Genomic DNA, 117,691 nt, shown 5'->3' on the forward strand with positions numbered 1-117,691 from the left:
TCAAAGATTGAGCAAGAAATTGCTCAGCAGTTGTTCCATTTCATGTCACTGGAAGACTAGCGACCACTGAGCCACTTCGCAGTGCCCTGTCGGGTACATGGGTTGACAGTCACCCATAATCGCTCATTTGAAAGGTACCTTAATGCGGCTGTGTGAATGAACCCCAATGTTGAATGTTAGAATAAGCTTTTGTATGACCAGCATAGTATTTACAATTTCATTCAGTGAATTTTTTTGGGATCAGCTGTGAGTGAGTCTAGCCCATTACATAAGGAGATAGTTCAATACATTGTAAAGAAAGTACATTCACACCTTTAGTGGCAGGTTTATTATTACCATATTATGGCAGGGAACTCTCCGGGGCTTGCTGCGCTGAGTAAGCAGTAAAAACCCCGGAAGATTTCAGATGACAGCTCAGCGCTTTGCACATTTCAGCACTAGAGCTGTCCACAGAAATCTTCCGGGGTTTAACTGCATGGTCAGTGCAGCAAGCCCTGGAGATTTTCCGGGCGTGCCACTAAAGGGGTTAATGGACTACAGTTTTACCTGCTACACTGCTCAATCTGTCCCCTTGATTAAATAAATAAAAAGAAAAGCCGACAGGCAGCAATTAAACAGGTGGTCTAAGTTTTATTCTTGTACAAGTACGATTATATACAAATTAGTAACACGTTACCACCTAATTCTTTTATTGACACTCCTGTTTTTATATTAAGTGGGCAAACCAAACCAGTCACTAGAGTTAAAAACAGATTTCAGAAAAGCTTTAAAACAAAGAAAATAGTAACACAAAATATTGAGTTTTTAATAAATGGAAATGCACAGCTGTAGATAATGTCCCCAAGGAACTAAAACTGGAGATCGATTTACTTACCAGCATGTCGAAGCTCCTCTTGTTTTGTTTTTTTATATATTTTCCTTCCTTTCATTTTTGGGTAAATTCCAAAACCCTATCAGCCTCCTTTACATGTGTATGAGTATATGTATGTACACCTATGCCCCCAGAAGTACTTATTGTGCCCATCTGCACAGACAGTGTCCTAAAATATTTACATACTATGTTATTTCCAGCAACAAACATGCCATCTCAGCGTTACAGATTCCATCCCATTATACTGAATATATATCCACTAAATACTTCCAGTCCTTTTAATATAAATGAAATATGGTGAATAACTATATCACTTGTTTATGATAAGCAGCGTGATCACCACAATCCCTCTAATACGGATTTTCTGCGCACGAAAAGCGTAAAAAGACAACTATACGTTAAAAAGATACACTTGACAGGGCTCGATTCTGTAGTATTTGCCCTGCGTCATACACGGCTTGTTAAAAAGTTTATATTGACTTTCACAAATACACAGCTTAGCAGGGAAAACAAGATGTCAATGCTAAGTAGCCTGTCAAAATATATGATTGCCACTGGGGGACCAACCTATGTACACGACAAAGAATTCAAAGAGACTAAGGACCCTTTTACATGGGACGATGGTTGGGAGCAGATGTGCCCGGTCATCCCAGCGATAGTTGCTCCTGTGCCTTTACAGAGGAACGATCATCGCTCTGGGAACGGAGGCGGAGCGGGCCGGAGATTGTCCTGGCCTCCCGCCTCCATTCACAGTAAACAGGCAGTCGTTCATAAATGAGTGACTGCCTGTTTACGCTGGGCGATCATTCTTTGTTTTTTATGCCTGCAAAAAGTGAACAAACGATAAGCAAATTAATTATCGTTAGTTTTTCAATTGCTGCAAGCAGTTACACTAAAGGATATTGTTGCGTGTAAAAGGGCCCTAAAAACTGGCTGCAATCCCTTCTAAAGTGCCTTGTTACTATCTTGTGTTGGGCGCCAATTTTCTGCATAGCTTTTATACCATTATGATGTAAAAAAAAAATCTTCAAGCTCCACAAACAAATCATTCACAGTGCTACTGACTGTAATTAAATCTAAAAAAAGGTCAAAATATACATAAAGAACCTAAGTAGGCACCCTACGGCTCCACGTTTGATAAAACCGAGGGGATCTGATAAACGTATCAGCTGGCAGTTCTAATCCACAACTGCTTTGTTGCCATAGGGTTTTTAACAAAAACATTCTTTATCCATATTATACTACCGTAAGTATGACTTTCTAGTTAGTCCTGAGCTCTTTTGAAAGAGATTGTTTACATGTGCTTTAGAATGACTAAAATCAGATATTTTAGGTGTATGAACATGCAATATTAAACAGGCTGTAAGACGAAAATTAATGCCTATAGTATGTGCAGTAGTAGTGTAATAGTGTGGTGGCCAAATGCTGTGACATTTCCATGTAAAAGTCTTATAAAGTAATTCGCTACATCAGCAGGAATGAAAGTTGGTCTAAAAATGGTCTTATCGTATGACTTATTCTCTATCATTAAATATAAAATACCACACTTAGAAGTTGGAATATGGAAAGAAAACAAAAAAAAAAAAACAGAAAATAAATGACGATTGAAAACAGATCAGATGAGATGAAAGTGAATCTGCTGTGCAAAAGTCTGGCCACTAAGAACAAAACCCCTCCTTAAAAATAATGACTACACACAACAAAAACGGCAGGGTTATACTGTTGATAAATGGCTGACGAGGTCTTCACGAGACTCCTTTTAAGAGTCGCAAATTGTGGTCTCCACCGCGTACACGTTCTCAAAGTGAATGATCTTTGTACATTTCTCAGCCTCTCGTTTTTGCTTCCCTGTTAGGAAATAAAGACGCGTTATCACCGCAGGAAGAGCGCAATATTTTATACATTCAGAAGCTTCAACGCAGTGGTGTGAAACGTGGCTTACCAGCTATTGGGAACCTATAGCAGCAGCTTGCAGACTACTGCTATAGATCAGGGGTCCCCAACTCCAGTCCTCATGGACCACCAACAGGTCATGTTTTCAGGATATCCTATGGTAAGAACCCCTGTGGGAATGTCTGAGGCACCGACAATAATTACATCACCTGTTCAACACTGAGGAAATTCTGAAAACATGACCTGTTGGCGGTCCCTGAGGACTGGAGTTGGAGGAACACTTCTATAGAGGATGCTATTCATGGGTAGGTTAGTAGGATGTATAGGCTGAAAGTGTGCTACATGAGTGTTCTCTATGCACAGTTGGCCACAGGCATAAAAGATTGATGTAGAGTACACCACTTGGCAAGTTTTAGCAAAATGGGCGCTGTGGGGTCATGTAGTATACCAGAGAGGGGAAAAATTTTTCAACATTTGGTTTGGCTGCTTCACATTATTTTGTAAGAGTTTGTTTCGGTCCAATCTGCAATAGTTCGAACTGAACCAGAAATTCGCCAGTACCCCAAAAAAATTATCCTCACCAAACAGTGGTAGTGGTTTTCCTGTGGCCCAACGGTTAGCATTGTTATCTTGCAGCACTGGGATCCTAGGTTCAAATCTGACCAAGAGCAACATCTGCATGGAGTTGATATATGTTCTCCATGTGTTTGTGTGGGTTTCCTCCTACATTCCAAAAGCATACTCATAATAGGTCTATATAGATTGTGGAAAAAAAAATATCAAGTGATGTTATGTGTATGTGTTATATAATTAAAAGTGATACAAACTCCATTCAGATGAGGACAGATTTGAACCTAGGGCTCCAGCACTGAGGCACAGGAAAAGAACCACCGTCCCTTTTTCTTTGGGTTTGGCCGAGATGAACCGCCTGAAGTTCATTGCGAATTGAACTTTTAAGGAAGTTCAACCAGTTTGTTTCTCTAAACACTAACCAGGACCATTAATTCTTTTACACTGGTCAAACAAATGCAAGCTTCTCCTCAGGTACTCTCTACACTACAGGTAGTGAACACCACAAGAAAAAAATGGCTGCATATTAGTGGGATGTGCAGCAGATGTTGCTAAAACATCCTTCACCTCACAGACCGGGCATGCACAGTCTCTACAATAGCTCGGCACTCCATTCTAGGCTATGAACTAGTGAAGTAGCGTACATTGCTGGGCAGGAAGAAGACTGCCTGTGAATGTACCCAACGCCACAGGAAGCAGCAGAATCAGCCAGCTGGAGGTGAGGTGACCCGGGGGCACTGCAGGAGACAGGAGAAGATCAGTGGGGAGAAGATTGGGTAAGTAGACCGACAGGGGAAAAATAGGGGAGTATAGTATATGTGCTAGGTCATCAATAGATGATCGGCTGCGGTCCAGCCAGTACACAGTGCTGTTTCCACTCCGTACACTGTAGTGGACGTCCGAACAACTGGTTAGCCAGGTTTGTAAAGGATGGACACCACCCAATCAACTATTGATGAGCAATGCTGAGGATAGGTCATCAATAGAAGTAGCCCAGAACACCCCTTTAAGATCACTTTGTGGCTCTCTTGACTTTGGTCATTATAGGGGGCTCCCCACTCAATGTCAAACAATTAAGCAATAATGGTCTTCGCTATGCTGCCCTTTATCCCCATCTTCAGCTACACAGCTTAACAGGGGGGCTTATTATGGGATGGCTCCTCTCCTGTCCCTGCAGCCTTCTCTACACTATTCAGGGCACAATTTTGGTGAATAGCTTCATATTAATGTGGGCTTATACAGTAGATGTGTTCAGTGTAATATGTTTTCTGCTCTTAGCTCCTTCTGTTCCTGCCCTGCTGGACACCACGCACTGAATCTGTCCCCACACAAAAAGCTACTTTGAGCTTCACTTCCCAGCCAAGACCCCATATACTGAATTTAACACATCAAGTTTCAATATTATATCAGATATGGAGGAGAAACGGGCCTCGACCAGAAGCAAGCATGTTGGAAAGAGAAACTGAAAGCACCTTCTTGTGAGGGAATGGATTTAGCACAGGGTGGGTGGGCAGGTACAGAAGAGATTACATTGACGACATCCACTGTATTAGCCCACATTAATATAAAGCTGTTATCTCCAAAACTGTGCCCTGAACAGTACTGAGAAGACTGCAGGAAAAGGAGAGGAGCCATCATAAAGTAAGCATGACCTATTCAACTATGCAACTGAAGACTATTACCCTTAGCAATTGTCTTCAGCTGAATTGGGGCAGACGCAGCAGTTCAAGAGCAATTTACTGTGAAAATCCCCCTGAATTAAATACATTTATAGAATAAAAAAAAAACACTATCTCCAAAACTTAAAATAGACAGTTTTGGAATTTCATTTTTTTAAAATTCAGTTGGGTTTTACCATTCTCAGTACCTCGAATGATGTTTCTGCGTTGGAGTTTGTAGGTCTCCTTGTCCTGACAAAGGCGGCGGATAAAGACACCCAGCTGGTCCACATTTTCAATGCGATCAGTAACTACCATCTGCTCATGAATTAAGTAAGACTGAGGAAGGTATGTTCCAGCCTGTGCAAGAGAAAAAGAGAAAAAAAAAATGTCAAGCTTAACCGGTCATCAAAGTTATTTTTTGAAAAAAAAAAAAAAGTCATGTCCGGTGCAGATGACCTACAACAAAATCAGGCAGTATTTATCCGCCCTAGGCAATCCAGCCCTGCTATTCTGACTTCCTCTGCCAAAAGAGACCGGGTGGTGACTGCTGCCTGCCAATCAGAGGCCACAGGATCACCGCCCGTTCTGCTGGCATCAGCGCTCACATTCTTGTCGCCATGATTCCAGGCGTTCCAAACAGTGAGGCGGCGGTCTCCGTCAGACAGGTGAACAACGGGGCTGCAGTGCTGCATGATGGTGAGACTGAGGGCAGGTAAGTACCACGTGATTTGTTCTTTTAAGCCATTCGCACCCGACATTGAATTTTCAACAAGTAATCTGTCAACCCATTTAACACAAGTTTATTGAAGTGACAATGACCATTTAAGTCATTATTTAAGCACAATGCAACAGTTTGCTTGCACACCTTTTGCATTTCACTTGCATAGGAGATCTGCCACTCATAACAAGGTATGGTAATGTTGCCACAGAGAATCATTAGAGATCCAACCTTTAAAGAAAACGGTTAGACACTCCTGCCTGTGTTCTGAAAACATTGGTAGGAAAATGTATCAGGCAAGTGTTACAAAATATTTTAACGCCACAAATGTATAATTTACACACTTACCAGCTGTGCAGCTATACTGATACATAAAATATTGGAGTGCACATTGAATGAATTCTCCAATTTTAGTTTTACTGATAACTCTGATTACCTGCTATTAGTAAAAAAAAATGTAATTAGAGGTGTTGTCAAGTTGTAAACTACTGATGGTCTATCCACAGGATAGGCCATCACTAGTAGATTGGCGGGGGTCTGCTGCACAGGATGCCTTTGATGAGCTGTGTGCACTCATGTCCCGAGCAGATTTCTGCAGGAAGCAGACATCTCCATTCCAACTGCAGTGGTGAGACTTGGAATTACAGGCAAAGTTCCCATTGAAATGAATGGGAATTTTGCTGGTACTACCGACCCTGGCCAATGCAATGACAACAGAGCCGTCAACTTCATGTAGAAATCAACTTAGTGCAACTAATCACACTTGCCCAGCAAACAGCTGATAAGCAGGAATCTACTATTGATGGTCCAAACTGAATACAGGCATCAATAGTTTAGAACTGGACCTCTTTAAAATAGACTCTGAGTACCCGAACTCCCCCTACCGACTTCCATAGTTTTACTAGGGCTAACCCTGGCCTCATATTCACCCCAAAAGGAGAGAACGAAGAACGAAAAGAGAGAAACAGAAATACCCGTTAGATTTCCTGTAAATGGAACCCTGTGTGGAAGTTCATTGCTTTGTATCTACTTTATTGCACCCCCTGCAAGGGGAAGCTTCTAGCTGATCGGCATGTAATAATTCGCTTATTGTTTTCCTCAATTAAAGCAGTTGAAATTAAAATAGATTTTGGAGTATCCTAGAACAAAAGCATCCATTTGTGCGGACTGAAAGGGGTGGGGAAGCTAATAAAGCATATGGAAGGGTGAAAGCTATCTAGACCTGCAAGCACTTTCCTCTCAAGTAGACATGTAATATGCCCCCCTGTTCCGGATTCTCATTAATCTCCAGCTGAGTGAAGTAGTGCTCTTTATGTAGGAAATTCTAGGATTTCCATGACAAGCAGCTAAATGCAAAAGCCAAACTCATTGATGAATAATTATCTTTCAGCTAGCACTGCTTGTGTTAGGCCATGTTTACATGAATGTTAGGCTTCCGTTGCTTTTTGAAGGGTAGGATATTGTAGTCTGCAAAGGCAAGAAAAGAAATCTGACAGTCAATAGAATATATATTAAACCAGACTGCCTTGACATGGCAGATGGGCACACGAATTTGATCAAATTGTGCACGGAGAAACTAGTCTTTTTTATGTGGCTGGTATAAAGGACAGTTGTGCATCGTCTTGCAGATATGAAGTGTGTTGGAGTGCTGGAGCACGTGTTTGTTACTGCATTGTGTTGCAGCTATAGCTTATCATGCACCATCACACTCAATTTGTTGGATGTGCAGACTTTTGTTTTCTGCATGCATTGCATTGGTATAGCTGCCTGCACATTTGTCAAGCACGCTATTTTCCCATCTGTCCTAGGTGGTTCAGCGATTGAATACCTAGCTTATACACTTTCATGTGGAGGCTTTTAAGCTCAAAGAGGTGTATCTGTAGAGCTAGGTACCCATTCATTAAGGTTCGCCTTAACGTGGCTGATGGGCACACACAAATTTGATCAAATTGTGCCCTAAGAACCTTGCATTTTTTATGCAGTTCGTATAAATGACTGTTGTGCATTTTAATGCAGATATGAAGTGTGTATGAGTGCTGGAGCACGTGTTTGTTACTGCATTAAACCAGACGGTCATGGAATATGGAGCCCACTAAAATGATCCTAGTGATAAGGATAAAGACCCTTTTACATAGGGCAACTGTTGGGCACGGCTTTTACACAGGAGCAATCATCACTCAGTGACTGGAGGTGGGAGGGCGGGTCAGTGATCATTATAGCCCACTCACCTCCATTCACAGTAAACAGGCCATCATTCATAGATGGACAACCTGTTTACACAGAGTAGCAGACCATCCCTGATTTTTAGGGTTTCTAAGAAGAATCTGATCAGCAATTTATCGCTGATCGGTCTTTCACTGCATGAATTCACGCTGCCCCATTCATGCAAACCGCCCGATCTAAATAACGCTTAGGCCTCATGTCCACGGGCAGAAGAAGAATTAAAATCTGCAGCGGATTTTAACTCTTCTCCTGCCCGCGGATCCGCACCCCATAGGGATGCATTGACCACCCGCGGGTAGATAAATACCCGCGGATGGTCAATAAAAGTGATTTAAAAAAAAATAGAGCATGAAAAAATCTGGACCATGCTCCATTGTCATGCGGGTCTCCCACGGGGACGGCTCCCGCGGACTTCTATTGAAGCCTATGGAAGCCATCCGGATCCGCGGGAGACAAAAATCAGATTTTACTCACCCGCTCCGTTTCTTCTCTTCGCCGCGGCGCCATCTTCTCTCAGTCGCGGCCGGATCATTTTGCTTCGGGCCGGTGCATGCGCGAGGCACGTCACCGACGTCATCCTGCGCATCTGCCAAGCCGAAGAAAGAAGATCCGGCCGCGACGCAGAGAAGATGACGCCGCAGCGAAGGAAGTATCCGGAGCGGGCGGGAGGTAAGTTTATTCTGATTTATTCTAATTTTCAGCGCTCATGTCCGCGGGGCAGGAGGGACCTGCTGCGGATTCTCCATGGAGAATCCGTAGCGAGCCTGATTTTCCCCGTGGACATTATGCCTTAGTGCAACAATTGTGCCATGTAAAAGGGGCTGAGCATTCAGAAATGTATAAAGAAAACGAAAGCATTGCAATAAATAAAACCCAAGATTTCACTCCTTACACACACTATACATTAGTGAATGTGAGAAATGTCTAGCTCTACCTGTATCTTGGTGGAGAGCACATTAAGGGAAATACGGTCACGAAACAGGCTGACCTAGTTAAATACGTGAAATTACTTTTTATTTGTATCTATTACTACCTTAATGTTGATGAGAAGCTCCAAGAAATTCCTTGGTGGCATCACAACGGAGGTGTTCAGGGGAATAACATAGCACTTGTTCAGGCTGAGATCCAGGTATGCAGTGAGTTTCTGAGGAGACAAAAAAAGGGGGATGATGAAAACAGTCACAAAAACAGATGAATCGTCATTTTTCTAAAGGCCTACTAGAAGCTTCATAAATAAGTCTCACACGGACGGGTCGGATTGCGGCTCTGACCGTGGCCGGCGATCCCACGTACCTGTTGTTTCTTTACTGCGGATGACCGATGACGCTCACAGTCGGTCATGAGCAGTACAGATTGTTTTGAACAAATATTTGTATTTTCCACACTGTCGCTATGCGATAACGCAGGTACCGACGGCCTATCCGCAATGTCAATGGAAGTTGTCTGTGCGGAGTCTGCACAAAAATAAAAGCATGCTGCAATCTTTTTTACGCTTGTGGAAATCACAATCGCTATTCGCTCATTCTTTTTTTTTTTAATGTGTGCAGAATACCGCGGATCGACAGCGTGGGTGACGATCACGAATTCCGCAATTTAAATCCAGTCGTGTGAGACTGGCCTTAATCGGCCTCAGATAGAGAGGTGTATGGTATTCGGTAGTATTACATAACTATAGGTTATTGATGTGGTTGAAAGCAGGAACTCATATAGCACTTGTTTGTAAACTGGGACGATGCATGCTGCTTAACCCTCAAAAGCAATTGCCAAACTGAAGGCGCTTCAAGGAGCAATTCTATTAAATGGAATCTGGTCATCAGGATCATGCTGCCTGAACCAAACACATGAACCCGGGAGACGTACGCACTGCAGCCCCCATGTAGGTGTTCTTCTAAACCCTGTTGCATTTCAGAATAAATACACCTTAAAGTTTGACTCAAAATGGAGTTCTTAAGTCAAAGAGGCAGAGTGCGTCGGCCTCCACCCCCCCCCCCCCCCCCCCCCCCCCAATCATGTAGACTGACAGCTCATGCTGCAGGTAGGGAGAAGCCGCTGCGATCCGCCTTTTTGACTCGGAACTCTATTTTAAGTCAAACTTTAAGGTGTATTTATTCTAAAACGGCATTAATTACAAGTTACACAATTTTCTAATATACTTTGTTATTAAATTACTCATTTTCAAGATATTTATTTGTTCTATGAACGACCCAGCCTAGACTTCAGACAGATTGTAGCAAGATTTGTGCTTCTGCTGATGTATGTAGTTCACAGAGGATTGTCTACACTGGATACAATTATATCCACATCTAAAAGGCCGGTTCACGGAGTAAGGGCTCTTTTACAAGGAAAGTTTATTGTTCCAAAAATTGCTGTATTGTTTAGTGTAAACACAGCCAACGACTAAACGACAATTATCATTCGCTTATCAGGGGCCGTTCATTTTATGCTGGCATAAATATAATCGTTCGCTCATTCACAACTCATTGCATGTAAATAGCGATCATCTAGTTCTTCACATCGACTCGTACAGTGAATGCGAACGACGAGCAAACGAAAATTGAAAAGACTTCTCTGCCTGTATAAACTGGCCATATATGCGAACGGTCATTGTTCACTTGTGCAAACGATTTCCTGCTCCGTGTAAAAGGAGCCCAAAGTTGTTGAAAATGGACGATTTCAACCAAAACAATTGTCAGGCAAACTCTGTTTCATATGATTGTTTTAGCTATCAGATGATCATTGTTTGAGAAGGCGGAGGCTGTCTTTGAAATATTCGCCTGGTAGTCGGAAGAATGATTTTTCTTTTAAAGAACGCGCCCAGAAAGAGTTCTTTAAACTGGCAAGGGAAAAACTAACAGCCAATATGGACTAGAATGTGTTTGGCTGCATCTGCAAAACCAGACGATGGTTCAGCCAACAGTTCTTCAACCATCAGCCTACTTCTATCTAATGTGTACAGTCAGCTTAAAGGCCCATTTAGACGGGACGAATGTCGAGCAAACGATGCCGGACACTCGTCCCCGCACATACTCGCTCTTGTGCTGTCACACGGGATCTAGTATCGCTGGCTTGCTCAGAGCGGCCAGCAGGGGAAAGGGAGGCTGCAGCAGATTCCTCTCTTCGCTCTCATCCGCCCCTCTCCATTGACTTAACATCGCGGCCGTTCAGTGCTGAATAACTGCTATTTACACTGAACGTTCATCAGCCATCATTTATGCAGCATAAAGGATGGACGATACGCTGATCACTCAGTATAAATACCGTAGCATCCATTCAGTACTGAACGGCCGCTGAGTGAAGTGAATGGAGAGGGGTGGGGGAAAGCGAGGGGAGAAATCTCCAGCCTCCCTGCTGTGAGCCAGCAAGACTAGCTCCTGTGCAACAGGGCGGGGACGAGAGTCGGGCATAGTTTGCCCAACATTTGTCCCGTCCAAATGGGCCTTAAGCGGAGAGCAGGACTAGGCATGCGTTTGGAGCCTGGGAATGTAAAGAAGAACGTTCACTTATAGTCAATGACAGCCGATAAGCATCTTGAAATCAGTGAGGCATTACAACCCAAGACGTGTGAAATATATATATATATATATATATATATATATATATATATATATATATATTTCACCTAAATAACTGACTACTCTTGTACTTTTAATTCTGTATCACCAACAGATATTAGGGGCTATTGAAATCACTTTTTTTATGTACATTTAGCATATACGTTTAAGTTACATGGAAAAAGTATACAAATGTATGTAATCCTAACTGCTACATCAACTGCTATGATCAACATTGGGGGTAATAGGCCGAACTGGATGGACATAGTATGTAAGGCTGAAAAAAGACCTATGTTACTATGACTTTTCATAAATGTCTCAAGTATCAATCCCTCTGATAAGAGTTCTCAATAAATACACCTTACCCTGTGAAAGTCATGAACGATGTCGGCAGGATCACTTTCCGCAAACTCAGGGACAGGAACATTGATCAGTTCAACTTCTTCCTCTTCCAAGATTTGAATCCTCTCCTTAAAGGAGTGGTAACGGACACGAGGTTCTGCGTAAGGCTCAGTGAGTGACATGTCATCTTCGGTGTACCTTATTCCACAAAAGTAGACACCACGCTGCAAAAGAAATATGGAGGGAAAAATATATATATTACTTTTATATAACACATTTTAAAAGCAACATTAAGAGGAGACTCCCATTGGAAACTCATGACATATCCAAAGGGTATGCCATGCAAGTCTAGTAGATGTGCGTCCCATCTCTAGTTCTAGCTCCAGCCCCGCTGAACGCACTGGTTGGAAGTTACGGAAACAACGTAGCGAAGTCCAGTCGTCCGTTTCCATAAATCCCGACTGTCACTAGAGATAGTGGCGGGTCTCAGAGGTGGGACATGAAACCAGACTCCCATAGTATATCCTGTGGAAATGACATGAGAGTCTCAGATGGGAATACTTCTTTAGGGTGTGTTCACACCTCGCTGATTTACTGCAGATTTTGGTGCAGACCCGCAGTAGGTTTTTTCTCTTTCAGTTCAACTGAACAGGTGAAATCTGCTGTAGATGTACATGTTAGACAAGAAGTGCCAAGATAGCAAGTCATCGCCCATTTACAGAATAAGGGGGCATTCACATGGCGGAAGTTTGCTGCAGATTTAACATGCACCAAATTGGTTGCGAGGAGACTTCTAGGTCATGTACTGCTCTTCTGGGAGATTTAGTATGCAAATACAATGTGGTATAATGCATCTAGAGCGCCACCTACTGGAAGGTTGCTTCCCTATAACTCCATGTCTAACCTTTTTATCCATAGTAATGTTGCAAGGCATGTTAAAAGGTTGGACAATGACTTATAGGAAGGCCATGTTCCATTAGGTGGCGCTGTATGGGCATTATATCATCTCCCATTTTATACACAGTAGCATTGATTGGACAGTATCAGAGTGTGTAGAGACACCCCAATTGGTAACCCTCAATTATGCTCTAAGGAAACGTATCCAAAATAGTTATTTTATGAAGAATACAAGTATTTACTAAGAGAGAAATGCAGGAATGGTGAAAAGTCCTCTTCAAGGGTGCGTCATTGTTGGTTCCTAGTCATTGGAGTTGGCCACTCCACCCCATCATTTTTGGGTGCCAATCATGTGATTGTGTTGAATGGAAGAGAAGTTCGGCTATCTGTTCAATCCAACAAGCAACCACAAATAGCGAAGTGATAGACTCAGTGCTGCTGCTATGGACTGCGATGTTCGTGAGACAGACTACAGCTCTAACCAATGTTTATTTAGACGAGTTTATATATTTTGTAATTTTCCATAAAAATATGAAACAAACAAACAAAGGAAGCAAAATACAAACAAGCCCGGCTGCATTACAGGTCTAAGTATCTTGCCTGTGACGGCACTATTGTAATGTGCTGGGAGAGGAAACAGCTGCAGACAGATTAAATCAGGTGAAGAAGCGGCTTTACAGGAATCAGTAGCCGGCCAGGCCCGTTTCTAGGAAGCACACGGACTCTTTCCCAGAAAGCTGAAAATCGTTTTCACTTTTGCTTCTGTGTAATATTTTGCTTTTTGCTGTGTCATTTTGCTAAAAGCAGGGAAGCTTCCAATGGCAGCATTAACCCACAAGGGCTATGAACCTCTACATTTCCAGCCAGCCCAGGGGACTACATGCAAAAAAATTCTTTGTTAGGCATAAATAGAACAAAAAAATAGTTCTATTAGCGCTGGGCGATATGGCAGAATTTTTTTTTCTTTTCTTTAAACTTAAGGTATCTTCACAATGGACGACTGTCGGGCAAATCAGCGCCCGACGACTATCGCTCCCATGCCTTTACATAGGAGTGATAGTCGTTCAGTGAATGGAGTCAGAGATCTCTCCTGGCCTCCCGCCTCCATAAGCCGGCTTCATTGATAGGTGAGCGGCTCCTGTGTACTCAGACCGACAGTCGTCTGGTTTTTAGTTCTGCTAGAAACAAAGCCTACGACAATTAAGCGATTTCTCGCTCAGTACGCTGTTGGCGACCACTTGTACACAGGACTACTATTGCCCAAATTTGCGGTTTCAAGTGATTGTCTGGGTGATATTTACCCCTTAAGGGCTCACACACAGACAGGCATCTGTTCCATGTAATACACAGTGCTAAAAGCCCACTGATTTCCACTGGGCGTCTCACAGCTGTTCATGTTGTATTTTGATGCGTATTACACGCCAATCTAGGCTATAGGGGATTTAACATATGCAGCAAATATGCATATTTGCTGTGTGCACTATGAATTACTAAGTAATTCCTGTTTGTAAAAGAACGGGCTTGTTTTTACAAACTGGAGAGCCTCTCAAACACAGGGTCTCTCTCCTCTATTCATTAGATAGCCTATGTCTTCCAGTGTCTTAGATGAGGGTTCTTCCATCTTGCTGTTGTTGTGTGTCCACTTGCAGCCTCTTCCCACTGAGTCTTGACTTCTCCTCCCAAGTCTTACTTTCTGCCACTCCTTGGGGTGTCCTTGTGCTCCAGCAGTTCCTCCCTTGTTTGCTATGATGATTAGTTGCAGTCAGGGGGTGGGGTTGATATCAATTTCACGATTTTAACCAAAACCATGCTTCGATGATTACTCCTTCCCTATTTGACCCCTTTCCTAGTAGCAGCACAGAGGGTGGATGGCGTAACACGCTTTTGCATTACAGGCGCAAGACGGCAGCCAAAATACGCTAGTGCGCTGCCGGCCTTACACTCCGGGTGTTTGTAGTCTGTGACCAGACACAGTTGGATGAGCACAAACTGCACAGGTTATATGGTAACATTATGTAAGATTACTGTGTAGTGCCAAGTCTGTACAAGGTATGTAGGCCATTCCAAGGAAATGGATAATTACATTTACCCTTTCTCTTAGTCATGTTCAACGCCTGGGCGTTCTACCAAGAAAAGCCCTTAGGAATAGCTGTCGCTCTTGGAACACCTGCCAGCTTGCTCTTAAATCCATATCTTAAGATCGGAGTCCGTAACAACTTTGCTTCGGTAATCTGGAGCCCTGTCACCTGCTGACTCACGTAAGAAAAGGATTGGCCAAAAGGCATCAACGTACAGGAAGATCAAGATGATAAAATCTCATGATGACAGTGAAAAAAAGGCCGAAAAAGACAGATTTTCTTCCTACCATACTAGGAATGGATCCAGTAGGCCCATTATTTGACCACTATTGGTCTAATAGCATGACCAACAGTATTTTTAAGAACATAGTTCATAAGGCTGAATGAAGACAATGTCCATCTAGTCCAGCCTGTTTATCCTCCTATGTTGTTGATCCAGAGGAAGGCAAAAAACCCCAAGAGCAGAAGCCAATTAGCCCTTTTGGGGAAAAAATTCCTTCCCGACTCCCTAGTGGCAATCAGACTGTTCCCTGGATCAACCCCTAATAGTTCCTACCTGCCTGTATACCCGGATTGACAATTAACCTAAGATTTATAACCTATAATATCCTTCCTCTCCAGAAAGACATCAAGTCCCCTTTTAAACTCCTCTATGGATTTTGCCATCACCACTTCCTCAGGCAGAGAGTTCCACAGTCTCACTGCTCTTACAGTAAAGAACCCTTTTCTATGTTGGTGATAAAACCTGCTTTCCTCTAAATGTAGCGGATGCCCTCTTGTTACTGTCGTAGTCCTGGGTATAAACAGATCCTGGGAGAGATCCTTGTATTGTCCCCTCATGTATTTATACATAGTTATTTGGTCGCCTCTTAGCCATCTTTTTTCCAGGTTAAATAATCCCAGTTTTGATAGCCTCTCTGGGTATTCCAGTCCCGTCATTCCATGTATTAGTTTAGTTGCCCTTCTTTGAATCCCCTCAAGCACTGTGACATCTTTCATGAGCTCCGGTGACCAGAACTGTACACAGTATTCCATGTGAGGCCTGACAAGTGCCTTATATAATGGAAGGATAATCTTCTCGTCCTTCGCCCCTATACCTCTTTTAATGCACCCCAAGACTTTATTTGCCTTTGCAGCAGCTGACTGGCATTGGTTACTCCAGTTTAGTCTATAATCCACTAGTACCCCCAGGTCTTTTTCCATATCACTTTTCCCTAGCAGTACGGATGCCTCTGTTGAGATGTGCAGCCATTTAATTGTCCAAAGCAATAGAAAATGCCATTACTCCCAAGTTTAAATTATGATTTTGTCTATGCCATTACATGTGCAGGCTATAGGTGCATAAGTTAGTCCAGAATTACTGCTCCTCGCCTGAGTTGAGTGCGCTTGATTCCCGCTGGGTGCCGGCTTTTATCTAATATGAATTCACGCCAAATCTTCACTCTTACTCTACTTCGTCAAGTTGTTGATTTTCTTAAAACCTGCTCCCCTATTTCTTTTGTCAGGGCCTCCTTGAAATACCTTGCAGTCCATTTGACAAGCAAATTCCCCTTGCAGCTCTCATTGGAAGCATCAGAGTATCCCCAACCACACTATACAATCTCCTTTGGATGCCTTCCAAAACTGGTCGTCCTATAACTAACGCCATCTGTCATTACCGCAGACTGTTAGGATATATTTGGAGTCACACTTGTTAAAGCAACCGTTCAGGGGGAGGAGGGGGGGAATGATAGTGGGGTGTTGCAATCTACCTACCAAATACACACGAGCAGCAGTCAACTAATGTCTTGTAGGGATTTGGTAGTCTTAAGATTGCATAGCCCATCTTGGACGATCAGAACCGGTGGATCGGAAGAACTGTTTGTCCAAGCTGAACATTTGCCATTCTAGTAAGGGGTAATACAGGTCAATACACAGTTTAGTATTACTGCAAAGTGCAACCCTGACCCAGGGATCTGCTTTATGAACTAATTGGCACGTCTGCAAACCAAGGACTGAGAACTTTGTAAAGTTGTGCGACAATAGAAAAACTTTTATCACATTTGATGAGGGCAACTCAAGCGCTGGAGTGGGCACCATAACCTTTCCTCCACCCTCAGGAATGCAAAGACTTCAGCATTCCCTGTCAGTTCCGGGTTTCTGTAGAATTCTCCGTTTTATTTTCAGAACAGTTTTCCATTTATTGTATGTCATTTTATGCTTTTTTTTTTGGTAAGCACTGCATTTTTTGTATCAAAGTCTAAAAAGTTTGATATGTGCAGACCTTGTGACTCAGACCCTAAGCCTTTGGTGGTGTTAACCCTTTCATTACTGGAGATCAGTGTGGGTCCCTTTGCCTTCTCCGGGGATGATGGCAGTGAGAGTTTAGGGTGTATGGACGGTGTTGGATTGTGCTCTATGTTTGACTGGTACAAAAAAAAAGTTAAAAAAAAATTGGGGTTAAGACGTGACCCTGATACATATATACTTGCACGAAGTTGATTTTGTCAAACTTCTCTATTTATGAAGCCAGCACATACACACGTTTCGAGGTCAGCAGACCTCTTCCTCAGTAAATGCTGAGGACACGCGTCTGTTTTACTGATGGGCGTTTTCACATCTATATGGTTCTTCGCAAGGGTTCCTCCACCTTCCTTATTCTATCCTTTTTACTCTATGCTCAGTTGGCAGCCCGAGTGGATGGTGTGCACAAAATTGAGTGGCCGAGATAGATCAACCCCCGATTGTTGCAGAAGTCCATAGGTGACAACTTGGTGGCAAAGCAGTGGGATATTTTAACGTTTACCAGAGTATTAGTATAAGGTGTAAGAAACATACATAATTACATAATTGGTGGACATGTCCTAAAGTACGCAGCTTCTGAATATAGGTCTATTATGTCATGCACATATCCAGTTCTCAATCAAAACAGAGATTGATGAAGAAGTCTATGCTTGGAAGTAACAGACCATTTACTTTTTCTTAAAGGGAATCTGTCTCCTACTTTCAGTCCTATAAGCTAAACTTATGGGTTGAAAGAAGGTGACCTGTAGAGTCCAGGGATGGGTTATACGTATTATGTTATTCAATTAAAAAAAGAAAAAAAAAACAAAAAACAACTTTACTCACCTTTTGAATCCGAGGTGATCCAACACAGAAGCTCCGGCGGCCCTCTGCTTGCATTTGTTTACAGGCTGCCTGTCAGTTAGTGAATAAAGCGCTGACATGCCAGTACAGCATATCATTGCTGGCAGCCTGTAAATAAAGAACATGGGAAACTACCGAAGCATCCAAATTAGATCAGTGAGCTTGAAGGATTGAGTATTGTGCGGTTTTTGCTTAACTCTTGGACAACCCCTTTAATAAATTTGATAGCGCTTTCTTCCCCCTTCCCCTAAGCAGTTATCCTGAAGAAACTCCTTCCCCCTACATAGAAACAGACTTAAAGGGGTTGTCCCGCGAAAGCAAGTGGGGTTCAGCACTTCTGTATGGCCATATTAATGCACTTTGTAATATACATTGTGCATTAATTATGAGCCATACAGAAGTTATTCACTTACCTGTTCCGTTGCTAGCGTCCCCGTCTCCATGGTGCCGTCTAATTTCAGCGTCTAATCGCCCGATTAGACGCGCTTGCGCAGTCCTGTCTTCTGAATGGGGCCGCTCGTGCCAGAGAGCGGCTCCTCGTAGCTCCGCCCCGTCACGTGTGCCGATTCCAGCCAATCAGGAGGCTGGAATCGGCAATGGACCGCACAGAAGACCTGCGGTCCACCGAGGGTGAAGATCCCGGCGGCCATCTTCACAAGGTAAGTAAGAAGTCACCGGAGCGCGGGGATTCGGGTAAGTACTATGCGTTTTGTTTTTTTTATCCTTGCATCGGGGTTGTCTCGCGCCGAACGGGGGGGGGGGGGGGGGGGGGGGCTATTGAAAAAAAAAAAAAAAAAAACGTTTCGGCGCGGGACAACCCCTTTAAAGCTTCCAGCAGGTATTGCCGGATTTTATATTAAATAACTTGCTTTATCTGAACTAGTCCTCTCATTTTATTTTTTATCTCATATTTTTTATTTTGTAACGTTTTCCATGGTTTTGGTTTCAAGTTATAATATTTTCAACTGCCTTCCCAAAACCAAATAATTTTGTAAGTTGAGTGACCACTACTATCGTATGCTGCACCCATTCTTCCAAGAGACTGGTCCATACATCTGTGATCCAACGGGTTACATGGGACGGCTGTTGAGCATTCAAAGGGAACCAGTCACCTCCCCAAAGCACCATAAACTAAGTTATGGCGCTGTTAGGGGACAGGGAGATGGATGATGTATTTTTTTTATACTCGTCCGCTCCCATGATCCAACAGCACAGAAGTCTATGGAAGAGTGCAGGCACGAGACTCGGGAAGGAGTCAGCTTTTCCTGCACCATGCAATCTTCACCAGGTGACAGCGCTAGATCACGGGAGGCGGCGAGTAGAATTTAAAAAAAAATAAAATACCTCACCGAGTTCGCAGTCAAGTCCCTTAACTTAGATTTACAGTGCTATGGGGAGAGACAGGTTCCCTTCAAGTATCCGACAGCCCTTCCAAAGATTATTGCTCCTTTGTTTTCACACAGGACTGATAATCGCTCACTGAGTGGAGGCGGAGCGGCTGGCGATCTCTTTTGGCCACCTACTTACATTTAGAGTAAACTGGAAGTTAGTCTAGCCCGTTCACATGGGCCGACTGTCATCAGGTTTTCATGGCTGCGTAAAGCAGATCAATGATAATTAATTATTGTTCGTTTTTCACTCCTTGGCCGTGTTTACACTGAACGATTATCGTTTAGTTTTGCACGATCCAAGGATTACCTGAACAATAATTGTTCCATGTTAAAAGGTTTCTTACTTACTACTTTACCTTTTACCTGCTTGGCTTTGTGTAACATTAACCCAAATGCTTTCTTCTCCAATTCTGCTTGCGTTTTGCTTTACCTTAACACGCCATACATTGTACATGAATTGTGTTCATGTGCTTGTTATGCACTTTGAGACTTCATTTTTGCATTTGGAATACAATGATCTATATATACATTTAATGTATTTTTTATATGTACATGGACACTAAGCTGCAGCCCTTTCACTGAAAGCTTGCCTCAAACAGGTGAGCGGAGTAGTTTAGCACGTCAATGCATAGTTTGGTCATAGAGTTAGTAGACAGTTATCAGATCTGTTATATACAGAGGCACCTGTAGACAGGCTCATTAAGTCTGCACGTACCTCTTCAAAGTCAGTCAGATGCTGCGCTGCTGCTTTAAGGTGCTGTGTAAAAGGGGACACATTCTACGTTATTTTACATCACAGACACCAGTGAAAGAAACGTACATAACTATTGAATTCTATTAGATCTAACAAATGACTTGAATGTTTTGGCTTTGCTCACAATAAAAGAGCAAAACTTGTCTTCTACATTTGCACATCGGAAAAGAGGGGGGGGGAGGAATTAACTTCTCTTTTGACAACTCTGTGTGAATTGAAAGAGTGAAAAAAAAATATGGTGGTGGTGAGGGGGGGGGGGGGGGAGAGATTTCCGCTGGTCCCCTATTTAGTGGCCGCAGTGCTTTTCTTGTTAGGAGCCTACCAACATCCCCCCTCGCCTCTGACAGAAGCCAATTTCAAGGTAGAAGCAGGAGAATCCAACAAGTCAGATCCTCCTCTATCTCAACGAGCGGCAGCCCTTACAGCTGAAATCAGTTTTGTGTATGGTCACCTTTACAAATACTACACAACTGCTAACATTTTATTTACGCCTCATAATCTTATTTCAAAATATCCTCCAGTTTTGAGACACAATTCTGTCCTGGGACCAGAGAGGAGGGTTATAGGACCTGCATATCTTCTCTGCCCAGCCCCCAATCCATCAGTTTCTGGTATTATTTTGAGTCATCCAAGAGTTAATTTTTAGACCACTTAATCCCCCATAGTGCATTGGTAGTGTTAGACTACTAATGCACTGTACCTGCTCTCCGATTGGGTAGGACTGCTCACATGACCAGCACAGACAGCAGAGAATAGTATGCGCTAGATTGTTAGAAAATTACTGCAGCCATCTTGGACGGCTCAAAACAGAGTCCAGAACTGGCGGACCGTAAGGCGGCAGAGGAACAGCTGCAGGCAATACGCCACCCCGTCCTGTCCCAGAACATCATTTTTTTCCGAAACCGGATCACTTTATGCTCTGGAACACATTGAAAATGAATCTGTTCACTTCTAACAGGGTATGTTCACATGCGCAGCACTCCTCCAGATACTGTGCAGAGCTGCACCCAGAATGTAGCGTATACTGGCAATGGGCGCTGAGCGCTGCCAGTCCCGTGATACAGAAGTAGCATCACATGAACGATGGCGGCGGCCATCAGTAGCAGTTGCCACTCTAGTGTTGGGAGGTTAGAGTGCTGCAAAGGGTGAAAACAGCTGCGGATGTGTTGCAGATTTCGAACCAAAATGTAGATTTTCGACTGGGTTTTTGATGCGGAGATGCTGTGGATTTTGCATCAGAAAATCTGCAGCAATTCCGCTGTGTGTGAACATACCCTCATACATATACTTACTTTGTCAAATTACATATGATCCAATGCTTTGAGAAACATGCTTTCCAAAATGGAAATTTACCTGTGAAACAAAATATCTGTAAAGGTAAGCTCCACCGAGCACGATGCCAGCCAACATGAAGGCCAAACCAAAGCACATGCACCAGCACCAGGCGCGTCGCTGTCCAAGTGGTACGACTTCATCGACCTCCTGCAACAAAAAGAGAAACAGAGACTTGGTAAACAAACTCTTAAAAATTCATAGGAAAATCCAACGAACATTTGTCCTCATGACTTTGTGTCCCGCTGACGTGCCTAGGATTTGATGAGGGCTTAGGGGCGGATTCAGCACCTAAATCCTAATTAAATTGCCTAGCATTTTGCATCCAATTTTGTCCGAACGGCAAATGGAAAAAAAAAATGCAAGTAGAATGAGCACATTTATTTATTCTTGCCAATTCCACACAGAAAAACCATGGATTAGTCCTAGTGAATAAGGCCAATCTGCGCGCTGATCCGCCGGCATAGCTGCGGCAGAAATCCGGATGTCGGCCTCAGATTTCAGCTGTGAATCCTCTTGTAAGTAAATGGAGGCGATTGCCATAGACAAATCATGAATATGTGAACATACCCTTCGGGGGTTCAGCTGAGACCTATGACTTTCCGAATGTCTTGGAAGTTTAGCATATTGTGGCAGGAGCAGGGTCGCTCAGCTTTGTTTTTTACTATAATGCACTTGATAGGATTTTTCATTCAGCCACATGTAAAAGGGAGTTTCCAACAGTCCTGCCTTACTGTGCTGTCAGATAGAGGCAGCAATGACTGTGCGGAAGAAGGGATGATGGAAAGGTATGTAGTTGGCGTTTTTCCCTCCACTGTGGCATTTCAAGAAAACAAGCAACTTATTCGTTGTGCAAGTTCTTAAATAAGTCTCAGCAATCCATCCACTGAAGTGTCATTTGCCATGGAAGAAGTGGTAAATGTAAGATTGGTAAGAGGGCGAATGATCACTGGAGCCGGGAACCCCAGACTCCCTAAAAAGCACTGTCCTGGACTCTCAGCATACCCATCTGTTGTCACTGTTCTACACTCTGTGTCCAGTCCTTCCATAATCTCTATTCCGCTCCCCTCTGATGTCAGACCTTGTCACGTGCAAGCAGAGGGGTCACCCATCTCAGGACGGTTGTTCTCCTTCATGATGAGTCCAGTTAGGGAGGTTCAGTTCTGTTCAGCACTTAGTTATTACCCCCGTTATCTGCCAGACTGATTCAATATCTTGTCTTCATCAGTTCTGGACAGACATGACAGGTACTTGGAGTTTGGGTAACAACTACAGAACCTCATATATTTAAAGTCAATAAATATTCACATTATCCTCACTATTACAGAAAATATGCATTTCAATTTTGACACATTGTCGTAAGCAGATAATATTTCTTTACTTACAATCTATCGTAACTCATGGCTGTATCTACAAATATTGATGTTTTAGAGCTTGCATATCCAAGGCCAACCCGCCCGATACTTAGTTTGTGCTTAGCTTTTCACATATGTATTTCTTTATACCCATTATATAGCACCAACATATTCCACAGAGCTGTATAGTGTACAGCTGTATGAGGGCCCCTAGACTCTCAATTAGAGATGAGTGAGCATACTCGCTATGGACAATTACTGGAGCGAGCATAGTCTTTGGCAAGTATCTCCCCGCTCGGAAGAAAAGGTTCAGCTGCCGGCGCGGGTAACAGGTGGGTTGTGGTGGTGAGCAGGGGGGAGAGAGAGATCTCCCCTCCATTCCTCCCCGTTCTCCCCCGCAGCTCCCTGCCCGCTGCCGAATCTTTTCTTCCGAGCAGGCAGGTACTCGCTCAGGGCAATGCTCGATCGAGTAATTGCCCTTAGCGAGTATGCTCGCTCATCTCTACTCACAATCAAAATTCACCTAGTAGTAGGTTTTTGGTGTGTCGGAGGAAGCCGGACTACACGGAGGAAAGACATGCAAATATGGGGAGAGCGTACGAACTTCATGCAAATATTGTCCTTGGTTTTATTTCAACCCAGAACCCCAGCACTGCTACCACTGAGCCACCGTGATACCATAATGGTTATCAAATAAGACAAATGTATAGTATTGCAGGAGCTCAACAAAGTTCTTGGGAAAGTTTGTTGTCCACTGGAAGTTTGTTAACAGTTTCCATGGCAAAAGGCTGAATTACAAATACAGCTCTGGATAATAAGGGTATATTCACACCTGTCAAATGTGTGTGTGTGTATATATATTATTTCTGCAACACAAGACTCGTATGAGGGTGACAGTTGCTGACATTTGTACAACAGATTTGCAGTGTGCAACTATTCCCTAATGCATGGCGTAACTCTATATCAGTACAAAGGGTAGAGGATAGCTTTCTGCTTCGTGAACCTTATACTTAGAGCAATGAATAACTAAACACATGTACTTAGTAACTCAAGTACTGCATTATACTCCATTAATCTGTTTGATTATATGCAGAGCAGAAGCTGCAGTATCCAGAAATAGTGCGTGACACACAGGGTGGAACACCCTGACTATGGATGATGGTAAACTAAGGAGTGCCGTGAAACCGGTCGCATGGACCCAGTGATAACATGCTAAAGCATGGTATAGCATACAGAGCGCATACAGCCCGGCCTGCACTCACGTACCTTTCCACTGGTGGTTTTCTACTTTCTATATTCTTCGTAGTAGAAAATAATTAATGATTCTAAAGAGGTTGTCCAGTTGTAAACTAGGGGTCGCTGCCCCGACCTCCTTTGAAGAGATGTTTGTACTCATGTACTGAGCCAATTTCTGCAGAAATCAGACAGTACCCACTGTAGTGGTTAGGGTTGGAACTACAGACAAAGTTCCCATTCACTTCCATGGGAACTTTGCCTGTAATACCAAGACTCACCACCGCATTGAGAACAGAGCTATCTGCTTCCTGCAGAAATCCGCTCAGTGCACAAGTACAAACAGCTCTTCAAAGGAGGTCCCAGGCAGCCATCTTAAGCTTAGCCATCAATAATTGTAAACTATTACAACTGGACAACCGCTTTAAAAAGGTTTTCACAGATGGAATCTTTCCTTTAAAATCAAGTTTTTAAAATAAACCAGCTAATACTCACCTCTCTACGCTCGTCCTCCACCGGCGACACAGGATCTCTGCTGAGACGCGTTTACCGTCCGCAACAGCCTGTGTACAAAACGTCACAAGCTGCTGCAGCCAATCACAGGACTGGTTATCGGCTATACATAATACAGTAAACTCTTGAGTAACATTGCTCTTAAGTAAAGCTGTTTTCAACTAAAGTCGATGTGTCAGGGCAGTGGCAGGCCCTCAAATAAAGTTGCATTCCTCAGATAAGGGCGCCGACCGCTCCATGACGCCAGGCGCCGCTCAGTGAGCCGGCCCGTAGCTGATGCCGGTCACTTCCTGCTTCTCCTGCATCAGCGCGCGCCTACTCCTCTCCCTCTCCACAGTGCACATTGCCGGCTGAACGTTGCTGTGTCTGCCTGCCTCCTGACGCAGTACAGCAGCTGAATCCCCAAAGTGCCGGCTGAACGCTGCCTTCCTCCTGAATCCCCACTGTAATGCAAAATGTAAGTACAAAGCACAGATAACACAGTGATACATACTGCTAATGATGTCCCTGCAGTCCTATGTCAAAGCACAGATAACACAGTGATACGTACTGCTATAATGATGTCCCTGCAGTCCTATGTCAAAGCACAGATAACACAGTGATACGTACTGCTATAATGATGTCCCTGCAGTCCTATGCCAAAGCACTGTATGCTAAATGTCCAAAAACCTGTTAAATGTTAATTTATTCTTTACAGTTGTGTTTTATATTCATTCAGTATTGTTATTGTTTTTTGTATTAAAGACCAGAGTTATTCTCTATTAAATGGGGTTTGGTGTGTTTTTTGGAACGTCTAGAACCAATTAATTGGATCTACATTAATTTCTATGGAAATAATGTCCTCAACTAACATTGATTTCTACTAAAGTCCATTGCTTCCGGACGGATTAATGACGTTAGTTGAGGTTCTACTGTAGATGTAAAATAAAGGTGACTTCAAGCAATCCCCTCCCAGTCACATCACTAAATAGTATTCCATTTCTAGGGCTATGGGCGAGGCTACCCATCTGTGTCAAAGGTCTTCATTGCAGATGAGAAAACAAAAAAAAAATTCCTGGTCATTAAAGGGATTGTTGGAGTTATGGACACCCCTGTAGCAGCCAAAAACAGCAGTCGGCGACGATCGCTGAGCGCTGTCACTGGCAGCTTATTTGTAGACAGACTCGGCATTAAAAAATATTGACATGACAGCAGAGACCAGGAGAGGCGAGTAACCACTGATTTTACATATGTGTTAAAGGCATTGGGGACCCGGTGATGGGGTGACATTAACTCACAATACGCAGAGAATAGAACCCATTGATTTCAAAGGGTTCATTCACTTGCACATATTTTCCCTGCACATTTCGGTCACGCAAATAAACCAACAAACGTTGATGCAGTTTATAAACACGAACTAGTGATGAGCGGGGCAGCGGCGGATGAGCGGGGCAGCGTTGTAGAATTTAGTTGTTTTAAACCATTTACTGTCCACAATTTTTCACTTACTCCAAAAACCCCTTTAATCGTCACAGATTTGAAAATACGTAGCAAGCACTCTCAAAATGTCAATATAACAATCTGCTCTGAGAACGAGGTAATAAAAGCTCCAATCACATGGGGGGTGCTGTACTTTGTGGGTATATTCGGCTTTGTTAACATCTATGTTCAGAGATTTGGCATGAAATGACAGACAAAAGAATCCTGCATGCAACTTTTTTTTGTCCGATACGGCTGAATGGAAACTGGATGGACCTCATTGTAGTCAAAGCTTAACTGGATTCAGCACCAAAAGTTCTCCTAGTGTGTGAAGTTTCATTGCTCTAGAGTCATTGGAACTGGCTTGGCAATGGATTGAAATCGCCACTTTTTTCAGGTTGCGCGCTGTAATCACATGACAACCCCCTAGATTAAGACCTGTAGCTCGTGAACCAAAGCACTTTGAAGCCTAATATTCTGGCTATCTTAGTTTAGGGTCAGGGTCTATCTTTCTGCAAAGTTTCATTGAAATCTGAGATGGTCGACGGGGAGCGTTGGTTTGACCCATATGTTAAATATCTGCAACTGTCTTTACCTCATGACTCAATGTCAACAAGAAGATTACACAAAAGCCTGATAAGAAATACCCTGCATGTGATAGAACAGCCAATAAACCAAAAAGCCACGTCACTTATCTGTCACACGATATATCAAAACAACTGAAACAAAATGGTGCACCCATTCCAATACTGTGTGTTACTTTACTAATTTAATAAATTAATTTATATACATTATCCCTAACAAAGAAATGCCGGTATAAAATGAACAATGAACGAAAAGCAAACGATTTATTATTCTTTGTTCGATCATTAGCTGCGTTTATACTGAACGTTTATCATTTATCGTCGTTCACTTGAACAATAAAGCCCCATTCAAACCATAGCATATGAGCGATAATTGTTGCGTGTAAATGCTACCATCGTTTACTTTTCGGCTGAAGAATGATTTTAAGGCGAGCTTAAAATCCATCTTTCAGCCAGAGAAAGATGATAGGGACCACACGCTGTGTTCTGCACAGGAGCAGCTGATTACATTGCATTCAGCGGACAGCCTGTGCAAGAACAAAGGAACTGTTTGCAGAGCTCAGACCACCTGTTGTGTTCTGTAAACAGCTCCCTGAGGCTTATTTATAGGTAAACGAAGCTAATAAAGTGCTAATGGACATTAGTGTCTATTAGCACTTTATGCAAAATGATCGCTAGAACTGTCATTCTTTCAATCATTTAAAAAGATTGTCTTTGCGTGTAAATGAGCCTTTAGTCTTTTTTTTTTTTTAAGACAAATAGATTAACAGAAACAATGGGATTCCTTACAGAGTTGTGTCATGCAGACCATATAGATCTATCAAGAAGGAAAGGAGGAAGCTGTTGCAGAGAGAAAAACCACAGATGTGGCAGCTGCTAATAAGTGATTTACGGTCTTACAGCTAATGAAATCACATTAACACTGCTCAGTACGGTTGTACACGGTCCTCCGTGATGTGGTTATTTATGTGTCCTTAAAACAGTTAGTGAGCAGAATCTGTTTTCTCCACGTGTAAAGACACAGCACCAGCTCAGGGAAAGCTTAGAATTCAAAAGCACCAATTTTATGAAGCTCTGTGCATGTAGACACTGACAAACGTATTGTGACTGGACATCTTCAAATTACATTTTAGGCAGCGTTGTATTTTTCTGTTTGGGTCAGAATTTTAATTACGAATGACATTTTATGAAAATTATACTTTATACACTTAAGCACTTTGAAAGTTTGTATCAGTATTACTAGTGGCATTTTGACAAAGTATCCATTTCCCAAAAATATATACTGTAAGAATTAGGATTTAATTTTTATTTTTTTTTACATGATTTACATTTTATTTTTAACATGTCAAAAGTGTGAAAATTATCCTAGCTAAAGGTCCCTTTACATGCAACAATTATCGCTATCATTTGAGCGATAATTGTGTATGTAAATGCTCCCACCTTACACTCTTCGGCTTAACGATGATTTTTAGGTGAGCATAAAATCCATCCTTCAGCAGGAGAGAGAACAACAGACCGCACGCTTTGTTTGCTGTCCATGGGGCTTTATTCTCCACGGGAGCACCGATTACATTGTATTCAGCTTACAGCCCCACTGCAGAAGAAAGGGGCTGTACGCAGAGAACAGACCACCTTCTGTTCTCTGCATACAGCTCCTGGAGACTCATTTACAAGGAAATGAAGGTGATAAGCTGCTAATGGACGTTTGTGTTCATTAGCAGTTTATGCAAAAACAAACGCTCAAAATCTTTTGAACGATTATCTTTGCATGTAAATGGGCCTTAAGACAGGTGGAAAGTGTCTAGTCTAGCTGTCTGCATGTTGAGAGATGTGGGGTTTATACCTGCCCTCTTGTATATATTACCCCATTATGAATCATATAACTTTCACTAAGAATCGCCGGAATACTCCTTTAGGCCACCTGCAGACGGGCGGAAATTCCACGGCGGGATTCCCCGCAGAATTTCCGCCCGTACACGCCTGCATAGAATTGCATTACAACACGCAATCCTATGCAGACGGCCGCAGTTTGTCTGCGCGAAATCCCGCGCAGCAAACAAACCGCAGCATGCTCTAAAACGTCACTCCCCGGCCGCCAGCTCCGCTCTGCGCATGCATGACAGAGCCGGAGCTGCGGGAGCGGGCGAGTTCCGTGCTGCTCTCTGCAAGCGCGCGGGTCAGGTCCTGCTGCGAGAATTCTCGCAGCCGGATCCGACCCGGCCGTCTGCAGGTGCCCGTAAGCAATTTTGTGTACAAACATCTCACAGCGGTCAGTTTGTTGTACGGGATCCTTCAAGGTTAACTTCCAGAACATGGAAATCTCTCCTGCTCCTTACAAGACGCTGACATCTCTCCTGCCCCTGATCATCGCACAACCAGAGAAAAAGTTTTCCTTTCCTGAAAGCAAACAATAAATGATCCCATACAATGACAGCAAAGAGATGATGAGAATCACGAGGAACGGATACACGAGATATAAACAGAACTTTTCACTAGTAAACAACTTCTACTAAAAAGGCAAAAAACACTTCAAACTTTTCATAACAGTTAACAGGAACCCGAAGGGAAGATTGCAGAAGAAGAACAATAGTCTGACCGGAAACAATACACAATGGCTGAATGTGATAGTAACCCAAGGGAAACACTTTATCACGCTGCATTTACAATAAAGGTCGCTGCATTTACAATAAAGGTCGCTCGCTGATAAACTAGTTCATCATGCAGAAGCAGACAAAGCAGCTTTGCCCAAAATAAACAAGATCCCTCTTGTTTTCTTAAAGGGGTTGTCCCGAGGCAGCAAGTGGGTCTATACACTTCTGTATGGCCATAATAATGCACTTTGTAATGTACATTGTGCATTAATTATGAGCCATGCAGAAGTTATAAAAAGTTTTATACTTACCTGTTCCGTTGCTGGCGTCCTCGTCTCCATGGTGCCGACTAATTTTCGCCCTCCGATGGCCAAATTAGCCGCGCTTGCGCAGTCCGGGTCTTCTGCAGTCTTCTATGGGGCTCCGTGTAGCTCCGTGTAGCTCCGCCCCGTCACGTGCCGATTCCAGCCAATCAGGAGGCTGGAATCGGCAGTGGACCGCACAGAAGAGCTGCGGTCCACGGAGGAAGAGGCCATCTTCAGCGGTGAGTAGAGAAGTCACCGGAGCGCGGGGATTCAGGTAAGCGCTCCGGTGAGCTTTCTTTACCTCCCTGCATCGGGGTTGTCTCGCGCCGAACGGGGGGGGGGTTGAAAAAAAAAAAAACCCGTTTCGGCGCGGGACAACCCCTTTAAGGTACATTTAGACGAGCCATGTTATAGTCTGAACAGACGAGTGACGTCACCGCCCCGTCGCTCTCAGGCAGCCCGTTTATACAGCAGATACAGTGTTGCTCGTTTAATTGAGAAATCGTTCAGTCGTTCACATTCGCTGTATAAGTGATGAGAACGACTGAACAACTGCTGTTCAAAACAAACAATAAGTGAACGAGCCAATGATGATTTTTATGCCTACAAAACATGGACAAGCGAGAAGCGAACAATTACCGCTGGGTCGTTAGACTCAACGAATATTGTTTGCTTTCGCTCGTTTAAACGATAATTACCTGAGAATATGTTCACATCCGTTTTCGGTGATTCCGATATCCTGCTTCATTATGGGCGAAGGAAAGTGAAATTCCCTGGCCGAACTGACCCATCTTGTGATAGAATCGACCAGACCCTGCTGAATATTATGGGGTTCTTCTGGCATTTTACAGGAAGACAAAAGGCCTTCATGCAGAACTTTTACGTCCAGCATTTCATGCCAGATCTGCGACGGAGGCGCTGAAGGCAGACGTGAGGATAGTCTAAGGCCTCATGTCCACGGGGACAGATCTGCAGCGGGTCACCCGCACGCGTGATTCGCGCCCCATAGGTATGCATTGCACAACCGCAGGTAATTAAATACCTGCAGATGTTATTTTCCCCTGAGGCGCGGATTGCGTGTGCAGGAAACCACCCGCAGCATGCTCCATTTTTGTGCGGGTCTCCTGTGGGGTTGGCTCCCGCAGGCTTCTATTGAAGCCTATGGAAGCCGTCCAGATCCATGGCACACCCGCAGCTGAATTCCTGCTCTCCGAAGTAAGAAGATCCGGCTGCGACGGAGGGCAGATCCACAGTGTCCGGACACGCAATTAATGCTGACTTTTTAAGCCACATGTCCGCGGGAAAGGAGGGACCCGCTGCGGGATTCTGCATGAAGAATCTGCGGCGGGCCTGATTTTCCCCGTGGACATGAGGCCTAAGGCTGTATTCACACAGGGCAGCTGAGCTCCTGCGGCACACGAACAGATTTGCATTGCGGAATCTGTGGTTAGCGTCCGCACCGCGGATCCACAGCAAATACCATTAACATTCTATGGAAAAACGCTTCTTCCTGCACACTTGCGGAAACTAATTGTGATTTCCACGAACAGAGGGAGGAAAAAAAGGAAGCCACCCGACACACCACTCATCCGCAATTGACATTGCGGATAGGTCGTGGGTACCCATGTTATCGCCTAGCAACCGCGTGGGAAAAACAAACATTTTTAAAAAATAAAATCTGTACTGCGCATGTCCGATGGTGAGCCGTCCGGACCATCCGCAATACAGTTGAAAACTAAAGACAGGTATACAGGGACGCCATCAGGGGCAAATCTCCCGGATGCGGAATCCGACCCGGTCGTGAGCAGGCAGCCTAAACCACACTAGTAAAACCACATGCAGTGGTTTTGATGCGGCTCCGGTAGTAAGGCACAATGAAAGCAGTGGCAAAGACATACTCAGGTTTGCGGATGCAGTTTTTAGCACACCTCAACTGCCCAATGTGAATACAGCCTAAGAAACTTCATACAGAAAAACTACTTTCTATTCATTTCTATAGGAACTTCGCCTGCAATACCAAGTACAGCCAGTGCAGTGGAACGGAGCTATCCTGCAGAAAGCAGCTCAGCGCATGAAGACACTGACCTTACAAACAGCTAAATGGCAGGGGGGGGGGGGGGGGGGGGTCTCAGGCGGCAGATCCCTGCTAATCTACTATTGAAGGCCTAGCCTGAAAATAGGCTAGCAATTTACAACTGAACAACCCTTTCATATGTTCATATTCTGAACATAACACCTTATCCTCCAGTGGCTCCACAACATTTTAATTCGGTCACCATAGGATTCAATAAGGATTTGTGTTTCTAGTTTTATTTACTCTTTATACTAATTTTTGTTTACATTTTGGTCTTTGTAGCGTTTTAAAAAGCAGTTGAAAATGCAGCAAAAACGCAGGTTGTTTCCTCGATGCAGTTTTGACCCCACCATGCGAATAAGGCCCAATGTCCACGGCACACGCGGATTTTCAATGCGGATATCCACAGCAAATGCACTGCGCATCATCTTAAAAATGATTTTTAATGGCTTGACATTGGACCTTTTCCCCTGACAAAGGGATTTTGGAGTCCCTGATAAGATTACAAAAATGCTGGATTTTATATTTCATGACCCTAAATCCAAAGTAGGTCTAAAATGGTACTGACATCTCATAAAGTAATCGCATATCACTAAGATATATCACTTTATGACCTTTGGGTCTCCCTCAGGTTCTGAGAAAAGCAGTAAGGGGAAAAGAGACCCAGGGGACGGATCTCCACCAGTCATAAAGTGATGGCATATGCCATCACTTTTTAAAATCAGAATACCCCTTTAAACCACATGATAAGCTTTCTTTACAACTGATACATGGAAAAGTTTAAAGGGAAATGGTCACCAACTTTTTGCCGTCCTCTGAGAGCAGTACAAGATAGTGAAAGGCATGAGGATTGCAGCGATATACCTGCTGTATGTAGCTGTACAGTAGGGTACTGTTGTATCTTGTCTCCACCAGAAGGAGCTGGGAAGGGGACAAGAGAAAGCGGCCATAGGGTCAGTGGGACGATGAGGCAGGAGGGGACATAATGGAAACTCATTCTCCGGCCCAGCCAATTAAATTGTGGGCGTTGGTTGTGGGTGTGCAGCTTGTTGCCACCCATTCTTCTGGTGGAGATAAGATACAACAGTACCATACAGTAATTTGGGAAAAACTTGCATTTTATTAGTAGCAGTAACACATAGGACTACTTTAAAGTAGTCCTTCATATTCATGAGCTGCAGAGAGCCACACTCAGCCCACCATCCAATCACTGATTGACAACTGTCTTCTATTACTGTACATGAGGAGACAGCTGTCAATCAGTGGCTGGAGGGTGAGGCTAGCTATATAGCTCATGGCTATGGAGGACTACTTCCTGTAGTCTTCCAGGTCTGGCTGCTACTGATAAAATGCAAGTTTCTACAAAGCTACTACATGTATACAGCAGACATATAGTAATCGGTGAGACTGTCAATATCTTATACTACTCTCAGAGAGGACTGCAAAAAGAAGGTGACAGGGTCTCTTTGAAGCACAGAGGAGGAGTAAAGAACAAATCCCTTGCTGATTGACCATACATGTCTGATAAGTGGGGACTGGGATGCCCAACGTTCCCAACAACAGGGGGTTTATGCCACCATAGTTTATGGCTCAGGCACAGTCATCTTTAATACAAGTGAAGCGAACAAATATGATTTTAAGAAAGGTTGACTACTTCAAATATCAGTTCTCTACTAACAACTAAAGTGAAACCCTAGAAGATTTGGGCTGACGCGAAACCCAAGCCAAATTACTAAGATTCTGCTGTGGTAAGCCAAGTGCTCAGTGCAGACGAGAAGAGAAGCGAATGCTGCCAGGAACGGTCTTTCATTTTTACAGCGTCAAATGGACAGGTCTCTTACAAAACCAATCGCTAGACCTAAAAACAAGCAAAAAGAGAAGCGATCTAACAGAAGAGGCCCTAAAGGGGCGAAAAACATTTCAGCTGCTACTTTATAAAATTCTGAGTTCAAAAGAAAAAAAAACAAAACAGCCGTCGCACTGGAGGACCCAGGATGTCCATGTATTACATTGGCAGCACGTAATGCTTCATTTCTCCTGCGGGGGTGCTGCAAAGGAATGTTGTAGTAACAATAGCCAACACTGGATTCCACCACAGCTAACTGCTTTGAGTCCTGTAATCTATTTCTTTGAGCAACCCATTAAAGGGGTATTCCGGTTAGCGGATTAAATATATAATCGGAGGGAGGCCAATTGCTGGGACCGCCGCCAATCCTAAGAGCAGGGAATCATTGTACCCCCTACTTCGCAATGCAGGATCACTTCTGCCCATTTCCCAAACATAGCAGAGAATGGGTGGCGGGTCACTGATGTGCAGCCATGAGATTTCAAGACATTTCATCCATACACTGCAGCAAATATTCACAGCGCAGGTCGACCTGCAGTTCAGATTTTAAATCCACATCTTATCAATTTATGTTGTGGATTTCCAAGATAGATTTCATCTCTCCAAATGATAGTAGTGAATCTGCACCAAAATCTGCTTTAAATCTGCATGCAACATATGGATTTTGCTGCAAATCCTCCATAGAAAATATATCCCATCTAGTTTAAAGAGATTGTCCAGTTGTAAAGCAAGACAGGCCACCAACAGTAAATCGGTGGAAATATGCCACCTTGGACCCCCACTCAGTTGTTCACCAGGCTATTGCACTTCTGTGCTGAGCTGATAATTTACAGGAAGTAGACAGCTCCGTTCTCACTGTAGTGGCCAGGTTTGGAATTACAGGCAAAATTCACATTGAAGTAAATGGTAACTTTGTATGCAATACAAAGCCTGGCCACTGCAGTGAGAACGGAGCTATCTGTTTCCTGCAGAAATTCATTCAGTGCATGAGGTCCCTGACCCAGTGAACAGCTGATCAGAGGGCACCCCAGGCTACAAAGCCTCACCAGGTGGCCTGTCCTCAGCGTAGGCCATTAATAGTTTATAACTGGACAGGCCTTTGAATACCCTATTGAGGAATTCTATGCAAGTGGATAGGGCCCCAATCCAAGATTCTCATCTATATCCATAGCAGACATGGGTTACCAAAAGCTCTTCTCACTCTGGGCAACTCACAATTACTCGGACGACCCACTGAATTAGTTGTAAACTGTGAATTGCTTCATTTCCCCTGCAGTGACATTTCTGTTATAATCTATGGGTGAAGTGACATTCAATCTCCCTCATCAGTGATGCCCCCCAGAGCACCACCGCCTTGTCAGGGACCCTTCTAACATGCAAAAAAAAAATTGATTTCCAAAGTGGACAACCCCTTTAATTCCATGACACCTATTCGCTTACTCAGACGTACAGCCACGGGTGCATCACGGGGCCAGCTTCAACAATAACATATCTAACATGCCAGAACGGGAATATTGCGCAGCTCAACAATGCTAATCAGCTGCGGAATTTCAGAACACGACCGACTCGATGGAGAATCACAGGCTGTCCAACGACTCGGCAGTGAAGGAAGCCGACAAGACAGACAGCGCTCGAATGCTTAGAGGTGTCTTCATGCGCTGAGGAACATACATGGAACATGTGAGATTATGCAGCAGTAATGACACATGACGTGTGTATGTGCGCCGGGCCTTGCCGAGTGCAAACTAATTAATGACTAATTCTGGCACTAGTCGTCGATGTTATGAGATTGGAACCATCTCATCATGGGGGTCTGTGTAAGAGGGGTGAGTGGTGCACTGCTACCCCTCTTACTGCAGCGGCTGGGCTGCTGTGCTAAGCTCCGCCCTCTTGTCACACAAGCAGGGTGAAGCAGAGAAGAGCGAGAGAGAGTCAAGTGCCAGATTCCAGCGGATGAAGATGCCAGTAGTAAGTGGAATCTCTACTCTATGGCCAAATGCACACGGCCGGGAGGGATCCTGCAGCGGAATCCGACCCTGTGACACCTGCGTACCTGTCCGGATTCTTCATAATCTGTGTTGTGGATGTGCCAGTCGGCACACCGGCGCACATTCGCAGTACAGATTATGCCGCGCTATTGCTAGATGATAACGTGGATTCCGTGGCCCATCCACCGTGTCAGCTGAGTTCAATGAAAGCCATCCGCGCTGAAATAGAACAAGCAGCAATTTTCCCTCCGCGAGCGGAAAATCGCAGTCGATTCCCGCTCGTGGACACGGAAAAGCGATTTTCAATAGCATGTTTATTGGGTTATACCTCCACCCGTGACATCTCACTGCTGGGACCCCCCACTGGTTATGAGAACAGGTCTCCCGGAGGTCCCTGAATGACTGGAGAGGTTTGCTATGATCACTGCCAATCCATTCATTTCAATAGGACTGTCGGAGATGACTTTGCTTTGTGAGAGAACCCCTTTAATGGAATATGGCGCTACCGCTATCCTTAGTTTACACCTGGAATGGTTTACTTCCACTTTTCATGTCAATCCCAAGAAAACCATAAATGAAAGCACGATAAATAAAGAAAACGGCAGAAGGACACCAAATTATTTTGTAAATGTCGCAAGATATGGCCGATAATTCACTACTCTGCAACTTAAAAGATCTTCTTTTGCACTAAATTGTGGCAACTATGCCAGATACAACGAGGCTAGCCCAATAGCTGCACCCCCGTCGCTGTGTTCACCAACGTGCCACACTCTACAAAAAAAAAAAAGTTTCAAACTGGCACACCGAGTGGCATTGTGCCCGTACTGGTAAATACGCCTCATTGTGTTGTCAAAGTAGAGTCACGCAGTTTGACATTTATCGGATATGTTCACACATAACGGATGCGCCAAAAGCAAATCTGTGGGGTTTTTGCTACACAGCGGGGATCGGCTGTCTTTGACCCACCGCAACAGCTGCCATCGGTGAGAACTCAGACCGCGTCTTTCAACGCCGCTGTCAGTTCTGAAAAGCAGGACTGAAATCCCCCAAACGGCCCGGCCACAATAAGGTCACAGGATGCCGTCCGGGTGTCATGGCACCTTCTGAAGGCCCCCAGGGCTGTCATGATTGTTTGCCCATTAAGAAGTACCTGTGACACGTCAGAGACGGGTCCCCCATGCGTCAAAGTAACAAATCAGCAATTACAGACCTCTCCCCGCTCTTACACCCCCCCCCCCCATCCCGCCAGCGACTGCAGCCTAAACCCATCTACAAACAAGCCGCAGCAGCCAATGACAGCGATCACGGCCGAGCGCTGTCATTGGCTGCCACAGCAGGTTTACGGGACGTCCCAGCAGCTTGTAAACAAAGACAGCGGAGACCGGAGAGGAGCGGGAAGGGGGTAGTAACGGCTGATCTAGGTCATGTTATTGCATGCGGGATTCGGTGACAGATTTCCTTAACTTGGTCAACCCCTTTTAATAGGAAGCCTGTTAAAAAAAAAAACAGTATAATGCAATACCACGGTATTGCCTCATACTGTATAAGCAAACAATCACAAGTTCTAAGTACCCTGCGGGGTTAAAAATGGAAATAAAGAAAAATAAGTAAAAGACCTTAGTTATCCCAAAAATAAAAAGGATTAAAGAAGTTACCCCCCCCCCCTTTTCCCAGTTGCCGCATTTAAAAAAAAAAAAAAAGTATTATGTAATATATGTGTATATATAAAGCTGATATAATGTATATTATGTTAGAATAACTATATAATTTGCTAAATATATATTTAAAAAAATGTTATTTATGCATCTGTGAAGGTCCCATTTTTTTTTTAAATATCACATTATTAATCCCACTCCATGAATGCCATCAGAGGAGAAAAAAAAAAGGGTCCAAACTGCTCTTTTGGTCACCGTGTTCTCTAAGAAAAAAAAATTATAAATAAATAAAATAAAGAAGCAATTAAAGAGTCATATTTACCCCCAATCGGTATCAATAAAAACTACGGGAAGCAATTTAAAGGAATAAAAAAAATATATATATATATATTTTAAAAAATTGTTGAATTCTATCGGTTTGCTCAAGCAATACTAAATACATAAGTTTGGTCGGCTGCAGTCATACTGAGCCATAGAATAACAACAATGTCGTTTTTACTGCACAATTGATGCGTGAGAACCCCCAAAACTACGTAATTCTGTCTCTCCCCCCCAAAATATATTATACATGGTACCACTGGAAAATACAACTCGTCCTGCAAAAAACAAGCCCTCATGTGGATCGGTCACTAAGGAAAAAAAAACGTTTTTTTTGTTTTTTTTTTTAAAGCCTGCCTGTGAGGGGACTCGAACCGACGCGGGAGGGTGAGGCCCCCCCGGACATGTAGGGGTTAAGGAGCCACTTGGCCTGCAGCTCCTCCGCTGAGGAGAATCCGGTGACTGAGGGGTTAAGCAGAGCGCCGCCTGTGGTGGCAGCGGCTTGTGGGGACGCTGTGAGGCAGTGATGGCCGACAGTCAGGATACAACCTGCTCTCCCTGTCAGCCATTTTCTAGAGCTTATCTCACTGCCGTCTGCCACGGCCACAAGCAGCCGCCTCCATTTTATCCCCGTCCCTCTGGCTGCCGTTGCCATAATCCGCCATCTCCCGTGCGGTACCGGCGCCCTGCGGGCAGGTCCATAGAGCACAGGTCAGACCGCCCGGTAATCCCTCAGTCATGGCCGCCATTACCTGCCCCCACAGGTAGACCCCGGCCCCGCTCACCTTGCTCTCCGGGATGATCAGCACCTCGCTGTTTTCATCCTCCTTCTTGGCGTCTTTTTGCGCCAGCGACGAACTAAAGGCTAATTTGACCATGTTGTCCGCACCGGCAGTGCTGGAGTCCGGGGACGGAGAGGCGGCGGTGCTGGAGTCCGGGGGTCGGGAGAGGCGGCCGCACCGGCAGTGCTAAGGTCCGGGGACGGAGAGGCGGCCGACGCTTTGTCTTTGTTATGAGCACAAGCCTGCGAGTCTCTGTGGAGAGGGAAGTGCAGGAGGAGGCGGGAGGAGAGGAGGCGGCCGTGACGTACCACAACAACACCGAGCTACCGGGGGCGCAGCCGGCGCTACTGCTCACCTGTGGCCGGGGACCGGGGAGGAAGGGCGCTGCTAAGCGGCTCTCATACAATACTAATACTGTTCTACCCTCCGGCCATTACTATCCACAGCCGAAGCAGAAACCCAGACCCCCCTCATGTACACACTGCCATTACTGCAAGCTGGGGAGTCATATATATCTAATATCTCATATCTCTCATTTCATATCTATCTAATACCTTATATCTAACTAATATCTCATATCTCTCATTTCATGTCTCTATCATATCTTTATATCTCATATCTATCATCTCATATCGATCTGATATATTTATCTATATCTAATATCACATATCTATATCTCGTATCTATCTATTAAGGTATCTCATCCATCTAATCTCTCACATCTATCTAATATCTCATTATCATCAGATATCCATCTATCAAATAACTATCATCTCTATCATTATCTAATACGGTATCTCATATCTATCTAATACGGTATCATATGTATGTATATCTATCTACATCTAACATCTATCATCTCTATATATCTAATACCTCATATCTATCTAATATCTCATACATATATACCTCATATCTATCATCTGTATCTATATATCGAATATCTCTATATATCTATTGAATATCTTTCTCATCTATCGATCGATCTAATATCTCACATCTTTCTATCTATCCCATATCTCTATTTATTACATCTCTTATCTATCTATGTCTAATATCACACATCTATATCTTATATCACATATCTGTCTAATACGATATCTCATATCTATCTCTATATCTCATATCTATCATCTCTATCTATCTAATATGGTATCTCATATCTGTCTAAGGCCGCCTGCAGACGAGCGGAAATCCCGCCGCGGGATTTCCGCCGCTGAAAGTCTGCATAGGAGTGCATTACAATACGCACTCCTATGCAGACGGCCGCGGTTTGGCCGCGCGAAATCTCGCGCAGCAAACAAACCGCGGCATGTTCTAATTTCCTGCGGGGCACGCACTCACCTGGCCGCCGGCTCCGGTCTGCGCATGCGCCGGCTGCGCGGCAGCCGGCACATCAAAGAGCCGGGGCCGCCAGGCGCGGGTGAGTACACGCTTGTCCCTGCAGGCTCTGGGGTCGGATCGCGCGGCGAGATTTCTCGCTGCCGGATCCGACCCGCTCGTCTGCAGGCGGCCTAAGGGTGCCTGCACACGAACGGAATTTCCAGCGCGTTATTTTAGGCACATTATTTGCCCCAGACCGCAGCCAATATACTCCTATGAGGATCCGCAGTTGTCCCCAGACGGACGGATTAGTATCGCGTTTTTTCACGCGCGTGAAAAAATCTGCGACCTGTTCTAATTTGGGTCGGATTCTGCGTGTGAAGCCTCCAATACAAGTGAATGGGTGCGTTTTTTCACGCAGTACATCCGCAGTGCAGCTGCAGATGGAGTCACTGGTTGCTATGACTACAGGAAGTACGCATGGTAGGAGGCGTCCCAACACACAGCACAGAGCTTCACAGGCAAATTTGTAGAGGAAGATAGGTAGTATTTCTTGCCAATGCAGGATCTAAGAATGCAAAATCTGTAGTAATGAATTCGGCCGCCTGCAGACGAGCGGGTCGGATCCGGCGGCGAGAATTCTCGCAGCGGGACCCGACCCAAGAGCCTGCAGTGACGAGCGCGTACTCACACGCGCCTGGCGGCCCCAACTCATGTGCCGGCTGCCGCGCAGCCCGTAGCCGGCGGCCGGGTGAGTGCGAGCCCCGCACAAAAATAGGACATGCCGCGGTTTGTTTGCCGCGCGAGGTTTCACGCGGCCAAACCGCGGCCGTCTGCATAGGAGTGCGTATTGTAATGCACTCCTATGCAGACTTTCAGTGGCGGAAATCCCACGGGAAATACCGCCGCGGGATTTCCGCCCGTGTGCAGGCGGCCTTCCTCTTGTGAATTTTTTTGCAGTGACTGAAATAAAGTCACGCTGGAGAAGCGCCTGAAAAAAGTTACATGGATCAACCATGCCCACAAAGACATCTGCTCACCGGGTGAAAGCATGTTGCCAGAATAATTTAACGGTGCTCGCACAAGCAAGATGGACAAAACGGAGTCTGGGTGTTGGTTTTTAAGCTGTTTTCCAAGGAATGGGCAGTTCTCTAGGGGTTGGGTTTACAATAAGGGGTGTCTGCTGGTTTTTCTGCGCGTTTTTTTCCGCAACACATCCGCGCGTGATTTTTAACGCATCCGCACCTATCCGCAAGCACATTTAGGTACCATACGCGCATGAAAATCCGCTAGCGGAATCCGGAACGCTCGTGTGCAGGCGGCCTATCTCATATCTATCTTATATCTCTCACATCTATCTAATATCTATCTATCTCTTATCTAACTATCTTATATCTATTTATATCTCTCATATCTATCATCTCTGTCTATCTCATATCTATCTAATATCTAACTATCAAATATCTATTAAATAACTATCTCATATCTATCTAATCTTTCACATCTATCTATCATATGTATCTCTCTCATAACTATCTAATATCTCATCTATATCTAATATCTCATATCTAACTATCGAATATCTATTAAATAACTATCATTTATTACTGGTATCTCATATCTATCTAGTACGATATATCATATGTATCTAATATCTCATATCTATCTAGCTAATATCACATATCTAATATCTCTTATCTATCTTTCATCTCTTATCTATCTTTCATCTCTAATATATCTATCTTATAGCTCATATCTAGCGAATATCTCTCTATATCAAATATCTCTATATATGTCATCTCTATCTGTCTCATTTGTATCTATCTCATATCTAGCTAATATCTCTATATCTTTATCTAATAAATCTAATATCTCATATTTATCTATCTAATATCTATTTATCATCTCATAACTAGTGATGTAATATCTTCTATCTATCTATCTATCTATCTATCTATCTATCTATCTATCATGTCTATCTCATATCTAACTAATATCTTCTATCTATCACGGTATCATATATATCTAATACCGATCTAATATCCCATCTCTCTCTATCATCTCTATCTATATATCTAGAATCTTATATCTATCTAATATCTCATACCTATGTATATATCTAAGATCTCATATCTATCGAATATCTCTATATGTCTATTGAATATCCCTGTCTCATCGATCTATCTGATAAATCTAATATCTCATATCTGATAGATCTATCTATCTAATATCTCATCTGATAGATCTATATCTTATAACAATCCAGCAGATAGACCAGCACTCAAAAGTGTGAGTGCTGGTCTATCTGCTGGATTGTTTGAAGTTTCGTTAAAGGGTCTCTAAGTCCGGACCTCTTTAGGCCCGTGCACCGATCTTTTTCCTTTTTGGTTCTCATTTTTGGTATATTGGTGTGCTGCTATCCATACATTTTCTACTAAGATCTATATCTTGTATCTATCTAATATCTCATATCTTTCTATTGATCTATCTATCTCTATGTATCACATCTCTTATCTATCTCATATCTATATCTCATATCTATCATCTCATATCTATCTAAAATCTCATCTATCTAAAATCTCATAGCTATCATCACATATCTAATATTTCATATCTACCTCTATCTATTTCATATCTATTTAATACAGTATCTCATATCTGTCTATCTCATAGCTATCTAATATCTCCTATTGTATCTCTCTCTCTCTCTCTCTCTCTCTCTCTCTCTCTCATATCTATCTAATATCTCATATGTATCAACTCCATCTATAATATCTATCTAAAATCTCATATCTATATAATACAGTATCTCAAATCTATGTCTCTACCTTTCTCATATATACCTCGATCTATCTCATCTTTATCTAGCTAATAGAGATGAGCGAGCATGCTTGGATAGAGCTAATACTCGAACGAGCATCGCTTCTTTCGAGTAACTGCCTACTTGTCCGAAAAGATTCGGGGGGGGGGGGGGGGGGTGAGCGGGGACTTGCGTGGGGGGGTGGGGGAGGGGAGAGAGATCTCCCCCCTGCTCCACCCCGCCGCCCCCTGAATCTTTTCGGACGAGTAGTCAGTTACTTGAAAAAAGTGATGCTTGTTCGAGTAATTGCCCTAACCGAGCATGCTCGCTCATCTCTACTAGCTAACTATTGAATATCTATTGAATAACTCTATCTCATATCTATCTAATAGGGTGTCTCATATCTATCTAATATGGTGTATGTATCTAATATCTATATCTAATATCACATATCTATCATCTCTAATATCTTATATCTATCATATGTATTAGAGATGAGCGAGCATGCTCGTTTAGAGCAATTACTCGAACCAGCATCGCTTTTTTTCGAGTGACTGCCTACTCGTCCGAAAAGATTCGGGGGGCGGTGGGGGTGAGCGGAGAGTTGCAGTTGCGGGGGAAGGGGGGGGGAGATCTCCCCCCTGCTCTCCCCCCCCCCCCCCCCCCCCCCGCTACTCCCACTGCACCCGGCCGCCCCCCGGATTTTTTCGGACAAGTAGGCAGTTACTTGAAAAAAGCGATGCTCGTTCGAGTAATTGCTCTAAACGAGCATGCTCTCTCATCTCTAATATGTATCTATATATCAATTATCTCTATATATCTCTTGAATATCTCTGTCTCATCTATCTATCTGATAGATATGAGATATTAGATTTATCTATCTCATGTCTTATCTATCAGTTAAATCTAATGTCTCATATAGATAATGAGATATTAGATATAGATAAATATGAGATATTCGATAGATATAAGATATATATCTATCAATCTACCTATCTATAATCTCATATCTATTGATCTCATATCTATCTGTATCTCTCATATCTATCTAATATCTCATATCTATCTAAAATGTCATATCTCTCATGTGTATCTCAAATCTCATATCTATCTAATATCTCATATCTATATATCTTATTTCTCATAACTATCTATATATCTCATTTCTATCTAATGTGTCATATCTAGAGCTATCATCTCTAATATCTCACGTCTATCATCTGTATCTATATATCTATTGAATATCTCTGTCTCGTCTATCTGATAAATCTAATGTCTCATATCTATCTATCTATCACATCTAATAGATCTATCTAATATTTGATAGATATGAGATATTAAATAAAGATGAGATGTTAGATAGATATAACATATAGATCTATCGATCTACCTATCCATCTACTATTGATCTAATATTTTATATCTATCTCATAGTTCTCTATCTATATCTATATATGGAATCTCATATCTATCATCCGTATCTATATATCAAATATCTCTGTCTCCTCTATCCATCTGATAAATCTAATATCTTATATCTACTTTTCTCATATCTGATAAATCTATCTAATATCTGATAAATATGAGATATTAGATACAGAGAAAGATGAGATATAAGATAGATATGAGGTATTAGATATATATAAAGATGAGATATTAGGTAGATCAATAGATCTATATCTTATATCTATCTATAATCTCATATCTATCTATTGATCTAATATCTCATATCTTTCTATCTACCTACCTATCTATAATCTCATGTCGAGTTATCTATCTGATATGAGAGATAGATATGGGAGTTGGGTGTCCCGCACCCATCTGAACTAGCCCTGCGAGCGCAAAAGTACATGATTTCACACCTGCGTTAGGGTCAGTTCAGAGCTTCCTTTTCTGCGTTCCTTTTTTATGAAGGAGAGAAACTGAAATATGTGAAAGCAGCCATTGTAAATATTCCGCTGAGCCCCGTATAGCACATATAGCAGGCCCTGTGGGGAAGCATAGGGAATATTACATACTGAGCCCACTGAGGAATTTGCAACAGACGACCGCTCAGGGGACTTCTGCAGTGACAGGAAGAAAGCAGCACCTAGCTTGGTGTGTCTTCCACACAAGGAAGAGCAGTCTATGGAGAGCCGCCTGTCATTGTATATTACATTCACTCCAAGTCATAAGTACTAAAAGGGGATACAAAATAATAAACCTGCCATATGTGTGGAGCAAACACAGAAATTCTAGGGAAAGACAAATTAAGAGTGCGGAAAAAACGCAGCAGAAATATTTACTTTTAGGCTAATTTTACATTATATTGGGCCATAAAACTCGATATTGTGCTTGGGAATGTGTGATTTCCCTGTGGATGTGAGGCATTTATGTAGAGATCCTCTGGCGGGGCTGAAATCCTCTGGTGCGATGAGGTTTTCAATGACAAACCTCACATCACACTCCATGCAATGCTTTTGCTGGCCCCATTGAAAACGGTGCATTCAAGGCAGCGCCCAAACCTAGGACATGCTGCAAATTTTTTCTGCATCGCGATGCGAAATTGCGAAGCATATTGCGCAATTAGAAGGGTATTGTGTGCGCACAAAGATAGAGCATGTTGCATTTTTTTCGCCCATGCAAAATGCATGTGAGAGAACCCATTGAAATCAATGGGTTCTGTTCTCTGCATATAAATCTGTTTGCGTCCACCCTTACTCTAATGGCTCCTGTCCACCAACGTGTCGCTCCTTACTGATTTTTAAAGCAACTCCTCTGATGGAAGCGACTGCTTATGGCTGCGAGGTCTTAAACGTCCGGTCACTGGTGGCACAATATAGTAGTCCACTAGAATAGTAGGTGTAATTATAGGAGGGCTTTGAGTAAGTTTAGCGAATTTGTCAAGTTCTTCAAGGCAAGATTGTTCAAAGAAACAAGGTGTCTGTTTTGACAGCATTTCACCATTCTGGCCTTCGCTGAGCAAGCTTCTCTCAACTGTCATCTTAAAAACCGCAGGACTTAAGATGCCACTTCAAGACACTCTTTTATCTAAGGTATTGGCCCTTCCTTTTTGCGTTTTCTACAGCAAAGTTCCAAGTAGAACACAGCTTTGGGCAGCCTTGAAGAATCCATCCGCACCACATGTCATCACCATCTCACTTTTTTCTGCATAAGCATGCATTCCATGGCAGCTAACTTGCCTTGGCGCAATATTTCAGTGTTTGGCACACGATCCTCCCAACTGACTCGAAGGATGTCACGAAGACACTTCTTATGGAAAATGTCCAGACACCAGATATCACCTTTATAAAGGCACCACGTTTGAGATGCATAGAGCAGTATAGGTAATATAACTGCCTTATAAACCAGGAGCTTAGTTTTTTTATTTTGAGGTTGGGCGATTTCGAAACTCTTTGAGTTTGCCAAGGCAGCAGCAGTCTTGGCAATATGTGAAGAGATTTCCGACTCGAGACAATTGTTGCTACGTGTGGAGCGTCCAAGATATCGGAATGTCAATACTTCTAGGAGAAGTTTATTATCTCCCGTAGATGTAGCTCTTGCAGGTTGTTTCAGGAACTTGGTTTTTGCTGTATTTATCCCAAGGCCAAATGTACGACACGCTTCATCATTAGTAACTGGAAACTGATCTGTAAGCTTGTTTTTATGTTGTACATTGGCCATCATGGAATTGACGTACTATGTTGACAAACTTTTCAGGACATCCAACCTTCTGCAGAACTATTCATAGTGCAGTCCTTTGTACTCGATCAAAGGCTTTTTCTAGGTCAACCAAACACATATAGAGGTCACCGTATTGTTCTACGCTTTTTTCCTGAAGTTTCTTTAATACAAGTATTGCATCAACCGTGCCTCTATTCGGATGGAAGCCACACTGACTTTCTGGGAGCCACTTCTCTGCGGTATTAAGGTGGCTATTAATGATATGAGCCAGTACTTTTCCAACTACGGAGGGAAGAACAATGTCTCTACAGTATATGATCCACAATCTGACAATCCCCTTTTTCTTCGTAAAGTTTGCAGATGGAGGCATTTTTCCAGTCTTGTGGTATGCTTTCCAGTCTCCAGATTTTCAGAAACCAATCTAACAGTCTATTTCGTATATTTGGTCCTCCGTATTTATAAATCTCAGTTGGCAGGCCATCTGTACTGGGAGTTTTACTATTTTTCAGTCGTTTTATAGTGTTGTTTAACTCTTTGAAAGATAGTAAAATGTCAAAATCTGGTACAGTTGGTAAATCTTCAATGGTGGTGATTAGAGATGAGCGAGCATGCTCGTTTAAGCATGCTGCTCGATCGAGTATCGGTATAGCCGAGTAACTGCTTACTCGACCGCATGCTTAAATGAGCATGCTCGCTCATCTCTAGTGGTGATATATGGTAGATTAGCTCTGTGGCTTCCAGGATTCAGCACTTCAGCAAATGTTCTACCCATCGCGAAAGAACTTCTCAAGGATCTGTTAATTGCTGGATCTTCTCACGCAAGAAAACTGCAGCTGTCTATGTATAAGTCCAAAGACCGTTTTTAGACCCTCAAGAAATTTAGCAGTCTGGCTGGTGTCTGCATACTTCTGTAGTTCTGCCGTCATCAGTTTTTCAAGTCAAGCACCCAAGTTTTAAGTAGTTGTTGAATAACGCTACCTTTTTGCTCTCTGGCTGTTTTGTTGAGCTGGGCACGCCTCAGGTCCTCAACAAATTTCGGCATTTCGACATCAGAATCATCGAACCAGGCTTGATTTTTCTTCAACAGTTTACTAATAATTCGCTGAGAACGTTCGCAAAGCACTTTAGAAAAAAACTTGCCAATCTGATGTACCTTTCTCAGTAAACGTCGCAGCACTGCCATAATCTGCATCAAGATCATCACACATATCTTCGTTGTGTATTAGTTTTGAAAAAGCTAATCTGAGTGGAATTTTATGTTCCGCACAACATGGAGGCTTGTAGCTTAACCTTAAATTGGAACTTCTAAGTCGGTGATAGGTCCACCCTTCAACTCCACGCATGGCTCTAGCTATGAGGGCATCCCTAATGTCTTTTTGATATACGATGATGTAGTCCAGTAGATGCCAATGCTTAGGGCGAGGATGCATCCGTGACATGTTATATTTCTAGGATAACCAAAATAAAGTATTAGTGATGCTGAGGTCAAATTCTGCGCAGAGAATTAGTAAGACTGCACCATTTATGTTGCTTTTTCCAACATCGTGTTGTCCTAGTATATTGTTCAGGGACAGATATTCAGTTCCTACTCGCGTATTAAAGTCTCTGAGCAGAACAATCTTATCGATGGAAGGAATATTTAGCAAAACTCCACGTAGGTCTTCATAAAATTTAGCCTTATCTTCGTTTGGTGATGTGAGGGTAGGCGCATACACGATTATTAGGTGGAGATATTCCTTATGGGCCATGTACACGCAGAGTCATGAGCGTATCGTTGACACCTTTTGGAAGCCCTATTAATGATTTAGCAAGATTGTTCTTGATTGCAAGTCCAACTCCGCTGGCCGCTTTAGCTAAAGCGGATTTTCCGACCCAAAAATACGTATAGGCCAAGAGCTCACATAGCTTTTTGCTGTCCGCCAGATGTGGCTGGAATGTCAATATTATAATGGGAAAGTTTGTGTGCAATTAGTGTGGTTTTTCTCTTTGGACATAAGTCCTTGTCATTGTCCAAAAGTGTTCTCACATTCCAATTGGCAACAAAAAAAGGTTTTATGACTTGCTGTGTTTTGATCAACCGCGATGAAATGGTGAACAGCTGACCGTGGTTTGCCAGATGGAAGAAAAGTTGGGGCAAACTATGTTTTGGCCACCTGTTCTAGGCCCCTTCCCGGATTGGGGAAAGCAGAGCAATCCTAAATAGGGCTGCTTTGTCATTAGACATGCTGCCAAACTCCTCCTCCTGTCCCAATGGAGTCTGAGAGTGGCCACTCTCGTTTGATCGCCTGCATGCAGAAAGTCAGCTAGGAACAGGGCTCAGCGGTCCTAGAGTCCTTCCACCGACGCTGCATTACCACAGGACTTGCTGTCATAGTCCAGATTCTTGCCAGGGGGTCATCAGCGCATGACAATATTATAGTGGATGAGCAGTTGCTTTACTGCAAACCCACTCTCTCATACTCTAATCCATAATATCAGTGGGGCGGAAAACTGATATGACAGCTAAATGAGGATGCAGTGAATGGCCGCCTATCGCTATAGGATCCAGATGGGTGCCTCTAGTAGCGCATCACAGGCATCATGCTGCACGCTATGATTGGCAGACCATTTGCCATACTGACCATGTCTGCCTTCAATACCGCTGCAGTCTTCGTGTACGTTGGGTGGACCTTCTAGTTAACTGCGCTCATCTAACGTGCACAGTCCTCTCCTCTTTAGCCCGCGGGTCGACACTGTATACCGGGGTGTGGCCGCTGCATACACAGCTACTTCGAGCCACTAGAGGAGAGATTATGATGGTTTGTAGTCTAGTAGTCAGCAATTACTCAGTTAAGTGTCAACTGATGGCTCTATAGAGGTCGTCTTACTAAACATCACAATACCCCAATTATAGTGTTTCACGCATTTCCTAGTGTATTTTGCACGCATTCGCGCATTCTGATTTACTTCTATAGGGACTTTTGTCGCGCAATTGAGCAGGGAAGTAGAGCATGCTGCAGGTTGTCTTGTTGCGCAACCAAAATGCACAGGAAAAATATGTGCATGTGAGCGAACACATTGAAATTGATGGGTTCTATTCTCCGTGTATTGCGCGCACCAATTTTGCACGCACAAATAAGTCAGTGTGATGCCGGTTTAACCTGCGGTTTCTGCAACATGTGAACGCACCGTAAATGAGTTTTCCAAGTAGAAGATACATTGGTTGCTGTGGGGGATGAAATGTGTGTGTATGTATAATACATACATACATACATACATACTGTAACAGGGTGAGAGGTGTGGTCTGGAGTGAAAGGTATGTGTCACAGAGGTTATTAGCCTCTGTGATGTAGTCCGGTCCTCTTTTACTCCAGGCCAAATCTTACAAGCAGTCCAGCATGCCATTTAAGGAGATAGGTGGAAGTTAGAGGGAGGTGTGTGTGCTTGGGAGATTCAGGCTGCAGTTAAACTGTGAGTTCCTTTGTGAGCAGAAAGGTGCTGTGGACAAGGCGCTGCGTAGTTCCAGCAGGACCCCTGGGGTACGCCTGCCCTTGGACTAGAGTCTGAAGATACTGAAGGCTTAAGGACCAGCTGCGCTCTGGACATCCACAGGTCTGTGCAAACCTATAGACTTGTATGGTTTCTTCAGCTGAGGATTTACTCGCTTCGCATACGGACTGTGGAGGGTTAAACTTAAAAAAGAGACTTTGTTGTTGCCATCATTTATTATTTCTCTGGAGACCCAGTCATCTATGTTTTCTGTTAAAGATTATGTGAATAAACCCAAACAAGAAGAAAAGTGACTGTTTGGTGTGCTCTTTAATCCCCGCTGTGCTACAATACATACATACATACATACATACATACACACACATTTCATCCCCCACGGCAACCAATGTATCTGCTACTTGGAAAACTCATTTAGGCCTCATTCACATGGGGATCTAGACGCGCAAAAATCACGCACTTAAAAAACACATCGCAATTAGAACCAATAGTTTCCTATGGCAATGTTCAGATTCCTTCATCTGAACGTTCCCATAGAAAACCATTGGTTCTAATAGCCGCATGTTTTTATGCGCCAAATCCCCATGTTCTTGTGTCCGTGTTCTTGTGTGTTATTACGAATTAACATAACGTAATAAGAAATACATGGGTTGTACCACGCGGAAACTTAAAATTCAGATATCTGCCGGTTCAAATTTTCGAAGTACACTTATTGAATACCCTGAAAGACGGAACTCATTAGGTTTTTGAAATATGGCCAGTGTGAGGTGGTCCTTAGTTCGACACTCTACGCCTAAAGGGCTTAGAGAGCCTATACCCAGTGGTGTAACTATGGGGGATTCAGTTACTCTCAGGCCCAGGAGCCTTGGGGGGCCCATAAGGCCTCTCTTTTCCATATAGGGAGCTCAGTACTATGAATAAAGCAATATATTTCAGGACCCTGTTACAGATTTTGCATTGTGGTCCAAGAGCTTCACGTTACGCCTCTGCCTATACCCTTCGCCTCGTGCATATGTGAAGACATGAGTTGAATGCATTACATTGTGAACCAAGACCACGATTTCTGTCTTTATATTTTCTGTTTTTGTTTTTTTTCTTATTTTCCTTTATCCTACTAATTAGTTATTACTAGAGATGAGCGAATATACTCGTTTCGAGTAATTACTCGATCGAGCCCCGGGATTTTCGAGTACTTCCGCACTCGGATGAAAAGATTCGGGGGGGCGGCGGGGAGAGGCGTGGCAGAGCGGGGGGTAGCAGCGGGGAACAGGTGGGAGCTCTCTCCCTCTCCCCCCCACTCCCCGCTGCAACCCCCCACTCACCCACGGCGCCCCCCGAATCTTTTCGCCCGAGTACGGAAGTACTCGAAATCGCGGCGCTCGGGCGAAAAAGGGGCATGGCCGAGTAGGTTCGCTCATCTCTAGTTATTACCCCATGTTCAAAGTTTTGCATTTTTTCAAATTCCAACTGTATTGTACATCTATTGCTATAAATCGCATGTGAAATGTTATGTACCATTAATAACTTGCAAAATAATAAACATTATTTGGAATTAAAATTTGGATATATGAACATATTGCAGTCTCATAACCGACAATTAAAATAAGCATATCAGGGTCTCAATACATTATTTTATATATACATAATGGTGATAGGCACTGTTTACAGGTACAAGGCATAGAATGAGTATAGAAACCTTAGAAGGGAGGAGACTGGGTGAAAGCCCTTGTTATTTGAAAGGAGAAAAAAACTGTATGAGCTCAGAGAATCAATACACGTAACACACGAGATGTGTTGTAAGAGTGACTCTGCTTTTTTACTATCAGGCTTGGGTTTTATAGCAGAATGCACATGGCTTTATGTCAAGGGGTAGCAGACATGCATATTAGAAAATGCTGCATCATTCTTAGATAATTGGCCATCTTCTGAACATGAAGTGATCATGGGCTGACGTCATACCTCTAGTCCAAAGTCCGCTGTTATGATGAGCTAACCAGTATTTTCCTGGTATCCTGCTTATGGTATCCTGTTATCTAGAGGGAACAACTAGCTAAGTGAAATGAGCGAGCAATAAGACAGAAAGAACAACAGCAAATAAGAGAGACGGCTAAGATAAACCGTGTTTCCCCGAAAATAAGACCCTGTCTTATAATAATTTTTGCCCCAAAAGAGGTACTAGGTCAGTGTTGGCGAACCTTTTAGAGACCGAGTGCCCAAACTGCAACCCAAAACTGACTTATTTATCGCAAAGTGCCAATACTATAAGGGGGCGGGGCTTATGATATTACCTCCATCGCTATAAAAAGGAAAGGGCTGTTTCAAAATAGTTTGGGTGCAGATTTTGAATGCTTTTGGGATGCGTAAATGCTGCGGAATTTGCCACGGAAATTTCCGTTGAGGACATTCTGCATTTCTGCCTCATGTAAACATACCCCAGTAGTAATAGTGACCCCCTATAGCGGCCCCTGCGGTAATAGTGACTCCCAAGAGCAGCCCCAGCGGTAATTCTGACAGCCCACAGTGGCCCCAGCTGTAATAGTGACAGCACACAGAGCGGCACCAGCGGTAATAGTGACATCCCACAGTGGCCCCAGTAGTAATGTTGACATCCCACAGTGGCCCCAGTAGTAATGTTGACATCCCACAGTGGCCCCAGTAGTAATGTTTACATCCCACAGTGGCCCCAGTAGCAATGGTGACATCCCACAGTGGCACCAGTAGCAATGGTGACATCCCACAGTGGCCCCAGTAGTAATAGTGCCATTCCACAGTGGCCCCAGTAGTAATAGCGCCATTCCACAATAGCCCAAGTAGTAATAGGGCCATTCCACAGTGGCCCAAGTAGTAATAGTGCCATTCCACAGTGGCCCCAGTAGTAATAGTGCCATTCCACAGTGGCCCCAGTAGTAATAGTGCCATTCCACAGTGGCCCCAGTAGTAATAGTGCCATTCCACAGTGACCCCAGTAGTAATAGTGCCATCCCACAGTGGCCCCAGTGGTAATGGTGACATCCCAGAGTGGCCCCAGTAGTAATGGTGACATCCCAGAGTGGTCCCAGTAGTAATGGTGATATCCCAGAGTGGCCCCAGTAGTAATAGTGACCCCCACAGTGGCCCCAGTAGTACTCGTGGCATCCCAAAGTGGCCCCAGTAGGAATGGTGGCATCCCACAGCGGCCCCAGTAGTAACGGTGGCATCCAACAGCAGCCCCAATAGTAACAGTGACAGCCCACACTGGTCCCAGTAGTAATGCTATTACTACTGGGGCTGATATAGGGTACACTATAACTAATAGTATCCCCTATATCAGCCCCAGTAGTAATAGTGTCCCCCCCAGCTTGAGACCCATATACTTTCCCCCTCATCCTCTTCTCAATGCTGCTGCTGGCGCAGATCCCAGGGGAACACTGTGACAGTGTGTGCTGCCGGACACTTCCTTCCCCTGCTCTCGTGAAACCAAAGAGGAGACATCATGGGAGGGGGGAGGAGGATCCCAGGTGCACACTAACATCACAGTGCGCGCTGGGATCAGCACCGCTAGTAGTGCTGCAGAGTGAATACCGGCAGGGGAGCCGCGGCATCCTTGCCAGTATTCACTACTGTGGTGAGCGGCCAACAGCTCTGCGTGCCATAGGTTTGCCAACACTGCACTAGGTCTTATTTTCGGAGAAATTTCTTTTTTTTGTTACTAGCAGGCTCAGTCCGCGTCCCTCCCGCTGCGTTTCGGGGGTTCTCACCCCGCTTCTGCAATCCTCGGCTGCCAACAGAAGATCACTTCCTGGTTACAGGATGCATAAATCCCGCCTCCAGGAAGCAATGTCTGTGATCAATCAAGCGATGGCTGTGAATCAATGCAGCAGTCGAAGAACCAATCATAGCTGTCACTTTGTGGAGGCGGGATTTATGAATGGGCCAATCAATGTTGCGGCTTTGCGACGGCAATCAATGCATCGGTTAAAAAACCAATAACAGCCATCGCGTTGGTTCAGCAAGCGCTACAGTGATTGGCTGAGCAGCGTTCGAGAACCAATCAGAGCCATTGCTTCTTAGAGGCGGGATTTATGAATATCATAACCAGGAAGTGATCTGTCGGCGGCTGAGGACTGCAAGAAGCGTGGCAAAGCTCCGGAGAGCAGCGAGAGGGACATGAACCGAGCCTGCTAGGTAAGGTATTCCTTTTTTTTGTTAGGTAAAATGAGGCTAGGGCTTATTTTCGGGGAAGGGTTTATATTTTAAGCATCTTCGAATATCAATGTCAAAGAGCCAGAAACTGATAGAATAGTAAAAAATAATATAACAATATAATTTGCTAAAATAAAAGATAAATAATGACATAATAGGGCTGTATAATAAATGCATGATGAACATAATAAAATACAGTCACTAAAATCAAAACACAAACCATGTCCAGGGGCAGAGGGTCATAAAACAGTGAATGGCAAGTAGTTATGTAAAAATATACACATACACAAATATATATTATACACACACATTTTTTTAGCCTTCACACTTATTATGTGGATACCGAGTCTATGGACACGAGCCCCAAAAACATTTTATAACCATACAGATTTGATGTTTATTTACTAATTATTCATTTATTCATTTCTTTTAATATATCTTATTGTTGTTACAATTATGTTGTTTATATGATTTGGATGTATTGACTGGTTCAAAATCAGGAAAGGAGTGCGCCAATGCCATTCTTGTCACCATTTCTTCTCAGCATTTATGAAGGTGGTATCATCAGCATATTGCAGATTGTTTATGGACATTTATGCTGAGACCGTTATGATGGAAATCAGCTTGGCTGAGTCAGAAATTGGTGTGAAAATAGGAGGGCGGAACATAAACAATCTGCAATATGCTGATGATACCACCCTTCTTGCAGAAATTCAAGATGATCTAGAACAGTTAATGACGGCAGTCAAAGAAAGAAGCAAGCTAGAGGGTCTCTTCTAGAGATGAGCGAGTATACTCGCTAAGGCAAACTACTCAAGCGAGTAGTGCCTTATGCGAGTACCTGCCCGCTCGTCTCAAAAGATTCGGGTGCCGGCGGGGAAGAGCAGTGAGTTGCGGGAGTGGGAGGGAGAGAGTGAGAGAGAGAGATCTCCTCCCCGCTCTCCCCCGCCCCCCGCCGGCACCCGAATCTTTTGAGACGAGCGGGCAGGTACTCGCATAAGGCACTACTCGCTCGAGTAGTTTGCCTTAGCGAGTACGCTCGCTCATCTCTAGTCTCTTCTTAAACATCAAAAAGACAAAAGTCATGACAACTACCCAAAATAGTATAAACACCATCAAAATTAGCAACGAAGAGCTTGAAGCTGTACCAGATGACCCCAGTCCTGAGGTCCAAGATAAAGCACAATAAAGAATTCAGTTCAGAAATTAAACAAAGAAAAGCACTGGATCGTTAGAGAACTCGCTGGTTAGACACAAACATGGCAGAAACGGGCATGACTATTTGCCAGTTAAAACAAGCTGTACTTGATAGACGTAAATGGCAAGAGTTGATCCATAGGGTGACCCAGAGTTGGCAACAACTGAATGGTTCATCATCTTCTGAATTGTAATTGTAGTTCAACGTCTTTTTTTCAAGTCCACCCATGTCTGCTTTTCATGTTACCTTAGCCCTCCTGACCTGCTCGGTCTGGTTTCTGGATCCTCCTCCCTCCCTCCTGATAACTTTAAATCTCTTTTGTCCATATAAGACCTTGTTATAAGTAAAGCCCCTTTTACATCAGTGCCCGACAGCCGTGCCAGAGATGAACACTCCTGTGCTTTTTAACAGGGGTAATCATGGTTCAGAGACTGGAGATGGAGTGGGTCGGTGATCTCTTCCAGTCCGCCTGCCTCCATTTACAGTAAACAGACGACCGTTCATAGATGAGCAACTGCGCCTTTTACACATGTCCTTCAGCCCACTGGATCTCTGTGGTAGTGGTAGGTCAGTGTGTTCTGTCAGGACTGCTGAGTTGTGTAGGAAACTATAGTGTTATAGTGCGCCACACAGCTCTGCTACGTGGTACATGCACACACACAGCTTTACTACACCCCACACATCACACACAGCTTGACTCCTCCCACAGCAGTGACATCACCATAGGTCCTTTAGACCACTGGATCTCTGTGGTGGTGGTAGGTTGTTGTCTTCTGTCAGGGCTTCTGAGTTCTGTCTTCTGAGATAATAATGGCTTAGTTGTATTCTCAGTGTGTTATTTTTGTCCTTCCCTTCCAAGAGCCCTAACTGTGTTGTTCTTCTGTCAGTCGGACTCTGTGTTTTATATACGTATGTTGTAGGACCTTCGATGGTGTCACCAGGGCGGAGTGATGATGTTACCAGGGGCGGAGCATGAGAAGCACTCACACACATACATTAAGACAAGTGGTCGTTAATAGTTTTATAAAAGGCCATGCTGTTACCTCAACCTCCATCATCTACAATGGAGAGAGCTACGTACATAGTCTCTATCTCTCTGGAGTGCTGATTGGGGGAAAAAGTGACCCCCATTCTCTCAAAAGGTGGGAATCCTGGAAGTTGAACTTCCTTCAATTTATTATGGCAAATACTTTTAAGGATATAAAAGTCTTAGAAGTAAAGCCCTTGCTGCCCTGGTTCAATATGACAATATGGCCCTCAGACCAGAAAAAGTTGTGCACCCCTGTTTTAGGTCAAAGCAGGTGACTATTTTGTGCCTATTATGGAAATATGAACAGATAAGTCCATGTAGAGGCTTTGAGCTCCTGCATTATTTGCATTCATTTGGCTACATAGCCGCAGTTCACATCCTTGCTTTCATCAAGTACAATGCTAGTTTCAATCCAAACTGGTTTTCTTTTTGTCCTTACTATTTTACTGTCCCAAAAATATAGTTTAACCCTCTAGTGACTGCTTATACATGTTTTAACGTCCTGGGTGTCTGGGCTTTATTCTACAAGGCTGTGCAAACATGCCGACCCTTTAGAATAAACCCAAGGGGTCTGTAAGTGTGACAGTTCCTTGCTATCTGCTACCGGAGGTAGCGGACAGCTTGAAGCTGTCACCGGGGGGGGGGGGGGGGGCACGGTGTGCAGTTCCTGATCACATGATCACTATTGTTTAACAGATAACGGTGATTATGTGAAAGTCAAAAAAAAGTTTCAAAAGTTAAAGTTTCATCTTCCCTCACAGATCTGATCCGTAAGGGGAGATGAAACTACTCACCTAAGGCCTCCGTGATGTCCCCAGACGGGGACAGTGCACATGCACAGAAGCTGGGAAATGGGCTGGAAATTTTAAATCTCCTTGCTCCCAGCTACTAAAGGTAGCCAAGGGCCTGGAGCTGTCACTGGGGGCCCCGGTGAGTGACTCCTGGTCACGTGATCACTGTTATCCAATAAATAATGGTGATAAAGTTAAAGTTTTTTTTAAAAGTTGAAGTTTCATCTCCCCTCACCAACTCAATCGGTGAGAGGAGATGAAACTTCTTACCAGAGGCCTCTGGATTTGTCCCCCGATGCAATCACCCTCCACAGACCTTCCCTGGGTTTTGAGCATGCGCCCCGCTGAAAATGGCGGATGCATGCATAGAAGCCAGGGAGGGCCTGGGAAATTTAAAACCTCCTTGCTCCTGGCAACCAAAGGTAGCTGAGAGCCTGGAGCAGTGACCAAAGGTCCTGGTAAGTGGTCCCTCGTCACATGATCGCTGTTTTCCCATGGTATAAAAAGGTAGCAATCTACCTTATTCAGATCGCTACCTGTAATACGTAATTTACAAGAAGTCGCAGGGAATGCTCACTTTCTGCAGTTCCAGGAGCAACTTGTTGAGCGCCTTGTGTGAGACCGCCGCACCTCAGCAAGCTTACAAGTCTGAGGAGGTCTGAAAATTTAGATAATTATATGTATTCTTGTAATGAACAAATGTGCAAAGTTTTGTAAAAAACGGAGATGGTCAGATGCTACACCTTGGATGATTTATTCTGGAATGACCCATACGAGACTCAAATTGTCTATGTAAAAGAGGTTTACCCAGGACAAACCCTGTCTGTAACCCCTATTAGGGCATATGGATATCATAGAAGGGGGAAGGTCCCCACTTGGGACCCCTTCTATGAGTGAGTACGAGCAGAGGTGTAACTAGAAGCTCTAGGGCCCTGACGCAAAATCTGTAATGTCAACTGCTACCCCTGCACCCCCTATAGCTACGCCCCTGCTATAACCACTAGCAATCAGCTGTTACCATCGGGAGAAGCCATGTCTGGCCATTCAATTGCCAAACATGAAAAAAATATAGCATCACATTCCGTCCATTAAAATGAATGGCTAACAGGAGCAACCCCTCATACTCAGGGGCGTAGCTATAGGGGGTACAGGAGTAGCAGTTGCTACTGGGCCATGGAGCCTAAGGGGGGCCCAAAGACCCCTCAACCACTTAAGAAGACACCAGTGTTATAAATAGCACATGGCAGATAAGGGGCCCGGTTACAGATTTTGCATCAGGGCGCAAGAGCTTCTAGTTACGCCTCTGTGTAATAGTTGATCAATTGGCCAACATGTAATTCAAAAAGTGGTTGCTTTCTTAAATAATGCCTTTACATAACTTTTCATAAGTAGACAAATATGAGTTAAAAGGAATATTGCATCACAGATTTGTGTGTATTGTGGGTAGTGTTGCATTCTCTAGGCCCCCTACCGATCCCAAAAATATTTATCCTGCACAGGGCCACTTCTGGATAAACACTGCACAGCAGATAACTGCAACAATTACTGGAAAAGAAATATAGTGTCATGGGGGCCCAGCAGTTGGACCACCACTTCCATCTGTACGATATCCTACTAATGTGTAACTAGTGGGTACAATACCACCACTAAAAGGCTAAACAAGTATAAAAAGAAAGCATCTGGTCGTTCTGTCATATGATAGACCTTATGATCTCTCTCAGCCAATATGATGAATGGTGCAGTCTGTGACTAGAGTTTCTAGAGCATTTACTAAACTTTTTTAGAACATTTATGTCACTGTAGATGTGAATGTGCAGGAAGTATTTTTATTAGCTCCCACACTTATTTGGCACCTTGGGGAAAGTATTTAGTGGATGCAGTTACCCACACTAGCATAACACACGATTGCCTCCATTTTCAAGACCTTAGGCTTCTCTTTGGTGGTGGTTCAGATACAGATGTTGTCCTCGGTTAGATTTGAACTTAGGACTCCAGCACTGCAAAGCAACAGTGCTAACTCTAAGCCACCACACTTCTTTCCTTCTCCCAGGGAACAAGAAAAAGAAATACAAAGAAAACATACACACTCTATACAGATGTTGTCCTCAGTCAGATTTGAACCTAGCACCCAATGGCTACAAAGCAACAGTGCTAACCACTGAACCATTATGCATCCTTTATTTTTTTTCTTCCTCGTCCTCCTCTTTCTTCCTTCTCCGGAGGAGTAGAAGAAAAACCACATAAACACTCCATTGAAATGTTGTCCTTGGTCAGATGTGAACCTTGCTGCAAGGCAACAGTGCTAACCGTTGAACCACCTTCCATCATCCTCCTCCAACTTCTTCCTCTGGAGCCCCAGTTACAGGGGAAAGTATCCCCCTGTAGTGACAATAATCACTAACACAGCTGCTAGGACCCTGCAGCTCTGCTATAACAGGGGGCACCTAGTGGTCATGGGATTGCCAGCTCGCATAGTGGAAGTAATACTTCCACTTTCACTTTTTAGTACATAGCGCTCATTGAGTGCTATGTACCCAGGAAAGGAGAAGGCAGAAGTAGTTAAAAAATATTTCTCCTCTGGGTTCTCTGTTGTGTCTGACAGCTGAGGACCTGACCTGCTTCTGCTTGATTGCAGGCGCAGAGGCTTTAACCCCTTCCCGCTCCATGACGTAAGAGTACGTCATGGAGCGGCGGGGTATGTATGAAGAGAGGTTGCATGGGGTGGTTGGATAGACTGCCTGTTAAACGGGAGTATGACGTAATGCTATAGCATTACGTCATACTGCAGGAGCGATTAAAAAAAAAGAGTAGTATAGTAAGAAAAAACCTATACAAGTTTGGTATCGCAGTAATCGTACCCCCATAGAATAAAGTTCTCATGTCGCTTTTGCTGCAGTTTGTGCGCCGTAGAAACAAGACGCACTGAAAGATGGCGGAATGTCGTTTTTTTTCCCATTTTACTCCACTTAGAATTTTTAAAAAGTTTTTCAGTACATTGAAAAATACAACTCGTCCTGCAAAAAAACAAGCCCTCATACAGCGACATAGATGGATAAATAAAGGAGTTACGATTTTTTTGAAGGGGGGAGGGAAAAACGAAAATGGAAAAAGAAAAAGGGGCCGCGTCATTAAGGGGTTAATCCCATACCGTACTTCTGCTATTGGCGGGGATTAAAGCCCAGGACCAAGTACCAAGGGGTTAGTGACTTCATGGTTTTTCAGGTAAATTACAGTTTTATCTGTCTATCTAAAACCGTGCTGCCACTAAAGGGATTCCCATCTCATAAAATGATGGCATACCGCTAGGATATGTTATCCCTTTATGATCGGTGAGAGTCTAATCTCTGGGACCCCCATCAATCCATAGAATGAAGGGGTTACAGTTGGCCATACTAACTGCAGTTCCCCCTCCTCAGCACCAATCATAAAGTAATGGCATATCCTAGTGATATGCTATCATTTTATGAGACGGGAATACCCATTTAACAATTTGAATACTGTGCCAATTTGCAATAAAATCACACGTCATCATGGTGTTCAGCCACATTGTAGCTATGCTATGACTGCTTTGTATGGGTTCAATGTAAATAGGATACATTCAGGCCCCTTCCAACTGTTTTCGCAGGTAATAATCCTCTATTAACTTTGCTGGCAGCAATCTGGTGTAGGACCTGAATACTGAATACAACCCTGGTATAACTGTACATTCTCTGCAGTACATTAAGCCTGGAAACTTTCCAATATCTAGTCTTCACTTATGGCTGAGTAATCCCTATATCTGTCTGTCATTGCTGCAGCTGGTCCTTTGCCATTTATTACTAGTGCCTGCAGATGGCTTTTTTGAGCATGATTAGTGACAATGCAGTGCAATATTTCTAAATTTGTCTTTCTGCCTCATTACATTAGTATGAATGTATCTATAGCATATTCACGCAAGCTACAAGGCTTATGTTAATCCAGTAGCTGGTGGGTTTTACTGTAGTCAGCTATATGCTAAGCTGTGTTACCCTGTGATGACTATATATTTGTTGACTTCTAAAACCTGCTTGTATCTCCATCAGTTAGTCCTTGCATAACTGAAATGTTTTTGTGATATATATTACAAAAACATGTCAGTAGTGTATCTGATAATAAAGACAAACTCTGTTGTATTTGGAACACGTCAGTCAAGCACATTGACAATAAAACAGGCTATACACATTAGATCACAGTTGGCTGGGTTTGGTTGGATGGTATTGGTACATCTTGTCTCCACTGGAAGAAAGGGTGGAGACATGGGTTGTACGGGGTGAGTAAGATCAGGTGACAACCAAAACTGGGGATTGCCTCTCTATCCAGCAGTTCCACGGCTTCTGGCATGTAATCTTCGCTCTGTACCTTCATGTCCTCTCCGGCCTCCTTTCACTCTCCCTGGCGTACTTCCAGCATATGCATTGCCGCCTCCTGTGATTTTCTTCTTCTGACCTCCCGGTTCCAGGGCTGTCAGTTTCCTTCCCCCCGCACTGCTATGTCACCTATCATCATTGCTCCCATCCTAGTCCGACATTTAAGGCGGTCCCGCTCTGACATAGCAGGATGGATCGATGGGCCGGCGATTCCATCTGCTCCCCACCTGTCCCCCACTGTCACTCTCCGGCCTCCCATCTCAGGGGCAATTTCTCCTGACCTCTGCTGGCCTCCCATCTTCAGCTAATTCTCCTGCTGTCCGCCGCTGGAGCCGGACCCGCAGTAGCTTTTCCTGTCCCCGCCGGGTGTCCTACTTCTTGCCTGCAAGTGAGCGGTGAGGCACCATAGCCTGATGGAGGAGCACCTGCTGTGGACATCACCGCCAGCCAGGGAAGCCCCACGGTACAAAAAAAAATATCGCAGGGAAGCTCTGGATCCTCTGTGTCCTCCACCAGGACGTCAACCAATCCGGACCTTTGGGGGGCGTAAACAAGGCGTTATATGTCACTGCAGGTCTCTACCCATATTTTTGGTGGAGACAAGATGCACCAGTACCAGGTTGGACAATCTAAGGGCCCATTTACATTATGTTTTTAGCCTCCATGTCAACTGTTTACTGAGAAAAGCTTTCAGAGAATTTTTTAGCCCAAGGCTGTGAACAGAGTTGCTATTCTTATTATTAATACAATCAATGTTAAAAAAAAATCCCTCCCCTAGAAGGAGTTATTGGAATCAAATAAAGCCTTATATGTTTGATTGTAACATTGATATAAGTGATTACAGTATCAGAGCAAAAGGTTCATTTGTGGAAAACTGACCTCTTGTAGGGAGGCTCTAGTACCCTGTTGTACCGCCTCTAGCTTGAATATAAGATGTGATACGGGCAAGTATGGAGGCTCTAGTACCCTGTTGTACTGCCTCTAGCTTGAATATAAGATGTGATATGGGCGGGCATGCAGGCTCTAGAACCCTGTTGTACCGCCTCTAGCTTCAATACACGATGTGATACAGGCAGCCATGCAGGCTCTAGAACCCTGTTGTACCGCCTCTAGCTTGCATACAAGATGTGATATGGGCAGGCATGGTGGCTCTCATAACCTCTTGTACCACCTCTAGCTTCGATACAAGATGTGATACGGGCAGACATGGAGGCTCTAGAACCCTGTTGTACCGCCTCTAGCTTCGATACAAGATGTGATACGGGCGGGCATGAAGGCTCTAGTACCCTGTTGTACCGCCTCTAGCTTGGATACAAGATGTGATATGAGTGGGGATGGAGGCTCTAGTATCCTGTTGTACCACCTCTAGCTTGCATAGAAGATGTGATATGGGCAGGCATGGAGACTCTAGTACCCTGTTGCACTGCCTCTAGCTTGGATACAAGATGTGATATGGGTGGGCATGGAGGCTCTAGTACCCTGTTGTACCACCTCTAGCTTGCATACAAAATGTGATACGGACGAACATGGAGGCTGTAGTACCCTGTTGTACCGCCTCTAGCTTGGATACAAGATGTGATATGGGTGGGGATGGAGGCTCTAGTACCCTGTTGTACCACCTCTAGCTTGCATACAAGATGTGATATGGGCAGGCATGGAGACTCTAGTACCCTGTTGCACTGCCTCTAGCTTGGATTTAAGCCCTGGCTTCATTCAAGAAAATAATGATAATAATACATTACCTAACAGGCGCTGTCCACTCTGCCGCACTTCTCAGGCAGTTCCGAGGCACTTTCTTGTAGTGTTCAGCCAGCACTTTCTGGTCAGGGGGTTCAAAAATTGTGCCTCCAGGAAGCACTGGCTCTGATTACTTCTTGAGCACCACGGTCAGCCAATCACTGCAGCACTCAATGAACCAATCACAGCCATTCAATGCGATGCAGCTAAGGCTTTTACAGTAGGACTTCCTACTGTAAAAGTTGCATCGCATTGCACAAAAACTACAATTTTGTGCGATGCAATGCAACACAGAGGAAGGCTCCTTAGGGAAACATGAGCTACAAAACATCCCAAATCACGGCTGTATAGAGCATGCCTCGATTTTTTTTTTTCTCGCAATGTAGCAGCCTACATAAAACACTGCTAATGTGAAAAAACCCATTGGAAAGCAGGAGCCTCACATACATGCATCGCGAGATAATCGTGCGATTTTGTCACCCGTGTGAAAGCGGTCTCATGCACTTATGTCTATATCCTACATTTACGGGGCTGTGCAAAATGGGACTCAAACTACATCAGAAGTTTCTCTGGTTGGTCAAGACCAAAATTGGGTTGGTCCTCAAGGAGTTAAACTTTTTTGAGCTACAAAACAAAAACTGAGTTGTGTTTTTCTGGTTCTGCAAGGAGACACACTGCTTTGGATGCAGCTGGCAAGTTTGTTGTCAGTACATATCAGAATCTAAAACCTAAACACATTTGCTTCATTGGTTTGTCAAACTAAACAAGCGCAGCGCCAGCTGCATACATATCGCTAGCACAACATATCCCGCTTGTCAGCAGTTTCTTAGGCTACTCTTACTAGCTTAGAGGACATGCTATGAAATGAAGGGCAAATATATGCAGTGTTCAGAAGATAAAATCATTCTTGGAGAGGCCAACTATACCTACTAATTCATCATTTAGACAGATTAAGACAGCTTTCACAGGGGCGACGCGATATCGCCGCAAGAAAATCACAGCCGTATCGCACCTGTACGATAGCGCTGCGTTTTCTTGTGGCGATAACGTGATTTTGTGTTGCTACAAAGTGCTCATATTGCATTGAATGGCTGTGATTGGTTCATGGAGCACTGACTCTGATTGGTTCTCGAGCGCCGAGTCTTAGCCAATCATAACCAGCACTTCCTGGAGGTGGGGAATTTGAATCTCCAATCTAGAAAGGGCTGGCAGAAGACTAAAGACAACTGCTGGAGTTGAAGAGGAGACGCGCCTGAGCTGACAGCACCTCTTAGGTGATGTTTTTTTTTTTTTTTAAAAACATTTCTATGCAGCTAGGGCTTATTTTAGCTCTTTTACAGTAGGATTTCCTACTGTAAAAGTTGCATTGCACCGCACGAAAACTGTGTTTTCGTGTTATGCGATGCAGTAGAAAGGAAGGGTCCATAGGGAAACATGACAAAAAAACGCAAATCGCGGCTGTATAGAGCATGCTACGATTTTGTATTCTAGCAATGTCGCAGGCCACAAAACATCGGTCATGTGACAGAACCCATTTAAAATCATGATCTCATAAATGCGTTTTGTAGCAGTGTCGCATTGCCACAAAATCACACAATTGTGTAGCCGTGTGAAAGGGGCCTAATTATCAGCCACTTTCTACATTTACATTCAGAGATATACAGTATACCCAGTAAGGAGGATAGAAAGAACTAAAACTTTTTCCCTCCAAAACTTAAAATTGAAGTGTCCTTGAGTTGAGTCTTTTGTAAAGTTGTTAAAGGAGTTGTCTAGTTTTGAACTACCAATGGCAAGATAGGTCAAAAATAGATTGATGAGGTTTCTTTGCCAGGGACCCCCACAGATCAGCTGTTTGCTGGGTCTGCGTGATTGTGCAGGAAGCAGACAGCTCCATTCTCATGGCAGTAGCCAGGCTTGGTGTTGCAAGCTCGACTTGCATTGTAATGAATGGAAACTTGGCATGTAATATTAAGCCTGGACACTGCAGTGGGAACGGAGCTGTCAGCTTCCTGCAGAAATAAGCTTATTGTATAAACACATGGACTCAGCAAACATCTGATCAGCAGCTATCCCAGGTGGCAGACCGCCGATCTATTCCTGATGTCCTAACCTGCTTGTAGGCCATGAGTAGTTTACAATTGGACAACCCCTTTAACAATACCTACCATTACAATTGCCAAATAGATTTTCAATCAGCTTTCTTGTAAGTTATGAATGAAAAACCATACTTAACCTTCAACTGTGGGCGTGATTTATTTGTTACACTGAACTGGATGTTTACAAGAAATTGTTTTTATTAATTTTTAGGTTATCAATAATTAAAAAACATGTAGGAATGATCAACTTTTATTTATATAATTTAGTAATGTTACATAATAAAAAGTTGGGGAATATGCGATTCACGGAAATCTAAAATTGGGAGGGGTGTCCACGTTAAAGATTAAGGTCATTTTCCCACAGCTTTTCATGGCCGAGATGGGAAAACCCAGCACTCTGCACCGATCACCTGTCATAAAGAGCCAAGCGCTCTCATTAAAGTGAATGAACACTACAGAAACAGCTCCTACAATAAGAAATGGAGGAGGCCATATAAAGTAGCTTAAAAGGGTTGTCCGGTTCAATAGGCCCTCCTCTGTGAAAATAATAAACAGGGGGATAGTTAGACCTTCACAGCCACTGGGATCCAGTACTGCAGCTTGCTGTGGTCCCGTTGAATCCTGTGACAGATGATGTCACAGTAAATCAGGTAACCACTGTAGCCAATGAAAGGCACCAGCCCATTCTCCTGGCATCAGCGTTCACATTCTGAGTACCATGGTGTCAGGAGTTCAAAATAGTTAGGCTGCAGGATAGTAAATAATGGTACATAGAAACAAGACAGATACGGATATCCAACACATGAACACTTTATAATACAAATGGGCTAACAATATATGTCATAACGAGAAATCTGACCCTAGTATAACAAAAACGGGGTAATTGCCCTGATAAGGGTGGCTCCAAGTCTCCCTAAATAACAGCAGTGAGCAGTGGTAGTGATGGTACATATTATTAAACCAGAGAACAGGGATACCATTACTACATAACTACAGGTTAGCAGCCCAACCAAGCATAGACTAGATGTCAGATAGAACATAACTGAAATAAGTCAAACACCTCAAATACAAATAAGACAAATACCCAACTACACACAGGACAAACACCACAGATTTCTGACCACCACCAGGTGTCTGAAGACTCAGGTGTCTGAAGACCATTCGGACAGGTGGCAGATACAAACAGAACAAGAGTTAGACCCAACAAAGATTACACCAAACAGACCAAACAGCATGCATGCATGCATGCAACAGACATGACCAACAGACCAAACAGCATGCATTTTCTTGACTGCATGCAGCAAAATGCAGTCAAGAAAATGACCAGCATCCTATGAAAAGAGGAGTTGGAATATATGTGCACCGACCATGGTGATTGTCTGGCTGGGTTAACCCACCCAACCAGGGCTAGATTAACAATGGTGCACTTGGAACACTGTCTCCAATGGGCGACCCCATCAGTGATTGGCAGCAATCCCTGTATGTACACTCATACACAGATAGCTGGCCAAATTGACACCAATGTTGTGTTCCTGAATCAATTATAGCCAAAATTGATATATCACTTGACGCCCTTCCCATTTGAGTTCAAAAGATTTTTATTCAACCAATTTTGACACAGTTATACATGTATACTTGCAGGCTCAATCAAAATTACACGAAAAACTTATAGAACACTTACACAAATAAAGACGCAACAAAGACACAAGATAAAATCCCAATATAGGGTAAATGTGATTGACAGGGAACTTTAGGGGAGGGGGGGAAAGGTTGGGACAACAGGGTGGACCCCTCGTGAGGATAGTGCCTAGGCTGAGCCACACCAGGGTCTTCGTGGACCCCTCTCACATCTGTCCGGTTTCCACCCAGCTTTTGAACCTCTCCGAGGATCGGAAGCAGATCCAGGCCTGCCATGTTCTGTAGAACTCCCCATGGGCACCATTCTCTTCGGCCCTCATCTCGTCAAAGTGCACAAGCTCGTTCATCTCCTCCACCCACATTGGTTTGGATGGAGATATTGGGGACCAGAGTCTGGGAATAGTTCTTCTAGTAGCCAGAAACCCTGAGCTGAATTCAATATGATGGATTTAAAATGGCTACAAAAAAATGCAGCTTCCCTCCCAATTAATAATGTCACACATTGGAAGTAATTTTCTTTTATTATTACACGAATTAAACGAGTGTGTCCAGACTTTTGCCTCACCCTGTATTATGCTTCTGTTATTGCATAAGACTGTAGGGTTTTACATGCCCAACAGTAACTTGATATGTGAAGACTATTGTATCCAGGAGTGGAACTACTAACTGTATAGCCTGTGCAGGGGTTCACTAGTTATTTTGGTTCTTTAAAAATGGTGGCTTATCCTTTGAACAGATCGTCAATATTAGATTGGTGAATGTCTAAATCATTGCAACTATATCGTCCCAACTTTTGAACAAGTTAAAGATGGATATTTTTTAGTTTGTTTTTTTTACATTAGGTCATGCCCTTTTTATAGTAAGCCACGCCCTTCATGTTCCCTTACAATAAAAGTGCAAAGTAATAGTGCTTGTTACTATTCATCTCACAGTAATAGTACCTTGCAGTGACCATGCACAGTTATAGTGGCCCTTTATGTCTATTTTTCAGTAGTAATGCTCCTCAATGAACACCTCACAGTAATAATGCCCCTAGGTGACCCCTCACAGTATTAGTATATCTCTAAATAATGGTCATCTACACAGTGCTACTTATTATAGTGCAGTTACATGCAATGACAGTGATTACAGTGCAGGTGCTACCAGTGATCAGAGGAGATGTCTTCACTATTCAGTGACTTTTTTCTTCTATGTGGGCATAGACCTCCATGAAAACTTCATTCAGCAATGACTCATCTCTGTACACTTTTCTCAGTAACCCTCTCATACTAAATAGTGCCCTCTTGTGGCCCCACAAAGTAATAGTGCCCTCCTGCTGTGGCCCTTAGTTATGCTGATTGCCCTCATGGCCCTTCTTAGTAATAGTGACCTCCTTTGGCCCGTCTTGGTTATAGTGACGTCCTGTGGCCCCTCCTGGTTATAGTGCCCCCTGTAGCCCTTCTTGGTCAGTCGGTTGAAGCACCCACTTCTGCATTACCAGACTGGCAGCCACGATGCTTAGTAGCAGTTGCCGGTGAAGGATGTGAGCGCTGCTCCTTGCGCTGCAGTGAGAGGCTGCTGATTCCGAGGTGAGAGGAGCCACAACGGTTTTGATGTCGAAATGCTACAGATTTTGCTGCAGAATTTTACACTGAGGAAAATCCACAGTATTTCCACTACGTGTAAAAAGTACTCTTACACAGTTAATCGTTGGGGGCTCCAAAAGACGGACCTTCAGCGATGTAATATTAATGGCCTACCCTCAGATGAATAATACAGATTCTAAGGTTAATTTCACACCGGCGAGTGGGATATTGGGCCATGAAACTCGGCCCAATATCGCGCTCGCAACGTGTGATTTCCCCAATGGATGTGAGGTGTTTTTATGCCAAAAATGCCTTGCATCACTTCAGGGAAGTGGTGATCGTGGAGTGTTTCCCATTGTTTTCAATTGGAATCCTACCATTGCATTTTGCGCGCACCTCACCTGCCGTGCAATGCTTTGCTGGCCCCATTGAAAACAATCGGCGAGGTGTGCTGCCCAAAGATAGGACATGCTGCGATTTTTTTCCCCACACAGCAATGTGATGCAGGAAAAAAAATCACTTAGGTGTATGACCCCATTCAAAGGAATAAGGTTCATATTCGTGTGGGATTTGTGAATCTCGCAACGCACAAATCTCGCAATTTTCTCGGACGCTTGAAAGCGGCCTAAGTCTCAGAGAATTTCTGCAACACATCTTCTGCATATGACTCTATGACTACCATAACAGCGCATATGTGGAACCTTGAAGGCCAGCAAATAGAGATGAGCGAGTATACTCGCTAAAGGCAATTGCTCGAGCGAGCATTGCCTTTAGCAAGTATCTCCCCCGCTCGAGACTGCAGGTTCGGGTGCCGGCGCGGGGGAGCGGTGAGTAGCAGCTGTCAGCAGGAGGTAGCGGGGGGGAGAGAGGAAGAAAGAGATCTCCCCTCCGTTCCGCCCCGCTCATCCCCGCAGCTCCGTGCCCGCTGCCGGCACCCGAACCTGCAGTCTCGAGCGGGGGAGATACTCACTAAAGGCAATGCTCGCTCGAGCAATTGCCTTTAGCGAGTATACTCGCTCATCTATACCAGCAAACATATTAAAGGAGTTTGCTGAGATTAGGATAAAAAACATCAAGAAGAGGCGGAGCCTAGCCAATGTCGGAATAAGACACACTCAAGCGGGGCTCCCGACACACTGACCGGCCAACAGCAATTACCGGGCCACCAGCACTGAAAAGAGCAAGCCAGCAGGACCATGGGGAAGAGGAGGACCATGGCGAGGACACAGGAGGCAGCAGAGGACGAGCCGCACTCCATTGAAAGATTTTTTGGCGGCCGCAGACACCCGGCAGCTGCCTCCAAGATGGCGCCGGAGCCAATGAAGAGACAAGCGGCGCGGAGGAGACGGGAGCGCCGACCCCACCAGCACCACTGGGGGTGGCAGACCACAACAACTCACCCGGAGGGGATCCCAGGGGCGACAGGAGCGGCGGCCACGGGACCTTGGCGGCCGCCTCCAAGATGGCGCCGGACCACGTGTGCCTGAGAAAGAGACAGCCGAGCAGGGCCAGTGGGGAGACGAGCAGCGCGGAGGAGACAGGTGCGCAGACCCCACTGACACCACCGGGGATAGCGGCGCACAGTAAAACCCGCGGGAGAGAGCCCGACGGTCCCGGGAGCGGCGGCAGCGGGCCTCCAGCGGCCACATCCAAAATGGCGCTGGAACAAGGACGCCCGCGGCCGAAGAAGCCAAGCAGATCCAGCGGAGGGGAGAGTGGCACGGAGGAGCCGAGGGCACTAACACCACTAGGACCACCAGGGACAGATAAGTACCGTACAAACCCCAGGGGGGATATCAGCAGTGGTGGAAATAGTGGTGACCCCAAAACCCAAGCAGCAGAAGCAACCAAGCTATTCTCTCAGCCACAAACAGCCCCACATAAAGCAGTGGGTCACGCTGAAAATGAGCCCGTGTCCCCACAAAACACAGGGGAACAAGCAGCATACTCCTCTGGTAGTGGGGGTCCCGAGTACACCAGGGGCCCTTCCCATTCCCAGGACAGGGGGGTGCCTGGGGGAAACTGGACACCACGCCAAAAGCCCCGCGTGGGAGAAGCATCGGAGACCTTAGACAGAGGCAGGGGCCTACCACAAAGATTGCACAGAACCACCCCCGCGGCGGGCAGAAACCCACCACCCAAACCAGCCCTGGCAGATGACTACTCTACGGATGACGAATGGGACTGGAAGGAGCATTTAAGGTCTCTCCCGACAAAAAGAGACTTCCAGAGGCTAGAGGCCTCACATAAAGAAGCACTGTCCCTCCTACATCAAGAGCTTAAACATGTAGGACATCGCTTAAACACGGTGGAAAGACCCAGGAAAAAGTCCTTACCGCGCTTGCCGACCATAGCAAGTAATAAATGTGCAAGCACAGTAAATAACGGATATTCTAGCCCACATCGACGACCTCGAAAATCGTCACAGGCGCAACAACCTGCAATTAAGGGGTCTATCAGAGGAAGTGGAGCCCTCACAATTGGAGGATTGGGCTCGCAACTTCTTCAGCTCATTACTGAATCTCGCTGCCGACCAACCTGTCCTAATAGATTGCATACACAGGACCCTGGGGCCTAAACCAGAAGATCCTAAAAGACCACGAGATGTCGTCTGTTGCATTCACTACTACAAAGAGAAGGAAGCAATTATGAAATGCGCCAGAGAGAGAAGGGACACTTTAACCCATAACGGTACACCCATCGCGATATTCTCGGACCTGGCGATGCGCACCCTGCAACTGCGCAGAGCAGCAAGGCCATTATTAGAGGTCCTGAAATCTAGCAAAATACTATATCGCTGGGGGTACCCCTTTCAGCTTACGGCCACAAAGAACGGCAGGACAGGGACTTTCAGATCCCCTACTGACCTCCCCAGATTTCTGAGCACCCTGGAACTACCAATGGTGAAATTACCAGACTGGCCGCACTCGCCATCCCTGCCCACCTCCGGTCCCAGAGAAACCTGGCATGAGGCGGGGACGGGAACCCGCGGACGCACCAGCAGACCACCTCGCTGACTGCTCCCCAACTAGATGGTCTGATTGGGATCACCTCTGAAGGCCGAAATGCCTGAATATGTCCTCTCTTGTTGTGATGCGTTATTATGAGCTGTTAAACCCTGCCTTGTTCAGTTTTAAGTTTCTAAGCAGCGGTGACCAAAAAGCTCTAAACCCACTGGGCTTCTGCCCAGATGGCTGAAGTATCCTGGAGATGATTGACTGCTAAACACGCACGATTTGAATGTTACAAATGTTATTAACGTGCCTGGTAACATGACTCATTTATTGATTGAATATTATGCCGGTTGGGGTGGAGGGAGACCCGGGTAGCTCGGGTATTGGTGACCCCCCCCCCTCCTACTCGGGGAGACGACACAACAGTGTCGTCTACAACTGACCGTAGGTTGGTTACCCACTAGCTGAACTGGGAATATATTTCCTAGTCGACAGATGATTTACTCTCTGTCACCCTATCCCTCTCCCCCCCCTCCTTATCCCTCTCAAGGGTTCCTACACCCATTTCTTCCCTTCCAATCTTGGCTCCGGGAGCTGCGGTATCTTAAGGCGCCATACGCACACACTAGTAAACAACCATGATTAATCTGTCATTCTGCACCTATAACACCAGAGGGCTAAACATTCCAGCCAAGAGGGGCCAGATACTTGCACACCTGCATAAAAAAAAGATTGCGATAGCTATGTTCCAGGAGACGCACTATAAAAAAGATCACATCCCGAAGGGTAATAATAAATGCTATACAAACTGGTACCATAGCACACACCCGGATAAGAAAGTTTGTGGAACCTCTATCGCAATACACAAGACCCTCCCCCACAGGGTACTGGCCTCCAGGGTGGACACGGAAAGCAGATACCTTTTCCTAAAATAGATTTGGGAAATCGCATAATTACAGTTGCTAACGTATATCTTCCCAACACAGGTCAGATCGCATACGCCTGTCATATGCTACGAGAACTGGACCGGTTCGCTGAAGGCTCGCACATCATACTAGGCGGAGATCTCAATGTGACCCTGGACCCCACTCTTGATGCCTCAACGGGTAAGTGCAGTCTATCCCTCACGGCCCTGCATAGATTGCGGAGAAAACTGAACTGAAACTCGTTGATCTCTGGAGAACACCCCACCCAGAGATCAAGGACTATAGCCACCATTCCATTGCCCATAATAACTATGGATGATTGGACTACTTATTTGTCTCACATGGCCTTCTATATTGGAGCCCCAGATGTTCAATAGGCAACTTTATCTGGTCGGACCACGCACCTGTCTACGGGGCCCTATGTGGGGGGGAGACAATAAGAGGCCTAAATAGCTGGAGACTTAACGACAACCTCCTGAACGACACTTGCTGCCTAGAGGAGATAAAGCGGACAATAAAAACATTTGTGGAGACCCACAGGACAGACGCCACTTCCCCGACTATCCAATGGGAGGCCCTAAAATGTGTTTTAAGAGGAGTATTCATCTCCCACGGGGCAAGATTAAAAAAAGACAGAGTAGCGAAGTTAGCCGGCCTAATAACTAAGCTAGAAAAACTGGAGCTGGCTAACAAAGCCAGCGCTTCCCTGACCCTAAAAGCAGAAATTTCAACAATACGCCAACAAATACTAGGGATCATGGATCAAAAATACCTACACATAAGAGACAGGATAAAAGGGGGATACTACGAATTTGGCAACAAATGTAGCACCTGGCTGGCGAGGGCGTTAAACCCTCGGGAGAACCAGTCATACATCTTTGCACTGAACAAAGCAGACAAAGGTAAAGCCCACGCCACTAATGACATCCTGGAGTGCTTCAGGGAATTTTACGGGGAGCTATATAACATAGAGGGGATGGGGGAAATTCAGGCGAACGAACAATACCTACAAAAATATGCCCCGACAGAGATACCGACGGAAAACGCGGAACAGATGGTGGAGGACATTTCAGTCCAGGAGATACTAGATTAAATCAAAAACCTGAAGATCGGCAAAAGCCCGGGGCCAGACGGCTTTACGCCTAGGTTTTATAAGATATGTGGAGACTTATTGACCCCCATACTAAGCAGAGCGTTTAACGCAATATCTGGAAACTGCCCATTTCCACCTCAAGCCCTGCAAGCAATAATCACAGTAATTCCAAAGCCTGGCAGAGACCCCATGTCATGTAGCAACTACCGGCCAATTTCCCTGTTAAATGTTGATACTAAAATATTTGCCAAGACATTAGCCTCTCGCCTTTGCCCTCTTGTCCCTGGACTCATCCATAGAGACCAAGTGGGGTTTGTGGTAGGACGTGAAGCCAGGGACAACACGATACAGACTCTCTCCCTGATAGAGAGAGCACGAGAGGAAAAAAAAACACTATGTCTGCTATCGGCCGACGCAGAAAAAGCTTTCGACCGCGTAAACTGGACGTTCCTAGAAGCTACACTAAAAAAAATAGGGCTGGGCAACAGGATAATAAGCTGGATAATGGCACTCCATAACAACCCTACAGCGCAGATACGGGTCAATGGGAAACTCTCCAAACCAATTAATATAAAAAACGGAACACGACAGGGCTGCCCACTTTCACCGACGCTATATATCCTGATAATGGAGTCATTGGCTAATGCGCTAAGGGAGAACAAAGAAATACAAGGATATACAAAAGCCAGACAGGAGCACAAGACCGCCCTGTTCGCAGATGACTTACTAATATACATCACCAATCCCAGACAGGCCTTACCCGCAATCTTACAGGAATTTAAAAGATACAGTTATGTCAGCAACTTTAAGATTAACCTGAGTAAGTCAGACCTCCTAAACATCACACTCTCACCAGCGGAAATTGCTCAACTTAAACATATGACCCCCATGAGTTGGAGGGAGGATAGCATCAAATATTTAGGGGTGGTTCTCCCTGCGGACACTGGAAAGACATACAGCTTAAACTACGAGCACATGTTCACCACCATAACGAAAGACTTCGAGAGATGGAAGTCGACAACACTCTCGTGGCTTGGCAGGATAAATTCTGTTAGAATGAACTCCCTACCTAAACTGCTATACTTATACCAAACCTTGCCCATATGGGTTCCGCGGAACTTTTTCATTAAGCTTCAAAAAGCAGTGACACGCTTTGTGTGTGTGGGGGGGGGGGGGAACAAACCACGCTTGAATTATAGATTAATAACCCAGCAAAAGGAGAGAGGAGGAACAGGTCTTCCAAACCTACTCTTCTACTATAGAGCAGCCATATGCAGAACTATCTTAGACCTAGTGCACGAGGGGACTCCTAAACGGTGGGTCGAACTGGAAAGGGAGACAACAGCAGGGAGGATCAGGGGTCTGGTGTGGTTGCGGAGCCGGCTGGGTAAGAGGGGCATTAGAGTCTCCCCCTTCATAAATTCCTTATTAAAAACGTGGGACGGCTTTGTAACGCGACACAATTTGGTAAAAGTACCAGGACCGTGGACACCACTGAGTGGGAACCCAGACTTTCCTCAGGGAGACGCAGGACTACCCCTTCTGGATGACTTGGACGTAGAGTTCCCCAGGGTCAAAGATGTGATGGATGGAGGGGGCCTAAGACTGCTAAGCGACTTGCTGGGGACGAGGAACCAGATGACAGGTGCGTGGTTCCAACAACTACCAGATAGGCCATTTTGTACATTCCTTAGCACCAACGTCAGACCTGACGGCGCCAAACACACAATTTGAAGAGCTATGTGAGAAACCTCAGAGGACTAGAGGAGAGATCTCCGCGATCTATGACTTTCTGATAGCCGGGGAGGGACTGGACTCTGGAGAGGGGCACAGGAGGTCTTGGGAAAGAGAGCTAGGTAGGGAGATATCGGAGGAGGAATGGGGCAAAGCCATATGCATGACCCACAAAATGACGGTCTCAAGCAGCCACCAGGAACTTAATTATAAACTATTAACAAGGTGGTATCAAACACCGGTGTGCCTGGCCAAATACGGCAGGGGGGCATCTGACCTGTGTTGGCGTTGTTTAAAGGAGGTTGGCACACTCTCACATATATGGTGGTCATGCCCCAAGGTCAGGACGCTCTGGAGGGAAATAGAAGCACTGTATAATGCGCTGAATAGAGGGTCCTATACGTGGACTCCCGAGATGGCCCTCTTGTCGATCCTCCCGAGACCAATAAAAAGTAATAGGAAAAGCTCACTTAGGTTCTACCTCCTAGCGATGAGAACGGTGATACCCAGGCTGTGGAGGTCCCAAGACTCCCCCACTAAAGTGCAGTGGGTGACCGCCTTAGATGAAATAGGCCGTATGGAAGAATTGAAAGCAAAAGATGTCACGAAATACACCGCATATCACGCCGCATGGGAACCCTGGCTCTCATTCTGTAGATCCCCAGAATTTGACCAATGGTTGGTAAGTGGAATTCTTACTAATTAGCGCCAAACATAGAAAAAAATGAGACAGTCCCGGAGCCAAGAACCCCCCCCCCCCCATCTATCTCCTCCCTATCTCTTCCACCCCTACCACAGACCCTTAAGCATCACAAGCATACGCGACACATAATCACCCCCCGTCCGTTCCTGTGCCACCGGCCTCCTATGGACCCAGGGGATGCCGAGGCAAGACCGGAAACTCCGGTCCCTTCCTCCATGTCTTAAATACTATCCCCCATCTCTTACCCATCTTAGCCCCCTCTCTCGCCCCCCTACCTCCTCTACTGTTACAAAGCCTTAGCATTGTTGATTATAAAAGTTTACTGGAAGCAATTATTAGCGCAAAAAAGCAGGGGTGGGTGGGATGAAAAGTTTTATTAGTTTAATTAAAAAGTTCACAAAGCAAGAAATTGATAGACAATAGCAACGGTACGGAAACCAATAGTAGCTATGTTAACTGTTGAAATGTCTTTAAAACTGATTGTACCACTGAGAATTGAAAGTTAATAAAACACTTTTTTGCAATAAAAAACATCAAGATTACAGATAACTCCTATAAAAAAAAAGAAGAATGTATGTAAAAACCTTTTAAAATGTCCCTCTGGCTTTAGAAGCTTCAGGAGCTGCCACATGCTGTTCATCATTCACATGACCATTGCAGCCAATCACTGGCCTTTGATGCACACATGACTAGTGAGGCCAATGATTGACTTTAGCAGTCAAATGACCGAACCAGGAGGGGTCTGTAGTGACATTTAAAAGCTATGTTTGGTCCTTTTGTTTTACATCTGCCATCTTGAATTTTTTTTTTCTTTTTTTAAATCTTGGAAAACCCCTTTAATCAATAAAGGGAAGAACTAGACGTTCCAGACCACAGGATGTGAACTCTGCTACATTCCAATTAATGGGCTACTGCATCAATTCGGCATAAACCATGTGAGAAAAACAGCAATTCAATTATAGCAGTTCTGTGCAAGTTTAACAACAGGATGCAGAGATTTTATGCCAGCAGCGTTTCACTGGCAGGGTTAGTGCATCATCTGCTCTGAAACCTTTGGTAATGAGGCCATCCTGTTCCTTGTAAAGTAGGGAATAGCAGCTATGATCCTCTAAATTAACAAGAAAGTCTCCATCCTCTAATTTATCGGTTTAAAGACACCGGAAATATATATTTCTGGGTCTTTCTTGTACCAAATGGTACACAAATAAATTTACAGTGATGATAGGAGGATTTGGCAGGTCATTAGGAAGTGTTGATCTAATTCTATAATATATGCATGATGTAGAGTATATTGAAGAGAATATACATTACATATATGTCTGTTTTTAAATCTGGGCATCTATGCAGAAAATCTACAGCGTATCTGTGTGAACATAACCTAAAGTTTATAGTGCCATTTAAACCCAACAAATAAGTTGCAGATCAGCAAGATTTTGTCCAACAAGTCAACAGAGACCCAGCCACACTTACGTTATCACAAAAGAAACACTTTTCATTCAACAAAGCCCAAATCCAGGATATGCACAATCAATAATGGGCTTTTATATGGTGTAGCCCAATTTGAGACCTCCAATGTGTACCCAATGTTACGTTTGTGTGGGCAAGTGAGCACCAACCTACATAAACATTACCAAGGATAGGGAACACCAGGTGAAACTAACCACCGATTAACACCTCTCCCTATCTTCTACCAGGGAAGATGACCAACAACCTACCTGAGCAGGGACATCACCCCAATAGGGGGCGGCCCAGCGGTCTTCGGATCTGGGCCCTTGCTGCTTCTAGGAACCTTTGCACCCAAAGTAGGATGCATACACATGCTACCACCGACAGGAATAACTGGACAGGATAAGAAGACAAACAGAGCGATAATCACACCATATAGCAGCCAGTACGCAAACACTAAGAGTAGATGTTAATGCTATAAATGCCAGGTATTTGTTGACATTTTGGCCAAAATATGGAAGCTAGCTGGCCATGTCACAGCTCCCAGCAATTCTGCTAGTCCCTACACTAACCAGGAGTTCAGTGACATAACCAAATAAAACCACAAGACACAAACCTTTCTTGCAGCCACCACACATAGAACCTGCTCACACAACACAGAGAGAATGAGAACAGAGAAAGCTGAACATAACCACATCTGCGAAGACAGCTTTTATGTGTTCTGACCTGGAGTGATTGGCTGACTGGAGGCACACACACCCAACCAGCACAATCCCCCACACCTGAGCAGGAAAGCTCCAGAGAACCTGTAGTACAACAGATCTCAGGAAACAGACGTGAGGCACAGGTGTTGATGTGGATCTATTTTGCTACACATTGGTTTGGCTGTGGGCTATTTCAGGGGGTAACACTTGAGGAACCCCATTTTTCATAATTAACCCCTTCAAGCGGGATACCGGCATTAGTACAGGGTCCCCAAGCCATAACACACACAGATAGTCCCAGTGATGCTTCTTCTGACGCTGCACTGTGCAAAGACATGGAGTCTGAGGCTGTGAATGGGTGTTTATCCAGACACGTATCAAGGGTCAGGGCATTGTAGCTATACCAAGGTCCAAACCAAAGGTCAAGGTAGGCTGCAATAGCAGAGTCAAAAATACTGAGTCAACATCAGGAAGTACAGAAGTCAGAATAGTCAATAAACAGGCAAGGGTCAGACCCAGTCATACATACAAACTGAGGCATTGTCACAATGGCTAATGAACCAAATGCTTAGGCACCCATCCTTGGATGAGGATTCCATGTCAATATCTACAGGCACACCGATTTTGGTGTGGATTTTTTCTGCAGCATGTGAAAACACCCAAATCCTAGTGAAAATGAAAGCTTTCCAACTAATTGAAGGTCACAAAATCTTTTCTGGGTAAGTCTGAGAGGGAACATATAAGAGCATATTCATATGTCGGTTTTCAGTGATGGATTGCCACATAATTTGTGTCAGAAATCTGAGCTTCATGAGTTCCCATGGATCTGCACATGGCTTTTCCACATTCAATGCGGCTAATTCATCTATGAATAACCTTCCACAGATTTTGCATTACACCGGATTCATATGGGCATATTTGCACATGCAAAATTTGCATGCACAATATACAGTGAATAGAACTCATTTGTTCACATCCGCGTATTTTTCTTGCTCATTTTGGTGGCGCAAAAAATACACAGCATGCCCTAATTTCCTGCACGTTTCCACATCAAACATCCCCATAGAAGTCAATTGGGGTGTGCAAATGCTTGCAAAATTCGCTAGAAGCGTAAAACACTGCGTAATTGCACAGAAAAAGGAATGTATCTGGAACTCATTAAACTAATTAGCCATATCCATCAGTGCATATTTTTTTGCCATACGCAAAAGCACATGCCTTGCGTACGGAAAAAGTACTGTCAAATAATCCAATGTGCACGCAAAAAAGCGTAGTTCGTTCCAAATACGCACACGCTTGTATGAATCTGGCCTTAACAAGTGACACTTCACTGATCTCAGTGAGAGAAAAATCTGCAAAAAAACGATGACACAGATTTCCAGCTTTCCAAGTCAAACAAATAGGAGATGTATTTGACAAAGAAATTGAGCAGAATTGGCACAAATCTGTGTCCCATTCCACCATATCCATGCAGTCCAAGAGTTGAGGGATGGTTAGCCTAAGGAGAAAGTCTGCAAAAAAGTAATGCTGGGAGTTGTAGTGCAGCAGGCGAGGAGCGGACCCACGGCCGAAGAGATGGCAGGGTTAGAGATGTCACTTGTCACGGTGGCTCTACCATCTCCTCCCCAGTAAGGGATAAACGAGACCCATCCATGCCACTGCTTACAAGGAGACCTCAGAAGAACAATGAAGCGAGCTGCGGTTCGGAACTTACAGTTCCATGTCTCGTGATACCACCATTCTTTCTTCTGCAGTGAAGCTGGATGATGGAACAATAGTCCACCCACACAGAGTATAGTTGAAAACAGAGCCGGGAACGGTTGGCAATGTTGCTTTACTGAAAACGCCAACACTAAACAGTTCAACAGTACATAGGCCAGAGCAAAGCACAAGTGCAGGCAAAGTTGGTGGCGTGACAGGGAGGCAAAACTCAGGATGAATCTTCGAGGCCACAGTCCCAGTTATCTGTGCAGCTCCGCTCCTGGAAAACATACTCCTTACTCCGCCAGAATCTCAACCCATCAACACTCACACTTCCAGCCAACTCTCCAACAAATTGAGGGTTGTCCCACAGAATCTTGAGTTGGTGAGCCTCAGAGGGTTTGTGTATGGGAAATCAGTCCCTCTTTCCCCTCTCTCTTTCAGTCCACCTGATTGGTGAGTAGGCGGGGCCCATCGTGAAGGAGGAGGTGTCCCGCTGGGAAAGTCTAAGGAGAGAAGAAAGAAGTCTGTTGTAGGCAGACTGAAAGAATGTGTATTGGCACAAGCTTGTGCTATTGGGGAAAGAGGAGTCCAGCCAGGAGTCATGGGCAATCCGGGGGATTCACTGACTCTCCAGTGGGCCAGTCCGAGCGTGACTCTTTATGTAAAAATAAAGCTTTAACCTCCAACGTCTGTGCCCTTGGCATTCTCCATGGAATTGACAGCTGTAGCATCCAATCAGGACACATTTTTTTTAATCACTGTCGGCAGCACATTCCCTGTTCATCGCCTGTTTGCTGCCCAATTTACATGGGGCAATGATCAAGCGAATGGGTATTCTAAAAAACCCTTATTCACAGTTACTGGCCTGTGTCAAAGGCGCAGCAGTGATGATACATCTCAATTACATTTTCTTCTGAAAAACATTTTTTTGTAATATTGAGGGAGAGAGCTTGGTGTAAAGTCTGAGTATAGTGAAGAGGCAAGCTCCGTATGATGGCATAATCAATGTGTAGGATAGTACCATCTGTAAATACCCGCACTTCAGTCAAAAGATGACTACATAAGAAATAGCTAAAGTGAGCATTTTTTCTGCCAGTAGGAAACTGAAGGCCTGATATGATCTGCATGGTACTCAGTCATCCGCTGCTTAATCACTGGTGACACACTGCAAAAAAAACATATTTACAGAACACGTCTGACATATGATCATATCTTATCAAACCCTCCAAAAATCCGTACATCATTTCCTATAGGTTAACCCTATCTACGTCAATGGGGTATGAAGGGGTATAGCATCTGTAAAATAATGATTACCTATTTTGCATTACAAAAAAATTGAAAAGTGTGTATATGATACCTGTTGGGCTCCCATATATATGAGATGGCTGTCGGCTGAACCCTCTAATCTCCCCGTACATATGTACACACACCTTAGCCAAGCGTGCATGCGCCTTGTATGTAGAGTGGCGAGAAAGCTGCTGACAGACATCTATGGCAGTGGCTTATCTCCCAGGAACAAAAGGGCCTGTCAAATGAAATCCAACTTTCCAATTTTTATCTCCCTTAGGGCGCCCACCCACTGGCGATTTTTTTTCCCTGCGAATTTCGCAGGGAAAAAAAAACGTCAGTGGGTGGGCACCCTTATTGGGAAGAATTTGGAGGCCACCATACACATTAGATGATCAGCTAAGCCTGATTTTCCCGGGGAGCACTGCAATGCATTCGGAAAGTCTTCAGACCCGTTCACATTTTTACATTTTGTTATGTTGTGGTCTTGTGCAAGTTTTCCTCCATACAAATTTCATTTCAGGATGTGTGTGCGGCTCATGTGCATGAATAACTGCTCATGGCAAATAGTATTGTTTACATGGTTTAGAACTGTAAATTTAACTGGAGCAACCAGTGTCAGGCAGCTGCTGCCAAGGCAAATAAGATCATGGGGTGCATCAAAAGTGGTGTAGGGGCACATGACGAGAACATTGTTCTTCCTCTTTACAAGTCACTGGTCAGACCACACTTAGAGTATTGTGGACAGTTTTGGGCACCGGTACTCAAGAAGGACATATCAGAGCTTGAGCGGGTACAAAGGCGGGCAACTAAAGTAATAAATGGAATAGGTAGACTACATTACCCGTAGAGGTTATCAAAATTGGGGTTATTTAGTTGAAAAAAAAGGTATCTGAGGGGTGACTTAATAACTATGTATAAATATATCAGCGGACAATACAGAGATCTCTCTCACGGTCTAGTTATACCCAGGACTGTGACTGTAACAGGGGGGTGCTCTCAATGTCTAGAGGAAAGAAGGTTTCTACACCGACATAAAAGGGGGTTCTTTACTGTAAGAGCAGTGAGACTGTGGAACTCTCTGCTTGAGGATGTGGTGATGGCAAACTCACTAAAAGAGTACAAGAGGGGCCTGGACGCCATTTTTGAGTGTTAGACTGGTTTCACACAGGTGAGCGCGATATCAGCGTGCGTTTTACCCTGTGAAATCGAAAACACTGAGGACTAATTAGGCTGCACAGCCTTTTAAATCGATGCGAATGATCACCAGCAGTGCAAGAAGTACAGTAAAATGCACTAAAACGCGTGCGATAGCTTGATCTACACTGCTCAAAAAGTTTTTGCATAAACGCCTTTGCGAAGCCTCCCATGGCCACTTTAAATAATACAGTATTTTGAGTACGAACAGGTATGTGCTCCGATGTAAACCTTGAAGAGACTGCGGCACTTGCACCAGCACAGTGGCCCCTTTGATCAACCTGGGTCTGGAATGGCAGACCCCCACTGATCAGACATTGGTTGTCTATCTTGAGGATAGGCCACCACTTTTTAAAGGCAGGATAACCCTTTAAGGGGCTTGAGCACTAATGATGACAGCAGGACGGCGATACAACGGGTAAACATCTCTATGCTGCAGTGTCTGGATCAAGTCCTTACCATAAATAAGAACAGATCTGCTCTCTCCTCCATCTGCAGCGCATCCAGCGTGTGAATTATGTCATCAACAAATGTGAAGACTCATAAAAAGGCAGCTAATGTTTCATGGTCTGAAGAAGAAAGAAACGGATGGCGTACTAAATCACAAACCTGTCGGTGAGCTTGTCATATGATATATATGCAAGCTGTTCGCCTTCCTACAAAAACTACACTGGAGAAGTAGCTTGGAGCGTGACAATAAAAGACGGTGGAGATCGCCTTTACTCAGTGGCACAGAACTGATAGAAAATCACCTTTTCATCACTTTCCAGACAATTGTTGTTTCCACCGCGCCATTTGAAACTTTCTACAAACAATAGGAATGTCATTTCCACCTCCTTGTAGCCTTGTAGACTACATGATTCCTCCTTGTATTGGATCCCTCCTATCTGCATTACAGTGTGGTGCCCCAGCAGCCACTCAGACACAAGGCCCACGCTGAGGAGCTCGGAGGGTAGAGTTGGCACTTGTCACGGTGGGACGCACGTTACCTTGGGCCAAGTACCACTAGGCTTCTTCCGGACATCCCTGGGACACGGATGGCCTATAAAAGCAAAATCAAATATAGCAAAGATGTACATCAGCAGCACCAATTTAAATCCATTTAGGGTCGAGCGAGCTTATGCAGCAGCCAAAGTGTCCAGGAGACCGAATCTTGCTCCCGAAGAAAGTATCTAAGATGGCCGAAATGTCGCCTGTCTATATGTGATGGAGGAATAAACTCTTCTCTGCTGATTAGCACCGCTGATGCTGCTGAAGTCTTTTCTCTATGATGGCCTATAAAAGTGTGGTGGACTGTAAATATGTCACGGGTGACGCCACCGTTCCTTACTCACCGGAATGACCCTCGGCAGAGAAATAAAGGAAGTCCATGCACACAATTAACTTTTAATACCTCAGTCCTTGGGAACGGTCAGGGCCTTGCAAAACTTTACTTGCAGCTTGACAGATTACAGCTTAATTACGCAGGCAGGGCAGTAGACTTGAGGTCAGGGAGAAAAACTCAGGATGATATCAGTCCTGCAGTCCACGTTACCTGGAACCACTCCTGGAAAGGGAACACTCCAGAGGAGGATGGGGGTAGGATCACTCCACTGACACTCACTTGATTCAGACTTGGATCTCTGCACAGCGGGCTCGTCACTGCTCTCTTTCTCTCTCACAAATGGTTCCTGGAATTGGGGAACTCAGGAAACCACTCTTTCTTCTCCATCACTCTTCACCACATGAGGGTTGAAAGTACCCCCCTGTGACCGGCACTCCACTCTCTACTGTAGAAGATGATGGACTGCCTGAAGAAGACCACACCTTGCTCTCAAACACTCATAGTGTCTAGCATACCACGTGGCAGGACATAAATTGATACTTTTCCAGACATATCCCAGTTACATTCAGACATTAATCTCTCATATGCTGCAGCTGTGCAATACACATAACAAGAGACTAGACAGTTTGCACAGTGCATCTACACAAAAGATATGACATGTATGACATTTATGGAGGGGCCAGAAACATAGACTTCGGGCAACTACAACAGTCTGGCACCAGGGTGAATATTGTGTCTTCAACACCGGATCTGCGTGGAAATATCCATACTCTTGTCAGTTTTTATTCCACGGCTCTATATCAGACTAGCCCATATGAAGTTAGCCTAATGTAGCCCTAGCAAATTGTAGTAAGACAAAAGAGTGATTAGGTGGCAGAATTAGCTAATGTGTTTCCTCAAAAATAAGACCCTGTCTTAGCTTAATTTTTGCCCCAAAAACCTTTGGGGAGGTCTTATTTTACTTACCCAGCAGGCTTGGACCACGTCCATTAAGCCGCTGTCTGGAGGTCCGCGGGTTTCTTCAGTCCTAGCCGCTCGTACATCATCACTTCCTGGTTAAAGGATTCTTAAATCCCGCCTCCAGAAAGCGATGGCTGTGAGTGATTCTCGAGCGTGCGGCTCATCCAATCAATGCAGCGCTCGATAAACCAATCACAGACATTGCATTGGTTTATCCAGTACTGCACTGATTGGCTGAGCCGCGGCGCTCAAAGAACCAATCAACAGCCATCACGTTGTGGAGGCAGGATTTATGAATTGTCAAGCTGTGGTAGATGTTAGGGTGCTATTACACATGTACTAGCGGTTGCTGCTACCATACATGATTAAGCACTAATTGCTAGGCTGGACTTGTTGTGCAGCATCATCCTCTAGTGCTCATGCTATAGGAGCCTTTAGGGTGCTTTTTATCATTTACTGGAGTATTCCAGACCTTGTAGTAGAATTTTCCATTATGAAAATGGGCATCGAAATTCATGAAACGTTCGATTGTGTGGAATTGCTGGAAGAATTAAGACTAGAGATGAGCGAGCATACTCGCTAAGGACAATTACTCGAGCGAGTACCTGCCCGCTCGAAAGAAAAGATTCAGGTGCCGGCGCGGGTGAGAGGTGAGTTGCGGCAGTGAGCAGGGGGGAGCGGAGGGGAGAGAGGGAGAGAGATCTCCCCTCCGTTCCCCCCTGCTCTCCCCCGCCGCTCCCTGCCGGCACCCGAATCTTTTCTTCCGAGCAGGCAGGTACTCGCTAATGACAATGCTCGCTCGAGTACTTGTCCTGAGCGAGTATGCTCGCTCATCTCTAATTAAGACATCAAAATCTGCATGTAAGGCCGGTTTCACATCTACGTTGGAACCTCCGGTTGGAGGTTCCACAACAGGTCCGACTCAAAATCCCAGAAGAAAAAGCCCTGCATGCATCCAAAATCCGGGCAGCTGAGTGGAAACCGAAGAGACCCCACGGTTCCGTCCTTAGACAGAGCCGTTCAGCCACGGGGATTCCCCTTTCCTGCTCCCCAAATGAAACCACGCTGATACCTGCAGATTTTGGTGTGGAATTTTCCGCATGATGGCAAATTCTACTGAAAACTCCTTCCTGTGTGAAAGAGTCCTTAGGCTGGGTTCACACGGGATGGATTTCCAGCAGAATTCTCACAGATTGGCTGCACTGAAAATCCACGAGAATTCCGCTGGAAAACCGCAGCTGCAGGTTTTGGAGCGGCTTCGCTGCCTGCATTTTCGCTGCGGCCATCTTTCCCCATTGAGAGGCCAGTGAGGGGGGAAAAAAAAGAATTGACATGCTGCGTCTTTAATTTCTGGACCGCATGGCTGTTTCTGCATGGTTTGGCCACAGCAGATTGGCTGCAGCGTGTGGATGAGATTTTTGCAAAATCTCGTTTACTTTGCTGGCTAATGCCGGGATTAGGAGCCGCGTGTGGAAAATCCGCGCGGAAATTCCGCAGCAAATGCGTCCCGTGTGAACCCAGCCTTAAAGTGTTATCAAGGGCCATGCATTTGGGTCTATGCGAGTTACGCCTGAGATTCCTGGGTACAACTGGAATCGAACAGCAAATGGACACACATCTGTGTCCTGTCCAATACCCGAAACAGTGGACATTAAATGTCCAACTCTGGCCCATGAATCTTTTCACACGGACCATCAGTGCATGTGAAAAAAAATGGCTGCGTGAGTAGTGTAACTGGCTATAATAGGCTCATGTGCTGTCCATGAAATATACAGACAGCACACTGACGGGAAAACGTACCAATGTGAATGGGCCCTAACTAACCATCAAATGTGTGTCACAGAGTGCTAAGGCAGCGGTAATGCAGTCCTAAGCTCTTGCTCACGACCTGAAGGTTGCAGGTCCAATCCCTGCATGATTCAGGTAGCCGGCTCAGGGTTGACTCAGCCTTCCATCCTTCCGAGGTCGGTAAAACCAGTACCCAGCTTACTGGGGGGGTAATAAATAAATTTCCTGAAAGCGCTGTGGAATAAGTTGGCTCTATACAAATAACACAACTTATTTTTTAATAAACTACTATCCTCCAGGTGAAAATGACTAAATCATCATCCCCTATTGGTAGAGAACCAAGAGAACCCAGCGCTGCGATGTGTCAGATATGTTCTCGGCAGCAGAATTTGCTGTAAACACTATTTGGAGAATGATTTATGAGCTACACACCGTGTAGGCAGCCAAATATGGCCAGTAATTTCTCATGATGCAGCTGTCTAGTGTTTCTTTTGAGCTTAGTAACAAAAATTGTAGGTTTTTACGAATAGAATTTTTGTTTATTAAAGGGAACCTGTCACCAACTATGAACATCAAAGTCAAAGTTATTGTACTTATAAACTAAGTTATGGTCGTTATAGTTTAGGTGATGTGGAGTCTGGAGAGCCTCTTTTTACACTTTCTTGATTCCTAGTTCCTGCGGTGCCCCCCAGAAAAATCAGGGAACGCACAGCGAGGAATGCACAAACACAGCCTTCAAAAAAAGTCACGCTGGCGTGCACACACTGAATTTCCCGCTGGGACATCACAGGAACGGGGGTTTGCATAAAAAACCCAAAATGCAGCGATATCGCAGCATTAAAAACACGCTAGAGAGTAGGAGCCCTTAATGTACTTTTTGCACATGCATGGCCAGTTCACACATGCGCACGACACACCCTTTTCATGGAATAAAAGTCTAATTAGTCTAATAAGGACCAGATGTGTTCATTTCCCTGTGTTTTGCGCTGTGTTTCATGCATGCCCTTATGTATTTGCGCACCTCTTCTATGTCGGCCTTTGCTGTGCAAAATGCAGGAAAATAGAGCAAATCCTATTTTTTCCTGCACGTGCAAAATGGGAACGAACTCATTGAAATGGGTTCCATTCTCTCTGTTTTGCATGTGCAGACACCAGCGCAAACACAATCGTGTGAAGAAGCCCAGCTTAGTTTATGGTGCTTATAGTTGGTGACAGGTTCCCTTTAATATTTTTCAGAAGAATATTCATAGTAACATAGTATGTAAGACCAAAAAACCCATATGTCCATCCAATTCAGCCTATTACCTCTCAATGTTGATCCAGAAGAAGGCAAAAAAAAACCCCAATGAGGTAGAAGCCAATTTTACCCCATTTAAGGGACTCCAAGAAGTATATGTTTTAAGGAAACCTGAACAAGGCTAATAGTGAGAAATAAAATGTAAGTGTAGAATATTAATCAAGATCAATTCTAAAGTGTGTTGTAGCACGCAGCGCCGTCTGCGCTCCTCCGCTAGCGGGATGCCATTTGATCCTGATGGCCTATTCAGATTTGCATTTGTTTTGCTTTGTTGTTGTGTTGTTCTGTTTCCATTGCACATAATTATACCCTCTCCCTGAAGCAAAGCAATATTAGACTACGGCTACATGTAGATGTTTTGTGGCGTGACTTTCCAATTTAACTATCGAGTGACAGCTGTTCCATGCAACTCACAGTACTCCTCCGACCTGCGGCGTAAGATTGAAGTTGCCTTTTAATATAGTGACTTTCATGTATGTTGTGTTGTGACCGTGGATACAAAGATGTTGTGCACCGGATCAGGTATACAACATCAGACGTGGGACATGTAAATGTCCCCAGGATCTTATAGTCCTGCTGTGTGGTGGGGATTTGTATCCTGTCCGTGGTCAGTACATGTGAGCAGGTCTTGCAGCTCCTTACATTGCAGAGATAAGTTCTAGGGATGAGCGAGTATACTCGCTAAGGCACTACTCGCTCGAGTAATGTGCCTTAGCCGAGTATCTCCCCGCTCGTCCCAAAAGATTCGGGGGCCGCCGCAGGTGAGTTGCGGCGGGGAGCAGGGGAGAGCGGGCGGGAGAGAGGGAGAGAGAGATCTCCCCTCCGTTCCTCCCTGCTCTCCCCCGCAGCTCCCCGCCCCGCGGCGGCACCCGAATCTTTCGGGACGAGCGGGGAGATACTCGGCTAAGGCACATTACTCGAGCGAGTAGTGCCTTAGCGAGTATACTCGCTCATCCCTAATAAGTTCCTTTTTGTGTGTCCGAGGGCAATGCACTCCTGATTATAAAGTTCCTCAAATTTGGAGGTTGCTTGTAACATAGGAGGGGAGGGTCCGGGAATATGGTTTTCAGACGGTCATCCTTGTTTAGGGTATGGTGGAGTTTCTTTGCGGTTTTTCCTAGTACCTATTATGTTCGCTCAGCTCACTAAAGCGCCACGCCTTAGGACAGACGCAAGATGGTGTCCTAATAAAACTGCAACTACACATAGTAATTGTAAGAACCAATTACACCACTCCAGGTAAAGATGGAAGGACCCCTATCCCTTACTAATCAGGGAAAGTGGGGCAACCCTGCTTAAAAGCAGGGTGATTGTCCCGATAAGGTCGGCCCCACTGTCTGCATTTGGGACCTAGCTATCCCTGATAAGGAACCTGGAGAGATGCACAAAACACAGGACGTGACACTGTTCACACACACTGAACACAACAGTTCAAATCTCATGTCTGGCCACTAGCAAAGACATACAGAACACGTCACTGTTCACACCAAAACACAGAGTTATGTATACCACATAGAACAGGAACCCCACCCAGAACTCACATGCATAAAGGTAGCAAACTATAGCTAGTCCAAGTGTCCTCACACCAAGGGGAAAAAAAAGTCAGCCACCATGCTGACACAACAGGGAATAGTGTTAGTCATCAGCCATTTGACACACACACACCTGCCAAGTGAAAGGGAGAAACCTGCGGGTGTATGCAGCTGTGCAGTCACCATACCACACACTACTTGATGCACGCACCCCAGAACGCAAGGAGGGGAGGGACAACAGGTGTCCAGACTGTCCTCAGGGAAGGAGAGAGAGAGGCCCTATGGACAAGCATGCATAATACCAGGTCTGAATGGGTTAACAACAGAGTAACACAGTAAAATGACCAGCTTCTTCTACCAAGAGATGTTGGTATTTATGTGCAGCAGACCAGAGGGGACTGGCTGGGGAAACAGCACACCCAGACAGCTCAATTAATCCTCATCTGTGAAGCTGTGCTCATGGAAACCTGTAGAACCGCAGGTCACAAACGCACAACCTAACAGTACCTCTAACTGTGAATTGTAGTTCACTACTAGAGGTACACAATCGTTCTCTTCCTTCTCTGTGTATTGGAGTACTTGGCTTCTGGGCATCCTGGTGGCTCTTTTGATTTGGTCATCTATTATGGAAAATAACCCACAGGGTTCTTGCCTAACATGAGGCATGTAAAATATTGGCATCTTCTAATACTTGACAAAGATCACTGTGTTGATCGAAACGTCGCATGTGTCTCAGGATCCGGATCCCTTTTGTGGCGTGCACAAGGTTGGTCCCACCCTGTGGGTTGAGTGGAGTAGTGCTGCCCTGAATTGTATTATATGGCATCTTCTAATGTGGCATGGGGGGGCCAGGGCTGCTTTGCAAATCCTATAGCTTCGGCCCTGGAATTTACAGAATAGTTGACATCCCTTTATGAATTAGGCCTCATGCACACGGGTAGATTTTTGCTGCCGAATCCGGGGCTGGCGTCCGCTTCCGGTTTTGCAGCAATAACCCTCTATACCATGTTATGGAAAATTTATTCCGATTTACGCTCGTGGATGAAAAATCGCAGCTTGCTCCATTTTCCTGCGGTTCCTGCATGAATGGCTTTCATGGGCCCGTACATGGATTCTGCAGGAGAAGCAGGAGTTTAAAAAAAAAAATCTGTACTGCGCAAGTCCGACGGCAAGCCATGTGGACCATCCGCAGTACGGAGAAGCCGGAAGAAGACAGATCCGCGCGGGTGCCAGCAAAGAAGACGACAGGTACACTGAGTCACCCGCCACCGTCAAGGCTGGATTCCGTGCATGATTCAGCAGCCGGAATCCAGACCCACCGTGTGCATGAGGCCTTAAGGCCCATTTAGACACAATGATTATCGCTCAAAAGCCATCTTTTGAGCGATAATCGTTCTGTCTAAACGTGCTGCCATCATGCACTGTTCGTGCACTACTCGTTCATCGGTGCTTTCTAGCTTGCTTGATTTTCTCAGCGGATGGCGCTGATAGTATTCTTTCAGCTGGTATCCCGCTGGAACTTCTCAGAAGAATACCAGCTGAAAGCTCAGAGAACAAAGCAACTGTCAGCGCTCCTGCTGTTTCTCGGATCCAGCTCTGTCCCCAGGCCTGTTCACCTGGTCTTTTCGGTATTGCAGATGACCGCGGCAGCTCACCATCAGTCATGCACAGTAAATTTATTTTTTTTAATATTTCTTTTTCCCACGTCATCGCTTGATGGTGACGCAGGTACCCGCGGTCTATCCGCAATGTCAATTGTGGATGCGCTGCGGATCAGACAGCTTCCATTGACTTCAATAGAAGCATTCTGTGCAGATCCCGCACAAATGTAGAACATGCTGTGATTTTTCCTCTGCTAGTGGAAATCGCATTTCGTTTCCGCAAGTGTGAAGGACAAAGTGATTTTAAATAGCGCGTTTTGAACGGTATGTGCTGTGGATCCTCCGTGTGGAAGCCGACCGCGGATTCCGCTGAAAATGTCCGTTGGCGTGCAGCCGGCCTTAAGCTTCATGCACTTGGTCATATTTAATTCTGTTTCTCTGCTCTATAAATGCAAAGGAGAAACAGAATTGGTTCTTTTCTGTACTGCAGATGGTCTGCATGGCGAACCGCCGGACATGCGTAGTTCTTTTTTTAAATCCCTGCTTTTTCCGTGCGGTCACTAGGCAATGACTCAGGCACCTGCAACTTCCGCAATGTCATTGTGGAAAGGTTGCGGGCCGGACTGCTTGCATTGAGTTTAATGAAAACCGTCTGTGCGGAATCCACAGTTAAATAGAGCTTTCTGCGATTTTTCCTCTAAGAGTGGAAAATCGCTATTGATTTCCGCTCATGTACAGGAAAAAAAACGCTTTGCCATAGCATGCTATGGAAGGTATGTGTTGCGGAATAAGGAGGCAAATCCCCACAATGCAAATCCACCCGTGTGCAGCCGGCCTAATTTACCATATATTCTACTGAAAAACTTAAAAAAAATTCTAAGTGGAGTGAAATGAAAAAAAACACGAAATTCCGCCATTTTTGGGTGCATCTTGTTTCTGCGGCGCACAAACTGCAACAACCATGGCATGATAGCTTTATTCTATGGGTCAGTACGATTACTACGACACCCAATTTGTATAGTTTTTTTTGTTGTACTACTTGTATTTTTTCATTATTTTCTGTTGCCATCTTCTGACAGCAGTAACTTTTTTTATTTTTCGCTCAACATAGTTGCGCGAGGGCTTATTTTTTGCGGGACGTCCTGTAGTTTCTACTGGTTATTTTAGAGTACATACGACTTTTTGATAGCCTTTTATTACATTTTTTCTTGGAGACAGGGCGACCCAAAAGGCGTAATTCTGGCATTGGTAATTTTTTTTTTCTGATGACGTTCACCATGCGTGATAAATAATGCGTAACTTTGATCAGACTTTAACAGACGCAGCAATACCGAATAGTAAAACTTTTTAAAACTTATTTTTCCTTTTTTTAGGGCTCTTTCCCACGAGGACATTTTCACGCTTGCTCCATATAAGTGCCTGAATGGGCGTTTTTTAGCAATCACGGCCAGCGTTTTCTCGTCCATGCACACGTCCGCAAGCATCATTTTTAGCGAACAAATACGCTGCACCCCGGAAAACCCTCGCTCTGCCAAAATCCTCAGGATGCCTTCCGATGCCCATATAGAGGCACCTGTAAGCTTTTCGCAGCGTTGGACGCTGGAAAAATGCCTCCCCCTCCCTTCTCTTTCCCTGCTCCCATAGACGTCTATAGGACCCAACGGAGTATATTGGCCAAAGCATAGTTCCAGAACTATGTTTTGGCTGAGCGTATATGCGCCGGCCGCATATATGTTTTATTTTTCACGCTGCCGGCGTATTTACGTGCTGTATATTCGCCCGTGTGAATGGCTGCATTGGAAAACAATGCTTCACATGGGTACCATATATGCGCCTGGGCGTGAAAACGCGGCATATATGCGCTTGTGAGAATAAAGCCTCAGGCCCAGTGGGGACAAGAACTTGTGATGCTTTGATCGCTCCTGCATTATGTAATACCATACAATTATACTGAGATCTGAAGGCAATCTATCAAGCCATGCCAGAGGCTTGGCTTGATAGGCAATCTGTAAGCCCCCGACTGCCATGACAACCGCATAGCAACCTGCAATCTCATTGCAGGGGCAGTGCAGGATCCCCGAACATCAGTCAGGGCATTTTAATGCCACTGTCAGAAATGACAGCGCTTTTCAAAGGGTTAGCAGCTCTGATGAGCACCGTGGCTTATTGGAGCTATTGCGGGCAGGCTATTCCGCCCACTGCTCCTAATCCCGGGATTAGGCAGCAAAGTGGACAAGATTTTACAAAAATCTTGTCCACACGCTGCGGTCAAGCCGCATGAAAACTGACATGCGGCGTGGAATTCAATTCTGCAGCATGTCAATTCTTTTCTCGTTTCCGCAGCAGCTTCTCTCCTCTCTATGTGGAGAGAAAGCCGCAGCAGAATGCTGACAGCGAAACTGCACCAAAACCCGTGGCTAAAGGTGGAAATCTCACGTTTTTCTGGTGCGGCCATTCCGCAGGAATTCCCGTCCCGTGTGACCCCAGCCTAAAAACGTTACCCCAAGAAAAATATTGTTTAAAAAATATTAGTTAAATCCAGCCCATAATTATAAACATTTTTTGTATTTACAAAAACGATAACAAAGTATGTTTCCATCCCCAGATATTCCGGGTCTGATATTAGAATAGCGCCGCCTACTAAGTATTGAGAACGTCTACCATTTTTATAGCCTCTCTGTGGTAGCTGGGATTTGAATAAGAAAGAGTTAACGCAAGTAAGAGGATGGGTGTTGTAAAATGGAGGGCGGAAGTATGCCTATTTTAGGGTGAGGAGATGAGACAACTTATTGGCCTGTGTAAAAGGGTCCTAACTGTGAACGGAGGAATGCAGACGAGCGGGAGCGATCTCCAACCCACTCCGCCTCCATTTACTAGCGATCATCGCCCTCATGTAAAAGCAGAGAACTGATTCACTGTGACGACCTTTTAGGCAACAGATGGTCCCATGTAAAAAGGCCCTTAAGGGTTAATATACAGAAGTGCCTCTTTTTCATGTGTTTTTTTTAATATAGAAACTTTTTGGAAACCGCCTGAAAAAAACCCCAAAATTCCTAAGATCATGCTGTTCTGGACCCTAAAAATCGTCAGCGTAGTCCGCCGTATAAACATATCCTGAAAATGCATGAAATTCGCGGCAGCTTTACATGACCGCATACGCAAAAACGCTCACCCCAGTGCAATGTATTTGTGCACGTCTGTGAATAGGGCTGTATTTTTTGCGCATGCAGGGACGGTTTACACGCGTGTGACACACCCTTCCCATGGACTAAAAGGCTGCCTAATGAAGTCAAGATGTGTTATTTTTTCTGCATTTTGCGCAGTTTTTCACGCTATACCCTTCCGTATTTGCACAACTTCCATAGATTTCTATGGGAGGCCTTTGCTATTCTAGATGCAGAAAGGTAGAGCAGGTCCTACTTTTTTCCGTGTGCGCCAAACATGCACACAAAAAATCTGGTGCATATACAATCGTGTGAAGCCGCCCAAATAAGCTAGAAAACCTGTGTGCGGGCTCCTGCACACGTGCGGATGTTTAGATACGCTCGTGAGAGCATAACGTGATTACGCTGTGGATGGATTGCTATCACGTGTTCCCGTGAGTGTATTCGCGCTGCCTACTGTACTCTTCTGCGCTGCCAGGTCTGTTCACACCCGTGCCGCAGACTAATTAATCCCCAGAGTTAGCAAATAATACCACAAAATTGGACTGTTAATGAGGGATCCTGCACACGAGCGTATGCTTGAGTACGCTGGCGAGAAAATGACATGATCACGCTTTGTAAGGAGCGCAATCACATGCTTTTGCGCACGTGCCCGCATATTTTGCTGTGTGCCGCCAGGCCCATTCACATCAGCGCAGGAGACACTTTATTGAACGCAAATCCGCACAAAAATAGTTGCAGGTCATGAAATTCTCAATTTGAGGCCGGCTGCAAATGGATGTGCGTTGCGGAATCTGGGACGGGCGTTCAACCCTGGATTCCGCAGCAAATAGCGTCCATAACATGCTATCGAAAAGCGTTTTTTTCCTGCACACGAGTGGAAATCAATAGCAATTTTCCCATCATGGAGGAAATATCGCGGCATGCTCTATTTTTGTGCGCACAGACATCAACGGAAGCCGTCCGACATTGCGGATAGGTCGAGGGATCCGCGTCATCACCTAGCAACGGCGGGGAAACAATGATGATTTAAAAACAGAAAAAAACAGTACTGCGGATTTTCGACGGCGTTTTGCTTCGACCATTTGCAGTACAGAAGAGGAAAGAATATGACAGGTACGTGCGGACGTCGGCCGGGCACAGTCGCATTCCGGTGCAGGACCTGGATTCCGACCCATTCGTGTGACCCATTCCGGCTTAAGGGAACCCATTGAAATCAATGGGTTCTATTGTCTGCCATTTGTGCGTCCGCAAAATCGCCCGTGTGCATGAGCCCTGAGCGTCGGGTGAGCGAATACGCGTAACGTGTTTCCCGTATTTTTGCCCCGATGGAAATCTCCATGCCAAAACATTGAATGTAAAAGGACCCTAAAATCAATGGGATGTAGACCGCGGGAACAACAACACCCTCAGGACAACACAGCCGCCACTCTAGTTCTATCTAGTGCTATATAGCGGGACGGCCAGCAGGTGGCGCTGCCGGCAAACGTGTCAGTTGTTGTGAGCGCTCGTCCTCTCTCTCCCCCAGCTCGGCGAGTCGGCTGCTTGCCGCGCTGCATGCTGGGAGCGCAGAGCAGTGATGGCCGCCGCGGAGAAGAGCACGAAGGTGAAGTTACAGTCCGTGCTGGATGATTTGGAGGTTCTGTCCAGGTAATGGCGTCTGTCCTGTAGGCTGCTGCTTCCATACATGCACCGTGCACTGCAGAGGAGGTATATGGGAGCCCTTGTGCATGTGTGAACACAGTGTTTCTGCGCGCATCAGTGTATCTTTACTGTTTGTGTCCGCGAGACGTTCATTTGCGCGCGACAAAGATGAACCGATTGGAATGGCTGATTAGTCTTGGGGAGTTCCAGATGTTTTCTTTTTTCCTGCCCAGTTACGCAGTGTTCCACGCATCTCCTTGCGTGTTGCGCTCGCATCTGCGCACCCACACTGACTTCCGTGGTGTGCAAACACGCAGAAAAATAGAGCATGTTTGCGCGTGCAAAATACGGAAATGTGAGCGGACCAATTTGAAATCACTGGGTTCTATTCTCCGCATATTGCGTGTGCAGATATGTCTGTGGAAGCGATCTAAAACACGCGTCTGCTGTTACTTCTTTTTAGTTATTGCTTCGCAGTGATATGCGACTTCAAAATATGCGTCTGCGGGCGCGGATCTGTATTTGGACATCTATCCACACCTAAAAACCGAGAGTTCCAGGCGTATTTTGACGCAGATTTTTTTTCCCGCCCCGTTATTCTGCATGAACATTCCGTAACAATCATTCAATACTCCGAAAACTCATTTATTTCATGGTCTGTTCATCACCGCAGGCGGACGTACACATTAAGGCGCAATCACTCCGCAGTTCCTGTTTATTTCCGTTGTTTCGGCTCCGTCCTTGGAGTCAGACAGCGGAAATACCCGCACCACCGGATCAGGCACATTCTGCATCGAATGGACCCCGTTGACTCTTATGGGGTCTATTGGGCTTCTGGCATTTTCAATGCTGCATTATTGCCCCTGGGATTTTATGCCAGATCTGCGCCGGAGACGCCGTACGGAACGTCTGATGCAGATGTGAACCCAGGCGTAGGGCTCATGCCCACAGGTGGATGCGTCAAACCCGTTTTGTAACTGTACGCTCAGCCGGCTCTGCTTCAGAGCAGGGATGCGTATGAAAACGATGCCCATACGCAATTTATCATATACAGCCTATACATATGCACGGGGCTCCTGCTGTGTGGTACATAGACAAATAGAGCATTCTGCGGTTTATTTCTCGTGTATCGATACGCAGTGTTTACACGCCGATGTGTGTGGATTAATGAAAGTCTCTTCTCTAAAATGTCTTTCAGAGAGCTGATAGAACTGTTGGCGCTTTCAAGGAGTCAGAAATTAAGTCAACCTGGAGAAGAAAGCCAAGTAAGTATTGAAAACATACGTAAGAAAAGAGAATCGCGAAGCATCTCCTTGATAGACAAAACCCACAATAAAATCCCAGAATGGGAGCTACTTCTCTGTTCTGGCAAATATGGAGGAGGACCAAGCAGGCTAGTCTCCTCTTGCTAAAAAAAGGTAAAGTCCCCTGGTGCAAAGACCGAGTCATGACCGACTCCTAGGGCGACGTCACATCGTGACGTTTTCTTGACAGACTGTTTTTGCAGGGTGGTTTGCTATTGCTTTCCCCAGTCATCTTTAGCCCCCAGCAAGCTGGGTACTTATTTTACTGACCTCAGAAGGATGGAAAGCTGAGTCAACCTTGAGCCGGTTACATGAACCATTCGGAGATTGAACTCACAACCTTCAGGTCGTGAGTGAGAGCATAAGACTGCATTTCTGCTGCCCTAACACTCTGCTCCTTACGAGGCTCTTTTAGTCTCCTCTTGAGCAGGGGTTTATTTTGTAAGATGACCCTTTTGAAATCTTTATCTACTGCAAAGGCCCAACAATCAATTGCTCATTCCCCAAATGCCAACACAATGCTTTTGCATAATAGCATGCTGTTAGCACAAGATAATGGTTGCATAGTAGCTGTAGGTTTACTGATAACATCACATTATTTGTATTACTGAGTTTACCCACAATGTACTTGTGTACTTTGAGAGCAAAGGCCCTGTTACACAGCACAATTGTTGTGCAAACAGCTCCTTAAGGCCCATTTACACGTAATGCTTATCACTCAAAATTCGTTCGATCGACCAAATTTTAGCGATTATCGTTACATATAAACGCGGGCATTGTTCACTTTTCGTTTAAACAACGATTTTAAGATGAACTTAAAATTCATTGTTCAGCTACCGGAGATAAAGCAGTTTGCATTTATCCCCAGTAGACCGCAGGCTCTTCTCTCCGCGGCGAGTCAGCGTGTTATATTTCAGTCCCGGAGGCCCATTTACATGCAAATGAAGATGCTAAAGTGTTAATGTGCATTAGTGTCCATTAACACTTTATGCCAAAAGATCGCTAAAAGTTTCAATCGTTTGAAAGATTATCTTTACGTGTAAATGGGCCTTTAGATTGAGCGGTTTGCACAATAATTGTGCAGTGAAGGAACGATCAGTGGTAAATCACTGATCAGTTCTGTCATGCAGACCTAAAAATCATCATTGGTCTGCCGCTGCTTTGGCCTGTGTGAACGGTCACTCATTCATTTATGAATTGCCTATTTACTGTGAATGCAGGCAGGCGGGACAAAATGATTGCCAGCCTTCATTCACTACTTTGGGAAAGCTTTAGCGCTTGACAGTCGTCCAGTGTACAAGGGGCTTAAGGGTACTTAAAAAATTGCTGAAACGAGATTTTCACGTGTAAATGTAGACCTGACAGGATACGCAGCGAGAAATCGCTCATTACTCACTCTGTTTCAGCTCACTGAAAGGAAACGATTAGTGAGCGACTTCTAGCAACTGTAAACGTACCCATAGGCTGGGTCCACACGGCTAATTTGCGGTGGGCATTCCACTGCAGATCAGCAGCAGAAAGCCTGCGTTCACAGCTGCACCATTTTGCTGCGGATTTTGAATGTGGTTTTATTGCGTATTCCTGTGCGGGATTCGCCCTTTTATTGAGAAGAGGTAAATTCCACAGTGGGAACGGTGATAAAATTGACGTGCTGCAGAATTCAATTCCGCATCACATGTCAATTTCCACATGGAATTTCTGTGCGGAGGGTCCCCATGGAAATTCTGCAGCAAATCCACTCCGTCTGAACCCCCCCCCCTTCTTCCCCAGGAATGAACAACCATTATTGTATAACTACAGCTAAAACTGGTCACGTTCTCTGATAAAGTTGTCACTGTGCCGTGTTTATTACCTCTCTCAGATTCTAGAATTACTAATTCAGAAGGATGCAGAGTTCCAGGAACTCATGAAGGTGGCTTTCAATCAGGGCAAGGTTCACCAAGAAATGCAGCTCTTGGAAAAGGAAGTTGAGAAAAGAGACAGTGATATCCAGCAGCTACAAAAACAGCTAAAGGAGGCCGAACACATCCTGGTAGGTGATCCCAAATGTGCATATCTCACACAGACTGAGATCCCTGTCTGTAGAAACATGTCCCAAACACTGAGGCAGAGGTTTTATGCATCCATATTCTTGCATGACTATTTCTGTACACGTTCTGTATTTTTTTGTAATTGGCAGGATTCTCATTCAGATCCCGTACCATGGCAATATTTTCCCCCTTTGAGTGAATAGAGCCTACATACAAATAGATTCATACTTATTTGGAATAAATAAATACATATATGCATTTTTATGGGACACTTGTCACCACGTATGAACACTGTAATGTTATGATGCTCATAGGGCAGGATCCATGGAGTCTGGGGATGATCTTCTTACACTTGCCTGTTCCCACACTGTCACCTGTGGAAGTGTGCGAGCAAGAACTTATTTTTGCAGGATGGGCACATGCACTCTCATAGAAATCAGTGTGTTCATGCACATAGCCGGCAGCGATGAATCCGCTGTGCACGCACGCACTTTGGCGCATATTTTACTAATGTTGTCTAATAGTGCAAACTTGCACTAGACAGTCTTAAAATGCGCTACATTTATTACAGGAGCTCTGTTGAATTTTAAGACCGTATAGTCTAACTTTCATATTGCTTAGTTTACAACAAAAATTGTGCCAATTTTTGGAACTTTTTTCTGGTGTGTGGTGAATTTTGTGACACCTTTTTGGTCACACCTCTTTGTTGGACACAAGTGTAAAGGTCAAAAAAGATCTCTAAATGTGGCGCAAAGCATAGTAAATAAGCCCCATTGTTCTCACTGGGACTGCATGCACAACCTGCACAGATGTGTCAAATGTGCCAACTGCAATGGGTAACAGTGCGTGGATTGGAACCTGGGTAAGTAGAATAGGTACATGCCTGGGCATCTCAGGAACTGCCCCATGAGCACCATAACTTAGTTTATAGTGCTCATAGGTAGTGAGTTACTAGTGCTCTGCGGCTATTGGCTGAAGCTGCAGTTAACAGATTTCCTGCTCTTCCTCCCCTCTGCATTCAATCTGCATATAGTACTGTTGGTACTGAGAGCTCGCTATTCTTTCAGGTCCAAATGCAGGGTGGAAGCTGCTAAAATGCAGAAAAGCTCCCACTGTTAATAGCCCTTCATATAGAGTGCATGCGCTATACTATGTCTCTAGAAATAAACTGTGTAGTCTGCTAATGCAGTGATATTGTCATCTGTGTATCCCCTACTTACTTGGACGGGTTTAGAAAAAGTGGGGACGGAAGTGGTTGGTAATGTGATAGCTGACTGAGTATACAAAATTTTGGCACCATACAAGTCTGTATAGGATCTGAAGTACCGTGTCTGTTATGTTCACTGGAAAAACCAATTATTGCAACAAAAGGATGCTGTATACACTGGAAGACTAACTTTGTCATAAGCAAAATTTCAGTTTGCGAACTTTGATTATTAACAAGATATTTTTTATTCTTTAGGCAACAGCAGTTTACCAGGCAAAAGAAAAACTGAAGTCCATTGACAAAGCAAGAAAAGGTCAGTTTACAACTATGGCAGATGTAACTTGGAAACTGTCTTTTACAGAGAAACTGATGTTATATGTGCCCCTTATCTTGAACTAGGCCGAGCTCACTTGGGTGTTTTTATCAATTACATTGCGTTACACAGTTCCGCTCACATTAGTGTGTTGGAATTGCCTAATATGCAAGTGCAAAAAAAGTAGCATGTTTTATTTTGCCACGTGTAAGCGCACAATAGAGCCCATTGTCCCCTACAGGCGCGTATATACACGCACCCATATGCAATTAGATTGCATATGGGTGGTGTATATATGCCATTGCGAAGTGAGGGCACTGGAAATATAAACAAAAATAGGTGGACTGCGCATGACTGTGTGCGTGAGATACGTTGTCATGCACAGTACAAATTCACTGCCATACGCAGCAGTAGGCTGTGCCACCACCGGCTCCACAGCGGTAAAATACTGCGGGACTTGTGCCACGTTTTACGCTTATGGATGTGTGAGCCCAATCTTTCATGGGTTTTCTGGAACTTCGTGTAGGCTATCCGTATCAGAACTGTGGGGGTCCATTACCCAGCATTGCCACCGATTAGCTGATTGAAAAAGCTGTGGAATCTCAAATTATTATTATTTTTTTTTATCAGACACTTACTGTACATTTAGTATCGGCTGTGCCTGTTCCCATAGTTACGTTGTCATTCTTATAGTTCTTGGAAAACCTCTTTAATATGGGGAGGTTTGACAATTGGGGCAAAGGCACACTGCCAGAATGTGAAACTCACATTATGCTACTCGCATGAGCATCATATAATGGAATCTCCTATGTGTTATGGCAGTTTCCATGGTGAGAACAAATGGGTGCACATACACACAAGCCCAATATTTATCAAGTTTACCAAAAGAAGTGATAAAAGTAGATATACCTCCAAGATATCCCCATGAGTAAGATTAAAAAAAATACAAGTGAGATGTACAAATAGCATATCGGCAAAATACGGAAAAGCAAAACAATATTATACTTTGTACGCATCCCAGTGGGTATGTGGCAAATCAGTCTGGGGAGAGGAGTCGATGGTCATCTGCCCTAGAGGTCAAGAGTAGACTTTAACACTATTCCATGGTGGACTCGCCCCTGTCTTTGTCTGCAGTGAACTTCTAAACCAAGGATGGCGCTACATGAGATTTCTACAAAGTTATCCAATCGGCTGCGTTATACTTATTAAGTCAAGTGTTGCAAGGCAAAGTTTTAAACCAGCTTAGCCTGCAGATCCCAAACAGGTGCACAAATCCATTAACATCATAATTCGGCCTGTGCTCGGTGTAAGATGGGCTTTCCAAGCTGTGAGTGTATGTTGAATACCTCTTTCTGTTTGTGAATTTAAAGGCATAAAATCCTTCCATAGACGCCCTGATGGAACGTCTTGAGTGGAGATGAGGACACAGCCTAATGTGTGTGTTTCACATTCTTGTTTTGCAAATGACTGATGGAATAAACCTCTACAGCGCCACCTATTGCACTTGTAACTTCCCTGTAAATCAATATCCAACCTGTTAACCCCTTCCCGCTGCAGGGCGTAAGTTTACGTCCTGGCAGCCTGGTACTTCCCGCAACAGGACGTAAACTTACGTCCTGGAGATAGCGCGGGATCACATATGATCCCGCGCTATCCCGCAGCGGGAGCCGGCTGTCAGTCACAGTCGGAGATGCGCCCCCGCTGTTAACCCCTTCCCTGCTGCGATCTAAGTAGATTGCGGCAGGGAAAGAGTTCACAGAGGGAGCGCGGCTCCCTCTGTGTCTCCGGCCGGACCTCGCGATGTCATCGCGAGAGCCCGGCCTGTCACCATGGCAACAGGACGCCAGACACTGGCGTCCTGTATTGCCTATACCTATAATCGCTGTACAAGCGATAAGGCATGGCAGAGCAGTAGCTCTGCCATGCCTTATACCAGCGATCATCAGGGCAGTGGTTAAAGTCCCTCAGAGGGACACAAACAGTGTAAAAAAACCCCCAAAGATTAAAAAAAGAATTAAAAAAAATGTAAGAGTAAAAAAAAACATTTTTTAATGCTTTTTCTCAGATTAGCATAAAAAAAGGTAAAAAAAGATAAAATCCCACATATTTGGTATTGTCGCGTCCGTAACGACACGTACAATAAGTTGCACATGCTTTTGACTGTGCACGGAAAAAAACGCTAAAAAACTGAGGCAAAATGCTAATTTTTAACATTTTGCCTCACTAAAAACGCAATAAAAGTGATCAAAAAAGCCGTATGTACCCCAAAATGGAAGCAATAAAATCTACAGCTCGTCTCGCAAAAAATAAGCCCTCATAGAGCTCTGTACATCAAAAAATAAAAAAGTTACAGGACTTTGAATGCAGCAATTTAGAAAAAAAAAAAAAAGATTACCCAGAAAAAGGGTTTTTATTGCAGAAAAGTGGGAAAACCTAAAAAAAAATGTAAGAATTTTGGTATCGTTGTAACCGTACCAGCCCGCAGAAAAAATGGAATGTCTCATTTATGCTGCATGATTAACGCTGTAAAAAAAAAAAAAAAAAAAAAAAAAATCTATGGCAGAATTGATGCGTTTTCTCTCCCTGCTATCATTAAAAAAAAAAAAAAAAAAAGGTTTACAATATAGTCTATGTACCCAAAAGTGGCACCGATAAAAACTACAGTTCGCCACGCAAAAAACAAGCCCTCATACGGCCGCGTCCACGGAAAAATAAAAAAGTTATGACTTTTGATAAACGGAGAAGAAAATCCGCCAAAAATTGTTGCATCCTTAAGCCCAAAATAGGCCATGTCATGAAGGGGTTAACCGGTATTACAATATGACTAGAAATGTAAGCCAAACCAGAATATTCATGTACACACTATTCCAATAGGTGGCAATGTGGGGGATTATTCAATCACTCATTTGCATGGCATCTTTCCAGGGGTCTTGCTTGGCCTGTATAAGACTCCCTACACTCTGTGGTCCTGGGGAAGATACATTAACCCCTTCCCCAATATATTGCTCTATATTTCTATTAGAATATGTATTGCATTTTAAAGTTTCTTTTACACATTGTGTCTTGTCATGTGAAGGTTCTATCTCATCTGAAGAATTGATCAAGTATGCCCATCGGATTAGCGCAAGTAATGCAGTGTGCGCTCCTTTGACATGGGTTCCAGGTAACTCTATTCTTGTTTATTCATCTTCATTATGTAGAATGAACACAAACGTTTTTGATTTCTGATTTCATAAAAATGAGTTAATATTGTCAGTAATAAAAGTTTTCTCTATGGAAAAGGAGTCCCTCGGGGTCTCCAAGCCCCCTCTATGATCTAAAACTATGGTGAACACAGCCTGCTGTGTATCACATGTACTCTACATCTTCACTGCAAGGAAAATGTATGGACAGATGCTGCTTCTGAAACTTGACCCCTATTTAAAGGTTACTTGAGTTTTAAGTTCTGTTTACCCTAATTTGCTGCTGTTTGCACCATTTCATGTCTATAAGATAATAATAATTTTTATTTGTATAGCGCAAACTTATTCGCAGCGCTTTTTTAATGTGGTCTCCCTAATTTTCTGCTGCCCTGATGTTTGTAATCCACTTTCAGGGAGGGAGCATGTAGCAAGCCTGTCATTCTGTTAGTAGTTCACTGACCTGTAATTCCTTTCCCTCATTTCCCATGCTGAATTGTACGGTCTCTGGTCCAATCAGCAGGGAGGCAGTATCTAAATGTCCACCCTTCTGATTTCCCACGACAATTTAGGCCAAATAATAAACCTAATATAAGGTGTATACCAACAGACATCCTCCCAGAAGAGGCAGAGCTTGTGGAGATAGTTATCTCAGTGTCTACAGATCTGTCAGCCTGCAGCCTGTGAATGCATGTGAGTGCCCCTGTGAACATAACTCCTACCTGTATCCTTGTTACCACAAAGCTCTGCACCTAATGACAGCTAGCAGATTGCAGAGAAGCTGGGAGGAACCTCCTAGTAGCAGCCGCTTCAAATTTGATTTACTGTGACAAAGCGGCAAAATTTAAAGCAAGCATATTACAGAAATGATGGGAATAACAAGCTAGTGGAGAAGCAGAAGTTGTCTGACAAGTTAGTGCCCCTATTACATGGAATAATTATCATTGAAAAATAGTTTAAAAGAGCGAAAATAAACAATGGTTCCGTGTAAACGCAGCCAACAATAGAAAGATGAATGATAATTCGTTCTCTCAGCGTTCATTTCATGCAAGCGTGAAAACTGTTGGCTCGCTTACGACTCGTTCTGTGTAAATACTAATCGTTCAGTCGTTCTCATTCGCTGGTGCAGTGAATGACTTGGTGAACAGGCCAACTATTTATCTGCCTCTATAAACAAGCTGAACGAGCAAACTGACATCATGCACTCGTTCGAACGATAACTCGTTAGGTGTAAAAGCATCTTTAATCTTGGTCCAGACACAAAGCGGCTTCCGTGGTTGTGACAACATCTCCAAAGTTAGCTTCACAGATTGGTTTTCCCCTTTTATCACGCTCCAGGATCACTTGATTGGCCCAAAACTACATCAATTTGCAAAACTTGTTTGTCGGAACATACCCTGAAACTTGCATATTGTTGCAGCAGAATCTTCATTGTTGACACTTGGTCGCCGTCTTGGGTTAGCTACAAATCTATCCTTGTATCACAGTAGTATTTTCCTTGTTTTTTAGGAGATCCTCGTCGGCCGTACCCCACAGATCTTGAAATGAGGAGTGGCTTGTTGGGACAGATGAGTAACCTCCCTACGAATGGTGTCAATGGTCATTTACCAGGGGATGCCTTGGCAGCTGGTAGACTTCCAGGTATTTGTCATCATTTTTTTTTTTTTTTTTGCGCAAAACTGAGTGCGTTACTTGCTCTGTGAACCCTTTGAATGGGGCTACATGGTTTGTGGAAATAGTTTCATACATTCACATAATGCAGTAAGTCTGTGTGATCTTAACCCCTTAACGACCGCCCCATCGGGAAACTACGTCCTCAGAAAGTGGGCCTTAATCCTAGAGGACGTAGTTTTATGCATCCTCTTTGGATTGATGCCCACTGGCCGGAGGACGTGACAGCTCCATGCTGTCGGTGCCCGCAGGTAGCCGACAGCATGGAGCTGTCATCCCAGGATGCGGGCAGTCCCCCCCCCCGGTATTGCGATCGGCGCTATAAAATGAATAGCGCCGATCGCAAAAAAGTAAATAAAACAGTGTAAAAAAAGTAGTAATTCAGCTGCTATGATGGATCGGATCCATCACGGCAGCTGAAAATACTCACACGGCTTGTCGGCGGTGTCCCCCGGAGATCTGGTCCTCCCGGACCCGCCGGCGGCCTTCTGTGCATGCGCGCCAGACGATGACGTCACGCGCACGCGCAGAAGCCCGGGTGTCCTGGGCAAATTTAAAATCTCCTGGCTCCCGGCTCCTGAAGGTAGCCAGGAACCAGGAGGTGTTACCGGGGACCACTGTGAGCGGTCCCCGGGCCCGCGATCACCGCTATCCATTGCGATAGCGGTGATCGCGAAAAAGTTAAAAAAGTAAAACAAAAGTAAAGTTTCACCTCCCCTCATGGATCGGATCCATGAGGAGAGGTGAAGATACTCACCCCCGGTCCTCTGCGATGTCCCGATGTCTCGGGACCCGAAATCCCCGTCTGCGCATGCGCGCCCGATGATTGACATCGGGCGCGTGCACAGAGGGGCTCGAGCCCCGGAGAATTCAAAATTGCTCTGCTCCTGGCTGCCATGTGTAGCCAAGAGCAGAGGGATGTCACCAAGGACATGATCACTGTCATCCAATGGATGACAGTGATCATGTAAAGTAAAAAAAAAAGTGCAAAAAGTTAAAAAAAAAAAAAAAAAAAGGGGGTAAAAGGTAAAAAAAAAAAAAAAGTGCAAAAAGTTAAAAAAACCTTGCGTTTCATCTCCCCCCACGGATCATATCCGTGAGGGAGGATGAAATGACATACCTAAGGCCTGCGGATTTATCCGCGGACCTCACCCCAGCTTCTACGCACGTGCCCTTCGCCAATGTGGCAGGCGCATGCGCAAAAGCGGTGGTTTTTTTAAAATCTCCCTGCTCCTGGCTACAAAACTTAGCCGAGAGCCTGGAGATTTCACGGAGAGCCGCGGTGAGCGGTTCCTGATCACGTGTTCGCCGTTAACCAAAGAATAATGGCGATCACGTAAAAGTTAAAAAAAGGGGAAGGTTCATCTCCCCTCACCGATGCGATCGGTGAGAGGAGATAAAACTTTTTACCGGAGGCCTCCATATTTGCACCCCGACGCAATCTTCTTCCGTGAACTTTCCCGTATTCTGCGCATGCGACCGCCGGCAAAACACCGCACACATGCGCAGGAGTCGGGGAGCCCAGGAAACTTAATATCTCTTGTTGGTCGCCGAGAGCCTGGAGCAGTGACGGGTGGCCTCATTCAGCGGTCCCCGATCACGTGATAAAAAGGTAGCGATCTACCTTTGGCCGGTCTCACATGACCGGATAGGAATTACGGATTCCGCATGCGTTTGATTAGCGGTAATACGCAGATCAATCACATTGGATTACACAATTCTGCTCATATTAGCGGGTTGGAACTGCGTAATCCACTCGCAGAAAAGAGAACGCAGCAGGTTCTATTTTACCGCGGATATCAGCAACATAGAGCCCATTGTGCTCCATGGTCGCGGATATACCCGCAGCCCATACGCAACTACGTTGTATACGGGCTGCGGGTACCTGCGTCATCGCTAAGCGACGGTGCGGGAAATACAAACAACAACAACAAAAAAATGTACTGCGCATGACCGCCTGTGTAAGTACGCAGTTATGCGCAGTACATTATGCGGCTGTACGCAGGGTCACAGCCGGGATCCACCTACGGCTGCGTGAGCCCGGCATTATTCAGACCGCTACCTGTAATACGCAATTTACAAGAAGCCCCGGGAACGCTCGCCTTCCTGCAGTTCCAGGAGCACCTTGTTGAGCGCCTTCTGTGTGAGACCGCCGCACCTCATCAAGCTTACGGAGACTTACAGAGCGCCACTTTTTACACCCCATACCCACCACTGAGGTCAAAAAATGACCCCCAAAAAGCATGAGAGGAGGGGGGATACCCGATTTTATTGCCCTATGTGCCAATCCCAACCAGCCTCCATAATTACCCGTCTTTGGAAATACCACACAGTTCACATTATTACTTTTATCTAAGATTTGGGGAACGCCGAAAAGGGCGTGGAGGGGGGGGGGGTTTAGGGAGTCAATTTTTATTCCGTACAAATGAGCAATGGGGCCTGGAATGTATTCAGTTGTGCCCTGCAATCCAACGGGTGTTCCCTCCATTACAGGCCTTGCCATGTTTCCTGTAAGTAGATTAGGGCCACAATGGGTATGTTTTTGAACACGGGACAAACGGGGGGATCCATTTGGGGGTGAAGGTCTTCATTCCTATGTACACTGTACAAAAAAACCTGTTTTTAAATTGACAAAATTGCCAAAAAAAGGAAAATCGTAATTTTTTCCTTCTGCTTTGCTGAAATTTATTCAAATACTGTGGGGTCAAAATACGCAGTACACTCCTAGATGAATTCGTTAAGGGGTCTAGTTTTTAAAATGGGGTCATTTGTGGGGGTTCTCTATCGTTTTGGACGCTCAATGGCTCAATAAGTGGGCAATGGGGCCTGGAATTTAATCCGTTGTACCCTAAAATCCAACGGGTGCTCCTTCCATTATAGGCCTAGCCATGCGTCCTTTAAGTAGATTAGGGCCACAAGGGGTATGGTTCTGAACACGGGACAAACAGGGGTATCAATTTTGGGGTGAAAGTCTTCATTCCTATGTGTGCCGTACAAAAAAAACTGTTTTTAAATTGATACAACTGCCAAAAAAATGAAAATTGTAATTTTTTTCCTACTGCTTTGCTTAGATTTATTCAAAAATTGTAGGGTAAAAATACACAGTACACCCCTAGATAAATTCGTTAGGGGGTCTAGTTTTCAAAATGGGATCATTTGTTGGGGTTCTCTGTCGTTTTGGCCACTCAAGGGCTCTACAAGTGGGCAATGGGGCCTAAATCACCTTCATGCTAAATTTCTGTTCTGAAAGCCACCGACTACTCCTTTCATTTTGGGCCCCGTTGTGCATGCAGACAAAAGATTAGGGCCACAATGGGTATGTCTCTGAACACGGGAGAAACAGGGGTATCCACTTTGGGGTGCAAGTCTTCATTCATGTGTGTGCTGTACCAAAAAAGCAGTTTTTAAAACGACAGAATTGCCAAAAAAACGAAAATCACTATTTTTTCCTTTTGCTTTGCTTCAATTCATTCAAAAACTGTGGAAACAAAATGGTCAGTACACCCCTAGATAAATTCGTTAAGGGGTCTAGTTTTCAAAATGGGGTCACTTGTGGGGGTTCTCTTTGATTTTGGCCGCTCAAGAGCTCTACAAATGTGCTATGGGGCCTAAAATGCCTTCAAGGAAAATTTATGTTCTGAAAGCCACCGACTACTCCTTTCGTTTTGGGCCCCATTGTGCATCCAGACATGAGATTAGGGCCACAATGGGTATGTCTCTGAACACGGGAGAAACAGGGGTATCCATTTTGGGGTGAAAGGCTTCATTCATGCGTGTGCTGTACAAAAAAAGCTGTTTTTAAAATGACAGAATTGACAAAAAAAACGAAAATCACACTTTTTTCCTTTTGCTTGGCTTGAATTCATTCAAAAACTGTGGGGTCAAAATGGTCAGTACACCCCTAGATAAATTCGTTAAGGGGTCTAGTTTTCAAAATGGGGTCACTTGTGGGGGTTCTCTTTGGTTTGGGCCACTCGAGCTCTACAAAAGTGCTATGGGGCCTAAAACGCCTTCAAGCAAAATTTATGTTCTGAAAGACACCGACTACTCCATTTCATTTTGGGCCCCGTTGTGCATCCAGACATAAGATAAGGGCCACAATGGGTATGTCTCTGAACACGGGAGAAACAGGGGTATCCATTTTGGTGTGTAAATCCTCATTTTCATGGGCTCTATAGGAAAAAAATATGTCTTTAAAATGACATATTTGCAAAAATATGAAATTTTATTTTTTCTCCCCTAAATTGAACTAATTCCTGAAAAAAACTGGTGGGGTCAAAATACTCATGACCCCCCTCAGTGAATACACTAAGGAGTGTAGTTTTTAAAATGGGGTCATTTGTGGGGGTATCTATTATTCTGACACTTATGAGCCTCTGCAAACTTGCCTTGGTGCAGGAAAACAAAGTGCTCCTCAAAATGCTGAAAAGTAATGTTAAATTTGTACGTCCTCTAAATGGTTAAAAAAAACACAAGTTTTTCAAGTGTGCATTCAGAATAAAGTAAACAGATGGAAATACATATCTTATCAAAAATTACACAGTATGTTTGGACATATTTGAGATATTACGGTTGAAAATGTGAAAAAAATGACAATTTTTTCAAAAGTTTTCCAATATTGGTACTTTTAATAAATATACACAAATAATATCGGTCTCTTTTTCCAATCTAAATGAAGTACAACATGTGGCGAAAAAACAATGTCAGAATCACTGGGATATGTAAAGCCTTTACGGAGTTATGCCACGTTGAACTACGCATGTCAGATTTCCAAAATTTGGCTCCGTCACTAAGGCGCAAACAGGCTTCGTCACTAAGGGGTTAAAGGGGTTGTCCGGTTACTATATGAAATTTTAATGACAGATGTTACATGGGTGAGGACAACAAGTCTAACAAGTACTTGCCAATCCGGAGTCCCGTGATCCAGTTTTGCAGCCTCGTGGTTCTTCTGGTCTTTATTGTGAAACAGACACCATGTGACTGCTGCAGCCAATCACAGGCTGTAACATCACCGCTCTGACTACCTGACATCTCCACTCACATTCTGGGTGCCGTGATGCTAGGCGTTAAAGGCTGCGGCCTCTGATTGGCTACATCAGTCATGGGGTGTCCATTTAACCACAAAGATTGAGAGGACTGTGGGGCTGCACGCACTGCATTGCCGGGGCTGAGGACGGGCAAGTACTGCTGTATTCATTGTCCTTAACCATTTACACCTGTCATTAAAATTTCATACAGTAACCGGACAACCCCTTTTAAAATCACACAGACTTTGCATTGTGTGAAGGTAAGAAACCATTTCAACTTGCTAGTTTTATAAGGTGTACTTTTTAACCCTTTCCAATCCACTGTCTGACGTCTTCAGACATTCTGATAGAAGGCTGTACAGCTCCGATGTCAGAAGACGTCCAGCAGGGTATTCTTACTGTATATTACGGGCTGCTTTGTTGTCGGGGCCTCTCTAGCATGTCCCATACCGCAGTACTGGCTCTAGCCTGCAGATGGCGCCATTGTATAATCGCAAAAAGAGAGAACCCCCTAGGAAACCCTGAATCCAAAATTGGATTGCAAAGGGTTAATAGCGACATTTTGATCAGTTTCCATTTCCGTTTTTTTTCACCAATTTTTTTCTTTGTATTTTTTTCCCTTCATGACGTGCATTGTTCGAGTTAAATAATGTACTAACGTTTAACTTTCTTTTCTTATTTTCTTCATTACGAATGCAGTGATACCATATGTGCTTTCTTTTTTTTTTTTCTTTTTTTTTTTTAAACTTGCATTAAAAAGGTGGGGTTTTGACGTTATATTTTTTTTTTATGCTTTGAATTTTTCTTTTTGTCCCACTAGGGGACTTGAATATCATCCTATTTTATCATTTTTCTAATATACTACTATGCTTCAGTATAGCAGTGTAAGGCCTCATGTCCACGGGGAAAATCAGGCCCGCTCCGGATTCTCCATAGAGAATCCGGAGCGGGTCCCTCCTGCCCCGCGGACATGAGCGCTGAAAATGAGAATAAATAAGAATAAACTCACCTCTCGCCCGCTCCGGATCTTCTTTTCACCGCGGCGTCATCTTCTCTGCGTCGCAGCCAGATCTTCTTTCTTCAGCCCGGCGGATGCGCAGGGCACGTCACGTGCCCCGCGCATGCGCCGGCCCGAAGAAAAAAGATCCGTCCGCGACGGAGAGAAGAGGAAGCCGCGGCGAAGGGAAGAACCGGAGCGGGTGAGTAAAATCCGATTTTTGTCTCCCGCGGATCCGGACGGCTTCCATAGGCTTCAATAGAAGCCTGCAGGAGCCGTCCCTGCGGGAGACCCGCACGAAAATGGAGCATGGTCCAGATTTTTTCATGCTCCATTTTAAAAAAAAATCACTTTTATTGACCATCCGTGGGTATTTATCTACCCGCGGGTGGTCTATGCATCCCTACGGGATGCGGATCCGTGGGCGGGAGAAGAGTTAAAATCCGCTGCGGATTTTAATTCTTCTTTTGCCCGTGGACATGAGGCCTAAGCCCAGTGTTTCTCAACTCCAGTCTTCAGGAACCCCCAACAGGTCAGGTTTTCAGGATTTCCTCAGTATTGCACAGGTGAAGTAATTATTGTCTGTATCTGACATTGCAACCAGTGTTCTTACCTTAGGATATCCTGAAACCTTTTGGGGGTCCCTGAGGACCGGAGCTGAAGCACTGCATTAGCCTATGAAACCCAGCCTGAGGCTGAGCCTCATAAACAACTGTAGCTGGCAGATACAGAGGCCATATTCAAGCCTTCAGGTCACATCGTGGCGATCTGATGGGGCTGAGAGGTAGCATTCTCCCTCTGTCAGCATTTTACATGCCGCAGTCGCACTGACTGCGGCATTTAAAGGATTAAACAGCTGGGATCTGTCCGTGCTGTTAGAGCAGGTGCCAGGCTGTTGTCCAACAACCAAGCACCTGCTTCCCGTGCCTGGCTTCTGATGCAGGACCATCAAAAGACAGCGCATCAGAATAAATCCCCTTAACGGCCGCCGTCAAAAGGCATATGGGCAGTCATTAAGGGGTTAATGCTATTTAAATGAACGTTTCGGAATACAATGTTAAAATCTTAACTTACAGCATAAAATTTAAGGCTAGCTGTAGCTTACAAAGACCTTCATAAAAGGAAAGCATGAGAGGGTGGGTTGTGAATAATGATTAGTTAATTTACTAAGTAATAAAAGTCCCTTCTAGGTAGTGATGAATGTAACACTTGTAAGGTTCTAGATTTGAGCTTTTTTTGTCTTTTTCTGTTTTTTAGATGTCCTGGCTCCACAATATCCATGGCAGTCGAATGATATTTCTATGAATATGCTACCTCCAAACCACAGCAATGACTTCTTAATGGAATCCTTAGGGCCCAACAAAGAGAATGAAGATGATGTGGAAGTAATGTCAACAGATTCCTCCAGTAGTAGCAGTGACTCTGACTAATCGCTAATTGCAGTAAACAGTGACATTTATTGCCTGACCCTTAAAGAGGAGCATGGAAGCCCAGCATCCCTTATGTGATGACGCGTCTACCTTATTTATCTAGGGCCTAACTGAAGATTTGTCTAGCCTCATCCGTAAACCATATCATTGGCCTATACATACAGTTGTGTGTTTGGTGATAAAGGGGTCGTATCACTTCTGCAGTTTGGAATGTCAATAATGATAAATTTGCATAGTATGAGCAGATATGTGAAACCCCTCCTACATTACAGAAGATCTTAAGGCCCCTGCACACGGGGCAACCTGTCGGGCACAGATGCCCAGCAGATCATGCCAGCGATAATCCATTCCTTTTTCACAGGAATGAGCATCAGTAGTGAATGGAGACGGAGTGGGCCGTGGATCGTTCTGGCCCTCCTGCTTACATTCCTAGTAAGCAGGCAGCCGTTCATAAGTGAATGACTGCCTGTTTGCACGGGCCGATCTGGCGCTCAGTTTTATGCATGCAGAAACTGAACGAGAAGCGAACAAATTGTTTGTTCAGTCAGGGCATACGTTTTCATTGAACGATAATCGTTTAGATTCCTGCTGGATGTGGGAATCCGAATGATTAATCGGCCCATAGAAAACGGCCCTTCCCCACTATATTTTTTGCATCTGTGGTGCCACTATTTGCATGTTCATGTGTATGTATATATGGTTTTTGTTCAGACATGGAGTATGCATATCCTAAAGTTTACGTAAGATAATGCTAGTTATTTCATACCCTTTTCTATTGTAAGAGTATAGTAGAATAAATGGTTATTTTCACTAAAAAGCTTTTTGGGCTTTTTAATTTTCCCTTGCTTTATATTTAAGTTACTTGGGTCGGGTATAGGAAACCTGTCGGGGCCCCAGGCACTACTGTATAGTTGCACCTAACAGACTTGTGTGGAGCTCACATCGGACAGCATATGGACACCAATCTGTGTGCTGGTACTGTCCGATGTACATGGACTAGTAATTATTAGGAAATTATAGTAGCAGTTTTTCTGTGCTACATGGTACATGCATTATGATCCCCACACATCACACACAAACACCTCCATCCTGACCCCACAGATTACACACACAGCTCTATTACAGCCATCTTGACTGCACACATTACACACACAGCTCTATTACATGCATCCTAACACCACACATTACACACACAGCTGTAGTACATGCATCTTGATTCCCACACATACCACACACAGCCCTACTACATGCATGCTCACCAAACACATTACACACACCACATTACACACAGCTCTGCTACATTATACATCCATTTACGTCCATCCTGACCCCACACCTCACACACAGTACATGACGCACACAGCTCTGCTTCATCCTGATTCACACACAGCTCTGCTATTCCACACATCACCAGACTCCTGGATGCAATGTTCACCCTTGGTCATGTGATTCCTGACTCCTCTCACACAGGTGATCACATGACGGTAACATCACAGGTCCTGGTAGTAGCTGCTGTTGGTTTATCGAGTATACAGTACTTTCTACCAAACTACACAATGGCTCCTCCCACAGCAGTGACGTCACCACAGGTCTTTCAGCCCATCGGATCTCTGAGGTGACGGTAGATCGGTGTCTTCTGTCTGGACTGCTGAGTTGTGTCTGAGATAATAGCAGCTTAGTTGTATTCTCATTTTGCTTTTTCTGTCCAAGAGCCCTAACGTTGTTGTTCTTCTGTCTGTCAGGTCTGGGTTTTTATATATGTTGTAGGACCTTTGATGACGTTACCAGCATGAGCATGCAAAGCACTCACATACTAACTGACAAGTGGGTGTTAGTAGTTTGGTTTGCCACTCTTGCGTGTATTTGTATATCGTATTTCTCATCTGTGAAATGGGAGGACAGGAATAGGAGATGCTATGAGTTTTCTTGGTCCACGTGAAAAAAACTGTCCATGTGTATAGCCTCGTAGGCAATGTGCTGTCTGTGGAATTACATGGACAACGCATGGCCTGAAAATTGAGTAGTATTCACCTAGCCATAATGACAAACATGCAGATTTCAGTGGTCTGTCACTGCTACTGATCTCTTTAGCTGTTTTAGAAACGTTATTGTAGGAAATGCGCAACAGGAGTATAGTACTGCTCATTAAAGGGGTTGTCCAGTTGTAAACTATTGATGGCCTACAGGCAAAAAACCCATTCACTTTAATTGGAACTTGGTTTGTAATGCCAAACCTGAACACAGCTGTTTGCTTCCTGCAGGTGGGCATTCAGGCTCTAGTACCCTGTTGGGCTGCCTCTAGCTTGTATACAAGATGTGTTACAGGTGGGCATGGAGGCTCTAGTACCCTGTTGGGCCCACCTCTAGCTTGGATACAAGATGTGATATAGGTGGGCATAGAGGCTCTAGTACCCTGTTGGACCGCCTCTAGCTTGGATACAAGATATGATATAGGTGGGCATGGAGGCCCTAGTACTATGTTGGGCCCACCTCTAGTTTGAATACAAGATATGATATAGGTGGGCATGGAGGCTCTAGTACCCTGTTGTACCACCTCTAGCTTGGATACAAGATGTGATACAGGCGGGCATGGAGACTCTAGTACCCTGTTGGGCCAACCTCTAGCTTGTATACAAGATGTGATACGGGCGGGCATGGAGGCCCTAGTACCCTGTTGTACAGCCTCTAGCTTAGATACAAGATGTGATATGGGAGAGCAAGGAGGCTCTAGTACCCTGTTGTACCACCTCTAGCTTGGATACAAGATGTGATACAGGTGGGTATGGAGGCTCTAGTACCCTGTTGGGCCAACCTCTAGCTTGTATACAAGATGTGATACGGGCGGGCATGGAGGCCCTAGTACCCTGTTGTACAGCCTCTAGCTTAGATACAAGATGTGATATGGGAGGGCAAGGAGGCTCTAGTACCCTGTTGTACCACCTCTAGCTTGGATACAAGATGTGATACAGGTGGGTATGGAGGCTCTAGTACCCTGTTGTGCCACCTCTAGCTTGGATACAAGATACGATATAGGTGGGCATGGAGGCTCTAGTACCCTGTTGTACCGACTTTAGCTTGGATACAAGATATGATACGGGTGGGGCATGGGGGCTCTAGTACCCTGTTATGGATTGGTACTAATATACCTAATGAATATCTGCCCCCTTCCTGATTAAAAGGTTCAAGGCCTGTGCATGCACGGAAGAAGCACACGCTGACACACCTGCTGTTCAGCTGAATGACTGACAGTTTTTTTCTAATCAAGCTGCATGGGGTTTATAGAGAGCGCATAGTTAATACGTCATAAAGTACGAATGTGTAGCTGATTGGTGATTGTCTTGTATGGCTTCCCTCACAGGCGTTTTTGTACAGCGTTTAGCGCTGCACTAAATGCTGTACAAGGCTCCCATTCATTTCAATGGGGCTGCTCACACAAGGCTGAAAAGTGTTTCCAACACTGCGTTTTGAAAGCATTCTATTCTTGGCTATTTTCAGCTATGTCTTCCATTGAAATGAATGGGCTGTGGTTTCAGCACTGCTGAAAACGCGGCAAAACTTTGTACTGTGTTTTATAGTGTTTAAACGCAGATTGCTATGCCAGTAAGTCTGGGGAAAACAGTTTACAGCCTCCTTGCCTATGTTTTCAGCTGCCAAAACGCACACCAACTCTGCTGAAAACGCAGCGTTTTTGCAAACGCCTGTGTGAGGGAGGCCTATGGGTCTGTCTCCAAGAGCGGACGTCCTTATTTTGGAATTTCTGGACAAGGGAGTCGCCATATTGAGTAGACAGTGGAAAGGGGGTGAAGAGGGATTTAGTCAGCACTTTCAGACAGGCAGCTGTGTTAGTAGTGAGGAAAAGAAACACATTTGCAATAAACATTTTACATAGTTTATTCTAATCCATTACACTGCCTGCAGCTTGGATACAAGATTTGATGCGCGTGAGCATGGAGGCACTAGTACCGTTTTTACTGCCTCTAGCTTGCATACAAGATGGGATACAGGTGGGCATGGTGCCTCTAGTACCCTGTTGGGCTGCCTCTAGCTTAGATGTAAGATGTGACACGGGTGGGCATGGAGTCTCTAGTACCCTGTTGTACCGCCTCTAGCTTGGATACAAGATGTGATACAGGCGGGCATGGAGGTTGTAGTACCCTGTTGTACTGCCTCTAGCTTGGATACAAGATGTGATATGGGCGGGCATGGAGGCTCTAGTACCCTGTTGTACCGACTCTAGCTTGAATACAAGATGTGAAAGGGGTGGGCATGGAGGCTATAGTACCATGTTGTGCCACCTCTAGCTTGGATACAAGATATGATATGGGTGGGCATGGAGGCTCTAGTACCATGTTGTGCCACGTCTAGATTGGATACAAGATGGGATACAGGTGGGCATGGTGCCTCTAGTACCCTGTTGTACCGCCTCTAGTTTGGATACAAGATGTGATACAGGTGGGCATGGAGGCTATAGTACCCTGTTGTAACACCTCTAGCTTGGATACAAGATGTGAAACAGGTGGGCATGGAGGCTCTAGTACCCTGTTGTACTGCCTCTAGTTTGGATACAAGATGTGATACAGGTGGGCATGTAGGTTGTAGTACCCTGTTGTAACACCTCTAGCTTGGATACAAGATGTGAAACAGGTGGGCATGGAGGCATACAGATTCCATATGGTATCATGTACCATATCGATCCACAATTACAGTAACAGCCTGTAGATCATGCAAACTCGTAGGCTGAAATTGATGTGCCAGATAGTCCCATATATGTTCTGTTGGTGATAAATCGGGTGCCCAGGCAGCCCTGAAAAGTTTGACAATGTTGTGGAGGCTCCTGTGGCCCCCTTGTGTCTGCGCCTGAGCATTACCCTGCTGGAAAATGCCTCTTGGAAGCCATCATGAGAGGCACACACGTGGTTGCAGGATGTTCTGAACCTATTACTGAGCTGTCATTGTTCCTTGTCCCATTACTAGGGGTGAACGACTGTCATATGTGATAGCTCCCCAGACCATCACACCAGCAGGGGGCAGTGTGCCGCTTCACAGCAAAGGTAGGATTGAGGTGCTCACCCAAGATCTCCAGGCACGAACACTGCCGTTGTCCGAGCCCAAACTAAACCTGGCTTTGTTGCTGGAGACAGCCTCTTTCCGCTCCACAGCAGTCCAGTTTTGTCATTCAAGACACCACTGCAAACTGAGGTGACGGTAAGTGGGTGTCAAAGGCAGTACACGTAATGGGTGCCGTGAGACCAAATGTCCTCTAGGCAGGCACCTTCAAATGGTTCAGACAAACACAGGCCTGTAACGATGTTGCCACCTGTCTCTGGATGGCAGACAGCAGAAGGGTTGGAGTTACTTGTTGGATGATCCTCTACTGGTGGTCTGTGGAGGGCGCTGTGAGCCTAGTTGCCGTGTGTGTGTGTGCGCGCCCCTATACATCTACTGGTCCCAGCACCTAACAGTCTGGTCAGA

General features: G+C 44.6%; 2 protein-coding genes and 1 pseudogene across 5 annotated transcripts; 1 reads left to right on the forward strand and 2 right to left on the reverse strand.

Annotated features, from left to right (window-relative positions):
- Window positions 1-610: 610 nt before the first annotated feature.
- On the reverse strand, window positions 611-38,404 carry ITM2B (integral membrane protein 2B). Of its 4 annotated transcripts, none has more exons than XM_066586045.1 (7): window positions 38,113-38,404; window positions 21,429-21,557; window positions 20,037-20,078; window positions 11,853-12,053; window positions 8,970-9,080; window positions 5,190-5,352; window positions 611-2,719 (listed from the first exon to the last, which is right to left on the reverse strand). In XM_066586045.1, the coding sequence occupies exons 1-7, from the start codon at window positions 38,203-38,205 to the stop codon at window positions 2,631-2,633; spliced, it is 828 nt and encodes a 275-aa protein (XP_066442142.1). In that variant the 5' UTR covers window positions 38,206-38,404; the 3' UTR covers window positions 611-2,630. The 4 variants fall into 4 exon arrangements, with proteins under 4 accessions (XP_066442142.1, XP_066442149.1, XP_066442157.1 ...); XM_066586052.1 differs by having other exon boundaries at window positions 5,202-5,352; window positions 38,113-38,397; XM_066586060.1 differs by lacking the exon at window positions 20,037-20,078 and having other exon boundaries at window positions 38,113-38,399.
- A 7,552-nt stretch (window positions 38,405-45,956) lies between these two features.
- On the reverse strand, window positions 45,957-66,800 carry LOC136606507 (craniofacial development protein 2-like; annotated as a pseudogene).
- Window positions 66,801-94,966: 28,166 nt separating this feature from the next.
- Window positions 94,967-113,036, forward strand: MED4 (mediator complex subunit 4). Its single transcript, XM_066586083.1, has 7 exons — window positions 94,967-95,067; window positions 96,260-96,326; window positions 98,227-98,397; window positions 99,858-99,915; window positions 102,992-103,078; window positions 104,604-104,735; window positions 112,047-113,036. Exons 1-7 carry the CDS (start codon window positions 94,997-94,999, stop codon window positions 112,217-112,219), a joined length of 759 nt encoding a protein of 252 aa, XP_066442180.1. The 5' UTR covers window positions 94,967-94,996; the 3' UTR covers window positions 112,220-113,036.
- The last annotated feature ends 4,655 nt before the right edge of the window (window positions 113,037-117,691 follow it).

This window comes from Eleutherodactylus coqui, chromosome 1 (genome assembly GCF_035609145.1).
Source record: "Eleutherodactylus coqui strain aEleCoq1 chromosome 1, aEleCoq1.hap1, whole genome shotgun sequence".
Taxonomy (NCBI): Eukaryota; Metazoa; Chordata; class Amphibia; order Anura; family Eleutherodactylidae; genus Eleutherodactylus; species Eleutherodactylus coqui.

Bases quoted from the DNA above. Each gene is read 5' to 3' on its own strand.
- ITM2B (XM_066586045.1), bottom strand. From the start codon at position 38,205: ATGGTCAAATTAGCCTTTAGTTCGTCGCTGGCGCAAAAAGACGCCAAG. The intron at 9,081-11,852 runs GTAAGGTGTATT...TTGTCTCCTCAG, and splicing joins TCGTTCATGACTTTCACAGG to AAACTCACTGCATACCTGGA. The intron at 5,353-8,969 runs GTAGTAATAGAT...TCTCTTGCACAG, and splicing joins AGCTTCTCATCAACATTAAG to GCTGGAACATACCTTCCTCA.
- MED4 (XM_066586083.1), top strand. From the start codon at position 94,997: ATGGCCGCCGCGGAGAAGAGCACGAAGGTGAAGTTACAGTCCGTGCTG. The intron at 96,327-98,226 runs GTAAGTATTGAA...TACCTCTCTCAG, and splicing joins AACCTGGAGAAGAAAGCCAA to ATTCTAGAATTACTAATTCA. The intron at 103,079-104,603 runs GTAACTCTATTC...CTTGTTTTTTAG, and splicing joins TCCTTTGACATGGGTTCCAG to GAGATCCTCGTCGGCCGTAC.